At 37.3% G+C, this 116,288-nt stretch overlaps 1 protein-coding gene across 4 annotated transcripts; it reads left to right on the top strand.

The window, feature by feature from the left end:
• The first annotated feature begins 16,961 nt into the window (after positions 1–16,961).
• On the top strand, positions 16,962–115,839 carry LOC138839049 (vacuolar protein sorting-associated protein 54). 4 transcript variants are annotated; one of them, XM_070038699.1, is made up of 23 exons: positions 16,962–17,051; positions 40,092–40,244; positions 41,465–41,706; positions 43,102–43,180; positions 46,486–46,520; positions 49,929–50,060; positions 57,215–57,600; positions 67,228–67,354; positions 68,304–68,411; positions 70,830–70,885; positions 73,911–74,007; positions 80,061–80,398; positions 87,768–87,897; positions 88,820–89,001; positions 90,009–90,121; positions 94,405–94,468; positions 98,783–98,888; positions 99,699–99,786; positions 100,110–100,231; positions 100,339–100,419; positions 109,102–109,209; positions 110,535–110,629; positions 115,036–115,839. In XM_070038699.1, the coding sequence occupies exons 2-23, from the start codon at positions 40,112–40,114 to the stop codon at positions 115,139–115,141; spliced, it is 2,928 nt and encodes a 975-aa protein (XP_069894800.1). In that variant the 5' UTR covers positions 16,962–17,051; positions 40,092–40,111; the 3' UTR covers positions 115,142–115,839. The 4 variants fall into 4 exon arrangements, 3 of the variants coding, with proteins under 3 accessions (XP_069894800.1, XP_069894802.1, XP_069894803.1); XM_070038701.1 differs by having other exon boundaries at positions 41,501–41,706; XM_070038702.1 differs by lacking the exons at positions 109,102–109,209; positions 110,535–110,629; positions 115,036–115,839 and adding an exon at positions 102,416–102,492.
• Positions 115,840–116,288: the final 449 nt, after the last annotated feature.

Raw genomic sequence — 116,288 nt, forward strand, 5'->3', positions numbered from 1 at the left:
AGTCTTATCTCCAATTAAACACTAGAAAACGGGAAATGGCACTGTGACTCAAGTGGTAGAGTGTTCGCCTTGAGCTGAAGAGCTGAGGGACAGTAACCAGGTCCAGAGTTTAAGCCCCACAACCACCACTACCACCACCAACACAAAAGTTTCTGTTTGCAAAAATAAAGAAAGAAAGAAAAAAAAAAAAAGAATTAATAACCAGTCCTCAGAACTGGGTCCCAAATGCCTAAGAAAAATTGAAAAGAATAGGTTCAATGTTAATCATAAACATAAATTTAAGCATTTGAGATATCACCTTATTTTCAAATAGATTTGTAAAAATTAAAAATTTTGGGCTGGGAAGGTGGCTTAGTGGTAAAGTGCTTGCAGAGCATGCATGAAGCCCTAGGTTTGATTCCTCAGTACCACATAAATAGAAAAAGCTGGAAGTGGCATTGTGGCTCAAGTGGTAGAGTGCTAGCCTTGAGCAAAAAAAGTTCAGGGACAGTGCCCAGGCCCTGGGTTCAAGCCCCAGGACTGGCAAAAAAAAAAAAAAAAAAAAAAAAAAAAAAGGTGTGCAGTCTTGGTAGTCTTAGAAAAGATGTAATAACAAGAACACTCATGAGCAAGAAGTGAGACTAAACATAGATACAGCTATTCTAGAAAGTCCTTCACAGCATGTCATTATATATGTGCACACAACCTGTCACTCAGGAATCTATGTCCACAGAGAATCATGGGAACATGTTCATAAAGATGTTTGTCACAGGGGCTGGGAAGGTGGCTCAGTGGTAGAGCGCTTGCCTTGCATGCCTGAGGCCCTGGGTTCAATTCCTCAGCACCACATAAGCAAAAAGAAAAAAACTGGAAGTGGCGCTGTGGCTCAAGAGGTAGAATGCTAGCCTTGAGCTGAAGAGCTGAGGGACAGAGCCCAGGCCCCACAACTGGACGCCCCCCCCAAAAAAAGATGTTTGTCATAGACAGGGTTGTTTGTAGTACAATGGAGTTGAGGTCCAACAATAGGGAAACAGACGTTTTTTAATTTTTTAATTTTAAATTTTTCTCAGTTGGGGCTTGAACTTGAGGCCTGGGTGTTGTCCCTTAGCTCTTCTGCTCAAGGTTAGTGCTTTACCACTTGAGTCACATGCCATTTTCCATTTGCTGGTGGTTAATTGGAGACAAGAGTCTCATAGCCTTTCCTGCCTGAGCTGGCCTTAACTGTAATCCTCAGATCTCACCCTCCTGAGAAACTAGGATTACAGGCGTGAACCATCAGCACCTTTCTGGGAAACACATTTAAAAGCACCAGACATGTAATATGGAACCTTATCTAGCAGTTAGAAGACATGAGCTAGACACACATAAGAGAACGTGGACAGAACTTCAAAACAAAACTTCATTGAGGGCTGGGAAGGTGGCTCAGTGGTAGAGTGCTTGCCTTGCATGCCTGAGGCCCTGGTTCGATTCCTCAGCACCACATAAGCAAAAAGAAAAAAGCTAGAAGTGGCGCTGTGACTCAAGTGGTAGAGTGCTAGCCTTGAACTGAAGAGCTGAGGGACAGCGCCCAGGCCCAAAGTTCAGGCCCCACGATTGGACCAAAAAAAAAAAAAAAAAACAAACTTCATTGAACACTGCAGAATTTAAACATACTCATTTAAAGAACAATATTATATATGCTTATATCTCAGAGATATGCATATAACCAAGCACACATTTAAGTGTATTAGAGTATCTACCTATGCTAGCAATGAAAAGAGAAAATAATAAGGTAAAATAAGATAGGAAGAGGCCGTGACTGGAGCATGTACCATGAACTGAGAGCTGAGAAATTAACTCAAGTCTTTGTGCTTAAAGTCCTGGGAGGTGGGAGGAATGCTTACCCCCATTTTTCTAAAAACTTTCATACCACGAATGAGACATGATGGCTATTTTTGAGCAGCAACTCTAGGCTCATTCATCTAGCTTGTCCACGTGAGCAAAGCTGATATCCATGAAAAGTGAGACAATGGAGGATAGTCCATTTACAAAACAGAAATGCAGTGCGAGATGAAGATGAAGAAGAAAGAAGGAGGAGGAGGAGATGAAGAAGAAAAAGAAGAAGAAAACTGTTACACAGTTATGTTGGTGACTCCTCTAGCTTCGTTATTTCCATCATACAAAAAGACAAGATATTTGAAATAATATTATGTAACTCTGAATAAAGGAGACACTCCAAGTCATCTGAGACTCTGAACAAAATCTGAATTTTGTTCCTAGAGATGGATTATTTAGCATCACTAGGCTCCTATATGTGTGTCGTACATACACACAAAAAGTTGTGGTTTTTTTTTTGTAGTGGTACTGGGGTATGAAGTCAGTGCTTTGTGTTCTACCAAAAAACAACAAAAACCCAAAACAAACCAAATAAAAAACACCCAAAAAACTTAAGAGGCTATATACTGGTGACTCATGTTTGTTATCCTAGCTACTCAGGAAGCTGAGGTCTGAGGATCACAGTTTGAAGTCAGACCTTGCAAGAAAGAGGTTCTTACCTAATTAACCACCAGAAAGCCAGAAGTGGAGCTGTGGCTCAAGTGGTAGCCTTGAATAGGAAAAAAAAAAAAAAAAAACAACTCAGGGATAGCACCCAGAAGCCCCTGGACTGGCTTACACACACACACACACACACACACACACACACACACACACACACACACACACACACACACACACACACACACACACACACACACACACACACACACACACACACACACACACACACACACACACACACACACACACACATTTTTTTTTTTAAAGTGAATTGGCCTTAGGATTTTGTTTGTTTCAAATTGCTCTCGACCAAACAGGAAACAAAGGAGTCTGATTTGGTTCCAAGACTTCCTTTCTAAGGCTGCCAGGTCTGTCCTCTCTCTGGGAGTGAGAGCCAGCAAGACTGGCTATTTCTCTGCTTCTGAGAAGGCCTTTTCTGCCTAGGTCGTCACAGCTGCAGACGCCACCTGTGCAATGAGTCTCTTGCCTGTTTGCAGTTCATTCTTCCTCATCTCCAATGGTCTGCCTGAGCAGATGACCGCTGGGACCTCACATCTCTTGTTTTCTTAACTTCAAACTAGAGCCGCCTCACTTCAGTGACTCTCTAAGAAGGGACTGGTTTTAAATAGAAGGTTTTAAATAGGAGGGGAATGGAGGAGGGGAGTAGATTCTTCAGCCTTTGATTCCATATTATCACCCAATTCTTCAGCAGAGTTGCCTTTCATATTTAAAATCCCTTTCTTTGAACACTCAGGGAAAAACATTTTTTTAGCTACTGTTTCATTTGGCTATCATTTCATAGTGAACTTACTTACACACTTAGCTAAACACATATTAAAAGATCTGTTAGCAACACACCAAATTTAATGGAAGAAAACTTTAACTCCACTTTCCTGTCTCCATCCTGTCTCAGTAACTGCTGTCTACCTAATCAGGTGCTATATTTGAAAGACTGTCCATCCTCCAAAGCAGGTTTATTAGTTTTTAGAAACCATATGGTGTTAATTGATGATAAAAGTGATACTGTGAGGCACAGATGTTCCCTGTTTTTCATCTAGCAGTCTGTACTCACTTTGAAGTTTATGACCTGCTTACAGATTTGGGAGTACAAAGGACCCGGACCTTTCAATTCACAGAAAAACATTGAGTTGCTGGCCATTGCTAGTGGTCCTTTGCAATTAACTCCCACACTTATACGAAGAACAGTAGCTCTATAATTATAATTAAACCTTACAATTAAATTCCATGCTTCCCCAACTATTAAAGTATTTAGCACTCCATTGAAAGTATTTATACTAGCTGTGAATATTAAAAATATTTACTATATAACCAAACACCAAATAACAAAAGCCATTTTGCAATTTTTATGATATGTCTGGCTTTGGATTTTTTTAAACTTTACTATATTTACTACATATCCATGTAGAAAAATTACAAAACACAGATTAATGGGAAAAATATAATCTTACTTCAACATTTTTGTATATATACTGTTAGTCTTCATTTTTGTCTTAAGCAAGAATAAGTTACTTTGAAATTTCACCCTAATAGACTTGTTTTTTCCAAAGGTGAGCTTCTGAGAAATCAACTTCCCTTGCACTGACAACAGATTCCGCTCTGGGGTGAGGAAGTGGCTTACATCCTACCTAACAGGGTATTACTGTTACTCTGCATGCATAAAGCCTTCTTCCGCCAGAAAGACAATTGTGTGTCAAGAGTCCAAGAGTGGGACTGCCTTGGGGAAAACTGGCTCCAAAGCAAATTTTACTCAGATACAGTGAGTAAGCTAGGCATTGTCCTCACCTCTCTAATTATTACCTCCCAGAAAGGTGTAGGTTTGAACCCCAACTCCTTTTTATAGCCAGATAGCTCTAGTACCAAAGCCCTCTCTACCACAGAGCCTCAACCATGAAATGGGGACAATTACAGTTCTAATCCTCCCATTTTCCTGCAAACTCCCCTGCTTTCTCCCCACTCTGTCCCCTCAACAGCTTCTGGGTCTTTGCAAAGACCAGTTAGTTTAAAGCCCTTCCCACAGTAAAAAGGTTCCAACAAATGTGGACATTCTATGGCTGTGGGTTAGCATGAGGATTCGGAGACACTCGATATGAACCCCCTGCCACACTCGGGGATTCTCAGAACAATGATCTGTATTACAGGGAGGATTTGGTATAAGCCACTCACCTTTTTATTTGTCAATACTCTCTGTTTTTTAATTCTAGTCCAGTGCTCTTCAGTAGAACTTTCGCATCAATCATCTGTGCTGTCCAATATGGACATGGACAGCTATAGTGGTGAATGCAATGGAAGAATTGAATTTTTAGTTTCAATTTAATTCTTATTAATTTTACTGCCCAGAGACAGTTTGGTGATTTCTGTCTAATTTGATTTCTGTCCTTGTTTAATCACTCCCATTTCCTTTAAGCCTAAAGTGGATCTGCTACAGAGGCTTTTCTAAATGTCTCCTCATTCACACCATTTCAAATAGCATAGTTTTCTACATAGCATTTTCTTGATATGTGATAAGAACAACCCAATCACTAAGCAAGCTCCACACTTTCAGTGTGAAGCTCCTCTACCCAGTCTGACTTACCACCAAACACTTTGCAAATTTGTATGCTACTTCATTTTTTAAATTGGTGAATTTAAAAGGCTCCCTTAGAGATGAAAGTTGGTATTTCAGCTATCAAACACCATCATTTACCACCATCATATCTGCTCCATTCTGTCTTTGGGGCAATCCCATAGAGTCTTACTCAGAGCCTCAGTCTGACCTTACACCTGAGACCTTTGTCCACTACTCCAAACTGTATCTGAACTTGACCAGTCTTCCTAAGAGCAGCCACTGAGCTCCTTGTAATCAGCAGCTATGAGTCTGGCCATTGAAAGTAAGATCACCACCCTCCCTCCAGGATCCAGGTCTCTGTTCTTCACTGTATGATAAGCTGACATCTACTTCAGGTCCTATATAAGTCACCTGACACTTATTTCAGGGCAATGGCTAAAAAAAAACCCAAAACACGTCATCAATCCAAATCTTTTTTTGCATTAGCTTTTCCTCCTCTCCCAGGGAAAGGCTGCCACCTGCTGTTAACATATTAGCATTGAGCTTTTCCATGATCACTGAACTTCCTCCACACAAAATTAATGTATGCAAAACCCCACCTGTCCTCACTCTTGTGGGCCACAAGGGGAAAGGAGGGCAAACCAGGATGCATGGAGCAGGGCAAAGAGGACGCTCATCCTTTTGAACGGCCCCCAGAGGAATTGGCTTCAGATAACTAAATATAACAGCACTCAGCAGGACATGCTTCAAATTAGCTCATAGGAGACTTCAAAAAGATCGGTTGACTTCCACTTCTGTGTCTCTTCATTCTCCACAATTTGGGAAGTGAAAGGCTTTAGAGAAAACAAAAACCGATCATTTTTAGGGCAGTATGTCTTAGCTCTGATTCTGACTTCCCTCTAGCAAGGAGATTGAATTTACACATACATTTCAGAGTACATTTTGCTCACTATTATCTTACTGAGCAGGGTGCTGGTCAATCCAGCCTGTCCTTGCTGAAGTGTACCATTGTATCTGGGAACTCACCAAACTTAAAGAATTACTCATGGAAACTGGGCCCCAATGACTCATGCCTATAATCCTAGCTACTTAAAAGACTGAGAAAGGGAGAATTAAAATTTTATGCCAGGCCAATCTAGGCATAAAAGTTTAGGAGATTCCTTCTCAACCTATAACATGCACATGCCTGTCATCCTAACTATAGTGGAAGTGTAAAATAGGTGGATTATTGTTTAGGTGTGTGGCTAGGCAGAAAGAAAAACTTATTTCAAAAAAATAAACCAGGTAAACTGGGCACCAACAGTTCACTTCTGTAATCCTAGCTGTTTAGGACGCTGAGCTCTGAGGATTGCTGTTCTAAGCTAGCCCAGGCAGGGAAATCCATGTCAATCTTACCTCTAATAAACTACTCCCCTGCCCACCCCCAAAAGTGAGAAGTAGAACTGTTGCTCAAATAGCAAATGGTAGAGTGCTAGCCTTGAGCAAAAGAAGCTTAAGGATAGCACTCAGGCCCTGAATTCAAGTTTCAAGACCAGAACAAAAAAAGAAAAAATAAGTAGGCCAAAAAAGGACAGGAGACTGGCTCAGCCTGGCAAGTGTGAGGCCCTGAATTTAAACCCTAATACCACACACACACACACACACACACACACACACATGCCAATACCATACACACATACACACACTAGGGCTTTCAACTTTGAATAAACTCAATATAAGTAAGTTGATATTTACAACTAAATAATCAATATCACAAAAGTTTATGATGGAAGAATAGGGACAAATAGACAAACTAGCTTAAGGAAGAATGGCTTGCTGTCAGCGGTGGTTGAAATTTGGCAACCTCTGGAGAAAATCTTAGGGAGCGCTAAATTTTCACTTCAGTATCTTCTACTGAAAAAAGCAAAATGACAGAAAAAGAAAAAAATGTTTTTGTTAGTATATAAAGCTTTAAAAGGTTGCGTTTCTCCTGGCGCCAATGGCTCAAGCCTGTAATCCTAGCTACTCAGGAGGCTGAGATCTGAGGATCACAGTTCAAAGCCAGCCAGAGCAGGAAAGTCCATGAGACTCTTATCTCCAATAAACCACCAGAAAATCAGAAGTGGTGCTGTGGCTCAAGTAGTAGAGCGCTTGCCTTGAGCTGAAGAGTTCAGGGACAGTGCCCAGGCCTGGAGTTCAAGCCCCATGACTGACCCAAAAATAAATAAATAAAATAAAAGGTTGCATTTTAATAGCCAATGGAATGAATGAACCATTAAAGGGTCTGATCCTACAACACAGCTGTGTGTGTGTGTGTGTGTGTGTGTGTGTGTGTTCAAATAAAGGATTTTTGCTTGTTTGATGTTTTGAGACATGCTCTGTAGCCCAGGTTGGCCTAGAATTCACAATTCAAAACCTCCTGTCTCTATCTCCATAGGGGTAGGATATCAGGCATGTACCATCACATCCAAGGGTCAAATAAGATTTCTTATAAGGTCAAGTGTGTATTTGAGGGGGAGAAAACAAGAAGACACAGAACTTGGCTGCTCATAGAATAGTTTCTAGTCCAATCATGTCAGCTTTACCTAAAATATTGTTAGCAATGTGAATCATTTGGTGTTTAAACCCAAATGTGGAAACTGAATCCACATTTTAACCAGAATTCCAGGTGATTCTTAGGTACATTGAGTTGGAGAGACAGTGGAGAGAAAGTTGCCATTGCCAGAGAAACTATTGTGAATTTTAAAACCATAAATCTAAAGATAGCAAACAGCCTTCTATAATTTTAAGTCGGCTGGTTCTATAAAAAACATTCTTAGTAGTATAACCTAGTTTTTAAGAAGTCAAATGTATTATGAAGAGTTTTAAATATCAACTTATTTAGTGGCTTACAATAGCTTAGACACTCCCTTTTTCAAGTATGGATTTTATTTAAACTACCTTAGGAGATAATGGATTGTCAAATTTGTAAACCCCTCCTGAGATGATTTTAAACAATACTAAAAGTTCTGTAAAAGTTAAAATGGCTTGCCCTTTTATGAGCATTTCTGAAAAACAAGTATAAGGACTTAGAACTTTTCTGTCAAAGTGGTTGCTTGACATAAGCAACGCCATTTTAAAGGTAGCCAAAATCTTACAAGAAGCTATTTTAGTTAAGCCACAATGTGTTAAGAGAATTGGTTTTTTGCCTGGCATAGGTTCCTCATGCCTGTAATCCTAACTACTTAGGAGGCTGAGATCTGAGGACTGTGGTTCAAAGCCAGCATGGGCAGGAAAGTCCTTGATAGTCTTATCTCCAATTAATTACCACTACTTCCCCTTCCCCGCCCCCCCAAATGCTGGAAGTGGAGCTGTGGCTCAAGTGCTAGAGTGCTAATCTTGGGGTGGCAGGGAAGCTCAGGGACAATGTCCAGGCCCTGAGTTCAAGCTCCAGGACCAGCACCAAGAAAAGAGAGGAGAGAGGAGAGAGAGAATAAGGAAGGGAGAGGAAAGGAGAGAAAGGGGGAGGAGGAGGGAGAAGAGAAAGAGAGGGAGGGGGAGAGAATAGTTTTTCTGAGGGCTAGAGGTGTGGCTCAAACAGTGGAGCATCAGCTGAGTCAGAATTGTTTTTTTTTGAGTTCCTGTTTTGAACAAGTGTTCTGGTTTTAGTTGATTGCTCAGGTAAACTTTTATCCCCTTTAAACTAGCCAATCATATAAGATTGTGAACTTTGTTCTGACAAATCAGAACAAAGGGCAGTACTGTGTTAGGGATAAAAATCTAGGCTAACTGACCTCCTATCTTTGCTTACTTGGCAAGTGCTTACTTGTCCCTTACATGCCCTTCTACAGGAGTAAACTTTGCTTGCTGAGTTCTCTTAGACTTGGTGTCCTTCCTATGCAACACCTCCATATCCCAAGACATTTCCAACAATTTGGGAACTCATCCAGGATGGGGAATCCCACCTGAGGAGGGCATCCTGCTATTTCTTGTGAACTAAACCTATGCTCACTTGTAGCCAACATCAGACCTGAAATCAAGTTAGTCAGCAAACAGGGAAGGAGCCCAAGCAGGTACTTGGATAACTACGTAGCCTCATGCATGGACTTAGTCAAGAAAAATAGAGTTATCAGTAGTGCATTGATGGCTGGGTATTTTCAGGGTCAAATGTGTATCACTGAGATGTGTCCAAACAGAAAAGAGTTCTGATGCATGGGTTCATTCTCCTGCTGGGGAAGAACTGGAGACAGGAAGCAACTCAATAGGGATGATAAAGTACACAAAGGGCTGCGTAAGAAACCTTCAATGGGTGCGGTGGGGGAGCCATGAGCACATAGGAAAACTTGGTCATGGAAACCTGCCAAAATTGTAGAAGAAGAATTCTAACAAGTAGTTATGTTGAAAACGAACATTACAACTTTGGGGGGTGGAGAGGAGGATTGGGTGAGGGGTGGGGGAGGATGGGAAGGGATGGGAAGGGGAAACAAAGGAGGAGGCTACAATGCTTGATAAGAAATGTACTCATTATCTTGCCCATGTAATTGTAACCCCTCTGTACAGTATTTTCACAATAAAAAAAAAAGGAAGAATTCTAGGCCTAGGGAAGCCAAGAAAAGTAGATCTAAAAAGAATCTATTAGACGTTCCTCTGATAGTTTATTAGGGAGAACGCTCAGGTTTGAGTACTCTTTAACAGCCAATATTTGTTTTGGAGCTCATTTTTTATGTGTGCTTTACATGTCCAAATCTTATTGTGTGTGTGTTTGTGTAAATGGTCTGTTAGGTCTTGAAATTATAATGTATGAATCTTAGCAAGTGTGTTTAAACATTATGGCATAGGAAAAGTTTTAAGATTGCGTTTCTTTCTGGATATATAGCATTTTATGTTGATTTAAATTCAAAGATTTTATACAAGTTATCTCAAAACCCATATTTTAGGGCTGGGAAGGTGGCTCAGTGGTAGAGTGCTTGCCTTGCAAGACAGAGGCCCTGGGTTCAATTCCTCAGCACCACATAAGCAAAAAGCTGGAAGTGGCGCTGTGGCTAAAGTGGTAGAGTGCTAGCCTTGAGCTGAAGAGCTGAGGGACAGGGGTTGGGAAGATGGCTCAGTGGTAGAGCGCTTGCCTTGCATGCCTGAGGCCCTGGGTTCTATTCCTCAGCACCACATAAGCAAAAAGAAAAAAGCCAGAAGTGGCACTGTGGCTCAAGTGGTAGAGCGCTAGCCTTGAGCTGAAGAGCTGAGGGACAGCGCCCAGGCCCAGAGTTCAGGCCCCATGACTGGACCCAAAAAAAAAAAAAAAAAGAGCTGAGGGACAACGCCCAGGCCCAGAGTTCAGGCCTCACGACCGGACCCCAAAAAACAAACAAACCATATTTTAAAAGGTTCGATCAGTGAGTAGGAAAGATAGGGAGAGGTATGAGTATATGATTTTTGTTTTTGGTCGGTCCTGGGACCTGAACTCAGCCTGGGTGCTGTCCCTCAGCTCTTCAGCTCAAGGCTAGAACTCTACCACTTAAGCCATAGCGCCACTTCCAGCCTTTTCTGCTTATGTGGTGCTGAGGAATTGAACCCAGGGCCTCATGCATGCAAGGCAAGCACTCTACCACTAAGCCATCTTCCCAGCTGGAGTATATGATTTTTGTAGTTATCAAGATTGTCAAGATTGTTCCCAAGAGACCATGGGATGGGGGAGGGAGGAAATGGAAAAGGCATGATGTAATACTTCAGATGACTTTTGAAACCCAGACAAATTCTTAATAGGTGGACATGTGCCAAGTCCTGTCAAGCGTGACTGCCTGATAGAGTACTAGAGCAAGGTCAGACCAGACAGACAAGAAAAACAGCCCTTTAAAATAAGTAATGGACTTTTGTAGATGATTCTTCCCAGATAATTGAGGGAAAACACAATGGGTATTTGGTAATAGATGGGAACTCCCTAACTGGTTAAGTCCAGCCTACTACAGAGATGGTGATCCCTCAGGCTGCACTTGAGTGGATCTCTTAGTTGAAACTGCCAACTAACAAGGTTTGATCAGCAAAAGGAAAGATAGTGTCTATGTGGAGCTTATTTAAGTCCTGGAAAGTTGCCTGAAGCATGGGGTCTCTCCTTTGCTTTCTTTCAGGTCGCGAGGCCTTTTGGCTCAAACCCACCTTGAGTTTCCAGCTCACCCTCATCAACCTGGAGACTTATGTCCTTATGAAAGCCTGGGAAGGAAGATAAACTCCATCCCAGCTGGGAAGGACATCAGCTTCCGTTCACGGCCAAGACACTTGTTCCAGCAGCCAAACAAGAGGAGACTTATTACACCTGAGTTAAGGTCTCTCTGGTTTCCTACCGGAAGGAACAATGGACTATAGTCGTACACTCCAACCTTAAAGCCTTCTGGAAGGATGGCCATGGTTAAACATCAATCACCCACTCTCATAACACCCAGGTGATAGTTTGCCTTGGCTCCAAGGCCTGGACAGATTCTCCAGGTGAAATGGAATTGGAGCTTAGGAGCTGATGACTCAAAACTTGTAATAAATCCTTCTACACAAAGGGGTCCTCCTATGAATACAACACCTACTGCTATTCGAGGAAAAATGTAAAGGCAAAAGACAAGATTCTAGGAATCCCAAATCTTTGTTCATAAATAGCCAATTGGTTGAAATTGTTATGATGTTTATAAAATCTATCTCCTGTGACATGGTAGGCTTAGAGGCAGAAGGAACTAATATATTGACTTTTACCAAGTATATGTGCTTCATATTTGCATTTTGTTTTTGACCAGGGCCACAAACACCATTCCTGTAGGTATTATCTGTGTAAGCAAGGGAAACAAAGAGTGGAATGAATAGCCCATTATTAATAGAACTCAAGGCAAGGCACCTTATCTCAACCAATAAAAGTTAGGTGTCCTGGCACATTAATAGGATCACAGTTCAGGGCTCTCTGATACATAAATATGAGACCCTTTCCAAAAAAAAGTCAATAAAAATGGAAGTCCTACTTTGGCATCAGGATAAACCATAACCTATTTTCAGATTAAACTCATACTGTTATAAACTGATTTAAATACTAAATTTAGTAAGTTTACATTGGTGGATAAAATAATTTAGGACATTACACTAAAAAAAGCTTTGCTGAAACAATAATAAGCATATTTTCAGTTCATGAGTACTTGTTTATGCTAATACGTTCACAGTACAATATTTATATAGAATATACTGTACAATATGTATTATATTACACACATATTGTATATTGTATATAGTACATATTGTATATTATATATACAACATTTGCTGGATGTAAAGTTTGCTATTGTGAAATAAAGAGCTAGTACTCATGTCTTCTTAAACTGCAAAATGATTTTTTTTGTTGTTCCTTGTACCAACATCTGTTTGCTGCTCTGTATTTATATTGGCACATAAATACACAGTTTCTATCGCGTTTATTAACTTCATTATTGTCATACCCACAAGTATACATGTAATACAGTAAACATAGGCCTTTTATAGGTATTATGATGTTGGGAAATGTGCAATTCTTTTTTTGTTGTTGTTGTTGGTCCAGGGTCTTGAACTCTGGGACTGGGTGCTGTCCCTGAGCTCTTCAGCTCAAGGTAAGTGCTCTACCATTTGAGCCACAGCGCCACTTCTGGTTTTCTGGTGGTTAATTGGAGATAAGAGTCTCAGGGACTTTCCTGCCAGGGATGGCTTTGAACCACTATCCTCAGATCTCAGCCTCATGAGTAGCTAGGATTACAGGCGTGAGCCACTGCTCCCCATCTTGGGCTATTCTTTAATAGAATATATAAACCTGATGACTATATAGCCCTGATAACTTATGTTTCATGACTTTTTGTTTGGCAGAGGAGTAGTACTGGGAATTAAGCCAGAACCTTTAGCATGCTAGACACAATCACCCTACCACCAAACCACATCCCCAATCCTTGCTTTTTCAGACAAGGTGTTGCTATGTAGCTTACATTGGTCCTCAAATTAAGATCTTCCTGCCTCTCTCAAAATAATAGGCATGTGCACATTGGACTTTAACTTCCATGATTCCTAAGAGGTATAATAAATTGGACAAATATAGTATTTATAATATGGTAGCTAAGAATTTTCTTCCTATTTGCTTCTTCTGAGATAAATGATAGACTTTTTAAAAATTTTTTTCTGTATGTTTTAAAAGTGAGCACTAATATATCTATGCATATTTATAATTTGGTATTTTTTCAACTATTGAAATGATTCAGTGATAGAAATTGAGCTTACAAAATTGAAATTTATTTTTGTGCTAGTCCTGGGGCTTGAACTGGGACTGGACACTGTCCCTGAGTTTTTTTGCTCAAGGTAAGCACTCTACCATTTGAGTTACAACTCTACTTCTGGCATTTTGGTGGTTAATTAGAAATAGAGTCTCACAGATTATCCTGTCTGGGCTGGCTTCAAACTGCAATCCTCAGATCTCAGCCTCCTAACTAGCTCAAATGGCTGAAATTTATCTTTTTTGTTGTTGTTGGTGGTGGTGGTGGTGGGGCTTGAACTCTGGACCTGAGTGCTGTCCCTGAGCTCTTCAGCCAAGGCAATCACTCTACCACTTGAGCCACAGCGCCACTTCCAGTTTTCTGGTGGTTAACTGGCGATAAGAGTCTCACAGACTTTCCTGCCCAGGCTGGCTTTGAACTGTGATCCTCAGATCTCAGCCTCTTGCATGGCTAGGATTACAGGCATGAGTCATGGGCACCTGGGCATGAAATTTGTCTTTAAATTTACTGGAGCAATTGATATACTTTTGGGTTTTCGTTTTTGCAGATCTGATCCTCAACCGTCACTTTTGTTTAGTTTCTACATTAACAAATTGTTCAGTGGTAAGGATCCCTAAAAGAACTAAATACAAAACTAGATGTTTATATTCTTCTGAAGGTATGTTATCTACAAGTGGATAATGAGGAAGCAAACAGGTTGGTCCTGTTCTTATATCCTGGAAGAAACCAAGGTTTATCAATTAAGCCTAGTGAAAACAAAAACTTGGGATCTTTTTTTTTTTCGGGGGGGAGGGGGGGAGAACAAATTGTAGTACAAACACAATAGGTGTTAAAAAAAAAACACCAAACCAGCTAGATTAAGAAAGCTTTTGAACTACTGTTGATATCCTGATGCAAGTTTAAAAATGAAGGAAGTTGATAAATCTATTTAAATATGAACTGGTTTTAGACATGAGGTACAATTAATTTTATTTTTGACTTTAAATTTGGTTAATCCTTTCTTTCATATTTTTGTAATATAAAGTTATGTTTTAAAATTTAAAATTTTTTTGTAAAGATATTGTACAGAGGGGTTTCAATTATGAGTAAGGTTATGAGTCCATTTCCTATAGGGCATTGTTACCCCCTCCTTTGTTTTTCCCCTACCATTCCTTTCCTCCCCACCTCCTCAGCTCCTCCTTCCCTCCCCCAAAGTTGTAAAGTTCATTTTCAACATAATGTCTTGTACATCTCATTGTTACAATGGCTCATCCTTTATCCTTATTTCAGCATTTTGTTATTTCCCTTCCTTTCCCAAATTAGAAAAATGTATGTACAAGATGCAGGACACCAAAATCAAATATAGTGACAACAGCGGTTATACCAAGGGGGAAGAACATACAAAGAAACAACCAAAAAAATCACATAGTACATTTAAAGTATATTAAAAAGAACAGCAAGAAAGATAAAATCTCTTGTGTCCCTATCTTGGGGTTCATTTCTCTTAGCATCAGCTTATATGGTCATATGTACATAGCTTTTGACCTCTTCTGCTTGTCCTAGACATATACTAGCTATTGAAGATGAGGGCATATTTTAAATTTTAAAAAACTGAATCGGCAATAAGCTTATTGGATAAAATGTGACATATATACACATATCCATCATTTTAACTACTTATTTTTTCTGGGAAGAACATTCAACATCAACTTTTTCTCAATTTTGAAATATACCTTGTGTTACACACCAGTAAAATTTATTCCATTTGTCTGGAACTGTACATTTGACCATCTTCTCATAGCTCCACCTCAACCCCCAGACTGTACTGACCACTGTTCTCAGACGGAGTTATTTATTGTTTTACATTAAATTTCTTTCATATTGGGACTTTTCTCACTCCTTATTGCAAAATTGTTGAGAATTGAATTCAGAAAAAAATATAATGTAAGAATTTCCTCTTGATTATCTTTTGTCATTTCCATTCTTTTTATACTTCCCTTCTCTCAACTTTACCTTTGTGGTGAACTATTTCACCAAGTGATGTTTCCGGTTTTCAAAGTGACTTCTTTCAAACTTTTTTTTTAAACCTCTGTGTGATATTTTCACTTTTGATTTGAAACTTGCTGTCTTAGAAATGCTTGGAACTTATTTTTTAGGCAAAGAAGTAGTTAAAAATGGAGTAAGATCTTCCTAAAATACATTTAGCAAATTAATAATGACTGCTTTTTTAAAAATAGGGTCTTGTTCCCAGGTGTACTGAAGGACTTAAAAAAATTCCAAGACATCCCCTACTTGCGTGTTTTATTTTTTTTATTATTATGTGTTAAATCCTTGGAATCAGGATGTGTTGGCATATTGCTAAGAATCACAATAGGAGGTATTAATAATGTGATGATTTCCCCCCCCCCCCAAATAAAGAAAGAATATAAAATGTGTAACTGTTAGGATCAGTTCAAAACTAAGCAGCTGGGGTATTAATTAGAATAAGGAAGAAGGAAATTTAACTGGAACAAACAGGTCCCAGGTAACCAGAGAAACACAGGTACAGACCCTGGGAATACAACGAGACTAAGGTCTGACAGTTACTGAAACCTGACCATTTATATTGATTAAGGTTAGGGCCCAATGTTAAATTTCAATAATAGGCGCATATACTTGAGTTTCTCACTCTTCAAATACCAGGAATACAAGGTGATTGGCGCTGTAGGGCTGTGCGATGGGAGTCTGTGGAGGAAGGCCTGGAACTCAGGGAAGCCTTGAGAAAGGCCTTACAATTTGCAAGGTCCTTGGGGTGTGTGTATGACCTTTGGCCTTTAAGGGCATTATTTTGGGAAACAACCTTGTTTACTCTTGGGGGAGGAGTGGAAGTCTGTTTCAATAGTTACGGAGGGTGATGTGGGGTGCGGTGGGTCAAGAGGGCCCTAGAGGCCCCGCTGAGGGACCGTGTCCAGCCCGGGACAGGCGGAAGGCGGCACCCAGGTGTTCTTGAGAACCACTCCGGGTGGTGGTGGTGGGGGGTCCGCAGGACGGACGGAGGTGGGCGAGAACTCCAGTCTCCTCTTCCTAGAGGCGCAGGGGAGCTGCGCGGGGCAATCCCCGCCCCGGGGGAGCGCGGGCTGCGCCGCGGCGGGCGCGTCGGCCCGCGCCCAGGCCCCTCTTCCGGCGGCGGCGGCGGCGTCCGCGGCGGCGGCTCTCCCCGGCCCGGGCCGCGGCCCTCCCGCCCCGGCGGAGCCGCGCGGTGGATTGTGGGCTGGGGGCTGCAGCGGCCTCGCGGCAGCCTCCGGCGTGATCTCCCCGGACCCAGCCTGGCCGGGCCGGCGGGGTGAGGAGAAGCCGGGGAGCCAGGGAGCCCGAAGCGCTAAAGGCAGCGAGCGGTCGCAGCGAACAGCAGCGGCGGCGGCGGCTCCCCTGGAGGCCGGGGATGTGGGAGAGGCGGTGGCAGCAGCGGCGGAGGCGGCGCTGCGGACCCGGGGGAAACTGCTGGCTGACAGGACACCCGGGAGAGACGTGAGGGAGCCGCCGCTGCCGCCTCTCACTTCCGAGCGGAGCCGGGCTCGAGAGGGCGGCCCTCGGCTCCCGGGGCCGACCAGCCAGCCAGCCAGCCGGCGCGGGACGGAGGCGGGAAGCCGGGCTCGGGCCTGGCCGGGCTCCGGGCGGCGGCGGCCGCAGAACAGCAGCGGCGGCGGCAGCAGCAGCAGCCTCGGCGCGACCGGGAGGGCTGGAGGCGGCGGCGATGCACTAGGCCTCGCTCGGGGGCGGCTGCCCGGGACCCGCAGGTAGGTGTCTGGCCGCCCCGCGTCCCCCCGCGGGTCGCGGCTCACCCTCGCTCCGCTCAGCGGGGAGAGGACCCAGGCCCCACCCCCGCTCCTCCCCGGCCCCGAGCCTCCGACTTTCGGTCACTTGGGCACCGGCGTCGAAGCTCGCCTTCTACCTGCCACCTCCTCGTCTTCCTGGTCGCTCGTCCTCTTGGGTCCGGGCCGGCGGCGGTGCTCCCTAGCCGGGTCTGCGGTCGCAGACGCAGCACCGGTCCCTCTCACGTCTCCGGATCCTGGCCTTGGAACTTCCATCACCTCTGTTTGACTGACATTCCCCACCCCCCACCCCCCAAACTTTACCTCTTTTCCCCCCTACCGGGCCCGTAAGTCCCATTTGGAGCTCACCAGAATCATCATTATCACCATAATAATAAATTTTGCCCGCACTGGAGATGATTAATCCAAAGAATAAGTTTTCAGTTTGCACTAGTTTGTTTCATAATGAATTTTCTTTAGTTGTGCTTGCTGTCTTCTATCTCTGCAGAGATAATAAAGGCCCTCCCTGCCTTCCTGTCGTTGTTTGGGAACTCTCTCTCTCTCTCTCTCTCTCTCTCTCTCTCTCTCTCTCTCTCTCTCTCTTTTCCTATTTTGATTAGCCACTTGATCTGTCCTTGTGTTGCTTGTTCGGGATGATATTTTTAGAATTTTGGCCGACCAGAATTGCAAAAAACATTTTAAAAATTCCTTTTAATCTTTTTTTTTTGGGGGGGGGGTTTGGCTAGAAGCTCCTCTTTCGAAGAATTAAATTGTTTGGAGTGTATTCGTTTCTAATTGGATGTTTCTGATTTGCCAAACCCCAGGCAGTCTTACCACTCTGTGTTTATTGAGCAAGTGATGTGAAACATTATTTGTAGTATGCAGACAAGTATGGTAACGTAAGGTGAAGATTTTGATGGAAATGGCTTTGTAGAAATATGAGGCACTGCTCTTTGGAAAGATACTTTGAGAGCCTAACTGATTCTAAGCAGTTAAGGGGTAACAGATGGGATGATGGGATTTGACTGAATTTGTTTTAGAGTATTATTTCCTAGAAATGAGTATTGATGATTAATAGTGATCATCATTATAATTGGTTGGGTAAAAATGACCAACCTGTGTAATTGATAAATGACCAACATGTGGTTTCAAAGTTGTAGTGTTTGCAGTTTTATTGTGATTTGGCTGTGCTTAGTTCTGGTAGCTTTATTATTATTATTATTTCATTAGGGAAAAGTAAATTTTATTTATTATTTTAAAATAACTATTGAGATTAACTGATTACATAAATTTTATCAATTTCACAGTATTGTAGGATAGTGATCACAAACACATTTTTTTTTGTCGGTTGTGGGGCGTGAACTCTGGGCCTGGACGCTGTCCCCCAGCTCTTCATCTATAGACCACTTGAGCCTCAGCCCCACTTCTGGCCTTTTCTGCTTATGTGGTGCTGAGGAATGGAACCGAGGGCCTCATGCATGCAAGGCAAGCACTCTACCACTGAGCCACCTTCCCAGTGCCTACAAACACATTTTAATCTTCACAAGGCAAATTGTCATTGTCATTGTCTATAAAGTTTGTGAATTCTACAAGCTTTGACAGTACTATTTCTTCTGCATAGCTTTAGAATTATTACACCAGTCTTCACTGTAAAACTAAAGACTGCTCATGTTGCTGATACTCACATATTTTATTCTTGTGGAGGTAATATTATTGCAGTGTTTGGCTTTCTGAAATGTTTTCCATTGGTTTCAAAAGTAGGACTGGTAAAAATTATCCAGTTTGCTAGGAAAAGATGATCAATTTGCATATGTTTACATTTTCAGAAACACTTAAAGTTTATTTCAGAATAAGATAAGCTTTTCTGTCAGAGTTAATCAACTTATATAACCCATGAAATGGCAAACTGCAGAATTTTTTTTCTTTTTTCTTTTTGTATTTTTTTTTACCACGCTGCAAATGGAACCTAGGCCTCAAGCATTCTGGGCAGGGGTCATTGGTGCATCTCCAGACTGACATTTACTAAGTTTTGTGATCATGGAATTCTGATTTTAGAACATTTTCATCACTCCCTTTCCCAGAAAGCCCCCTTGTACTCTTTAGTACTTACATTTTCCCCACCATACTTATCTCTAGTCAACCACTTTTCTTTTTTTTTTTTTTTTGGGTCCTGTCGTGGGGCCTGGACTCTGGGCCTGGGCACTGTCTCTTAGCTCTTCAGCTCAAGGCTAGTGTTCTATCACTTGAACCACAGCGCCACTTCCGGCTTTTTTTTTCTGCTTACGTGGTGCTAAGGAATAGAACCCAGGGCCTCAAGCATGCCAGGCAAGCGCTCTACCACTGAGCCACCTTCCCAGCCCCTCAACCACTTTTCTATCTCGACTTTTACCTAGTGTGGGGCATTGTTTTTGTTTTGTTTTGTTTTGTTTTTATCGGACATGGGGCTTGAACTCTGGGTCTGGGTGCTGCCCTTGAGCTCTTGAGCTTAAGGCGAGCACTCTACCACTTGAACCACAGCGCCACTTCAGGTTTAATTGGTGGTTAATTGGAGATGAGTCTCATGACTTTCCTGCTTAGGCTGGCTTTGAACCATGATCCTCAGATCTCAGCCTCCTGAGTTGCTAGGATTACAGGTATGAGCTACAGGTGCATGGCTAGTGTGGGCCTTTTATATAAATGACACAGACTCATCACTTTTTGAAGTTATTTATTTATTTTTGTCGGTTATGAGACTTGAACTCTGGGCCTGGGCACTGTCCCTTAGCTCTTCAGCTCAAGGTTAGAGCTCTACCACTTGAGCCACAGCACCACTTCTGGTTTTCTCAGTGGTTTATTGGAGATAAGAGTCTAAGGGACTTTCCTGCCCTTGGCTATATTTGAACTGCCATCCTCAGATCTCAGCCTCCTGAGTAGCTAGGATTACAGGTGTGAGCCACTGGTGCCCGGCTTGAAGTTATTTATTTTTATGCCAGTGTTGTGGCATGAACTCAGGGCCTTGTACTTTTGCTTAGCTTTTTTTTTTTTTTTTTCTTTCTCTAGGTTGATCTCTATTAATTGAATCTCATCTCCACTTCCAGCTTTTTTTAAAAACCTGGTTAATTTTGGAGTCTTGAACTTTTATGCCTTGGCTGGCTTCAAGCTAATTCTCAGATCTTTGCCTCCTGAGAAGCTTAAAAGTTATTTTTAAAAATTGATTTGTTTGTTTAAAAGTTGGTCAGGCAATAAGCAACTGATCACTGATATTAAAAGGGATGTTGTGAATAATACACTATTTAGGTGTGTCAAGATGAAGTTTTTTGTCTTTTTTGTCAGTGGTGGGGCTTGAACTCAGGGCCTGGGTGCTGAAATCCCAGCTCTTTTGCTCAAGTCCAGTGCTCTACACTTTTAGATCCAACTCCACTTCTGTTTTTTTTTCATAGCTTATTCAAGGTAAGAGTCTCACAAGGCCTTTCTGCCCTGGCTGGCTTTGAACTGTGATTCTCAAATCTCAGGCTTCTGAGTAGCTAGGATTATAGGTATGAGCCACCAGCGCCTGGCAACATAGTTTTAAGAAGAAAAGAACTGGCATGAATTGCTTCAATGATCTCAAGAGGAAGTTTGACTGACCCCTAGGGGTCAGTAAGGATTGGAGAAGTATTTTTGCCTTCGCGTACTAGAATATCAGGTTAGAAAAGACCTTTGAAGGTCTTATTTCCTCACAAATAGCAGGAGGCAGATGAGGAAATCTGAGGGATGGAAGCTTGAATCTCCGGATTACTTGGCTCAAAAGCCACAATGTGAACATATGTGGGTGGAGAATGTTGAGCCTGAGGGCTTCATAAGGCCTTCATAATCACTTAGTGCAGGACAAGACACCTGTATACTTCTTGTTAGCTATCTGTATTTGTCTGCTTGTATTGATAATTTTATATGGCCTTTTATAAATTCCAGCTGACTCTTGACAGAAAAAAGTTTCCCTATAGATGTTAGAATTGCTTAGACTGTAATGTATTTGGGTATTTGACACTTTACTATCAGAGTTGGGAAAGAGTTGGGTAGTCCTCCAATTTGGGGGATAAATGGCTGACCTGTGGTATTTGTGCAGATTAAATCATGTCAGAAAATCTTGTAAAAATACTTTAAAGATTGTAAATTTTTACTTATTTTCTTGTGCAATAAACTTATTTTTAAAAAGATAAACTTCAAAATTAAAAAATATATAATTAAGGCCAGGTGCTAGTGGCTCACACCTGTAATCCTAGCTACTCAGGAGGCTGAGATCTGAGGATTGTGGTTCAAAGCCAGCCTGGGCAGGAAAGTCTCTGAGATGCCTATCTCCAATTAACTACCAGAAAACTGGAAGTAGCAGTATGGAACAAAGTGGTAGACTAGCCTTGAGCAAAAGAGCTCAGGCACAGTGCCCAGGACCTGAGTTCAAGCCCCATGACTGAACACCTTCTCCCCCCTCCCCCCTTCCTTTTAAAAATATTCAGTGCAGTTAACATCTAAAAAGGATATTTTTTGTTTTCCGAGGGATCTTTGACAGGGTCTGGAGACTTTTTTTTTTAACTTTTTTATTTATTTTTTGCCAGTCCTGGGGCTTGAACTCAGAGCCTGGGCACTGTCCCTGAGCTTCTTTGGCTCAAGGCTAGCATTCTACTACTTGAGCCACAGTGCCACTTCTGGCTCTTTGTTTATGTGGTACTGAGGAATCAAACCCAAGCACTCTACCACTAGGCCACATTCCCAGCCCTCTGGAGACTTTTGATGGTCACAACTGAAGGTATGTGAGAGAAGGTGGAAGGGCAGAGTGATGTTATTGATATCAGGCAATTTTGCTACATATTGTACAACACATAGGACATACTCCAAAGCACAAGGAAGAAGTATGTGACTCAAATGTCAGTATTACTGTTCTGGGTAGGTTTGACTGATTCTGTTAAGGGCCTGACCTAGTGCTGCCCCTGCCTTGTCCTAGGGCTTGAACTCAGGGCCCCTCTCTGTTTCGTAGCTTACAACTGATGTTCTACCACTTGAACCTTGCCCCAAGTCCAGCTTTTTGCTAGCTAATGATAGTTTGATGAGCTTTTGTATTAGAGCTTGCTTTGAACTTCAGTCCCCTTAAGTCTTAGTCTCTAAAATTACATGTATGAGCCATTGGCACTAAGCTGAGCTACTGTTCTTGACTCCCATCTGGTGGGAAAATATTCTCCTGTGGGCATACTTTGAGTAGAGAAAAGCTTTAAATTATTCAGCAACTCTATTCAGGGGAAGGCAGTTGAGGAAAAAGAACTCTGACAAAGTAGATTTCTTTAGTCTGTTTAATTGCCTTCACATCTGAAGAAAAAAAGTAACTTTTTTTCCTTAAAATTGCAGCCTTATAGTACTACAATTTTGTTAATACTAAGTTTTGCATTATTAGTTATTACTGTGTAAGTCTATAAAATTGGAAATAAACATATGATAGTACTTTCTTTAGCAAGAACTCTTTTGTGTGTGTGTGTGTGTTGGTCATAGGCCTTGAACTCTGGGCCTGAGCACTGTTCTTCAGCTCAAGGCCAGCACTCTACCACTTGAGCCATAGCATCACTTCCGGTTTTTTGGTGGTTTATTAGAGGTAAGAGTTTCACCACCTTTCCTGTCTGGGCTGGCTTTGAAACACGATCCACAGATCTCAGCCTCCTGAATAACTAGGATTACAGACCTGAGCCACTGGCACCTGGCTAGCCAGAACTTTGTTGTTGTTTTTCCTGGCAGCTTCAACAACTAAGAAAGAAGATACTTGTTTTAGTTAATATATAATGTGTATGTATGCACATGTATATACTGTGAATGCCCCCCAAAATTCAAAGTTTATATGCAAATTTCATCTTTTTCCCTCCACTTGTTTCTTTGTCTTTTTTTTAGTACTGGAGTTTGGATTTAGGGCCTCATGCTTGCTAAGCAGGTAATCTACCGACCACTTGAGCCATGCTCCAGCCTTTAATGTAACTAGTATGTTTTACATTTTTGGTTGTTGTTACATACATTTAAAAAATTATTGAGATTAAGTGATTATATAAACTTCATGATATTGTGAGATAGTGATACTTAGCTAAAGTCACAAACACATTTTAGACTTCACAAGGTGAGTTGTCATTAACATGGTCTATAAAGCTTGTGAACTCTACAAACTTTGACAGTACAACTATTTCTTCCAAATAGGGTGATCCGTACATTTCTTTCCTTTTACTTAGTGTAAGCTGTTCTCTCTTTCTCTCTCATTCCCTCCCTCCCATTGCTGCCCTTGAGTTGCTTAGTTCAGTTTCATCAATGTCCAGTGCAGCTGATGGACCCATCTGTTCTATTTTTTCACCTTTTCCCTTCTGATTCTGTGCCCTCCTCCTGGCTTCCTTCATATGTGTTCATGATACCTTATGTGGGGTCAGGAACATAGAGTCATCTAAAAACAAGATGACAAATTCAGAAGAGGTCCTTTGTTTCTTGAGTCTCTTGTTTATTTTGTTATATCTTGTTGCATTTTGAATTTAATATCTGCATATTAGGGAGATCATGTGCCATTTGTCTCTCTGGTCTTGGCTTATTTGGCTAAACATGATTTATTCTAGTTCCATCCATTTCCCTGCAAATGCCATTGTTTTGTTCTTTCTAATGGCTGCATAATATTCCATTGTATAAAGGTACCACAACTTACTGATCAATTCATCTGTGGTGGGGCATCTGGGTTGTTTCCATATCTTAGCTATGGTCAACAGTGCAGCAATGAACATGTTGGTGCCTGCGTCCTTGTATCTTGGTTTCTTTTGCTCAGGATAGATGCCTAGGAGTGGTATGGCTGGGTCGTACAGAAGTTCTATGTTTAGTTTTTTGAGGAACCTCCAGACTGTTTTCCGGAGTGGTTGTATTAGTTTAAATTCCGACCAGCAGTGCAGTAGGGTTCCTCTTTCTCTACATCCCTGCCAGTATTTGTCCTTGTTTGAATTTAGGATAGAGGCCATTCTGACTGGGGTAAGGTGGTATCTCACAGTTGTTTTTTTTATTTGCATTTCCTTTATGACTAGGGATGATAAACTTCCTCATGTGTTTCTTTGCCATTTTCATCTCTTCTGAGAACTCTCTCTTTAGCTCTCTTGCCCATTTAATGATTGGTTTGTTAGATTTGGGAGGGATTAGTTTCTTGAGTTCCCTGTATATAATGGATATTAGGCTTTTGTCTGATATATTTCCCAATTGAGAGCTATAGTTTGGTACCTATGTCTTTAGCTGTGCAGAAACTTTTTATTTTAAGGTAGTCCCATTTGTCGAGTCTCTCCAATTTGTTGTGACCCTGGAACTCTGTTCAGGAAGTTCTTGCCTGTGCCTATAAGATCAAGTGTCTCTCCTACTCTGTCCTGCAGTAGTTTCAAGAGTTTCAGGTTTGATGTTAAGGTCTTTAATTCTTTTGAGTTGATGTTAGTGCTTGGTGATAGGCTGTTTTCTGCATGTGGTTGCCCAGTTTTCCCAGCACTAATAGTTGAAGAGGTTGTGTTTCTTCCACTGTATGTCTTTGGCTCCTTCGTTGAATATCAGCTGACTGTAAGTATCTGGTTTTATTTCTGCATCTTCTAATCTATTCCATTGGCCTTTGGCTCTTTTTTTTTTTCTTGCCAATACGAAGCTATTTTTATAGAGCCATAATCATGGCTCTATAGTAAAGCTTGAAATCTGGTATTGTGGTACCTCCTGCATTGCTGCTTTTGCCTAGAATTGAGTTGGCGAGGTCTTTTGCTGTTCCATATATTGCATACATTTTTGAAATAGAAATAAACACGAAAGCTGGGTGCCAGCGGCTCACGCCTGTAATCCTAGCTACTCAGGAGGCTGAGATCCCTGGGCAGGAACATCTGAAACTCTTAGCTCCAATAAACCACTCAGAAAACCTGAAGTGGTGCTCTGGCTCTAGTGGTAGTACACTAGCCTTGAGCTGAAGAGCTCAGGGACAGCGTCCAGGCCCAGAATTCAAGACCCACGACTGACCAAAAAAGAAAAAAAAAAGGGGGGGGGGCAGGAAGTGGAGCTATGGCTTGAGTGATAGTGTTATCCTTGAGCAAAAGAAGCCCAGGGACAGTGCCTGGGCCCTGAGTTCAAGCCCCAGGACCTGCGAAAACAAAACAAACAAAGATAAAAATCAAAATGAAATAAACAGATTTGTTGTAGCTGTCACTATGTTTTTTTTTCTTGGCAGCTTCAACTGCCAAGAAAGACCATGGTTTTAATTAGTTAATACACAATATATATGTATGCACATATGTATATTGTGAATTCTCAAAACATTTCAAAGTTTATACACAGATTTCAACCCCCTTCCTTTTGTCTCTTTATCTTTTTTTCCCCCAGTACTGAGGTTTGAACTTAAGGCCTTATGCTTACAAGGCAGACAATCTACCCACCACTTGAGCCCTGCCCCAGCTCTTGATGTTTTTAATATGTTTGGTATTGAAAGATGATCAGCAATTAGGATCAATGTTACTATTTATAGTCTTAGAGAAATTATTCAGTCTTTCTGAATCTGTTTTCTCTATAAAATAACGATAGCAATACTTCTTGTTATTATAAGTTTATTGTAAGGTTAAATGAGTTTTTGTCTATTACAGTTCTATATCACTGTAACATTATGAAAGCATTAGTTGCTTGTTTCAAAACAATCAAATGTGAAAAGGACTTGAAAGTTGCAAAGGCATTAATATGGAAATACCAAGGTGGAGAATAATGACTGATGATAGCTTCTAGCAAGAAGAGAAATACAAAGTCTATCCCTGACTTACTCTCACACACACAAACTAGAACAAGCTAGTATAGCACCATAATCTCAAGATCCTTGATATAAGGCAGTGTGACTTCTTTTAGTACACCTGAGGTTATAAGTATTCTAACACAATATAATTGATTTTTATAATGGTGAAATCAAGTTATCAGGAAAGATTAGCTTGTTTTTAAAATAAGCTTTTTAAAGAAAACATGAAAATATGTAATTTATATCAGTTATTGTTGGAGGTGATTAACACAAAAAATTTTAGACTTCATAAGTGAGATATAATTATGTGGATTAATTTCCTTGCTGTGAATAATTTATTTTGTTTTTCATTTAATATGCCTGACTTTCTTTGTATTTGAAGGAGTTTTCTACCAGTGATAATTATTCTTCCATTGGGAAATTTAACTGAAGAAAGTTTGTGTGTGTGTGTGTGTGTGTGTGTGTGTGTGTGTGTGTGTGTGTGTGTGTGTGTGTGTGTGTGTGTGTGTCTGTGTCTGTGTCTGTGTCTGTGTCTGTGTCTGTGTCTCTGTGTGTCTATGTCTATGTGTGTCTGTTGGTTTGGTTTTGGCAATCAAACATAGAGCCCTTCTCTTGCTAGGCAATTGCTGTATCACTGAGCTACATCCTTAGCCCAAGAAATAGGAGTTTAAACCTCTTATGTGTAAAACTCTCAGGTTTTTCTTTTTCTTTTTTTTTTCAACATCTTTTTTGTTGTTGTTGCTGTTGTCAGTTGTGGGCCTGAACTCTGGGCCTGGGCGCTGTCCTTCAGCTCAAGGCTAGTGCTCTACCACTTGAGCCACAGGGCTACTTCCAGATTTTCTGCTTATGTGGTGTTGAGGAATTGAACCCAGGACTTCATGCATGAGAGGCAAGGCACTCTACCACTGAGCCACCTTCCCAGCCCCAACATCTTTTTGTGTAAAAATGTTGTGCTATAACTCAGAGTTTAGTTGATTCAAATATATAAGCTGAATGGGAGAAAAATGTAATTTCAGTTAGCAAAACTGGCCAACTTTCCTTAACAATTATAGAAGAATAAAGATGAAGGTAAACAGAGTTCCAGCTATTCTGACTTTTCAGGGGATAGTTGAAAGGTAGAGAGCTGGGGACATAGGAGCAAGTTGTAGTGTTGTATTCTTTTTTAAATTTAATTTTAAAATTATTATAAAGGTAAAATACAGAGGGGTTAGAGTTTCTTGTCAAGTAATGATTACATTTCTGTTTGGACAATGTCACCTCTTCCTTCTTTCTCTCCCAGGGTATTATTAATATACTAGACTTTAAAATTGCATTTTAGAAAATGGAAAGGTATTTTCTTAGCAAAAACTGGATTTGAAGAATCATATTCAAATATTTGTCTTTTTATCTAAGAGGAAGTTGGAGTAGGCATTTATATATGAATGATGCATACTTTATGGTTTTCTTCTATAGTGCAAATAAAGTAGAATTTTGAAAATTATAATATGTCAAGAAAGATCCCCTCATCTTTTTTTTTGACCAGTACAGAGCTTGAACTCTCCATTGCTGCTATTCCATTTCAACCATGCCTTGCTGGCTAATTTGAGAATGGAGTCTTGCAGACTTTGCTGCCCTGTTGGCTTTGGACTCTGATCCTCAGACTTCAACTTTCTGAGTAGCTAAGATTACATATGTGAGCCACTAGCACCTGGCTCACACTAGTCATTAATTTTAAGACTGTGTGCAATTTTGTTAAATTGATGGGCAGATTGCGGTCAGATTTTGAGGTTTTTAGACTTGATGAGAGTTAATCAGTTACAAATCTACAAAAGAGATTCTGACATTGAATGAGACTCTTGTTATAGTCTCATTGTTAGGGGCATGGGGTATTCTCATGATAGTTGTATTCTTCAAATAAAGTCAGACCTATAGTGTTGGCAATTGGGGATCAAAAACAAGGAAAGAATTTGTGATGTCTTTGGTGGTAGGATATATAGAACAGTCCTTTTTCCTATAGAAATTGAAGAATGTGGAGATGAGGGAGTCAAATTGGTTCTAGAGTTACTAGTTTGGGAACTACATAGATGGTATTGCCATTAATTAAGCTTAGAGAAGGAATAAATTTTTGGCAGGTGGAGGAGGTAGGTAAATATGACAGGTAGTGAGTTTTACATTTTGAGGATATTGAATTTTAGGTATCTGTGAAATGTGTAGGTAAAGGTAGTTATAAATTTGAAGATATTACAACAAGAAAGATGTTGAATCACTTTATTATTATTATTATTATTATTATTATTATTATTATTATTGGTGCTAGCCCTAGGGCAGAGCTTAATCTTTTTTTCTCAGAGCTGGTACTCTAACAGTTGAGCCACTTTTCCACTTCAGGCTTTTTCATGATTAGTTGGAGATAAAAGTCTTTTGGGTTTGTCTACCTTGGTTTCAAATCCTGAGCATCAGATCTAAGCCTCCTGAATAACTAGGGTTACTGGTATGAGCCACTGGTACCCATTATCTTAGTGCTTTTTATTGTTTATTATTTTTTGGTGCTGGGCCTGGGGCTTGGACTCAGACTGGGCACCATCCCTGAAATTTTTTGCTTCAAGCTAGCACTCTTATTACTTGAGCTGCATTTCTAGTTAATGGCTTTTTGGTTAACTGGAGGTAAGAGTCTCAGGACTTTCCTGCCTAGGCTGATTTTGAACTTTAGTCCTCAGATTTGAGCCTCTTGAGTAGCTATAATTACAGTCATAAGCCACTGGTGCCTCTGGCTCTAACATCTTTTTTTTTTTTGTTTTCTTTTTTCTTTTGGCAGTACTGGGGTTGGATACTCACTAGGATGACCCTACTGCTGAGCCATGTCTCTGGACCCATAACAACCATTTAATAGTTTTGTTGTTGATTAATGAATTATCATTACCTTGGAGGATTATTGGAGATGATTTTCTAACCTTTTTTTTAACCTTCTGCATTTATTGCCTTTGTTAGCTTTCTAGGGTGGTCAGGTCAGGTTAGCCCCTATTCAGTTTTTAACCATTTTAATTCCTTATGATTCTATTTTCTCCTGTCCTTTTTAGTGTTTTGGATTGAATATGGACTATTGGACTTAGAAATGAGGTCATTCTCAAACTTTTCTGAGCAGGTGAATGGTAAAAATGGAAACCCCTGGAAAAGAGCAGACAATTGCATTCTATCACATTCTAATTGTGAGCTATTTATTATGATAATTATGTACATTTAGCTATGGAAGAAAAAGTCCTATCAAAGGACTTTTTTTAAAGTTATTTTTGACAATTGGATCAAATGAGGTAAACTGGAGAAGACAAGGAGAGTAATATAATTGTTAAGAATACTGTAAGGAATGAGAAAGAAGTATTTCAAGATGAAAGGATTGCTGAGCAATATTAGGGGCTTATTTGAGATTGGCGCTCATAAATTTGTAATCTGCATATTTTACAGGTTTCTCTGGCAGTGTCTTAGAGCCAGGAATAAAGCAAAGACTGATTCTATTAAAAATGGGTGGAGGTGACTGTCAGGCCGCTGAAGGGCAGAGGCAGCTGAGAAAAGCCACTTCCTTATATACCACCTGTCCTAATCATTCTTGGGGGCGCTCAAACTTGCAAAACAAGTTACATGCTGAAAGTTCCTGCTGACCATGGCCATATAAACCCTGCTACAACCAGACTCTGGGCAACCTCTCTGATCCTGACCCGGGAGTTTGTCCAGGAGCCTACCCCAGTAAACTTTTTTAAAAATTCACCTTTACCTCCTCCTGCGTGTTCTTTCCTCATCGAAAACCTTACAGTGATAACTGAAGATGTAAAAGGGAAACTATTTGAAGGAGTTGACCACAGGATTGAAGTTAAGTTAGAGAAGTTAATAAAGCAGAACTGGGGTAAGACCCATACAGGATGGTAATAAGTAATACCAAGTAGTAATTAATGAATTAAAACATTAACTTATTATTGGTTTGAAGGTAGAACAATAATGTGTCTTAAACTTATTTCCCCTTTTCCTTTAACATTTAATATTTTTGATCTTGAATAATTTACTATATAATGAAGATCCTTCTTTCCTCCCTTTCCCCCTCTCTTTTTCTTTCTCTTCTCTCTTTCATTTTCTTTTTCTTTCTACTAAATTTAAATCCAAAACTATATTTTAAAGGTACCCTTTTCAGCTCCAGTGTAAAAATATTCCCACTTTATATTTTCAAACTACAGATAATGGTATTAGAATCTTTTTTTGGAATAAGTTATTTCACTTATTTGGAATTCAGAACACTTTTTCCTGTTGAAAATGCTAAGATAATGGACTGTTTATGATCCCACATTGTGGCTGAATGATTATTGTTTTGCTGAGAAAAATGTAATATAATGGTTTTCCTTAAGGAATAGTTTTCTAGTTTTAATCTTGTAAGCTTCCTCTCACAGATGCTAACTATTAATGCCATTTAATAGAAAATAGACATAGCCAGGTGTGGTAGCACATGCCTGTAATTCTGGGACTTGGAGGACTGAGGCAGGAGTATCTCACATTTTCAGCCAGCTTGGGCTACATAGATCCTATCTTACAAAACCCAAAAGGCCAGGTGCCAGTGGCTTATGCCTGTAATCCTGGTACTCAGGAGGATACGATCTCAGGCAAAGCCAGTGCAGGCAGGAAAAGTCCAGTTAATCAGCAAAAAGCCAGAAGTGGAGCTGTGGCTCAAGTGGTAGTGTGAGCCTTGAGCAAAAAACTGCAGGGGACTGCATCCAGGTCCTGAGTTCAGGCCCAGTAAATTGTTTTGAAGACCAGCAAAATAATCTGAAAGCAAATGATCATAGGCTGCACAGTGTTTAGTTAAATATGAGTGATGATTAATTTTTCTTGTCTGTATTATTTTCTTTCTCTCTGATCCTTTTGTTCATTAATAATACATATCACTGTTCTATTGAACTAGTGGATTCAAGCAATCTGGTTTTGCCTGTTTCAGCTTCTTCCTTATTGTTACAAAAGGGGCATTAAGCTCAGATATAGAATGTGAGGCAACTGATTCTTTAGATCCCTTTTTTCAGTTATTGCATAAGTTCTCTCTCTGTCCAAAATGAAGCATAAGCTTAAGTGGTCTCATACTCTCTGGGTTTCAAAAACTTTCTCTGCTTCCCCTTAGCCTGAGTATCAGTTTTCAATACTATACCACAGGCATGAAAATGAGAACCACTGTTGTCATGTTTTGACAACTTTTCTAATAGTAAATTAAATCTGCCCACACTGGCTTCCTGATGCTTTTTTTTTTTTTTTTGGTTGGTTGTGGGGCTTGAACTCTGGGCCTGGGCGCTGTTCCTCAGCTCTTCAGCTCAAGGCAAGTGCTCTACCACTTGAGCTACAGCACCACTTCCGGTTTTCTGGTGGTTTATTGGAGATAGGAGTCTCATGGTCTCTCCTGCCCGGGCTGGCTTTGAACCGGGATCCTCAGATCTCAGCCTCCTGAGTAGCTAGGATTACAGGCGTGAGCCACCAGCGCCCGGCAGGGCTTGCTAATTCTTGTCTTTTCCTTCCTTCCCCCCATCTCTATCGGAATACTATTACCTAGCAAATAAAAGGGCACTAAAAGAGGGAATCAGGATCCTAAAGTTTAAATTGATTGAAACATTTTGTATGGTGCAGTCTGAATCTTACTGCTTACAGATTGTGTTTTTTTTTGGTACTGTCCCTAAACTTTTTCATTCAAGGGTAGGACCCTACTGTTTGAGCCACAGTTCTACTTTTGGCTTTCTGCTGGTTAATTGGAGATAAGCGTCTCATGGACTGGTTTAGAACCATAATCCTTGGATCACAGCCTTTTCAGTAGCTAGTACTGATTATTTAAAAAATAAGATAGTTATGCCTGGGTGCCGGTTCATACTTGTAATCCTAGCTACGTAGGAGGCTGAGATCTGAGGATCATGGTTCAAAGCCAGCCTGGGCAGCAAAATCAGTGAGACTCTTATCTCCAGTAAACCATTAGAAAACCGGAAATGGTGCTGTCACTCAAGCAGTAGAGTGCTTGCCCTGAGCTGAAGAGTACAGGGACAGTGCCCAAACCCTGAGTTCAAGCCCCACAACTGACAGGAAAAAAAAAAGATAGTTATAATAATTGTAATAGTTAAAATTATTTATTATCTACATAGGCCAAATATTGTGCCATGAGCTTACATAACTTACCTTACACCATTCCTATGGGTAAATACTATTGTCATTCCATTTTACAAATGAGGACACTGAGACATTAAGGTAAGAGGTCATACAGCCAGTAAAAGAGAAGTAACTCCTTGTATTGCCAGTATTCCTTAGCAGTATATTATATTTAGAGAATGCTAGAGATCTAAAATCAAATTTCAGAAAGTCAGGTAATGTTACACAAATAAAATAGTATTTTGGATTTAGGTTTTTGTATTTTGAATGTATGTAAACCTATGAGACACATTTTAGTGGCTTGTGTATCCTTACCTCCCTTTACACTTTTTTTATATCAAAAGATTTTACTACATGTTCTATTTATAATGCCCTGGTTGAGTCTTGAAACACTAGCTGAATCGTCTTTTTTCTTATTAGACATGGTCTTGCTGAAAAACCTAAGTTAGCCTCAAACTTGTGATCCTCCAGTCTCAACCTTCTGACTATTGGAATTAGAGATGTGTATCACAACACTTGGCTTCGAACATTTGTTTTTCGTTTCCCCACCTTCTATTCCAAACTAGTCTCTGTAATCTGGTTTGGAAGCCCCACTATTGGAGTTGACATTGTTTTCTGATCTAATTGTTAACTTCCTAATTGTGAAACATGAAGATGTTTTCTTTTATTCTTTATTTATTTGTATATTCTGGGCTAATATTTCTCTCACTTTTTCTCATACCTTTTATCAACAATTTTTTAAGGTACTTGGGATAGAATTTAACTCTTTGCACTAATCATGTTCTCTACCATTGAACTATACCACTAATCCCACAAACTTTTATTTCTTTCATTTTTTTTCCTTCAGAGTATTTTTGTTTTGTTTCATTTAATTTTGTTTGTGGTGGTCCTGGGGTTTGAACTCAGGGCCTAGGTCCTGTCCTTGATGACTTTCTTTTGCTCAAGGCTTATATTCTCCCACTTAAGCAACAGCTCTACTTCTGGCTTTTTTCTTAGTTTATTAGTGATAAGAATTTCATGAACTTTCTTGTTCAGGCTGGCTTCAAATCTTGATCCTCAGATCTCAGCCTCCTGAGTAGTTAGGATTTCAGGTGTGAGCCACTGGTGCCCAGCTATTAAGTTCTGTACTTGGCTCTTTTCTCCTGCTAGTGGGTTCCCAGAGTGACTTACGTAACACCATAGTCTTGTGGATAACATCTACAGGTCTTTGAATAAGTAAGGTACCACCTTGTTTTAGAAATATTCCTTACAGAACTTAGCCTTGACTAATATTTGGATTAGTACTGATACCTCCACTCAGTCCTTACGTCTGTGTCAGATGATTGCATTTTGTCCCAGGCTTTTAAGTGCCCTGAGACTCTGTGCTCAAGGCTAGAGCTCTACCATTTGAGTCACAGCACCACTTACAGCTTTTTCTATTTATGTGGTACTGAGGAACCCAGGCTTCATGCATGCTAGGCAAGAACTCTACCACTAAACCACATTCCTAGCCCACAATGAAACTTTTGTTATACTAATTAAAAAATGATATTCATGTTCAAATAACAAAATTGTAAGACATTTTTGTTTGCCTATACCTTTTTGAACATGAATATCATTGGTTGATCAGAAATCAGGTTGACTCCAATGTTAGGCAGTTGTGAATAGTGCAGCTGTAAACATGGGTTTGTAGATATCTCTGTTATATGCTAACATATGATATAATATGATACAAGCCAGGAAAGCAGGATCATATGGTAGTTCTGTTTTTTTTTTTTTTTTTTTAAATAGGAATCACCATACTGATTTCCATAGTGAGCACACTAGTTTACATCTCCACCAGTGTATATGTATAGTGTTCCTGCCCTTGGTCTCCCTCATCCCAACATCTTCACCAGCATTTGTTGTTCTGACTGGGATGAGAAGGACTATCAGTGCAGTTTCAGTTTTCATTTGGCTAAAGATGTTGAGCATTTCTTCACGTATTTATTGGCCATTTGTACTTCTTTTGAGATATGTCCATTAAACTTGCCAATTTATTAATTGGATTGTTCTTTTTAGTGATTTTTTTTGGAGTTGCTTATATATAATGTAAGTGTTTTATTCTGTAAGTAATGACAAAAGTTCTCTCCCTTTCTGTAGGTTATCTTTAGGTTCTGATAATTGTTTTCTTTGCCATGCATACTTTTTAATTTGATGCAATCCCATTGGTAAATTCTTATTTTCTGAGCAATTAAGAGACCTATTCAGGGAGATAGTTATGTATGCCTATATTTTCAAGAGTTTTTTTTTTTTTTTTCCTGTTATGGGGCTTGAACTCTGGGCCTGGGTGCTGTCCCTCCGCTCTTCACCTCAAGGCAAGCGCTCTTCCACTTGAGCCACAGCGCCACTTCTGGTTTTCTGGTGGTTAATTGGAGATAAGGGTCATGAACTTTCCTGCCTGGGCTGGCTTTGAACCATGATCCTCAGATCTCAGCCTCTTGGGTAGCTAGGATTACAGGCATGAGTCACCAGTGCCCAGCTCAAGGGTTTTTCCATTAGAATTGTCAAAGTTTTAAGTCTTATATTTAGATCTTTGGTTCATTTTGAATTAATTTTTCTCTAGGGTAAGAGAGAGGGGTCTGCCTTGTCTTCTGCATGTAAGTGTTCAGTTTTCCAAAATACCATTTGTTGCACAGGCTGTCTTTATATTTTTTTTTCTTTACTGTCTTTCTTGAAAAATCAGATGACTCTTTTGGATTTTCTATTCTAGTCTTTTGGTGTATGTCTGTTTTTGTACCAGTACCATGCTATTTTTGTTATTACATCTCTGTAGAATAATTTGAATCAGGTATTGTCATATCTCCATCATTGCTCTTTTTGCTTAGTATTGCTTTAGCTATTCAGGGTTTTTTGTACTTCCACTACATTCTAAGGTTGATTTTTCTATTTCTGTGAAAAATGATATTGGGATTTTTTTTAGGGATTGAGTCTTTTTTTTTTAAGATCAGAGATTAATCTTTTATTTATTCAATAAATATGACATACAGGTAATACATTAAAAGACATATCATAATTAATGAAAGCTTTAATCAATTAAAAAAATGACCCAATACAGAATGCATACATTGGATGGATCTTGTTTTAGGGATTGAGTCTTTAGAGTGCTTTTGGTAGTATAACCATTTTTACAACATTGAGTTTACCAACCCATGAACTTGAGAGAGCTTTTCATCTTCTGATGTTTTCTTCAATATCTTTTGTAGTTGCTCTTACTATTGAGTTCTAGTTTTACTCTATTGTGGACTATAAAATCTAGAAAATCACTTCAGTTTTCTTGTATTTGTTAAAATTTGCTTTCTATTTCTAAAGTTAATTTACTTTAGAGAAAGATCCATGGGTTGAGAAAATGTGTATTCTGAGGCTGTTGGGTGACATATTCTGAAGATGTCTCTGAAGTCCATGTGATCTATAGCATCATTTAATTCTAAAGTTTCTTTGTTTTTTTGATCTGGATGACCTGTGTATTGGTAAGAATGTGCACTAAAGTCACCTACTATTATTGTCTGTACTTGTTTGTCCAGTAATGTTGGCTTTATAAAATAGGGTATACTGATGTTTGCATATATATTTATAATTGTTATGTTCTCTTTATGGATTAGTCCTTTTATCAATATGAAAGGGATCTTCTTTGTCTCATATAACTTTAGTTTGAAGTGTACTTTGTCAGATCCCTTTCATATTGCTACTCTTTCTTACTTTTGGGCTCCATTAGTTTGGAAGATGTTTTCCTATCCTTTAATGTTTGCTGATGAGTTGCTTTTTTTTTTTTTTTTTTTTGTAGACAGCAAGTGTCTCTACACTGATTTGAGGATCTCGTGAACTTTTTGGCTGGCTTGCTTCAAACTCTAGTCTTCTAGATCCGTGTAGCTTGATTATAAGCTTGCCTGCCCTAGTGAGATTTATTCTTTTCTGTGTATTTGTTTGTGGTGGTGTGTCTTTCTCTTTTGTGTAGGATCCCTTTAACTATCTCTGCTATGCTGATTAAGTGATCATGAGTTGGTTTAATTTTTATCACGGAGTTCTTTATTTTAAGTTTTTTTTTTTTTTTTTTTGGTCCGGTCGTGGGGCCTGAGCACTGTCCCTCAGCTCTTCAGCTCAAGGCCAGCGCTCCACCACCGAGTGCCACTTCTGGCTTTTTTCTTTTTGCTTATGAGGAATCGAACCCAGGGCCTCATGCATGCAAGGCAAGCGCTCCACCACTGAGCCACCTTCCCAGCCCAAGGTTTATTGTATATTGAGAATTCCACTGGTTTTCTCATAGGCTTGTCTTTATGGGTGATTTGACAACTTCTCTCTTGACGTTATTGATATTTTTTTTCTTACTTTGTATACCTAGTGTTTCAACTATAATATGTGGGAGGTTCTTTTCTGGTTCTTGTCTGTTTAGAGTTTAGTTTTGTTTTGTTTTTGGGGGTACTGGGGATTTGGATCTTATAATCGTTAGACAGGTGCTGTACCACAGCCTCTTTTTTATGTTGTTATTTTCAAGGTAGGATTTTGCTTTATGTCTTGGCCAGGCTGGGCTGTGATCTTCTTGTGCTTCTCAATGCCACTAAGGATGAAAGGTGCATACCCCTGTGCCGAGCTATTATGCTTTTCTTTCCCATTCTTAGGTACTGGTTGAGGAGTCTCTTGAACTTACTTTTTGTACAGGCTGGTCTTGAGCCATGATCCTCTGTTCTTTTCAAATAGCTAGGATTATAGGTTGAGCTACTGTGCCAGACTTTTCTATATCCTAAAAGCCTACTATATCTGCCTGTGCATCTATCGCAAGATGTTTGAAGTTTTTATTATTTATTGAATATGTTTGCTTTTCCTTCAGCTTGCATCTTATCTCCTATGCCCATGATTTACAGATTTGTTCTTTTAAATGATATCCACAAGGTTTTGCATATTCCATTTATACTTAGAAAATTTAAATTTATTATCTGCTTTTTCTAATACATGCACTTTATCTTCAAGCAGGTATTAATTTGTTTCAGTCTACTAGTGGAACTTTCAGCTGAACTTCAATTTCATTTAACAAAGTTTTCATTTCCTAATTTAATTATTTTTCAGAATTTCTATATCTTTGATGAGTCCTCTTTAATATCTTGTATTCTTTATTTTGTTATTTTTAAATTTTTGTTTTTAATTCAGTGGTACTGGAGCTTGAACTCAGAGCCTTGCACTTGCTAAGTAGGTGCTCTATTGCTTGAGCCACTCTTCTTTTTTACAGTGAGTATTTTCAAGATAAGATCTTGCTTTATGCCCAGGATCTCACTTTTATGTCTAGTCAGACTGCACTACTGTCCTCCTATTTGTGCTTTCTCATGTAGCTAGGATGACAGGCACTGCACCCAGCCATTGTGTTTCCTCTATAGCTTAGGATATTGGCTGGGCAGAGATCCTTCTAATCTTTGCCTCATAAATAGTATTACAGGCTTGAACTACAACCCCTGGCTCATTCAGGTCTTTATTAGAATTTCCTTGGCATTCATTCAGGTGTTTTGTTTCCTTTTCAATATCATTAATAATTCTCATAGTAATTCTTTTGAATTCTTTGAGATGATATCCACTTCACTTATGGTTTTGTTATCATGGAGTCTTGTTGCCTTAATTTTTTTTTCATTTTTCTGTGTTTCTGTGTTATGGTTTCCACATCTGCAGCAAAGTTATTAGTTGGATCTGTCACCTATTCTTTCACTTGAGATAGTCTCAGTGCTCTGGCAGGACAGTGTGGTGGCTGACTTCACTTGGTGTTTTCATCACTGAGCTGGGAGTATGACTTAATAGCCAGGCATTTACCTACATGTTCAGGAAACTGGACTTGATTCCTACAAATGCTCAGATTGAGGAAAACTAGCTGGAATCCCTTGGACAAGGATTAGTTAGTTGTTCACTTCTTGGCTGACTTTACTATAGATACTATCCCCGTTTTTGTGTGTGTATGGGGAGCCCCTGTTGGCCACTAGGAGCTTTACAGCCTTTGGGCTAAGCTTGTTTCCGCCTGTTCCAGATCACTTGTGTCTCCAGGAGCACAAGTGTTCTAGCCTAGAGATGATTCCCAGATGTGACAGAGTTGGAGAGTAAACAGAGCATTGAGTTCTGCACTGGCAGGAGGAAAACTGAGAAGACCTAGACACTGCTCACTGATCTTAGTGTTTACAAACCCTGGCTGGCAGTTTGCTCCCTGTGGATGGAGGAGACTGTGGAAATAATGTTCTTAGGTTTGGACTTGGAGTCCTTAATCCCATCTGGCAACTAGTACCTACTGGGATAAAATTCCTGGTAGTGTTCTTCAGTGCCTTTAGATTCTGTTCAGCAGTTCCCTTTGTGTGTGTGTGTGTGTGTGTTTGTGGGAGAGGCTATGAAATGAAAGTGACTCATTTGGAGGATCTGTGTTTGGGGCCTTCAGACCTACTCAGCAGTAAATTCTTGCTGAAATACAGTTTTTGGAGGTGGACCTCAGTCCTTTCAGTTTCTGTCACCCTCTTGTGGGGAAGAGACTGGAAATCACTTGATTCAGAAGGCCTGAGTTGGAACCTCAAACCCTCCTGTCAGCAAACACAAGCTGGGTTGTAGTTCCCAGTGTTTTTAGACCCTGCCTAGCAGTGGAGTGTGGAAGCTCTAAAAAATCACCTGATCATGAAGGCCTGGCATTAGTCTCACAGCCAATACAGAGGCAGACTGTGGAGGACATATATTGTGCCAGTTATAATCTTGGTACTCAGTTTCCTCTGTGACCTTTCAACTGTAGGACTCACTGCTTGTAAGGAATAACAGAGCTTTTGCAGCACTATGACTTTGCTCCCCACTTCTTGACCTTCTCTGTAGATCGGTGTCAGACTCTTACCTACTTTCCAGAGATTGTGATAGGATGTTCCAGAACTTCCTGATCTGTGATTGGTCTTTGCTTTCAAGACCTCAGTATATCTCAGTCTTGAACAATGGGCTCTTACTCAGGTAGTGTCTTGCTATGGCATTCAGAGATGATGATAATGTCAGAATGTCTTTCTTCACTGAGGCTAACTAACCGCCCACACCAAAACAGTCACTGACTCACCAAATCTCCATGTGTTCAAAGCTTGAAGAGAGTGTGGGCTTATCCTATACCTAGAATTGCCAGTCTGTTACCTGGCCCACCTTAAGATTGCATCTTCAGCTTTTTGCTACTTTTCTCTATAGTCTCTTTCTGATGTTCTGACAGTTGTCAAATGTCAGCACAACTTAAGAAATATGTATATACGTAAAAAGAATGAAGAATATGACTTATAATTCAGTTACTAATGATTTTTCCTATATGACAATTACATAATAAAAATAACTTTTTTTTTTTTGTTGGTGGTGAGGCTTGAACTCAGTCTGGTTGGTGTCCTTGAGTTCTTTTGCTCAAGGCTAGCACTCTATCACTTTGAGCCACAACTCTACTTCCAGTTTTCTGGTCATAAATTGGAGATGAGAGCATCACAGACACTCCTGCCCAGGCTGGCTTTGAACTGCAGTCCTCAGATCTCAGCCTCCTGAGTAGCTAGGATAATAGGCTGGTGCTACCATTACCCAGCTAGTAAAGATAATTTTAGTAGTAAAAATAATTGTAATGATAATAACTAACATCTGTGAACAATTAATGTTTAGACAGGCATTATTTTTGATGTTGTACATATATTAATTCTCATAAGTCTTAGCAAGATGTTTATCAGGCTTGATCTTTTACTCATCTCCATTTGTCAGATGAGGAAAGGCATATGAAGGTTAAATAAATTTCCTCTTGGTGAGTGAAAGCAGGACACAAATCCTGCTTGTGGACTTCTAAAACTAGGGCACTTAACTACTTTGCATCATTATTGAATTCCTGTTTGATGTATGGAGTATTTTCATCTTTAATATAATGAATACTAAACTGGTATTTATTTGTATCTTACATAATATAAAAGACTATTTCACTTGGAGATTTTTTTTCTCAAACAATTACAAATTTTGTAGTAAAACAACTTTTACAATTCACAAATAATTTATGTCTATACTTCAAAGGATTTTGAAAAATACTTGTGGTTTTGAAGAAAATTTATGAAATTCATAATATATATATAGATTTTGGGTTGTCTGAACTTTCTTAATTATTGTTTCTTATTTTTTAGTTGAGTGGTGATTTTATGCAATGGCTTCAAGCCACAGTTCTTCACCAGTGCCTCAAGGAAGCAGTGATGTCTTCTTTAAAAAAGAGGTAGATTCAGCAAAACATATTCGACATGTGCAGTCACTGCCAGATGTGTGTCCCAAGGAGCCCACAGGTAATTTTTTAATTTTGTACTGGGTTGGAACTCAGGGCCTGGGTGCTGTCCTTTAGCTTTTTTTCTCTAAGTTGGCACTCTACCACTTGAGTCACAGCTTCACTTTCGTTTTTCTTTTTTGGTAGTTAATTGGATGTAGAGCCTCATGAACTTTTTTGTTAGGACTGGCTTCAAACCAGCCTGACCCCTAAAGATAGTGATGAATTATTTAGTGTTGTAAAATACAGGAAGGCTGTGATAACCTTATGGAGAAAACACATGTGTAGAAAGTACTTGTGTATAATAAGCTTTGCTCAGGCATGAGTTAGAGCTGTTAGCATGGGTTCAGTGTTACGAATCAGTGAGAAGTTGAGAGGCAGTGTCTTTAAACAAAAATATACATCAAATAAGCCTATATATCTTAATGATTCATGAAAAGAAATCTCGTGACTTCAGGCTCACAAGAAACTTGAATTCTCCTAGGAGCAGTAATTCAATATTTGTTAATTAGGTATTTACAGTCACTTCATAGAACAAATGGTGGTGATTGTGTATTCTTTCCTATATTATTAATGCCACAGCAGTATTATGTCAGCCAAATAAAGGGATTTGAGTCAAGCCGGGTGCTGGTGGCTCACGCCTGTAATCCTAGCTACTCAGGAGGCTGAGATCTGAGGATCGAGGTTCAAAGCCAGCCCGGGCAGGAAAGACTGTGAGACTCCTATCTCCAATAAACCACCAGAAAACCGGAAGTGGCGCTGTAGCTCAAGTGGTAGAGCGCTCGCCTTGAGCTGAAGAGCTAAGGGACAGCACTCAGGCCGACAAAAAAAAAAGGGGGGGGGATTTGAGTCAAGAATGCACTGTATAGGGCTGGGAAGGTGGCTCAGTGGTAGAGAGCTTGCCTTGCATGCTCGAGGCCCTGGGTTCGATTCCTCAGCACCACATAAGCAAAAACAAAAAAAGCCGGAAGTGGCGCTGTGGCTCAAGTGGTAGAGCCCTAGCCTTGAGCTGAAGAGCTGAGGGACAGCGCCCAGGCCTAGAGTTCAGGCCCCACGACCGGACCCAAAAAAAAAAAAAAAAAAAAGAATGCGCTGTATATACTTTTAATTCCTTTGGTAACTGATACTGGAAGATAATTAGTTGATTTCTGTTAGTATATCATGGAAGAGACAGTTTGGTTGGTTTGTATACTTGTATACATAGAACACATTTTACAGAGTTTTCTTGTTTACTTTTTGCAGGTGATTCAAATAGTTTATGTGTTGCCCCATCTCTAGTTACAGATCAACATAGATGGACTATATATCATTCCAAAGTAAATCTCCCAGCAGCATTAAATGATCCTAGATTAGCAAAAAGAGAATCTGACTTCTTCACAAAAACATGGGGATTGGACTTTGTGGACACCGAAGTCATACCTTCATTCTACCTCCCACAGATCAGCAAGGAACATTTTACAGCATATCAACAGGAAATCTCTCAGGTAAAAACTAAGTTTGAAATTAGTTGTAGTAGGGTCAAAAATAAATTTACATTTGATTTATTATAAATTTTTGATCAATGTTTTTTCCCCCTTTTTTCTTGTTAAAGCTTTAACATTTATTTGTTTTTCTGCTAGGAAGTGGGGAGTAATATATGAAAGACAGAACAAGTATATTTTTCTATTAAACAAATGATTGATTAGTGACTACAGCAGACACATAGGAGGTATTAATTTTCTCTCTGGTGGTCACTGTCATAACACCTAGATTTCCCTCTAGATTCTCCCTTCCTGACAGTCCTCAGCTGTCAGTCTCTTTTAGGTATTGCCTCAGAAAAAGAGTTTATTACCTCAGTTTATCAGTAATTTTTGAGGAGCCTATCACATTCCTTTTAGACCTTATCTATACAAATTCTATCTTGGGTTATGTTTTTCTTTAGATATATTTTAATACATTTCTATTACTTACTGAATTTCAGAGTTACACATTACTTTTTAGTATGAAGGTTTGATTTGTACCGATCTTACCAGTCAAGGAAGAAACGGTTCTATTTTGCTTATAAACCCAGATGATTTTTAAGATTTAAGAAATTATAGAGTAGAACTGTTTCTGTGTCTGTAATTTCCACAGCCAATGTAGCGTATCTAGCAGATAGCCTTAATATATCTGGACATAATTGTAATTCAGTATGTCGTATTAAACTGTGTCTAAAAGTAAGAATGGAGAGTTTGAGATGGTATATTACTCATTTTTAGATTGTTAGTGTCTGTTATTGATGTAGTTCTAACTACCATTTCAATCTTAAAAAAATAAAATGATACAAAATATCTTTCAGTATAGAAGGGCTATAAATGCACATATGCATGTTTCTATGTTGTCCAGCTAGCCTCATACTACTGGGCTCAAATAGTCTTCTTGTCTCAGTGTCCTGCCACCACGTACAGCTTTGTTGGATGAGATAAGGTGTTCTTTTTTGCCCAGGCAGACCTCAAACTATGATTCTCCCAACCTCTACCTCTGAGTAGCTGTAGGCAGGCATGTGTGAGCCTCTGGACTTGGACTCTTTTCTGTAAATTGCTTTTCCTCTTCCTTCTATTTATGGATATTTTATTATAATTGTATAAAATGAGGTAAGTATAGGTATATAAGTGTCCAGTATTATCTTTTCTTGAGATTGAGCCCAGATCCTTACATATATTAGGCAAATGTTCTAACTCTGATCTATTGCATCTTAGCACTTTGTAGTAGTATGTGGTTTATAAAGCATACCTATTACTTGTATTTATATTCAGAGGATTAATGATTTTATATTAAAAATCATACAACTAATTTGGCGTATTTTGATACTCTGTTGTGGAACACTCTACATAGCTTTGATCAAATTATCTTTTTATTAGAGAGAGAAGATTCATGAAAGATGCAAGAATATTTGTCCTCCTAAAGATACCTTTGACAGGAGTCTTTTACATACTCATGGTATGTGTATGTGTTATTTGTAGATAAAAAAGCATAGCATAAATATTTAAGAATACAATTTGTACTTTGGAATCTTGTTTCCAATCATAACTTTTATTTCTAGTTTTTTATTTTGTTTTGTTTTTTATTTTATTTTGTTTTGGTGGTATTGGGGATTGAAGCCAGGGCCTTGTTCATATTTGGCACATACTTTATACTGCATTGCATCCTAATTCTTATAATTTTTGTTGTTGTTGTTGTTTTGGTGATTTGGTCATGGGACTTGAACTTTGGGCCTGGGTGCTGTCTTGAGCTCTTCAGTTCAAGGCAAGTACTCTACCACTTGAGCTACAGTGCCACTTCCGGTTTCCTGGTAGTTAATTGGAGATGAGTCTCATGGACTTTTCTGTCTGGGCTGGCTTTGAACCGTGATCCTCAGATCTCAGCCTCCTGAGTAGTTAGGATTATAGGCATGAGCCACCTGTGCCTGACTCTAATCCTTATAAAATTTTTTTTTTTTTGGTCAGTCCTGGGGCTTTGACTTTGGGTCTAGGCACTGTCCCTGAGCTTCATTTGCTCAAAGCTAGCACTCTACCACTTGAGTCACAATGCTACTTCTGGTTTTTGTGTTTATGTGGTACTGAGGAATTGAACCCAGGGCTTCATGCATGCAAGGCATGCACTCTACCACTAAGCCACATTCCCAGCCCTAATCCTTATAATTTTTATAGCATAATACTATAATCTTTTCTAAATCCTTTACTGTGACAAGTAAACTTAATATCTTGGTGCTGGGTACTTTGTTGCTTAAAAGTAGATAAATAAGCTGGGTGTGGGTGGTTTATTCATGCGATCCAGCTACTCAGGAGGCTGAGATCTGTGGATTGAGGTTTGAAGCTAGGCTAGGCAGGAAAATTCATGAGAGTCTTATTTTGGGTGGTCATAGGGCTTGAATTCAGAGCACTGTCCTTGAGCTTTTTTACCCAAGGCTAGTGCTCTACCACTTTGAGCCATAGGATCATTTCTGGTTTTATGGTTATTTGGAGATAAGAGTCTCATGGACTCTTTCTTGCCCAGGCAGGAGATCCTCAGATCTCAGTCTCCTGAGTGGCTAGAATTACAGACATGAGATACTGGCCCCTGGCTTATGAGACTTTTACCTCCAATAAACTACTAAAAAAACCTTGGAAGTGAAGCTGCGATTCTAGTGATAGAGAACTAGCCTTGAGCATAAGCTCAGGGACATTGCCCAGACCCTGAGGTCAAGCCCTGGGCTGACACTGTGGGGGAAAAAGAAAAAAAAAAGATGAATAAGATGAATAACAAAAAATTAACCCTTAATTGCAACACTCTATGTTAAGGCTTTGTAAGGTTGAACACACAATATTCTAGCTCACTTTAGGAAATTTCCAAGATCTAATGATGATTACGTATGTTTTAAAATAGTGGGAAACAGTGATGTATTACATATTTCTTGGGAATACTTAGAATAAAAATAAAAGGAATTGATACAAAGTCATAGATCTAGTCAAAAGAGTTGTAAGAACCTATTGTGTTGGCTGTACTTCAATAAGAGATGTAACTGAAATAGTGGGCAGGGACCAGGTCATGAAGAGTCTTGTATGCCATGCTTAGGAATTACTTTATTGAAAGGCAGAATAAAGCTATACAGAATAATTTAAATATAAATCTGACATGGTCAGATTTATAATTACATATTTTATTCTGAAAACAGTGTGGATCATGAATTTTGAGGCAGTGATTAAGAAGTCAGAAGCCACTGCAGTGCTGAGTAGGAAATAGGGTGCCAATAACAGTTACAGTAGAAATGAGGAAGTTAGAACTAAATACTTCACAGATCTAGGCATAGGTTTTAATACCTGGCAATAGAGAAAAATGATTGAGGGATGACTCTCATGTTTCTTGTTTATTCAGCTATCTTAGGTAGGAGGTGCAGTTCATCTAAAAAGCAAAATAGGGCTGAGAAAGTGGCTCAGTGGTAGAGCGCTTGCCTTGCATGCATGAGGCCCTGGGTTCGACTCCTCAGCACCACATAAGCAAAAAGAAAAAAGCCGGAAGTGGCGCTGTGGCTCAAGTGGTAGAGCGCTAGCCTTGAGCTGAAGAGCTGAGGGACAGTGCCCAGGCCCAGAGTTCAGGCCCCACGACTAGACCCAGAAAAATAAAAAATATAAAAAAAGAAAGAAGCAAAATAGGAAGGGAAATGGAGGCTAGTTTTGTTGCAAAATGACATGTGTAACTGGCAACCTAGATCCCTGGAAAGAAGAAATGAAGATAGGCTGAAAATATACGCTGGACATTATTAGAGATATTATGCAAGACAATAGTGTAGTAGTTGAATCCAAGGGTGCAAGATTACCAAGGGAAGATATGAATAATAAAGAGGAAAGGATTGTTGCTAGGACAGTGTCAAGTTACCATCTCCCCTCCCCCACCCCCTTCTTTTGTTGGTAGGAGTCCTGGGGCTTGAATTCAGGGCCTGAGCACTGTCCCTGAGCTTCATTTGCTTAAGGCTAGCACTCTACTACTTGAGCCACTGTGTTACTTCTGGCTTTTTGTGTTTATGTGGTACTGAGGAATCGAACCCAGGGCTTCATGAATGCCAGGCAAACACTCTACCACTAATCCACATTCCTAGCCTGATATTTTTTGATCATAAGAAATTCTAATGAAGCTGGTTGCCAGTGTTTCACAGCCATCTCTATATTCCTAGCTACTCAGATAGCTGAGATCTCAGGATTGTGTATGAAGACAGCTGGGCAATTAACTAGCAAAAAGCTCAAAGTAGAGCTGTGGATCAAGTAGTAGTATTCTTGAGTGACAAAGCTAAAGGATAGCACCCAGACCTGAGTTGAAATCCTAGCACCAAAACACACATACACACACACACACACACGCACGCACGCACGCGCGCAATGGAAGAAAGGAAGAAAAGTTTTGAATAGAATATGGTGGGTATTTTAAATAATAAAAAGTTTCTATTCTAGAATTTAATTCATTTTCTGATACTACATAGCATCCTAAATTTAATTTAAAAACTTAATAAAAGATAATCAAAAGACTTAAAATGTATTTAGATGTTTCATTACTACTAAATGATTGATTACAGTTGTTTGAAGCTTCTTTCTTGTTCAGAGCTCCCCCTTAGGCAGATATCATCAAGTAAGAATACTTGATGAAGGAAAACCTAGAGTAGTTATTTGGTTGTAATCTAGTGTAATATTGCATTTGTCAAAATATGTATATTATGGGAGTAAAATTAAAACAACTTTAAAAGATTATATTTTCCCTTTTCCTTTTTATCATAGATAAATCCAGGACAGATCTGGAGCAAGTACCTAAGGTAAGAAAGTATAAAAATAAGAATACTGCTTTTTAATATTTGATCTTTTATTTTGCCTTATAAAATTTTCATTTGGCTATTTTTTGACAGGCCATTTTGCTGCTTTTGGGGCTTTGGTCTTGCTTTTTTAAAATGAAAAATAAATTTCATTTGGCAAATATTGTATGTAATTTTCTTTTTTCTTTTTTTTTTTTTTGGGTCCGGTTGTGGGGCCTGAACTCTGGGCCTGGGTGCTGTCTCTCAGCTCTTCAGCTAGCGCTCTACCACTTGAGTGAGTCACAGTGCCACTTCCGGCTTTTTTCTTTTTGCTTATGTGGTACTAGGGAATTGAACCCAGGGCCTCAAGCATTGCAAGGCAAGTGCTCTACCACTGAGCCACCTTCCCAGCCCGTAATTTTCTTTTTTGTACCATCAGTCTCTTCCTCATTATTAAAACTAGAAATATATTTTAAGTATCTATATTCTAAGAAGAATTTGTTGATCTTACTATCCTTTCAGATTATTAAGAGATAGTTTCTTGGCATTAAAAAATTGGTAGCATGGGGCTGGGAAGGTGGCTCAGTGGTAGAGTGCTTGGCTTGAATGTATAAGGCCCTGGGTTCGATTCCTCAGCACCACATAAGCAGAAAAAGATGGAAGTGGTGCTGTGGCTGAAGTGGTAGAGTGCTAGCTTTGAGCTGAAGAGCTGAAGGACAGTGTCCAGGCCCAGAGTTAAAACTCCACAACCGGCAAAAAAAAACCCATAAATAAATAAAATAAAAATTGATAGCACTTTTGTAATAGCTGCATTCTCTTTTGGGAAGAGAATCCATTTCCTTCTTCATGGTCTCAAAGTGATCTGTGACAGTTGTTACTTAGGATGAGAAAGAAACAAGTGGAGAGGGAGACTTTTAAGTTCTTTGCCTACAAAATAAAATTTAAGGCTCTTTATGATTTGCTACTATCAGAGTCATACTTCTCACTTCTGTCTACTCCTCTTTACATACTCTACTTCAAACAACTTTTTGCTAATACCCTACTTGCACTGTTTTCTCAGCCTGGAAATTCATTTTTTACTTCTTCCTGTTTTAAATCCTTTACAATTTTTTGCTTCTCAACCAAACATAATTGGCCCTCTTGCCAAATTCCCATAACATTTTATCTAGGCTCCCCTCCCCCCAAATACTCTTCTTACAAAGTATTTATCCACTTATCCCTTGGTATCTAGGGTTCCCCTTTCCCTATTAAGGATACTAAAATTGGACAATGCTCTGATGTCTTATATTTTGCTTATAACCTTCTCATATCCTCTAAATTACTTAATGAGATAACTCATACAATATAAATAGTTGTTTTACCATACTGCTTGAGAATAATGACAAAGAAACACAGATGTATTTTTTGCCAAATAATTTCTTTTAAAAATTATTTTTTATGAGTATATACTTCTTGACCATGTCATTCCTTCCTTCATTCCCCCCCCCTCCTGTCCCTACCCACAAGTTACATAGTTCATTTTTACACAGTGTACATTTAATGTATTGACTGCATTTGCTTATCCTTCCTATCTCCATTCTTGTGTTCTCCCCAAAAACATGTTCTATTTTCTGGTATTTGTTTTGATAAATAAAATTTTAGTTGTTCAGATAAGTTACACCTTTGGATTCCTCCCATAAACATATTCTCCTTCAGTCAAACTGAATAATTTCAATCCTCATTTGGTTCAGTCTATAGATGTGGAACCTGAAGATAGAGAGAGTTGACCATATATGTATTTTATCACGTTCCATGGGCTGAAAGCTCCTTGAGATTAGGATTGTCACTTATCTTTGTTTCTAAGTAGATATTTATTAATGCTGTTAATATTAAAGAGGAACTAAAAAAATACTTATTTCCTGGTGATGTTTTCCCTAACATTCATACTAGCTTTTTTTGATATAGGTGCAATGAATTAGTAAATAAAATATAGCAATAAATTGGCTAAACCATGTTTTAGGCCTTATGCTAAGTGCTAAGGATATAGTGATTAATAATCTATCATTATAACCCTGAAGGAAGATCTGGGCTCCAAAGAGAGTTATGCATATTAAATAGCTTCTGAAGCACATGATAAACAATTAAATATATATGGTGTACTTGTGTTCACAGGTATGAGTGATTAATCTTTGAATCATACACAACTATTTACTCCTTTGGTTAGGTCATCTCTTGTAAGGGTGTGTAAATACTTAGCTATAAGAATGTATAAAAGTGGCCAAGTACACTGGTGCATGCTTGTACTTGAAACTACCAGGATCTAGAGGTAAGATTGAGTTCTAGGGCTAGAGACTTTATCTGAAAAATAACTAAAAGCATAAAGGGCTGAGTTTATGGTTCAAGAGGTAGAGTACTTAACTAGCAACAGTGAAGTCTGAGTTCATACCACAATACCAAAAAGGTGTGAAAGATAATTGAATGATGATAGAATGGAATATGTCATTAGTGAGAAGGTATGACAAGAAACAGATAAATAGATACAAAAGAAATGAATTCTGCATACCATTCAGTATTATTTGGTCTGTGAGTCAGGAGAATTCACAAAAAGTTCTAAGCAGAGGAGTTAATTCAGTTTTATGTGACATTTTAGGAAGGTATCTCTGACAGCAATGACAGATACTCCCAATGTTAGGAGGGACATTGGTAAACAGCTGTTTACTAGTCAGAGAAAATGAAGAGCTGAATGGATGAGTGCTGAGGAGATATACAGAGAGAATTCAAGAAATAGTTAGGAAATATAATAGGTAGCTCTTGCTGATGAGTTGGATATAGTATGCATGAAGATTATCTCTTCATAAAACTAAATTAGTTGTAAATGTTAGTGTGTTATTCTAAAAACTAAATTTGAAGGAATTTGAGCAGGAGAAAGTAGAAACATAAGCTGTAAATGAATTTGACTATAGAGTAAGGGAACGACCCTCTCCTCTAGTAAATGCTAAAAACATTTTTTTTTTTTTTGGGTCCGGTCGTGGGGCCTGAGCTCTGGGCTTGGGCACTGTCCCTCAACTCTTCAGCTCAAGGCTAGCGCTCTGCCACTTGAGCCACAGCACCACTTCTGGCTTTTTTCCTTTTGCTTATGTGGTGCTGAGGAATTGAACCCAGGGCCTCAGGCATGCAAGGCAAGCAAGCGCTCTACCACTGAGCCACCTTCCCAGCCCCTAAAAACATTTTTTAATATCCTGTGCGAACATTTTAAATGTGACTCGCCAAGTTTACTTTTATTGTAAATTTTGGATCTAGAGTTTTGTGTGAATAAATAATTACTATTTGCTTTTGCTATTCACACTCAAGATCCAAGTTAATTTTTGTTTAGTGGTTTTGTAATGTTGGAGGAGTAATGGATATAGAGAAAATGTTGTAATCTAATTGGGGAAATATGTATTCTTTTAATAGATTTTTATGAAACCAGATTTTGCCTTGGATGATTCCTTAACTTTTAATTCAGTTTTACCATGGTCTCATTTTAATACTGCTGGTGGAAAAGGAAATCGTGATGCAGCTTCCTCAAAGTTACTTCAAGAAAAGGTAATTGTTCCTTGACTTTTTTCCTATAGAATACTGGTAATATCATTTTGGTTGAGTGATAATTACTTGTGTGTGCTCAGATGAGCTCTTCTTTCAATTTCTTTCTTTTGGGGAGAATAACAAAGGAAGAGGTAACAATGCTCGACGAGAAATGTACTCATTACCTTACTCATGTAACTGTAACCCTCTTTACAATAAAATAAAATTTAAAAGGGGCTGGGAAGGTGGCTCAGTGGTAGTATGCTTCCCTTGAATGCGTGAGGCCCTGGGTTTGATTCCTCAGCACCACATAAACAGAAAAAGGCAGAAGTGGAGCTGTGGCTCAAGTGCTAGAGCACTAGCCTTGAACTGAAGAGCTGAGGGACAGTACCCAGGCCCAGAGTTCAAGCCCTATGACCAATGCAAAAAATAAAGAAATAAATAAATTTTTCTCTTTTTCAGACTTAGGATTTTAGCCAAGAAACTCATGCATACTAGGCAATTGCTCTATCATCTTTGTTGTTAGTGATAATTGTAAACATTCTAATCTTCTTTTGGAGCTAATGGGATTTTAAACTCAGGGTCTTGTTACTTACAAGGCAAATAAGTTACCACTTAAGCCACAATCCCCAGTGTTTTCCCTTTTTAGTTATGTTTCAGATAGTCTTGCACTTTTTGCCTATACATGTGATCCTCCTATTATACCCATGTATAGCTGAGATTACAGGCAAGCTCTGCAACACTTGGCTTCTTTGCTGAGATGGCTTTGCCTGAGTTGGCTTTGAACTGGGATCTTCCCCGTCTTCCCCATAGTAAAGGAATTACACACATCATCCATTGTACTTGGCCCAGCATTTTAATCTTAACTGGTACTAAGAGTATTTTGGTTTAGTGGAATAAAAGTTGTGCTTGTTAAAAAGGAAAAACATTCTGAGTGCTTCTCTCTCTCTCTTTCTTTCAAGTCCTGGGCTTGAACTCCTGTCTTAAGCTTTTGAGCTCAGACTAGCGATCTAACACTTGAGCCACAGCTCCTTTCTGGTAGGTTAGTGGAGATAAGAGAGTCACAGATTGTCTTGCTGGGCTTGCTTTGAACAACAATCCTGGATTTCAAGCTTTGGAGTAGCTAGGATTATAGGCATGAGCCCACAAACAGACTCAGTGCATCTTTTCTAAAACTGATTGAAAGAATATATTAGATAACACAATGAATGCTTTGTATTTATCCCAAATGGTTTAGCTCTGCATCAGCTAATTTTATAACCATGATAAACACAGAAAGCAGCTTTTCCTGGGAAAAGCAAAAATTAGCTGGGGGCCGGGAAGGTAGCTCAGTGGTAGAGCGCTTGCCTTGCATGCATGAGGCCCTGGGTTTGATTCCTCAGCACCACATAAGCAGAAAAAAAAAAAGCCGGAAGTGGCACTGTGGCTCAAGTGGTAGAGTGCTAGCCTTGAGCTGAAGAGCTGAGGGACAGCACCCAGGCCCAGAGTTCAGGCCCCACGACCAGACCCCCCCTCCCCCCCCAAAATAGCTGGGAATTTCCTGTGAATTAGCAAAAATATTATAGTTAAATACAGTATTTTGTTTTATTTTTATGAGCAAGGTAATGAGATGAGTCCATTTCCTATCAAGCATTGTTACTCCCCTTTTGTTTTCCCCTGCTCCCCCCCACCCCTGCCTGCAAAGTTGTAAAGTTTGTTTTCAACATAGTGTCTTGTACATCTCACTGTTACAATGGCTCATCCTGTATCCTTATTTCAACATTTTGTTATTTCCCTTCCCCTCTCCAAATTAGAAAAATGTATACAAGATGTAGGATACCTGAATCAAATACAGTGACAATAGGGGTTGTATCATGAGGAAAGAACATACGAAGAAACAACAAAAAAAATCACATAGTACATTATAAGAACATTAAAAGAACAGCAAGAAAGATAAAATCTCCTGTGTCTCTATCTTGGGTTCATTTCTCTTAGCATCAGGTTATATGGTCATATGAACATAGCTTTTGGCTTCTTCTTCTTGTGCTAGACATATACTAATTATTGCAGATAAGGGAAACCATGGGACCTATGTTTCTTTGGGCCTGGCTTACTTCACTTAATATAATTTTTTCCAAGTCTTTCCCTTTCCTAATAAAGGGGATGCTATCATTCTTTCTGATGGAGGCATAGAATTCCATTGTGTATATATGACATTTTCTTGATCCATTTATCTACTGAGGGGCATCTGGGTTCCATATCTTAGCTATGGTAAATAATGCTGTGATAGGGCTGGGAAGGTGGCTCAGTGGTAGAGTGCTTGCTTTGCATGCCTGAGGCCCTGGGTTCGATTCCTCAGCACCACATAAGCAAAAAGAAAAAAGCCGGAAGTGGCGCTGTGGCTCAAGTGGTAGAGCGCTAGCCTTGAGCTGAAGAGCTGAGGGACAGCGCCCAAGCCCAGAGTTCAGGCCCCATGACTGGACCCAAAAAAAAAAAGAAAAAAAAATAATGCTGTGATAAACATAGTTGTGTTGGTAGCTTTAGTACGGCCTTGTTTGTGATCATTTGGGTAAATGCCTAAAAGTGGGATTGCTGGGTATAGGGGAACTCTATATGGAGTCTTTTGAGGAACCTCCATATTGCTTTCCAAAGTGGTTGAACAAGTTTACACTCCCACCGACAATGCAGTAGTGTTCCCTTTTGGCCACATCCCTTCCAGCATCTGTTGTTACTAGATTTCTTGATTATAGCCATTCTAACTAGGGTGAGGTAGAGTCTCAATGTTGTTTTGATTTGCATGTCTTTTATGGCTAGAGAAGTTGAGCATTTCTTCATGTGTCTATTGACCATTCTTATGTCCTCTTCAGAGAAGTTTCTCTTTTAAGTCTTTAGCCCACTTTTTAATTGGGCAGTTGTTTCTTTGAGGATTTGTTGTTGGGGGACTTCATTTTTTGAGTTCTAAGTATATTTTAGATATGAGACCCTTGTCCATTGTATGGCTAGTGAAGATCTCCCAATCCGTGGGCTTTCTACTAATCTTGCTAGCTATGTCCTTTGCCATGCAGAAGCTTTGCAGTTTCATGCAGTCCCATTTGTCCAACTTTTCTTTGATTTGTTGTGTTTCTGGGTCTTTATTAAGAAAATTTTGGCCTGTGCCAAGGAGCCCTAGAGTTTCTCCTATTCCTTCCTGTAATGTTTTCAGAGTGTCTGCTTTGACTCCGAGGTCTTTGATCCATTTGGAGTTGATTCTGGTACAGGGTGATATATAAAGATCTAGCTTTAGTTTTCTACAGGTGTTTAACCAATTTTGCCAGCACCATTTACTGAAGAGCCTTTCTTCCATTCCTCTTCCTACTCCTCTTCCTCCTCCTCTTCTTCTTTCTTCTTCTTCCTTCTTCTTCTTTCTTCTTCTTCTTTTTTTTTAAAAGCTCCCTTATTGAAGATTAAGTGGCTGTAGGTTGTAGGTTCATTTCCGGGTGTTCAGTTCTATTCCATTTGTCCTCAGGTCTGTTCTTGTGCTAGTACCAAGCTGTTTTGACTACTATGGTTTTGTAATAGAGTTTGAGGTTTGGTATTGATATTCCTCCAGCACTGTTCTTGGTGCTAAAGATTCTTTTTGCTATTCAGAGTCCTTTATTGTTCCATATGAAATTTTGGATTGCCTTTTCTGTTTCCTTAAAAATGAGGTTGGAATATTGATAGGTATCGCAGTGAATTAGTAGATAGCCTTTGGCAGTATTGCCATTTTCACAATGTTAGTCCTCCCAATCCAGGAGCATGTGAGGTTTTTCCACTTCCTTAGTTCTGCTTTAATTTCCTTTTTCACGTTTTTAAAGTTTTCATCAGAGGTCCTTCACTTCTTCTTGTTTTTTTTTTTTTTGTCTGTCATGGGGCCTGAACTCTGGGCCCTGTCCTCAGCTCTTCAGCTCTAGGCTAGCGCTCTATCATTTAAACCACAGCACCACTTCTGTTTTTTTCTGTTTATGTGGTGCTGAGGAATTGAACCCAGGGCCTCATGCATGTAAGGCAAGCATTCTACCACTGAGCCACTTTCCTAGCCCTCCTTCACTTCTTTAGTTAACTCCTAGGTATTTTATTTTTTATGGGGCTATTACAAAAGGAGTTGTTTTCCTGATTTCAGCTGTGTTCTTCTCATTTTTGGCATACAGGAAAGCCATTGATTTTTGAGAGTTAATTTTGTATCCTGCTACTTTGCCAAAGGTTTGAATTAGCTTGAGTTACTTGGGAGTGGAGTCCATAGGTTCTTTAAATACAAGATCATGTCATCTGCAAAGAGGGAGAGTTTTACTTCATCTTTCCCTATTTGGATCCCCTTTATGTTGGCATCTAAATACGGTATTCTTATGATATTTTTTTGCTTTACAAGCCTTCATGTTATTAGTCAGAAGTACTTTAAAATTTCCAGTGTTCTGTATTTTAAAGTCATCATGTTGAAAATAATTTAAAATTTAGGATTTTAAATATAACTTACTGAGAATTTTCTAAAACTTGGATAATAGAAACTTTTAGTTTCTGTTTTTTCTCAGAACTTGCTTAAGAGCCTTTCTAAAACTATGGTTTTTAAATAAGAAAAAACTTTTGTTCTAGTGACATTGTTGGCAGTTTGAAAGCTTTTCTCAGGAAAACTTTAATAAATTAGGTCCAGTTCTTCTCAGTAACTGAAGAACAGACAGGCTTGAAGAGAACAGGAGAAGAGATGTGGGGAAAGATGCATGAGTATTTTTTTTCTCACAATTCAAAGGGATAGTGAGCTCACTTTTCCTTTTTTTTTTTTTTTTAACTTAAGGACAAATTCATCACTCTGCTGAAAATGATAGAGAAGGCTTGCTCCAGGTGTTATTTTTACATTTTTATGCCCTGGAGGAAAACACCTCAAAAAAGAAAAGCAACAAAAGACAATAAAAATCTCATTGATCTATGCAAATACTTTTAAGAATATCTTGAAGATTATTTCTTCAATGTTATTTTAGTAGGAAATATTATGAATATTGATGAATCCTGAAAGCTGAAAATCAAATAAATATTTTATCCCCAGTGTTTAAAGTGACTAAAGTAATGGATTTCCTTTTTATTTATAAGTCACAGAATCAGATTTCCTTTATTTGCATTCTGATTCCTTTTCTATTTTTTGTTAGGAGTGAAAGAATTCTATGACAGCACTTTCAAGCTCCTATTACAATAGACAGCAGCTACTTTATCTTGCTAGGTTTGAGAAGAGGATTCTACTTCCAGAATTAGGGAAATTAACATCCTATTTTGTATTATCCAAAGTGTTGGTCTGTGATGTGATAAAGTGTTTGCATTGTAATGTAAAATATTGAACTGGGTCTTTGTTGCCAGCCTGCAGTACACATGAGGACTGTTTCAAAAGACAAACTGGTTGGCTGGGGATGTAACTTAGTGATAGAGCAAGTCAAGCATTCATGAAGTTCTGGGTTCCATACTTAGCTCTCTGTGGGGCAGGATATAGGGAAGCACTTAGTGATAGCATTTGTTTACATTTTGACAAAGTTCCTTACTTTATTTTGGATGGTAAAATAGTCCAGAGATTGACAGTAGCATATAAATTCTATTCTATCCTAAAGGATTTATCCATTTTCCAATTACTATTCTGAGGATTGACTCCACTTGAGCTTACAATCCATCCTACAATGGTGGTCCAGATTGCTTTTTTTTAGGGAAATAAATAACAGCTATACTGAAGATGAAAACAAGACAGCATTTCCTATTTGTAATCTATTAGATATTCTAATAGATTATTGAAAAAATACAACAGAAGTTATGAGTGATGCCTGTGGTTTAAAGAACACTTTAAGATATTTAGAAGTAGTGCCTGAAATCTGAACTATTAAAGTTAAAAAAGAAAATCACTAGAGACATTGCAAGATAATGTAGTCAAAAAAGTCATCTACAGTTAGAAAAGAAGTCCAGATTTGAAACTAAAAGAGCATAATACAAATTATAAGAATCTTGGTTGTAATAAAATACACTTGAATTGTTGAAGGTATTTCTTAATTTTGAAGAGTATAGTACATTAAAGACAAAAATTTATGAATAGCCTTGAAAAAACATTCTAAATGAATTCCAATATATTCTACAGTTTATGACTAAAACATCTGTCTTGTATTTTGAAACAGCAAGTAAAAAGAGCTTCAGTTTTTTAATTTTTATTATTTTTTATTTTTGTCGGTCGTGGGCCTGAACTCCAGGCCTGGGTGCTGTCCCTCAGCTCTTCAGCTCAAGGCTAGTGCTCTACCACTTGAGCCACAGCACTGCTTCCAGCCTTTTCTGCTTATGTGGTGCTGGTGAACCTAAACCAGGGCCTCAAGCATACAAGGCAAGCACTCTACCACTGAGCCACCTTCCCAGCCCAAGAGCTTCAGTTTTTGAGACTGACAGATGTGGGTTAACATTTGAGTTTCTTTTTTTTTTTTTTTTTTTTTTTGGCTACTTGCTTACAATATAACTTTATTCAAGGTATTTAATGTGTATAAGTTTCCTCATTTGTAAAATGAGAATAATTATATGCTAATGATGTTAAAATGAGAAAAAAAGCTAGATGTATATAAAATACTCAGCACACAGAAAGAAGAGGTCAGTAAGTGGAAACTATAATCCTCTACTTCAGTGAATGATATATGTTTGATGTTGGTGTAGGCTGAAGAGACTTTTAAAACTAGAATTATAATCTGATAATTGTAGATTGTGAAAATAGTTGGCCTTTGTACAGTAGTAATGACAGGAACTGAGGAAGAAGGTGAATCATCTTTTGTTGGTTTTGGGGTAGCACCTTTCATCTCCTTTCCATTATTATTATTTTTTTTTTGTTACGGTCGTGGGGCCTGAACTCTGGGCCTGGGCGCTGTCCCTCAGCTCTTCAGCTCAAGGCTAGCGCTCTACCACTTGAGCCAGAGCACCACTTCTGGCTTTTTTCTTTTTGCTTATGTGGTGCTGATGAACCTAACCGAGGGCCTCAAGCATACAAGGCAAGCACTCTACCACTGAGCCCCCTTCCCAGCCCCCTCCTTTCCATTGTTTTGAAGAACCTGTAATGAAACAATTCACATTTATTATTTAAAATACATGTGGAAATATTTTATCATTTCTGGACAGTATTTACATATCCAAGAAAGGTATACTTACAATCATGATTTTTTTTTTCCATTTCTTTTAAGCTGAGCCATTACCTGGACATTGTGGAAGTAAACATTGCTCATCAGATCTCTCTACGTTCAGAAGCATTTTTTCATGCAATGACCTCTCAACATGAATTGCAGGACTACCTCAAGAAAACTTCCCAGGCTGTAAAAATGCTTCGTGACAAAATTGCACAGATTGATAAAGTAATGTGTGAAGGATCACTACATATTTTAAGACTGGCACTTACCAGAAATAATTGTGTTAAAGTATACAATAAACTGAAGTTAATGGCCACTGTACACCAAACTCAGCCTACAGTGCAGGTGTTATTATCTACTTCTGAATTTGTTGGCGCATTGGACTTAATAGCAACAACGCAAGAGGTTCTACAGCAGGAATTACAGGGCATTCATAGCTTCCGGTATGTCTGTTAAGTAAGCCATTAGAAGTAATGTTAGCAAACTTTAAAAGATAATATTAGGATGTAATGTTAAAAGTATACATGTATTCTAAGTATTTCAGATTGGTCTGCTTAATAATATTATTCTGACACAAGACAAACACTGTAAGGAATATTTACAAGACTTATAGAGAAACAAAATTTCTAGGAGATAAATATAATAACAGCAAATCACAGTTTGGAAAGTTGAAATAGCTTTGGGTAAATATGGAGAATTAGTATTTTTAAATTCATTTTTAAAGATTTAAACATTTTATTTTATTTTTGTTGGTCATGGGGCTTGAACTATGGGCCTGGGTACTGTCCCTGAGCACTTCAGTTCAAGGTGAGCACTTTACCACTTGAGCCACAGTGCCACTTCCAGTTTTCTGGTGGTTAATTGGAGATAAAAAGTATCACAGACTTTCCTGCCTGGGCTGGCTTTGAACCATGATCCTCACTCAGATCTCAGCCTCCTGAATAGCTAGGATTACAGGCGTGAGCCACCAGCTCCCAGCTTTAAAATTTTTATTTATTGCTTAGAGAATGTTGGATTCACATTCAGGGTCTTGCATTTGCCATGCTTTACCACTTGACCTGTGCCTTCAGCCTTATTTTTGAGATAGTGTGTTGCTTTTTGCCCTGGTATGTGCCTGAACTTTGATCTACCTACTGTGGATTTCCTATTGTTGTGATTATAGGCATGTGCCAATGTATCTAGTTTCTCTTGTTGGAGAAAATCTTGTGGACTTTTCTGCATGAGCTAGCCTGGGTACCTTTATCCTTTTAGTTTCAACATTCTATGTAACTTGGAGTGACAGGCATATTCCACTGCACCCAGCTATTAGAATAGGTCTTGGAAAGTTTTATGCCTTAAGCTACCATCCTCTCAATTTCAGTCTCCCAAGTACTTAGAATTACAAGCATGAACCACTGGCACCCAGCTATAAAACTTTATAGTAGGTTTTAAATAAATTCATTTCTAATTTGCAATCTACTTTTATTTATTTATTTATTTATTTATTTATTTATTTATTTATTTATTTATTTATTGGTCAGTTATGGGGCTGAGTTCTTCAGCTCAAGGCAAAATGCTCTACAACTTGAGGCACAACGCCACTTCCAGTTTTCCGAGTGGTTAACTGGAGATAAGAGTCTCATGGACTTTACTGCCTGGGCTGGCTTTGAACTCTGATCCTTAGATCTCAGCTTCCTGAGTAGCTAGGATTATAGGCATGAGCCACCAGCACCCTCTTATTTTTTAAATGGGGTCATCTGTTTATGTGTAGGACAGTCTGGACCACAGTTCATCTGGGATGACTGGCACATGCCACCACACCCAGTTTTTATAGATTGAGATTGCAGTCTGTTTTTTATAGTATAAAAAAATCCACATTAAGCCAAGCACTGGTGGCTCATGCCTATAATCTTAGATAGTCAGGAGGCCGAGATCTGAGGATCATGGTTGAAGCCAGGCTGAGCAGGAAAGGCTATGAGATGCATATCTCCAATTAAACATGAAAAAACTAAGTGGAGCTATAGTTCAAGTGGTCGAGTACTAGCCTTTACCATAAAAGCTCAGGAACAGCAGTCAGACCATGAGTTCAAGGACTGGCACACACATATATAAGTTTTCCACACCATGATAGGAAAGGCACAAAGTTCTTACTTTGAAAACATCTTTAGAAAGGAAAGAGAGCCAGGCTCTGGTGGCTCACATCTGTATTCCAAGCTACTCATAAGGCTAAGATCTAAGGATTGAAGTTCAAAGCCAGCCAGGGCAGGAAAGTCCATGAAACTCTTATCCCTAGTTAACCATGAGAAAACAAAGTGGTGCTGTGGCTCAGATAGTAGAGTGCTTGCCTTGAGCAAACAAGCCAGGAAGAGAAAAGATGCCTGTGGCAGGCCCTGAGTTGATTCCTAGCAACAAAAAGCCAAAAACTAAATAAAAACTTTGTAGAAAACATAATGTTTGAAATTATATATAAAAATTCCTTAGGATTACAATTTTAGATTTTCTGTGTGAAATCATGTTAGTGTTTTTTATACCCAAATGAAAATTATTAACATTTTATTCAGCTAATAAGCAGTTATTCAGTGTTCTTATAGAAGTTACTATCTTCTGGAAATCTCATCCAAACCTTTCACAGATGATATTTAATATGTTCTGGGAAAGACAGCTTCAAAATAACTTTATTTCAATTGAATTATGAATTCTTTATATGGTTGGAATATTGATGTATAAAGCACTATTGAATTCTTAAGTAGTTTTATTCATAGATTTAGGAATGGTACTTGCGTACATACTACAATGTCACACACCAGGTGAATAGTAAATAACAGAACAAAATGCTCTCTGCTCTGTCTCTGCAGTTTGTTTGGAGGGGTGTGAGACAGGTATTGCTATGTTAAAACAGGACTGTGATGAGTGTACAATTACTGTGAAACTCTGACCTCTTAGAGAATTTGTTGAAAACTATCATTGGAACTTCTTTACATAAAAATATACTTGTATGTAAACTTTTGCAATTAAAATTTCAGGGCAAACCGTGGATATTTGAAGCCTAATTTGGGTTCTGCAACATGGAACCCAAAGTGACTACACGATTTCTAATTGCCCTTTCACCTCTGAAATTTAATTTTTTTTAGTTTGTGTGATATATTTAAAATAATCAGTTTTTCAGAAAAATTGGCTTCCATGGTGACAGAAACTGTATTTTTCGTTTGTTACTTCTATATAAAAAAATGAATGTTGATGAATATCAGAGCCAATATCTTTCACATAATAAAGAGCTAAGGAATAGAATCAAAGATTGAATGTTTTCTTACTAAACACCAACCCTAAACTTGTTTTAACTTTTACCCCAATAGTCATATGCTTTTATTTTCCTTGTCTCATACTTTTGTAATCAGTAGTATTAATGAAAATTGTAGTTATCCAAAACTGTGTGGAAAAAATTTAGGAGCAGAGTTTTTATGAATGTTTTATGATGGATTGAATTACAGAATATAAATATTATTTGTGTTTATTCCTAATTTGGGTACTCATTCATTTATCCATTCATTCATTGTTGTGCTAGGGATCAAATCCAGGCCTGTGCCATGCTAGGCTAGTGCTCTACTACTGAACTAAATCCCCAGTCCTTTTAATCTTCAGTTTTACATTTTTAGTTTGTACTTTAATGCAAATGACAAAATAGTTTTAAAAATTGTGTAAGCTGTTTGGGGTTATTGCTCAAGTGCTTTTCTAGTGTATACTAGGCCCTAGTTTCATTTCCAGAACTGCAAAAAATTTTTAAATGTTTAAGTTTTCTTAGGGTTGGGGTTATAACTCAGTGGAAGAGCCCTTGCCTTCCATGCTTGATACCGTGTGTTTGATCACTAGCATAGGGGAAGCAAAATAAACAGGTGTTGGGTATGTGATTTTAAAAAGTCTTTAAAATGTTGTACATAGCTACATTTTTCTCATGTTTCTGTTACTTTCTTTACAACTTACATGTGTAAAGATGGTTTACTTGTCATGTAAAATGTTTCAGTAAAGCTGCTTAGTAAATGTCAGTTCCAGGATATAACTAACTTTATTAAAGTTTGATATCTCCATATGCAAGTAATTTGCAAAATTAAAAATACTCTAAAATATTTCTCTAGTCAAAGAAGAATATTGATCTATACTTGAAGACTAATTTTTTTTTATAACTTTTGTACTTTGTTTTAAATGTGTTAAATTCTAACTGGTGATTTACTTCTTGTTTTTGTCTTTCCTTTTTGTTATAAGGTTGTTAAGTATCAACATTACTTTCTTGTATAACTTCACAAATATTTTTAAGGCCTTTTAACTTTGTTTGGAAACAATTCATTTTAGATCTTTTATTATTTTGTCTAATGCATCAGGAAGTATGTGTATTACAGGTTTCTTGTCTTCTGTAAACATTAATGGCATAAATCATGTTTTTAATTTATGAAAATGTTTATGTTTTATCAGTAGGAATTTCACCTACTTTGTTTTCCTTTCTGACCAAATTTTAGTTAGTCATTTTCCTAGAATTTATCTTAGAAATGTGTAGGATCAACTTGGCACCAGTGGCTCAAGCCTATAATCATAGCTATTCAGGAGGCTGAGAGCTGAGGATCAAGGTTCAAAGCCAGCTCAGACAGGAAAGTCTGTGAGACACTTACCCAGTTAAGCACCAGAAAACCAGAAGTGATACTGTGGCTCAAGTGGCAGAACGCTTGTCTTGAGGTAAAGAGCTCAGGCCCACAGTTCAAGCCCTGCAACAGACCAAAAGAAAAAAAGAAAAGCATAACATCTTAATATTTGAAATCTTTTTCTTGGCAGGTCAACAAAGGATTTGTTAATTAAGGGTGTGTGTGTGCATGCGTGCGTGCGTGTGTGCGTGCGTGTGTGTTGTTGTTACCAGAGCCTTTTTTGGAGGTTTATAGGACATGAAATCTTGTGGACTTTGCTACTTAGTTTAGCTTTTGAACAATGATTCTCAAATCTTAGCCTCTTGAGTAGCTAGAATTACAGGTGTAAACCATTGGTACTTGACAATTACATATTTTATGGATATTATTTTGCTTTTGTATATTTTGTTCTTTCTATTGCTTTACTTATACTTCAATTTTTAGAAGTTACTACAAATACAGAACCCTATTTATTTATTCCAGTACTGGGGCTTGAATTTAGGGCAATCTCTCCAGTCCTGGGGCTTGAACTCTGAGCCTAGGTGCTGTCCCTGAGCTTTTTGTGCTCAAAACTAATGCTCTACCACTTCAGCCACAGCTCCACTTCTGGCTTTTTGGTGTTTAATTTTGGAGATATGGGTCTCATGGACTTTTTTGCCTGGGCTGACTTTGAACCAAGATCTTGAGATCTCAGCCTCCTGACCAGCTAGGCATGAGCTAGTGATGCCCGGAGATTTAGAACAATTCTTGCTTGGCTTTCTTCCTCAAGGTTGGTGCTTTATCAATTGAGTCACATCTTCAGTTTGAGTAATTGTAGACTTTTCTGTTCAGATGACTTGGAGCCATGATCCTGCAGGTCTTAGCTTCCTGAGTAGCTGGAATTACAGGTGTGAGCCATCAGTCCCTAATCTAATTCTTGTTTCTAAAAAAGAACTTGAAAAATTCTTGAAATTATGTGTGTTAACAATATCTAGAAAATGTACAATATATGTATTTTCTTTTTTCTCATTCATTTTGTAGCTTTTGACCTTGAAATTATTTGCTGTTTAACTTTGTCTTGTGATTTCTGAACTCCCAAAGTACCCTTTATATTCTCCTATGATAACAACAGTCTATCTATCTTAAAGTTATTTGTGTTTTTTAGTCTGTTGGGTTTTAAATGTCAGGCAAAATAGCTGTGCCTACATATCTTTTTTCTTTTTCTTTCCATGACCTTTGGATTATGGGCTGAGCTTTCTGGTCTATTTGCATAGTTTGGTTTTGTAATTTTAAAATAATTTACTGCCTGCCTAAAATTTTTGCAAAAGTGGGCAGTTTTAATTATTGGGAAATAAATATTTTAAACTATCACAAAAAGAAATTCTATTAGCAATGAAATGACTGAAATAATATATATTATTTATACTTTATACTAATTTAAAGGAATTGCTAAGGTTAATGATCATCCAGAATGGATGGGCCTCAACCTACTCTTCAGTATTGGTTACTTGCAAGTTTTGATACAGGAAAGCTTTAATTACTTTACAATTCAGGACTGTTATATTTTGCTTTTTATATTGTAAAGATTTATGGAGGAACTTTTAAGTTTTCATTATTTTTGTTAATTTTTTTTACTATTTTATTATCACTATTAATTAGAGCTATCAGCCAACAATTGAGGACAGTCATCAAATACATTAGAACTCTGAACCAATACCATGCTAAGTATATTGCATGTATTATTTACCCTTACAAAAACTGAGATAGGTAATATCCCTATTTTGACAGATATGAAAACTGGAGCTTACAAAGTCTTGGATAACTCGTTCTAGGTCATACAAGACCTGAAAAGCTATACTTCTTAATGTAGTAAGTGACCATATTAGAAGATCTCAAACATTACTCTGAATATCAGTGCTAATTTTATAATGTTATAGATTTAAAATTGTGAAGTTATGCTGTTGATTTGCTGAGCCAGGAACAAACATAATTTTTGACAAGAATTAATGGCTGGATGTTGGTAGCTCACACCTGTAAGCCCACCTACACAGGAGGCTAAGATCTGAGGATAGCAGTTCAAAGTCCATGAGATTCTTATCTCCAAGTAAGCACCAAAAAAGCTGAAAGTGACGTTGCCACTCAAAGTGGCAGAGCACTAACTTTGAACACAAAAGCTCAGGAATAGTGCCCAGCCCTGAGTTCAAGCCCCAAGACTTCCCTTCTCTCCTCCCAAAATAAATAATGAAACTAGTTTGTTTCCTGTTGCAGACCTTTTTATTTCTTTGCACCATTCTCAGTATTAAACTCTACAGCGTGAGCTATTCCTGTAGCCATTGTTAAATTAATTATCTATTTTATTTTAAAGGTAAAGTCCTAGTAACTTTGCCTGAGTTAGCTTCAGACTAAATCTTATACCTGCCTCCCAAGTAGCTGGGATTTCAGTCTGTGTTACCATGCCTGGTTCTTTTCTTTCTTTCTTTTCTTTCTTTCTTTCTTTCTTTCTTTCTTTCTTTCTTTCTTTCTTTCTTTCTTTCTTTCTTTCTTTCTCTTTTTTTCTTTTCTTTCCTTCCTTCCTTCCTTCCTTCCTTCCTTTCTTTCTTTCTTTCTTTCTTTCTTTCTTTCTTTCTTTCTTTCTTTCTTTCTTTCTTTCTTTCTCTTTCTTTCTTTCTCTTTCTTTCTTTCTTTCTTTCTTTCTTTCTTTCTTTCTTTCTTTCTTTCTTCCTTCCTTCCTTCCTTCCTTCCTTCCTTCCTTCCTTCCTTCCTTCCTTCCTTTCTTTCTTTCTTTCTTTCTTTCTTTCTTTCTTTCTTTCTTTCCTTTTTTTAAGAGAGGGTAGAAGCTAGGCATCCGTGAGTGGATCATGCCTGTAATCATAGCTATCAGGAGGCTGCTATATGTGAATTATGCTTGAAGCCAGCTTGGGCAGGAAAGTCCATGAGACTCTTATCTCCAATAAATTACTCAGAAAAAGCCAGAAATGATACTGTGGCTCAAGTGGTAGAGCAAAAGATGCTCAGGGAGAGTAATCAGGCCTTCTCTAAGTTCAAGCTCCAGGACTGGCAAAACAATAAAAGGTTTGAGAGTATTAAGAGTTTATTATATTTTCTAGCATCTTGTGGTTTTATTGACCAAATATAATCTTGAGATTCTATTTCAGGGATTATTATTGATTGTATCAAAAATATTCAACATATTATGGATTCTATAATTCTATATAATCTATAATTTAGATTTCAAATATTTTAGTAAGAAGGCTTTCACATTATATGCTTTGAGAAGAAGCCAAGATATCAGTAATTCAACTGTTTGAAAAGTTAGAGTTCTGTTGAGTTTATTGATCTCCCTAGGATAAATACTATCACATTTTTCTTACCTTTCCCACCTTTCTGTGATTATATTACAGTATACCCAGATATTATACCATATTCTATGGCATGTTTTCTCAATACAGATATCTCTTTCCTCTACCAGGCCCAAAATTGGTGTTTGAATGGCAAAAACATTGGATATTTTATGGTTGGAATGTACAGTAGCTGTGTGATATTAAAATTTTATGAGTTTTTTTATGTGTAACAAGGAATACAGATTGAGAAACATACAGTATACAGGCACTTCTTAATTCTTCTAAGAGTACATTCTGTTTCTTTTAAAAATGTATTACATTTATTTAAGTAGTTCCTAGTGGCCAGTATTGTGTTGTTTCCATTTCCTTGTTAACTATCAATAATAACGTAGTGAATATATGTTCTTTTGTATCTTTGTCAGTGCATCTTTGAGATAGATTTCAAGAAGTGGGATTCCTAGGTCAGAGGGTAATTACCTGTGCCATTTTGCTAGCTATTACCATATTACCATGATAGTATTTTAGTTTGTATTATTGAATATGTTCTGAATAAGTTTATTGTGCTATTTTGGTATCTTTTATGAGAAGTTCATTAATCTTCTCAAGGGTTCTAAGAAATATCTTTATATTACATTTGTAAACTTAATCTGTTATTTCAATTGTCAGATTTATTTTGGAATTGATCTTACCACCTAAGTTGTGTACAAATGATTTTAACTATTTCTTTAAAATTGTACCATATTCCAGATTTTTTTTCTGTAAAAGATAGATGTGGGCTTTTCCAAGTCAATGTGTATATTTATTTTATATGGTTGTTTTAAATTTATATTTAATCTAAAACCAAGTTTAGTTTAAAATTATCCCAAAGCAAAAAGTTGTGTGTGTGTGTGTGTGTGTGTGTGTGTGTGTGTGTGTGTGTGTGTGTGTGTGTGTATTATATATGCATGGGAGAGGGGCAATTCAGGCTGGCCTTAAATTTTTTTTTTTGTCGGTCATGGGGCTTGGACTCTGGGCCTGGGCACTATCCCTCAGCTCTTCAGCTCAAGGTGAGCGCTCTACCACTTGAGCCCCAGCGCCACTTCCAGTTTTCTGAGTGATTTATTGGAAATAAAAGTCTCACAGAATTTCCTGCCTGGGCTGACTTTGAACTGTGATCCTCAGATCTCAGCCTCCTGAATAGCTAGGATTACAGGTGTGAGCCACCAGTACCTGGGAATGGTCTTAAATTTATAGCTTCCTAGGATTATAAGCATTTATTACCATAACTCAATAGAGCTTTTTTTTTTAAAAAAATCAATTTTTGTGCTAGGACTAGCATCTGGGCCTTGAATGTGTTAGGTAAGTGTTGTAACAATGAGTTATATTCTCAAACCCAAGATGAGAGTTTTTAAAAATTAAAGTAAGTTGATGAATAAAACATAAAAGTTGTACTATTTAAAGTTATTTCCCTAAGGCAAGAACAGATTTTTCTTCTTCATTTCTTAATGCTTTAGACCAACAATGTTATCTAGGCTTATTGTTTCTATGAGGATATTAGACTGTGCAGTGAAAATCCCTTTGTAAATGACAGTACTGCTTTATTTTTACCTGTGTGTTCAAATGACTTACATTTAATGATCTTAGGGTTGGTATATAGTAACTCAGATTGATCATGACAGAGATTAAGTAGAATCAGTGTGATATCTGTGGTCCTTCACATGATTTCTGCTCACTTAGAACAGGGTCTGGTACAGAGTAGACATTTGATAGGCACTTGGATTTTTTGAATAAATGATTCTGGTTAGGGGACTATCATTACTCAGTAAATAATTAATGAAGAAATTAGAATATCTAAATATTTTTCTGTGACATAAAGTAGATCAGTTACCCAACTTTTCTACAACATATTTTACTTCTTTAGAGGTTAAAGATCTTTAATAAATTGAAAAATAGAATTCTGGACATGTTGTAAAATAATTTCAGCCATCTTGGCTGAAAACATCACTTTACTAAAACATCACATTATTGAACAGGCATTCAGCTAAAAAAGTTTGCCTCCTAGTTGCCTTGAAAGTAAACTTATGTTTTTAAAATGAAGATATGTAATTTATTTTTCCTTTTATAGGCATTTGGGATCACAACTTTGTGAATTAGAAAAGTTGATAGATAAAATGATGATTGCAGAATTTTCTACTTATTCTCACAATGATTTAAACAGGCCACTGGAAGATGACTGTCAAGTTTTAGAAGAGGTATGTGCCTTGAACTGTTGAAATTATTGATTAGTGTTACTTCCTGACATCTTTAGTTTAGAACAAACTTTTCAGGTTATGGTGAACAAAATTAGCTTCACTATCAAGATTTTGTCAGACCTATGAAGCCCTTCAGTAGCCATGTGATCTTAAGACACACCATAAATGTTGGGTATCCTATGAAATTAGAGAATAAAATTATTTTTTAACTTAAAAATTAGAATTGAAATGGGGCCTTCATAGCTTACAAAGCAATTTCAAAATAGATATATGGGGTGAGTAAATTAGTTTGTATTTTATGTGTGCACATATGTGTTAGAATTTGTTTTATAAAAAGTTACCATGCTAAACTTTTAGTCACTCAAATTCATTGAATACCTATAATGAACAGACTTTATGTCTGTATGTGCATATGCTTATATGTATATACATACTATATATCATAAACATTTTATGTTGATATATAAACCAAATCCATACATATCACACAGATATAAAACATGTTCATGATAGATACTCATATCTAGTAATTTCTCTGTGCTAATCATTGTCAGGGACTAGTAAAAACATCCAAAGTCCCTGACTGATGGTCAAGTGGTTACAGAGAGGTGTGCAAGCAGTTGACTTCCCATTAAAAATCCAGGTTGTCATTTCTGTCTTTTGGACTATGAATTAAAAACAGGCATTGGGACTATTTATTAATCATCAGTGGTAACTAGGCCAAAAGTACGAATATTATTTTGTTCCCAAACCAGATTTGTTACAGTGTTCTCCAAAACCTGGTAAGATTGCTTTGAGAGGGATTTTTTTTCTGACTTTTGGAAATACCAGGTGTAAGATAGAGATTTAAGAATCAGACAGAGCCCTTGTTGCTGATTATTTCTACCTCTATATTAGATTATTACAGATTTAAAATGTGAAATTACATAGTCTTCTTTTATTTTAATAGGAAAGACTAGTATCTCTTGTATTTGGACTTTTAAAGCAAAGAAAACTTAATTTTTTAGAAATCTATGGTGAAGAAATGATTATTGCAGCAAAGAATATCATTAAACAGGTAATTGTACCTTTTTATTTGATATGTGTTCTAGAATCTTATATGAAGTTTTATTTTTATGTCCCCTAAAATATATGTAATGTGTACTATAATAGAAATACTTCAGTGATTTTTTAAAAATTGAAAATATGGAAAAACAGAGCCTATCGGTCAAGATTATCTTTTTAAGAATATTCCTGTAAGTAGATTGATACTAAATTTTTATTATTGCCATCATAATGTACATATGATTTTGACCATAAATTTTATTTTATTTTATTTTTTTGGGCCCGGTCGTGGGGCCTGAACTCTGGGCCTGGGTGCTGTCCCTCAGCTCTTCAGCTCAAGGCTGGTGCTCTACCACTTGAGCCACAGCGCCACTTCCAGCTTTTTTCTTTTTGCTTATGTGGTGCTGAGGAATTGAACCCAGGGCCTCAGGCATGCAAGGCAAGCGCTCTACCACTGAGCCACCTTCCCAGCCCCTTGACCATAAATTTTAGTTAGAATTATTGTAAGCATTTTTTCTGTTTTGTGTTGCTCCTGGGATTTGACCTTGTCCTGGGCACTGTCCCTGAACTGCTTGTTAACGCTCTACTGCTTGAGCCGCAGCTTCATTTCTGGCTTTTTCTGAATAGTTTATTGGAGATAAGAGTCTCATGAACTTTCCTGTCCAGGCTGGCTTTGAACCATGATCCTAAGATCTCAGTCTCCTGAGTCGCTAGGATTACAAATGTGAGCCACTGGTGCTGAACTCATTTTCTTATTATAGAGGTCTTCAGAAACAACAAGTTAAATCATCAACAGTATGTTTGTTGCCTAAATCTTTTCAGCTTTCCATTACAGTGAATATTTAGGTGGTTTTCAATTGGAATAACACAGTGTTCTTCACTGGTCATATTAACATATGTTCTTAGACTAATTTTCAAAGTGAGGTTACTGGTCAGAGAGTGACATAATTTTTAAGTTGTTTAATATACAATACTGAATTGCTGTCTAAAAAGACTTTACAAGTTTTATGCTCAAGCAACACTAAATAAATTCATTTTATTTACCCTTATGATCAGAAATTAGGATTTTAAATGGAAATAGATGTGTTATTTAGTTTTTCATGATCTTCATTTTCACTGGAGTCCAGTTTTTTTGTATGAAAAAGATACTGCAATTTTAAATGTGTTTAGTAGGCTTAATTCATCATCATCCTTTTTTTTCTTTTCATTTTTTTTCTTTTGGTGCCAATACTGGGCTTTGAATTTAGAGTCTCATACTTTTAGCTTTTTCACTAAAAGTTATGAGCCACACCTCCACTTCTGGCTTTTTTCCCCCGTGTTAATTGAAGAAAAGAATCTCTTGGATTTGTGTGCCTGGATTGGCTTTGAACTGGCATCCTCAAATCTCAACTTTCTGAGTAGCTAGGATTACATGTGTGAGCCACTGACACACCCAGCTTTGTCATCGTTATATTAAATATACATATGAGTTTTAAATGTTTATATAAAAGTAAGCAAAAATTACTATCGTCTCTTAACCTGTCTCAAGCACATTAAAACACTATTTTTAAATTGGCATAAACATTTTGGAAAATTGTTGGCAACTGATGTTACATATACAAACTTTGCTATTCTTCATTTCAATTCCTAAGTATTTATAACAATGCTGCCAGGAACACTCTAAATTCCATCGTGATTGGGAAGAATTAAAGTATATTTATACAGTGGAATATTACACAGGATGAGAATGAGTATGTTATTCAAAACTGCACACACGAATATTATAGAGCTAATATAAAGCTAAAGAAGCCAGTCATACAAGTAAACACTATATGCCTCCACTTCTGTAAAATTCAGAAACAGGAAAAATTAATCTGTAGTTTAGAAATCAAAATAAAATCTTTTGCAATGAAATAGTAATTGGGAAGGAGGAAGAGGCAGCATTTAGTTCCATGAGTTGAATTTGGGTTGAACTGATGCATTCCATTTGTAAAAAAATACTTCATTATAAACGTTTGTATGATTTTTTATATATATTTTTCAATAACATTTTAATTTTGATATTTTCCTGAAGTTTAACTATAAATATTTTTTAACTTTAAAATTATCATATATTACAAAGAAATCTAAATCTCCAATATGTGTTTATTGGGAGGACATTTTAATATAGGGCTCATTCTTTGTTTCTCATAAGAGATACGTTCTTTTTCTAGTGAATGATTTTGAACAGCTTTAAATAGTAGGACATTTTAATTGTTATGTTTAAATATACCATAAAATAGTTAATGGGGTAAGATAATGATTTAGTATTTCAAACACCTTGGGTTAATATACAAGTCTGGAAAAATAATTGCTATACTGACAGTGCTTTCTACCATACAAATGGAACATGGAATACTTAGGATTCTGAAGACCATTAACTGAATTCTTTTTTTTTGCTTAAATTTTGCAGTGTGTGATTAATAAAGTTTCACAAATAGAAGATATAGACACAGATGTTGTTGTAAAGTAAGTATAAAGATATAGATTTGGTGGTTTTCATCAGGAAAAAGATGATTCAGAAATTAGAATAATTTAAGGAAGATTTAATTAAGGAATTGTTTACTGAGATTGGGACATTGTGTAAGAAAAATCACACCTAATAATGAAATACTTTTAAGAGATAAGAGAAAAGAGCAGTTAACAGAATTCAGGAGAATTGAGAGTAGAAATGAAAAATAGCTATGTCCTTGAGTAGGGGAAAGTAGTCAGCCTGAGGTTAGGTAACCCTCAGGAAGGGAAGGGAACTAGAGGAATAAGTACAATATGATGGCCCCTCCAATCTGCAGGAGTCCCATCAAAGACGAAGTCAGAAACCACAAATAATACTGAATCTCACATATGCAGTGTTTTTGTTTTGTTTTACTCTATATCTTGTAACATCGCCACATGACACAATTAATCTGTCCTTAAATGTTTCTGGTGCCTCCTTTGTATCACAACTCTTAGGCTTTGGGGCCACTATTAATTACAGTAAAAGTTACTTGGACAAAGAAATCAAGATACTGAGACAATTGATCTGATAACTGAGATAGGTACCAAGTGACTATGGTCAGCTTCCATTTACAGCAGGTCAAATTTATATCCTCGGTAGGTAGAAGCAGGTGTCATACTACTCAGAAAAGCACAGTTTGTAAAACTCAAAAGTTGTTTATTTCTGGGCTTTTCTATTTAGAGTCTTTAGACCATATTTAGTACAGGTTACCTTAACTGCAGAATATAAAGCTGAATGAGAGAAGGCGATTTTTGTGTCTTTACTTCTAGTCTTTACAAAGACTGCTCATTGTCCAAGCCCTGAAGGTTGGCCTCCCAAGACAGAGAGGATGGGTGGGAGAGGGAGAGAAGGAAGATAGGAAGCAGGGATTGTTTATTAATTATAGTGGGATAGCAAGTATTCATTTAATTTATTTAGCTATAATTAAAATTGAGCTCAAATTTAATTTTGAATTGCCTATGTTTCACTCTTGAAATTTCTAATCTTTTATTTTGAATAGTAATAAATATTTTATGACTGAATTTCTCATGTAGATATCTAAACTTTATGACTGCTTAAGATGAATAACAATGTGGAAACTGAAACCTCTCTGGGACAAACTCACAGAATGGGAGATTGTGGAATTTTAATTTTCATATTATTACTTAGTGCTGGATGCCAGTGGCTCACACCTATAATTCTAGCTACTCAGGAGGCTGAGGTCAGAGGATCATTGTTCAAAGCCAGCCTCATCAGGAAAGTCCGTGAGACTCTTATCTCCAGTTAACCACCAGAAAACCAGAAGTGATGCTGTGACTAAAGTGGTAGAGTGCTGGCCTTGAGCAAAAGACCTAAGGGATGGCTATGCCCAGGCCTTGAGTTCAATTCCACAACAAACCAACACACACACTCTCTCTCTCTCTCTCTCTCTCTCTCTCTCTCTCTCTCTCTCTCTCTCTCTCTCTCTCTCTCTCTCTCTCTCTCTCTCTCTCTCTCTGCCTGGTGAAAACTTGATTTCAGAATAAGTTGAAGCAACTGTAATAGTTGGAATTGGAGAATATGTCATTGACATTCTGTTTGGGCCAGTGGACATGAGTGTTGGTAACTCTTTCTTTTTGTCAATTTAACTAGAGAATTTACTATCTAATGCAGAGGTACTTTTTCTCTTTAATAGAATAAACCTCTGGATGCCACAGCATTTATTAACAATCTAAATTAATAAAATATATGGAGTTCTGTTTTTCATAAGTCTTTCTTTCTTTTCTTTTCTTTCTTTTGGTCCTAGGGCTTGAACTCTGGGCCTGGGTACTGTCCCTCAGCTCTTCAGCTCAAGGCTAGCGCTCTACCACTTGAGCCACAGTGCCACTTCCGGTTTTCTGGTGGTTTATTGGAGATAAGAGTCTCACGGACTTTTTCTGCCCAGGCTGACTTTGAACCTTGATCCTCCAATCTCAGCCTTCTGAGTAGCTAGGATTACAGGCGTGAGCCACCGGCACATGGCAGTATTTTATCTTTGAAGTTACTTATCAGTGTTGACTATCAATAATATTGGCTTATACAAAACATTAAAAAAATTGCAATGTCTTGCTCTAAGCCTCTTCAGTATTTACAACAACCACATAGATAGATTCTGTTGCTTTCCCCATATTAAAATGAGAAAATTAGAGCATGATGGAGCTAAGTCGACAAAGTTGCTCAGCTAGTAATCCTAATAAATATTTAGAATTTCCTCTCACTTGTGGCAAAGTATATTTTTTTACTTTGTAGTTAGCAAAGTAGGTTATTAAATTTGTTGAGGGAGATGTTTTCCTCCTCCTCCTCCTCCCTCCCTCCTCCTCCCTCCTTTTCCCTCCTCCATCCTTCTCCCTCCTCCTCTGTCCTCCTCCTCCCTCCTCCTCCTTTCCTTTTCCTCCCCCTTCCTCTCCTCCCCCTTTTTTCTTCAGCTAGTTCTGGGACTTGAACTCAGGGCCTCGGCACTGTTTCTGAGCTTCTCTGTGCTCAAGGCTAGCGCTCTACCACTTGAACCACAGTACCACTTCCAGCCTTTTCTGTTTATGTGGTACTAAGGAATAGAACCCAGTGCTTCATGCATGTAGACAAGCACTCTACCACTAAGCCACATTCCCAGCCCTGTGTTCTTATTTTTAATTACAGATGATGTCATTACTCTTAACCAAAACTGATTGATGTTTTTCTGTAAACACAGCACATTCACATGGGATCAAATGTATGCTTGTACATGATTAGACTTAAAGGTATTTAAATAAGTAGTTGATTAGTAATTGACCAGCTCAAAGATTCTATTATTTTTGAGAGTTGGATAAATTTTTATTATAAAATTTTTATATTTAAAAAATTTATAATAAAATATTTCTAATTTTTTGAGCATTTCTATTTTATTTATATTATGTTTTTTATCATATACGTTTAATCATATTTGATAGTGTTTTCTCCAGCCTAAAGATATTTTATATTGGTTTAGAGTGATCAATTATTTTTGTTTAAACTATTTTTTTTTAGGCTTGCAGATCAGATGAGAATGTTGAATTTCCCCCAGTGGTTTGACTTATTAAAGGATATTTTCTCTAAGTTTACAATTTTCCTACAGAGAGTTAAGGTAAGCTTATCTATCGGCTTGTCTAGAATATCTATAAGGTTAAGTCAACTTTCCACATATATATATTTATATTTATGTATATGTATGTATATATATTATGTATACAGCTATATGTACAAACTGCATAAAAGTTTTTTCTGTATCTTTCTTTTTTCTTCTTTTTTTTTTTTTTTTTTTGCCAGGCCTGAGGCTTTGAACTCAGGGCCTGTGCATTGTCCCTAAGCTTCTTTTGCTGAAAGCTAGCACTCTACCATTTGAGCCACAGAGTCACCTCTGGCTTCTTCTGTTTGTGTGGTATTGGGAATCAAACCCAGGGCTTCATGCATGCTAGGCAAGCACTCTACCACTGAACCACATTCCCAGTCCCTATATCTTTATTTCTTACCGTAATTCTGAAGAAGTATATTTTTTAGTGCTAAAGAGTATTTTTAGTACTAAATTGGACAGATACGTTTAATTGATTTCATTTTTAAAAGATTAAAATATTAAAATGTAGAATTGTTTAATAAACAATCCATATCCATTCATATGAGTTATTTTACTCATTCCTTATTATAAATTAAATATTCAAAACACTTTTAAAGTATAGTTAGCTGAGTAGCTATAGCAATGTGCCTATAAAGTAAAATGAATTAAGAAATTAAATATCAGGCATGGAAATTATTTTCCTGGACTTAGATTTGCCTCTGTGCTGCTTCTGTTAGAGTATGAGGTAATCCTAGGTGCTGTTTTATAAAATATAAATGGTCACATTTTTGTTAAAACTACCTTCTTTGTCACTGCTCTTATATAGGAGTCAAGTAATTTTCCAGTTGTAGCTATAAATTTTCATAATTAAGGACTCGAGTGCTGATCAGTATTATCCAAAGATTTTTTTCTGTCTGTGATAATTACTGTCCAAGAATTTATCCTGACTTTCTAGCTCATGAATTGCAAAATGAATGGGGTGTGTACATACACCTCTATTATATATTTTGATGCTAGTTTATATTGTATGATAAGGAGTTACCTGAACTCACACATATAGTATCTGTTTCATAGTTAGAATTGAGTTTACCTATTAAAATTGTATACAAGGAAATTAGAGGTGTTATAGTACTTGCCATCTGTTAGAGAGTCAGAAAATGCTGAGAAAACAGCCAAACATTTATCAGTATTTACTAGTGGTATTACAATGTACTTTTTTCTTTCTGGTCTGAACACCCCAGTTCTACTTAACTTGCAGATTGCAGTTTGGAGCACATCTGAACACTGCCAAGATCTAGGACATTCTTTAGGGCTTGAGGACTCTGGGCCAGTTGGTTGAGGGAGGATGTAGAAGGACTGTTTGAAGGTCTCTGTAGTTAAACACCGAGCTGTTCCCTATTTGTCAGCTATAAAGAGAGAAGTTTTTATTTTGTTTGGACATTTGAGAATAAATTGATGATCAGCAATTCATGATCAACACGTTTTAGACATCTACCTTTCTAAGAACATAACTTGGGTCATGGGACAGTATTAGCTGAGACCCAAACTGCAACTACTCATTCTTTTTCCCAAGTCCAAGTATTTGATTCCCTCCAGAAATCTGTGGTGGTGCTGGACATGCTACACTATATCTTTAGAGTATGGACCATGCCTCAAGACTTACATAGATTAGTCCCAAAATGTTTTTGATCTGTGTAATGATGAGATGATCTTTTGTTTCTTTATGTTTCTCTAGTATTTTCCCCCCCAAATACCAGTATATTTCAAGTAAGTTAGTAGTGTAATAGATACCAGAGAAGACTGTTCTTCAGCTAAAGATCTTTTTGTATTGGTTGAAAATAGTCCCAACTATTAGATGGCCTAGACAATGGACTCAGGAGGAATTATCCTATTATCAACAAAATTTTCTGAAGGAAAATGGTTAATTTTTTATATATACTACTGCAACTGATGGAGTCTTCATTAATTTCTCTTTCATCTTCTTGTACTGAATAGCTCAAAATTCAATATCCAAGTAACAAGTATTTTGGCACATGATCTTCCACAAAAGATTTTATGTTTTTCACATTCATCCTCTGCATCCAAATCATCTGTGTCTTCTGATTTACTTTTCTCTGTGGTTCCCAGAGTTAGTTTTTTAAGAGACATTTTTTGTTTTCCACTAACAAAAGTAACTGTCCTACCTGGAGCATAACTTGTGGGTTTTATTTCTTGGTTGAGATTATTTTTGTGATAGATAACAGTTACTCTCTTTCTCTGCATTTGGCTTATTTACCATTTGGTTTTGCTTGTAATTTTTAAAATTTCTTGATAAAAGCTTGATGTGCTTATTGCTTGATATATACCAGTTAAAGTCTTACGTGCTGTGTGTGTGTGTTGTTGTTGTTATTGTTGTTCTTGTTCCTCTTGATGCAGACTAATTTTCCCCTGCATTTATTTCTATCATACTGGGGAAAATATCTTTATTATTAATCTTTAGATAAATGGATCAGCTCTCTCTTATCAGTATTCTGTCCCATGGATTGAGGTAGAATTTTTGTTTTTTGTAAATAGATACAGCAGATTTAATTGTAAGCTGTGATTTGCATGTAGCAATCTGGTATTTGTAGTTATTTTGAGTGGACTTGATAGGGCTTTGTTGAGAGCGATATACCTTTTTTATCATTATTTTGAGCAGTATGCTTTATATTAGATGATGAATATAGGTTTTCATTAAAGTTCAAACTTAATTTCTCGCTGGATGCTGGTGGCTCACACCTGTCATCCTAGCTACTCAGGAGGCTGAGATCTGAGGATCATGGTTAGAGCCTGCCCAAGCAGGAAAGTCTGTAAGACTGAGACTCTTATTTCCAATTAACTACCAGAAAACCAGAAGTGATGCTGTGGCTCAAATGGTAGAGCGCTCGTGTTGAGCTGAATTGCTCAAGGACAGCACCCACGCCCAGAGTTCAAGCCCCATGACCTACAAAAAACCCAAACCAAAACAGAACAAAAACATACTTTCTCTGATGGAATGTCTGAATGTCACAGTTTCAAAATTTTGCTTTGTATTTCTTTGAGTAAAGTTGCCATCTTGTGAACTGATTTTTTTGTGCCCTAAACTTCTAGTTCTTTCTTGGTTTGGGGTGTTTTGTTTTTTTGAGGCTTGGTTTTTAATAAGAAGTGAAGTCCCTCAGGATATTTTGCAAATTTTATAATATTTAGAGATTTGTTTCATATTAACATTAATATGATAAACTTAGCATTATATATTTCATATATGCTTTTTTCTTGTAATTTTTTATGATGCTTGAATCTTTCTAGACTTTTAAGTTAAATATACTCAAATAACCTATCCAAAGCCACCAATATTTCTAGAAATATGATGTCAATATAATATTTTTTGACATGTTGTTCAGTATTATCCCAGTAATGTCCTTTACTACAGGTTTTATTTCATAGTTTTGGTCTGTGTTCCAGTCATGATGATGCATTTCATTTAATTATTTTTGCCTCTTTAGCCAAGTCTTTTAATATTAAGTTATTTAGTATAAGAACAGAAGGTGCTCAACCTTTCAGAAGAAAAGATGTCACAGACTCTACTATATTGGTTAGAATCCCTAACGTGATTTTGTTGTTGTTGTTGTTGTTGTTGTTTGAGGTTTTGAGGACTAAACCCAGAGCCATGCACATGTCTAGGAAAGTGAGCTATCACTGAGCTACATCCTCAGCTCCCTAACTGTATTTGTTTTCTCTTCTGTATGATTTATAGAGGAATGGTAAAGTAAATTATCCCTGATACTTTCTTTACCATGGAATAGTAAGCAGCCAAGGACTTTTAATGGTATAAGAAAGTGCATATATTATAATGTTAAGAGACAAGGAAAGATATGAAACCTACTAATGTAATATGATCTCAGCTATGTTAATTTTTTTAATGGTTTTACATTGTCACAGAACAGAGTCAGCTTGTATTTTTGGTAGTTATGTTCACGTGGTTTGATTCAGTGTAATTTTTTTGCTAGGCATTAGTAGCTCATGTAATCCTAGCTGGTTAGGTGGTAGAGATGGATTATTGCAGTTTGAGTACAGTCCTTGCAGTAGCTGAGCATGGTGGTGTGTACCTGTCAACCCATCTGTGTGGGAAGCTGAGATTGGGAAGCTTGCGTTTCCAGGCCATTTCATTCCCAATCTTGGAGTGTTACCTTCTTTTCTCTAGCCCCTGGTAACCACCATTCTACTTTCTGTCTGTATGATTTGACTGTTCTAAGTACCTTTTATAAGTGGAACCATGCCGTAGTAGTAGTTATCCTTTATGACTGGCTTAATTTAGCATCATGTTCTCAAGATGTTGAGTATGATGTAGCATGTATTAGAATTCCCTTCCTTTTTCAAAATGGAATAATACACACACACACACACACACACACACACACACACACACACACACACACACACACACACACACACACACACACACACACACACACACACACACACACACACACACACACACACACACACACACACACACACACACACACACACACACACACACTACTTTTTGCTTATCCATTCATTTGCCAATGGCACTTTGAGTTATGTCTACCTTTCTTTGGCTACTATAAATTGTGCTATAATAAATGTGGGTCTCTAAATATCTCTTAGAATGTCTGCTTTCAGTTTTTTTGAGTCTATATGTAGAAATGGAACTGTTTTATGGTAATTCCAATTTTTTTTTTTTTTTTTTAGTTGGTTGTGGGCCTTGGGTGCTGTCCCTCAGCTCTTTAGCTCAAGGAGAGCTGACTTTTCCTGCCCAGGCTGGCTTTGAACCAGGATCCTCAGATCTCATCCTCTTGAGTAGCTAGGATTACAGGCATGAGCCACCAGCACCCAGCTGTAATTCCAGTTTTTTGAGGAACTTCTACATTCTCTTATATAACAGTTGTAAAATTTCACATTCCTACCAATAGTGCACAAAGTTTCTACTTTCTCCACATCTTTGCTAACACAAGTATAAATCAATACCTATTTGCTGGTTTGCTTGAGAGTCATCTTAATGGGTGTGAGATGGCATTTCACTGTGATTTAAATCTCTTTGGAGATTGTCTTCTTTTCTTATTATTTAATCAGATTAGTTTCTCATGGTTAAATTGCAAATCTGCTTTATATATATATACATACACATACACATATATATGTGTGTGTGTGTGTGTGTGTGTGTGTGTGTGTGTGTGTGTGTGTGTGTGTGTGTGTGTGTATATATATATATATATATATATATATATATATATATATTCTGGATTTTAACCAGGCATATGACTTAAGGATATCTTCTCATATTCCATATGTTGTCTTTTTACTCTGTTAATTGTATCTTTTGATGTGTCGATTTTTATTTTGATGAATTTATATTTTTTTTAATTGCCTATGCTTTTGATCCTAACCAGGATACCAGTTTCTAGTCAAGGGTCTTGGCATTTCTCCCCTACTTTTTCTATAATTTTAGGTGTTGTGTTTAGGTCTTTATCTACTTTGAAATAAGTTTTCTATGTGGTTATCAGGTTGATAATAAAATACCTGAAAATGATATTTTGTGAGTGGGAAGAGGTTTAGTTTGGAAGTTCAAGAGGAAGGTGCTGAAGAAGATAAGAACCATCTTGGAGTGTTAGAAGTGTAGGCAAAGAGCCAGAATGTCTAGAATAGTGATTAAATAGCTGGGAGACAGTATGAAATAAGAGTGGGGGGAAAGCCTCAGCATGTGAATTATTATTATTTGAGGCAGCCATATCAACTAATATGATTCTTCAGGCAAATTATGAAAGTATAGAATAGCTGATTTAAGAGGTGAGAGAAATTAATGTAATATAGTTTTGGGAGATTTTCACTTTAAAAAATCAGTAAAAATATAAATATCCTAAGCTTTAGAGTTTTTTTAATCACTCTTGTGATATAATGAAATATTAGTAGAAATTCTGATATATATATATATACCTTGACTCATTTATTATCATTAATGTTTAGAATTATATACACAGAATTCACTTTAAGGAACTTCAAGTACAAGCTGTTATAAATCCTTTAAAAATATCTTTTTTTTTTGGTAGGCCACATTGAATATAATTCACAGTGTTGTTCTCTCAGTTCTTGACAAAAACCAAAGGGCTAGAGAACTGGAGGAGATTTCACAGCAGAAGAATGCTGCAAAAGACAATTCATTGGACACAGAGGTGGCTTATTTAACCCATGAAGGCATGTTTATAAGTGATGCATTCAGTGAGGGTGAATTAGCACCTTCAGTAGTTGATACTACCTCTCAAAGAAACGTGTCTCCAAATAGTGAGCCCTGCAGCAGCGATTCAGTATCTGAACCTGAATGTACTACTGATTCTTCATCCAGCAAAGAGCAGACATCATCATCTACTCCAGGAGGTGTGGATATTATGTGAGTATGGCAGCCATTACCAGAAAGAGAAGATATTGAATCATCTTATTAATGATTTCAGTAAGATTGAGGATTCAGTATATTCAGTACCCATCTACATTTTTGTCTTGGAACTGTAACAAAAGTGTATTAATTTTATGAAACATGTATCTCCTTTTGAAAATGCATAAGAAATATACAGGCAAGCACTGAAGCTTGTGGAGAAATTACAGAATTTTATGGATGGAAAAAAATATTAATTTACCAAATTATCTAATTAAATACCTCACTTCGGTAATAGAGTAACTGGTATGCAGAGAGCTTAGATGATTTAAAGGGCAGAACTAATTTTGCTTTGGTCATTTTTGTTTGGTTTTCCTTTTTTGGTATTGAAGTGTAAGCAAAGGCCCTGTACTTGCCAGGAGGCCCACCCTACCTCTATGACCCCAGCCCTGGTTGCTATACATACTATTATTATTATTTTTGTAAGGGTGTTATACAGAGGGAATAGTTATTTTTTGAGTAGGGTCTCACAGTTATGCTCAGGCCAATCTGAATCTTTATCTTTGTATTTGTGCTTCTCTCATACCTGAGATGACAGCTTTTTTTCCTTCCTTCCTTCCTTCCTTCCTTCCTTCCTTCCTTCCTTCCTTCCTTCCTTCCTTCCTTCCTTCCTTCCTTCCTTCCTTTCTTCCTTTCCTTTCCTTTCCTTTTTTTCCTTTCTCTTTTTTTTTTCTTTTTTGCAATGAAATAAAAAGAACTTGTTTCCATTTTCTGCAGTTCATTTTGCTAAATGTTATTTTATATGATCAGGCATTCTGCCTTTGTGCTTCTCTCTAAAGAATATCCTCTTTTGGTCTCATTGTGTGTGAATGCCTACAATCCTGTATAATTTATCATGTCCCAGTGTATTTTAGATCTAGCTTCTACATATTAGAGAAAACATGGGTTGTTTGTCTCTCCAGACTTGGCTTACCTTACTTAACATGATTTGTTCTAGGGCCATCCATTTCCCTGCACATGACATAATACTATACTTTCTAATGCCTGTGTAAATGTGTATATGTACCACATTTTTTGGATCCAGTCATCTATTGTAGGGCATTTGGGCTGTTTCCATAGCTTGGCTATTGTGAATAGTGCAGCAGTGAACCTGGATGTGCATGTGCAAGGGTCTTTATAGTATCCTGGCTCATGATGTTCTGAGTAGATGCCTAGGAGTGGTATGGGTGAGTCTTAGGAAAGATCTATGTTTAGTTTTTTTGAAGAACCTCCAGACTACTGTTTAGAGTGATTATACTCATTTATATTCCCACCAACAGTGTAATAAGGCTTCTTTATTCCCCACATCCCTGCCAACATTTGTCGTTGTTCAAATTCACAATGTTGGCCAATCTAACTGGGGTGAAATGATCTGAGAATTGTTTTGGTTTGCATTTCCTATATGGGTAGGGATGATAAGCATTCATCATGTGTTTCTTTGCCATTCTTACCCCTTCTCTCCTTAGTTCCTTTGCCCATTTAGTGGTTGGTCATTAGGTTTGGGTGGGGTTAGTTTCTTGAGCAGAAAGTCCTTGTATATTTTGAATATTAGGCCTTTGGATGACAGGTTTTTTTAATTGGTTGAGATGGGAACTTGTGAACTTTATGCCTGGGCTGGACTTGACTCATCATTCTCCTGATCTCTGCCTAAGTAGCTGGAATTATATGTTTGAATCATTGTGTTCAGCTGTTTTGTATTTTTTATATTAGTGAAACTTGGTTTTTAAAAGATGTGGATTTCCTAATGGATCACACTGTCTTTTAAAATATTATTGTCTTAAAAAACACTTCGTTTTAAATTTTTTTCACATTTTCAGGAATGTGAAAAACATTTTCATGAATCTAGAATCCTTCAGATAAATTCTCCAGTTGTTACCAGTTTACCACATTACTCTGTGTCTCCCTCCTTTTTTTCTCTTCCTCTTTCTTTCTTGGTGTCTTACATTAATATATTTATGAATCATTTGGGAATAGTTTAGAGACCTGATGCCGAATGATCCAAAGTTATATCATGTATATTTCCTAAGCAAATATACCTTCATATATTCATAGTATACCACCTAAATACAAGAGAATTATCAGTAAATTATCAAATCTGTTTACCACAGAGTTCACAGGTATCCTGTATTTACTGGTGTCTAAAAAGACAAAGCAAGTCTAGGAGTGTGGGTCAAGTGGTAGCTAGAGTACCTGCCTGGTAAGCATGAGGCCATGAGTTCAAGCCCCAATATCACCAAAAAATAAAAACAAAAAGAGAAAGCAAGACCAATAATTTCTCCTCCAAGAACATGGTTTGTGTTCTGTTATTATTAAGGATAACTAAGACTCAGTACTTCCATCCATTTTTACTTAAATCAGTTTATGGAGTTTATAGAGTTCACAGAGTATTAAGCCAGCTGTAATACTCTGCCCCCCCATCAAAACTAACTCATTAATATTAAGACTTTTTTCTGTATTTAGGCTAATTTTTAAGCTAATTTTATTTTATTTCATTTTAGTATTTTTATTTTTGTTGGTCATGGAGCCTGAACTCTGGGCCTCAGCTCTTCAGCTCAAGGCTAGTGCTCTCCTACTTGAGCCACAGCAACACTTCCGGTTTTTTCTGCTTATGTGGTGCTGAGGAATCGAACCCAGGGCCTCATGCATGCAAGGCAAGCACTCTACCACTGAGCCACCTTCCCACCCTAGGCTTATATTTTTGTTTACTAAGAGGGTAGAATTTCAAACTGCTATTGAGAGATTAAAAAGTCTGTAGCTAAACAATCCAGAATTTTATTTTTCCTTTGTAACATTTCCAAGGTAGGAGGTCTTACCCTGAGAAGACAGCTCAGTCACTCTCACTGTGGAGCTTCTGTTTGTGTCTAGGATGGTATTCAAGCTTTTATCATCTCATCTTCAGCCCTAGCAAAGGGAGAGGAGAAAGGGCTGGTACATTGTTACTTCCTTTTTGTTTTAACTTTTTATTTTTTTTGGTGCCTGTACTGGGGTTTAGACTCAGGGCCTTACACTTTCACTAGCTTTTTTGCTCAGTTGGTACTTTACCACTTGAACGACACCTGCACTTCTGGCTTTTTGCTGGTAAATTGGAGATAAAAGTCTTGAAGATTTGTCTGCCTTGGCTGGCTTCAAAGCTCAATTTTAAGATCTCAGCCTCTTGAATAACTAGGATTATAGATGTGAGCCACTGGAGTCTGGCTTGTTTACCTTTTTAATTGGAGTAAAATGTGTATGTGGGAAAATGTACCAGTTATATTTGTTCAGCTCAAATATCGCAAAGCTGAAAATGTTGGTATACTCACCACCAAGATTAAGAAATAGAACACTATACACTCTCCAGAAAACCTCCTCATCACTGCATTACTGCATCAATCTTTCCAAAGGAAACCATTAAAACTATTGGATTTTCCACTTTCAAAAAACTTTAGAGGGCTGGGAATGTGGCTTAGTGGTAGAGTGCTTGCCTAGCATGCATGAAGCCCTGAGTTCAATTCCTCAGTTCCACATAAACAGAAAAAGCTGAAAGTGGCGCTATGGCTCAAGTGGTGTAGAGCAAGCCTTGAGCAAAAAAAAAAAAAAAAAAGCAGCCCAAGGCCCTGAGTTCAAGCCCCAGGACTGGCAAAAACCCAAAACAAACAAAAAAATCTTTAGATATGTGGAACCACATGGCTTTTTTTTTGTCTATAATTTCTTTCATTCAACATTTTGTTTGTGATCTCCCAATTTTTTATCCTAGTAGTGGCCTTATATGTAATTTATATATAATTACTTCATCTCATGGTAACATCACAGTTCATTCTGTTTATAAGATTTGGGTTATTGTTATGAATGTTGTTGTAGATATCTCTGGTACATATGTTGCCATTTCTATTGCATACAGACCTAGGAATGAACTGTATATGTTCACTTTTGATTTTTTTTATTTCTTGCTGATTTATTGGAGTTATTTATGCAAAGGTCTTAATACCTGGAATAATAATTTCTCCTACCTATTCTTTTTTATTTTTGCCTTTTTTCAGCATGGAAGATATTTTGTAATCTTAGCAATTTCAGAGGTTTAGGCAGGAGGGTCTCAAGTGAGACCAGACTTCCCAAGTATACAAGATTCTATTTCAAAGTAAAAAGGGATGAGGATGTAGCCCAGTAGTAGAGTGCTTGAGGTTCTAGCCACATTATCTCAAAAACAAAAACCCCATGATTGCCTTGAATATATTTAATCTTTTGTAAATCCATATGCATCTTAGATTGTTAGTTCTGTTACCATCGCAATTTAGAATTTCTGTTTTTTCCACTAACATCCTAGACACTAGAACAATATTACTTAACTGTATCTAGCACAAGCTGGGAACAGGTAGACTCATGTCTATAAACCTAGCTACTCAGAAGGTTGAGACTGAAGGATCTCAATTTATTCATGGTTTTGTGTGTGTGTGTGTGTGTGTGTGTGAGAGAGAGAGAGAGAGAGAGAGAGAGAGAGAGAGAGAGAGAGAGAGAGAGATTATCTATTTTATTCCATGTAACATGTTTTTTGGGTTTGCAACTATGTTGATTGATTTTTTTTTGTTTGTTTTTTTGGCCGGTCCTGGAGCTTGAATTCTGGGCCTGGGCACTGTCTCTGAGCTTCTTTTGCTCAAGGTTAACACTCTACCACTTGAAACACAGTGCCACTTCCTGATTTTTTGAGTAGTTTATTGGGGATAGGAGAGTCTCATGGACTTTCTTGACTGGGCTGGCTTTGAACTGCCATACTCAGATTTCATCCTCCTGAGTACCTAGGATTACAGACGAGTCACCTGTGCCCAGCTAGTTGATTCTTTTTAAGGCTGCATTTTGTTTTATCCATCATCTGTCAATGGAACACTTAGCCATTTTGAATAGCCAATTTTTTGAGGTTTCAAAGATTTTAAAAGTCATATACTCAATTTGAATTGCTTTATTATATTTGGGTTCATTTATTTTGTTTTTCCTCCCAATAAAATGGAAGTTTGAGGCCAATAAATTTAAAAATCTTTTTAAAAACAAACTTACGATGAGTTAAATTTATTAAAGAATCCTTTCCAGCTTTTTGGACAGTCATCTTTTTAAAAAGCTTCACTTGTGGCTGGGAAGGTGGCTCAGTGGTAGAGTGCTTGCCTTGCATGCCTGAGGCCCTGTGTTTGATTCCTCAGCACCATATAAGCAAAAAGAAAAAAGCTGGAAGTGGTGCTGTGGCTCAAGTGATAGAGCACTAGCCTTGAGCTGAAGAGCTGAGGGACAGCGCCCAGGCCCAGAGTTCAGGCCCCACGACCGGACCCCCCCCCCCCAAAAAAAAGCTTCACTTGTGTTTATTTACTATTTTCTATTTATTTCTCTTGAATTGGTAGCTTATTGCCAAAAGCTTTAAATTTTAGCAGCCCTTTAGAAGATAAAACTTGTAACTGTATCGCCCCTGTACAGTATCTTTACAATAAATTTTTTTTTATAAAAAGAAAAGGGTGGGGCTGGGAAGGTGGCTCAGGGTAGAGTGCTTGCCTTGCATGCATGAGGCCCTGGGTTCCATTCCTCAGCACCACATAAGCAGAAAAAGCTGGAAGTAGGGCTGAAGCTCAGGTGGTAGAGGGCTGGTCTACAGTTGAAGAGCTGGGGGACAGCGCCCAGGCCCAGAGTTCAGGCCCCATGACCGCCCCCCCCCCCAAATAACAATAAAAATAAAAAAAGAAAATAAAACCATTTCAGTAGAAAGTTTGAACCTTGAAATTTAAGCAGATATTTTTATGGGAGCTAATATTGAAATACTACCAGACTGTTTATATTGAAGTAAATGATGAAGCATGGTCAATTGTAGATTGATATATTGAAGTAAATGATGAAGCACAATCAATTGTAGATTGACTGATTTTGGATTCTAGTTCTGCCCTCTTAACCTGTGACCTGAGTAGGTTACTTAAACTTTTTAAGATTTAGTGTCCTTGTTTCTAAATAGCTATTTACTTTCCAGGCTGAATACTTTAAGAGTTTAAGTTCCTCTATTAGTTTTAAAATATCAGTAAATACGTTTAGTGATAGTATAAGGGTTATAGGTAATAACTTTAGAGTGGTGTATACACACACACACACACGCACGCACGCACGCACACACGCTAATAAAATGTAGGAATCATCAGTCAAGGGAGTCAAAGATGAAGACCTGGCCAATACTGTTTAATCGCAGGCAGTACCCAGCTTCAGGGTCAAGAGTCAAAGTAGCTAACCTAAATAACCCCACCTGCATTCCCAGTTGCTCTGGACCTGAACAGCTGAATTGGCTTTATATCTATATCTATATCTATATCTATATATCTATATATAATATCAGAGTCTAACAATTTGAAACATCTTAGTTCAGCTGAAAGGGAGAAAAAAATAACATTAAGGCACTTAGCTTATAGTAACGTTAAGCTGATAGCATAGAATCATGAATCTCTATATATGCCCCTGGGGCAAATGTTTAAACATAACCTTCAAAACTGAAAACAATGTACACTGGTTACTTGAAAGAAGGAACCTATTGTGTTTGTGCCCAGTCCCAGCACATAGTATCAGTAAGCTATTAAGTGACTACACATAGAATATGAAGTAATTAATAATTATAAGTAAAATAGGACCTCTTTGTCATGAAATCATATTCCTTCTTCCTCCTTCCCTGAAATCATTCAGGTGTCTGTGTACACTTTGCTTTCCAAAGCTACCAAAAAGTACTCAACCTCTCCAAATTATTTTTTGCTCTAGTATCTGCAGATTTTTCAGTGAATGTTAACATGTATTAAATATTAAAACAGAGTTGGCCACTGGTGGTTCACATCTGTAATTCAAGCTACTTGGAAGATGAGATCTCAGAGGATCCCAGTTTTAGGACAGTGAAAGGAAAAAAGTTCATGCGGCTTTATCTCAAAGGAAGAAGGTAGACATGTTGCATACAGCTGTCATCGTAGCTGAGATGAAAAGTATAAAATAGATTATAGTTCAGGCATAGGTCTGGGCAGGAAAAGAGACACTATCTCAACCAGTACAAAAAAAGGGATGAAGATGCAGCTCTAGCGGTGAACTATCTACCTGGCAAGTACAAGGTAAGACTGAAATGCAGTTGCAATAACACACTCACCTCCCCTTCCCACACACACTGGGACAGAGAGAGAATATTATTACATGAAGTTTTGGTAAAATATACCTGTTATTTATTAATTGATGTTTCATCATTAAAAACTATAAAGTATTTGCTACATAACAAATTTTTTTCTCAAATTTGTATTTTTGTCTTTTCATTGATTTATCACCTGTGAAAAGTACTGTGTTGTCAGTTAGCCCTTACTATATCCTATTTTATCGTTTTTAGGACCAGTGAAGACATGAAATTAACTGACTTAGAGCTAGGAAAACTAGCAAATAATATCCAGGAGTTATTGTACAGTGCCTCAGATACATGCCACGATCGAGCTGTCAAATTTCTTATATCAAGAGCGAAGGTATTTTCATAAAGCTTTAGATATTTTACTTTTTATACGTAGTATAATTACTTTAGAGGTCTGGAGTCTTTGCATATACCTCTGTGTGCCCAATAATATGTATTATACTTTTAACACAATAAAATTAATGGCATTACTGGTGTGTCTATTAGGGAGCTGCTGAAAAGAAGAGAAATAGGATGCACTGGGCATAGTAGCATGTGCCTTGTAATTCCAAGTACTTGGGAGGCGGGAGGCAAAGAACACGAGCATCAGGGTTTTAGGACAGTCTGGGCAGAAAGTTTAGCAAGATCTCTTTCTCAACAAATAGCTGGGATGGGAGATGTGTGCATCTGTCATCTCAGGTACTCAGGAAGCATGAATAGGAAGAGTGTGGTACAGGCTAGCCCAGTCAAAAGAGGGAGAGTCTCAAAAGTAAACAGAAAGGGTTAGAGAAATGACTCAAGTAGTAGACAGCCTGCTTAGCAAGCATAAGGCTCTAAATTCAAACCATAGTACCATCAAAAACAAGAAAAAAAATTAGAACAAATCACATTATTTTCAATTAAATGAATAAGGGAATTCTTTTAATATATATACCTTAATAATTAATTGGAATATAATATTTTATATATGCATATGTATACATATGTTTGTATATAGAAATAGCCAAATAACTTATTGTATAATAATTCATTTGAGTTACTTTGTTAGTTATGAAGGGATCTGAATCAAATTTAAGTATATTCAGCTTTTCATGTCCAGCTCTCAGGGGTTTGAGATACGGGGAAGTTTAATTTAGCATAATAGTTACTCATAATGAATGTTATTAATATGGAGAAAATATTAACAAAATGTTAACAATCTGTTCAACTTTTGGCTTATCCGTATTGAGTGTTACACTAACTCCATGTCATAATTTTGTGTTATTTTTAAAACTTAGGATGGTTTTCTTGAGAAACTAAATTCCACGGAATTCATAACACTCTCTAGATTAATGGAAACATTCATTGCAGACACTGAGCAGGTCTGTGGAAGAAAAAGCACATCATTACTTGGAGCACTTCAGAGCCAAGCTAATAAATTTGTAAATAGGTTTCATGAAGAAAGAAAAACCAAACTCAGGTATCACTATGCCCATTCTTCAGGTTTTGCTTCCTTTATATAGCATTGTTTTATTTTTAAAAGAAAAGTTAGGGGCTGGGAAGGTGGCTCAGTGGTAGAGCTTGCCTTGCATGCATGAGGCCCTGGGTTCCATTCCTCAGCACCACATAAGCAAAAAGAAAAAAGCTGGAAGTGGCACTGTGGCTCAAGTGGTAGAGTGCTAGCCTTGAGCTGAAGAGCTGAGGGACAGCGCCCAGTCCCAGAGTTCAGGCCCCATGATCAGACCCCCCCACCCCCCCTAAAAAAAAAAGAAAGAAGGAAAAGTTAACTGGCTGGTCGAATTCCTGATTTTAAAAAAAAATTAAGGCAGAATGTGAAACTAAAATCAAATTTCTTAGCCTTCAAATAGAGTTAGAATATACTTCTATTTCCATACTTATCAGGAAAAACTTTAATGTTTTTATTACTCAAGTAAATTCATTTTCTCACTCTTCTTGGTTAGGCCAGGAAATATTAAAAGTATTGTTACTGGCCACAAATAGTTCCAATTTTTTAAAGTGTGAGCATTTAAAAAATACTATTATGCCAGGCGCCAGTGGCTCACACCTGTAATCCTAGCTACTCAGGAGGCTGAGATCTGAGGATCGTGGTTCAAAGCCAGCCCCGGGCAGGAGAGACTGTGAGACTCCTATCTCCAATAAAACCACTAGAAAACTGGAAGTGATACGTAGCTCAAGTGGTAGAGCGCTCTCCTTGAGCTGAAGAGCTGAGGGACAAGTGCCCAGGCCCAGAGTTCAAGCCCCACAATCGCCAAAAAAAAAAAAAACAAAACAAAACTATTATTCACCAAAGAAAATGTTGTTAAGCAGGGTTAATGCCTGTAACGCTAGCCTAAGCTGTCATGAAGATCCTAAGGTTGAGGTCAGTCAAGGACACTGTGCCTCAAAACACCAAGACAATCCAAAACCAGAAGAGAAGAAAGTGTTTTGAAATATAATGAAAGTATACCTTCCTTTCCTCTTAAATAGCCTCCTCTTAGACAATGAGCGCTGGAAACAAGCTGATGTTCCTGCAGAATTTCAAGATCTTGTTGATGCTATATCAGATGGAAAGATTTCTTTACCTGAAAAAAAAACAGGAGGTATGTGTTTCTTTTTACATGTTTTTTCAATATTATTTATTGCATATGAATGCTAAATTTTTAAATTACATTTTATCACCCTTAAATAGTTGTACAAAGGAGTTACTATTCAACAAATCAGTTTATAGTTCATCTTGATGTTACCCCTTTCATCATTCCCTGTACATCCCTTCCAACCCAGTCCCTCCTCTCAGTTTCCTAGTTTCAGTGATATGCATAAAATATTATTATTGTATTCTCCCTCTCTTCATCTATCCTGCTCCTTTTGATACCTCCTCCCCTTTAAGTGCCAGATTCCTGGTCATTTTATTAGACTGTGAATTAGTTTTTCTAAGGAATTGTACTATTTGAATTCTCCACTGCAAATAACATATTGGGTTAACACATTTGTATACACTTGCATATAACCTTGTATGGCTTACTTGTACATTTATAAATTAGTTCTTGCTTCCACATATGAGATAAAATGTGTGTCTTTTGTCTCTCTGGACCTCACTTAACACAATTTTTTTCAAGTCTGTCTTTGTCTTTGCAGACAATGTAATATTCTTCCTAAAGAATAAAATTCCATTATGTATATATACCACATTCTCCTGATTCAGTCATCCATTTAGGGACATCTGGGCTGTTTCTGTCCTTGGGCTATGGTGAATAGTACATCAGTGAACATAGTTGTGCAGGTGGCTTTCCAGTATCCTGATTTGTAATCTTTTGAATAAATGCCCAAGAGGAGTATTGCAGGGTCTTGGGGTAAATTCTGTATTTAGTTTTTTGAAGAATCTTCAAACTGCTTTCCAGAGTGATTAAATAAGTTTATATTCCTACCAACAGTTTTCCCCCATATCCATCTGTTATTGCTGGTCGTCTTGATGGAAGCCATTCTAACTGGGGTGAGAGAAATCTCAGTGTTGTTTTATTGCATTTCCTTTGTGGTCAGAGATGTTGAACATTTGTCTATTTGCATTTTTACTACTACTACTGGGAAGTTTATTTAGCTCATTTGCCCAGTTGTTATTTACTTATTGATTCTTGGAGAGTTTAGTTCCCTGAGCTTTTTGTATATTCTGGATATTAGGTTTGCTGTATAGATGGAAAATATCTTCTCCCACTTAGTAGGCTGTCTTTTTAGCTTATTAACTATGTTCTTTGCCATGTAGAAACTTAGTTTGATGTAATCCCATTTATCAGTTCTTTGATTTCCTGAACTTAGAAAGATACTGCATGTACTGAGAAGTTCTGAAGTAGTTTCATAGTTCCAGTTCTTACATTGAGGTCTTGATCCATTTTGAGTTGATACAGGTGGTACAGGTGACAGATAGGTATTCAATTTCAGTTTTCTACATATGATATCCAATTTTTCCAACACCATTTATGCTTTTTAGTCTTTTTTTTTTGGCTTCTTTACCAAATGTTAGGTGACTATAGGTCTATGGGTTTATTTCTGGGTTTTCAATTCTCTTCCATTGGTCATTGAGTCTGTTTTTGCTGTAAATAACTCGGTAGTTGAGTTTTTGGTCTAGAACTGGTATACCTTCAGGGTTTTTTGTTTGTTTGTTTGGTTGTTTTTGCCCAGGATTGCTTTTGTGGTTTGAGGACTTTGTAATTTCATAAGAACTTTTGAATTATTTTCTCTATTTGTACTGGTATTTTGATGGGTATGAATTTGTAGATTGCCTTAGCAGTACTGTCATTTTCACCATATTTTGGCAATCTAGGTCTTGGAATATCTTTCCACTTCCTACTTCTTGACTTGCTTTCTTCAAAATTTTAGTTTTTATTATAGAGGTCTTTCACTTCCTTGGTTAAGTTGATTCCTAGCCTTTTTTGTTTTCTCTTTAGACTATTGCAAATGGATTTGCTTTCCTGATTTCACTCTAGATCTTCCCATTGTTGGAGTACAGAAAAGCTATTGATTTTTGTGGATTGATTTTATACCCTGCTACTTTGCCAAAGTTGTTTATCTGATCTAGGAAGTTGGGAGTGGAGTCTCTAGGATCCTTTAGAGTTAGGATCATGTCGTCTGCAAATAGGGATAGTTTGACTTCTTTTTATTCCTTACTTGGATCCCCCTTACATCTTTCTTTTGCCTTGTTTGGCTAGGAATTTCAGTACTATAATGAAAAGGAGTGGAGAAAGTAGAAATCCTTGTCTTATTCCCTATTTAAGAGGAAATGGTTTTACTTTTTTATCCTTTAGTTGTTGGCTGTAGGTTTGTCATAACCTTTATAATTTTGAGGACTCTGCCAAGTATTCCTGGCTTCTCCAGAGCTTTTATCAGAAAAAGATGCTGGATTTCATCCAAGGCATTTTCTTACATACATTGAGATGATCATAGGATTCTCTTTGGTTCTGTTAATGTGTTGTATTATATTTATTGATTTATGTATATTGAACAAGCCTTGTATCTCTGGGATGAATCCCACTGATTGCTGTGCATGATTTAAAAAACAATTAGTTGTTGGGGCTGGGAAGGTGGCTCAGTGGTAGAAGTGCTTGCCTGGCATGCATGAGGCTCTTGGCTCAATTCCTCAGCACTACATAAGCAGAAAAAGCCGGAAGTGGCACTGTGGTTCAAGTGGTAGAGTGCTAGCCTTGAGCTGAAGAACTGAGGGACAGTGGCCAGGCCCAGAGTTCAGGCCCCAGAGCCACCAAAAAAAAAAAAAAAAGATTAAAAAATTAGTTGTTGAATTCAGTTATTAAGGAGTTTTACATCTGTGTTCAAAGATTGGTCTAAAATTCTCTTTTTGGTTGAGTCTGGTTTGAGGATAAGTATAATTGATTTGCAGTACATTAAAAAATTATGAAGTTCTCAAGTATTTTTAAGAGAGAAGGAAGTTGCATTATTTCAAAGTTTTGTAGCTAATAAAAGTTTAACAATTTCAAATTGTATACATTTGCAAAAAATGCAACTATGCTACAAAAGAATAAATAAAATACAAATACGAGCATTTGTTTAACAGGTAGAAAATCATTTGTAATCTTAGTGATTCACTGGAGTGACAGTGAAGTTCAGTGCTAAGGGTATTAACTACACTGTACTTTTTCCGTAAGATTGGCTGGAGAGGAAGAATGGATGATACAGTGATAGCTAGGGAGAGAAAAGAAAGTAGAGATTGTTATCTGGGAGTTGTAGAAGAAGATTTTGTTTGTTTGTTTGTTGGTCCTGTTTTTGTTTTAGTAGGGGAAGTTGAATTCTATTTTGTTTGCTTAACAGAACTAAGAAACTTGGTTTTTGGATAGGAGAGGGGATGATTAATAGGACAAGGTACCTACAGTTGAATTTAGAGAGACAGAATTAAAGAGAAAAACTATCTCTTCTGGGCTTAAGGGTAGATATAAGGTAGATTAGTTCAAGTAGGTGACAGAGAAATTGAAGTAAGTCAACTTCTCTTATTGGTGACTTTTTTTTATTATGTAGTAGTGTTAGGTGGTGTTTATAATTTTAAACTGGTTGTGTGTTTAAGTAGCAAAAGCTCTAAGCATTGTAAATCACTAGTTTAAAAAATGATAAAGCTTATCACTCATGTATTAAGGTGTGCTGGATAACTGTCCCTGAGCAGTTGTCAGTTATAGTCTTTCAATTCTAATATTATGCAAACAATTTTAAATTAAAGTAATGTGTATAAACTGATTAAACCATGTATTTCCTGCAAAATGAGTAGTTTTCATTTTCTCCTAGGAGGTCTCTTTTCATACTTATATTTGTCTCAGTCTCTTTTTCTTTGAATAGCAAAAGTGTATGATATTAGAAGTCCAGTAACATTTTCCTGGTTCTAAAGAATCCTGGATTATTATTCTTTCATATGCCATACATTTATTGAATTACTAGTTACTGAGGTAGGCATTGAGGGAAATGCAGGTTAATGCCTATCAATGCTAGACAGTGTTCTAAGTAGCTTACATGTGTTTTATCTTTTAGGTCCATGAACTAGACACTGTTAAACTGTTTAATATATCTAGCGATGATAGACCTAGGATTTGAATTCAAGCAGACTAATTTTTTTTTCTTATGCACTATGCTATACTGTTTTTTGGTAATGTAGAGAATATTTAAGTATTTGACCTAAGATCATGTAGTGATTGGCAATACTGAGACTCAAATCTAAACTTAATTCCAAACCCAATATGCCTTACTATGTTACATTTCTTTTCACGAAGTAGATGTTTAATTTCAAAAATGAAATTATTCCAGGCTCTAAGTTAGAACTGTTGTTTTCAAGTTTTTTCTCCATTATTTTGTTTGAGCACGTATCCATTTCTTTTTTATTTGCTTTATTCTCTAGCTACAGAAGGAAGGAAACCAGCTGAAGTTCTCATTGTAGAGGGACAACAGTATGCTGTTGTTGGGTGAGTCACTTTTTTTTTTTATATTAGTTGAGTCAATTTTAAAGTCCTCTAGATCCTCCTTGAAATGAATTGGAAATTTGGATCAGTCATTTTAAATCTTATGAAATATTTAAAGGAAATTTAATGGATTCCCTTTTATTTCCAATATAGTGCCTTTCTTCCTTAGGAACTATTCTGATTTAACAAAGAGCTTGATTTTTCTTATATAGTAATAGGTGTAGGTAGTCTGAAGTGACATATTGGCTGCATGATGTTGTTACCATCCCAGGCTCTTTTGGGGCAATATTAACATTTGAATTTAAGGCCTGTGCTTGCTAATAAGCATGGGCTCTACCATTTGGGCTATCATACCCTAAGTACTTTTTTTTTTTTTTTTACACCTTTCTTAATACGTAGTTTATAGCTTAGTAATTTTAAGTTTTGGGCTCCAGAGCCCACAATGTATATAATAGTTGGATATGTAGAATCATTTTAAAAATTATACAAGTATTGCTGTAAGGCATTTAGTGTAGTTCTAGCACCTAATGCTGGTGGTTATTTATATCATCACCTTTTGAGTCATTGATCTTTTATTCTCTTAACAATAAACATATATTAACCAAGTTAATTGCAAACCATAACAATTCTAGCATATGTGTCTGGTACTATATGCCTTTGATAAAATTGGGTAATTAAAATGGTATTTTTGCTGGTCACACTGGTAATCTTAGCTAATCAGGAGGCTGAGATCTGAAGGTTGTGGTTTGAAGCCAGCCCCCTAGGCAGGAAAGTCTGTGAGACTTTTCTCTAGCTAACCACCAGAAAACCAGAAGTAGTAGAGCACTAATCTTGAGCATTGAGCAAAAGAAAAACTTCAGGGATAGTGCTCAGGCCCTGAGTTTAAGCCCCACAACTGACAAAGGAAAAAAGATATCTTCATATTCTTTTTCAAACGATTGTTCTGAAGAAAAAAATTATTTGTGAGGCAAACTCTCATAGCCCAGGCTGGCCTTGGAATTCATTACATAACCTAGGCATACTTCAGTCTCACAATCTTCCTGCCTCAACATCCCAAGTGCTGAGATTACAGATGTACAGTTTAAGTACTTCCATGTGTATGATCTCACTTGATCTTTACCACCAGTTTATGAAATAGACATTTAGGGATTATTGTTTCCTTTTGGCAGTTAAGTGAATTGAAGCTTAATAGGTTAAATGGTTAACATAAAGTGATCCAAATGGAGTCAGGAGTTTTGGTCTTAATTCTCAATATATGGATCAGCATTCATTTTCATTTTTATTCTTTGCTTCTTGTTATTGAAGTAGCCCTACTCCAGGAAGAATAACTTCATGTGCCTCTATTCTGGCACTCTTATCAGCAATATTATAGAATTATTAAAATTTTTTTTCTAATTGTTTTTATAAAGGTGATGTATAGAGGGGTTACAATTACATGTCAGGTAAAGAGTACATTTCTTTTTGGACATTTCACACCTTTCCTCACTTCTCTCAGTTTTTCCCTCCCATCCCACCCATAAATTGTAGTTCATTTTCAACATAGTGTGCAGTGAGTACCATTGCTACATTAGTGCAATCTTTGTCCCTCCATTTCTGTATCTACCCTTACATTCCCAAAGACATATAAACGAATAAACACAACAGAAAAGAAAGAAAACAAAAATAGAAAAAGCCTCTTATTTCCATTTCCTGGATAAATATTATTTTATATGATCAGATGCACATAGGCCTTATACCTTTGTGTTTCTTTCTGAAGAATATCCTCTTTTGGACTCATTGTGTGTGAATGCCTAGAGTGCTGTATAGTTTATCATGTCCCAGTGTATTTTAGGTCTGGCTTCCACATATAAGAAATCATGTGCTGTTTTTGTCTGTAATTTGTGTTAACATGATTTGTTCTAAGGCCATCCATTTTTCTGCAAATGACATAATATTCTTTCTAATGGCTGTGTAAAATTTCATTGCGTATAGGTAGAGTATTTGGGCTGTTTCCATAACTTGGCAATTGTGAATAGTGTAGCAATGAACATGAATGTGCATGTGTGAATGTCTTTATCGTATCCTGCTCATGAAGTTCTGGGTAGATGCCAAGGAATGGCATGGCTGAGTCTTAGGGAATATCTATGATCTACGTTTAGTTTAGCATTTTTTTTTTTTAATTGAAAAGGTGATGAGCTAGGGAGTTACAGTTACATAGGTAAAACAATAAGTACATTTGCTTTTAATCATTGTTATTTAACCCTTCCTATCCCCCACGTTTTGTTTTTTGAGGAACCTCCAGACTGCTGTTCAGAGTGGTTGTACCCATTTCCATTACCACCAACAGTGCATATCCCCGCCAACATTTGTTTTTCAAATTCACAATGTTGGTAACATTTAACTGGGGTGAAATGAGATCTCAGTGTTGTTTTGATTTGCATTTCCTTTATGGGCAAGGATAATAAGCATTTTGTCATGTGTCTCTTTGCCATTCTTACCTCTTCTGAGAGGTCTTTACATAGCTCCTTTGCCCATTTAGTGATTGGTTTATTAGCTCTGGGGGGAAAAGGGATTAGTTTCCTGAGCTCCTTGTATATTTTGGATATTAGGCCTTTATCTGTTGTATTCCTGGTGAAGATCTCCCAATCTTATAATTACTTCTTTATGTATCTTTTTCCTTGGTTAGATTATGAGTTTTCCATAGGTAGGGAATCATGACTTACCAATTTTATTTTTCTAACCACATAATAAGCACCTAAAAAATGTGTGTAGAATTGAATCTTTTTTCTTCAATCTGTATTCAGCCATTGGAAGTATATACAGAACCACAGCTGTCTATCTTTTCTCCTCTTGTTTCTGTTAGGGCAAAGCTCTTTTCAGCCTCCTTATAATCTCACTCCTGCAGTCTACTCATGATTTCCTTCCTCAACATTAACTATCCATAACAACTTGTACTTCATGTACTTAAATGGAAGTAGTTTCTCTTTGGCCATCTGGTTTTCTGACTTTAAGCAAAAACCCAGTTGAACAATAATCTGAACTCCTTGAACTAAAGGGAACTATTATATCTTCCAAAGGAAGAATATAAAATATATGCATGCACTTATGCCAAGTAGAACAGGCTGTAGAAGTATGCATGGGGGGTAATACATGACCTATACATGGAACATAATATATAGCCTGAGAAGTAAGCTGTTACAAAGGTTAGGTACTATCTGCAGGGTATCTCGGCTTCCTGATATCCTGCAGACATTTGTAAGCATTAATTTACATAGTTTCCTTAGTTCTGACTACTTCAATAAACTTAGATATCCTAAAATAGTTCTTCCCCTTTAATTTCAATTTTACTTTATCTTCTAGTAGCATGTCTTTTCAACTTGTGATGTTATTGAGCTGATAACTTAGCATCTTTGGAGAATCTTTTTTTTTTTGGTCATGGGGGCTGAACTCTTCAGCTCAAGGCTAGCATCCTACCAGTTGAGCCACAGTGCCACTTCCAGCTTTTTTCTGCTTATATGGTGCTGAGAAATCGAACCCAGGGCCTCATTCATGCAAGGCAAGCACTCTACCACTGAGCCAACTTCCCAGCCCACTGGAGAATCTTTTGTGATTTTCCAGGACACTGCTTAGGAGATCTGTGCTTTTTAGAACCCATTCTAGCTTCTCTTCTATCTCACTAAGAAAATCTAGACTAGATTTCCTTCATGAATTTTAGAGCTACACTTGAGGACTGACTACATATTTATGCAGAAATCTTGGCTAGTCTTTTTGTCAGTTTTTCTGAATTGGCCTAAGAATTAATGAAGAGACTTCCTTAATGAAGAGACTTCCTTAAGAAGGTCGTACAGAGAGTGCCATGCTTACAGCATAAAATTTGATGAGCCTCTCATTAATGTCATGCAAGTGCTGACTCGGCTGACTACATATTTATGCAGAAATCTTGGCTAGTCTTTTTGTCAGTTTTTCTGAATTGGCCTAAGAATTAATGAAGAGACTTCCTTAATGAAGAGACTTCCTTAAGAAGGTCATACAGAGAGTGCCATGCTTACAGCATAAAATTTGATGAGCCTTTCATTAATGTCATGCAAGTGCTGACTCGGCAATTGTACAATGCCAAGGGTAAATACTCCCTTAAATGTCCTAGGCACTGCTCTTGCCTCAATTAAGAGTGAGACATGTTGGACTTGTAGGTAAATTATGTAGGTACATAATTTAACATTTACCAAGATGAGCCTATCCTCAGATACATTGAAGTGGTAGCTATTGATGTTTATGTGCTATAGCAGTTTGAGTTTTCTTGCTTTGGTTGCCTTATAGATCATCTTTCCTTTTTTATAGAACTGTATTGCTGTTAATAAGAATTATCCTTGAATATTGCCAATGTGTGGATAACATACCATCTGTTACTACTGACATGCTTACGCGTCTGTCAGATTTATTAAAGGTATGTATGACTTCACCCTTTTATGGAAAAAAGTAGTTGGAGGATTCAACTCTAACACACTTTAAAGTTATCTTTAAGATATCAAGTTTATGATATTGTTTGTGGTTGCATCACAATATGTTACTGGAAAAAGAGCTGCTTGCTTCCTTTCCCTTCCATGTTTATAGAGATTCCTCATTACACCCATAGTTGTTAATGGCTTTGGAGACAGGAGATGATTTGTTTGTTAGGTGCTGAACATGACTGAGGCCACTTAGGTCAAAAAACCTGGACTGTTTTCAAATGTGCATGGAAGGAATTCACTGAACTTTACAAAATTCATCTCACTAAGGTTAGAGATTTTTCTTACATCATTCTTTCAGAACCACTGATAGAGAATGAAAATGTGGTGATAATTTTATCAGCCAACTCATATTAACAGATAATTTAAATGATTAGTTTACAAGAAATCTCTAATCTATTAATAGTGTTCTCAGTTTGACTTAGTCAAGATTTTTATTCTTTTGAAAATAGTATTTTTACAGTAAGAATGATGGAAAACCAAGTTTTGTGAATACAAATTAAGGGTTACTTTCTAAGAATTGATTTTTAGAATTTCTCACTTTTTTTTTCCTACCAGACATAAATATTATCATTGAGAATACCCTTCCCTTTTTATTATTGCATAATAATACTTGCTTCTACCAGAAAATTATGGTCCTTGAGTGAGTAGAAAGAGCAATTTATTTTTAGGACAGTTAAGACATTGTTATCATAGAAAAGATGAGCTTCAATGAATTGTTGAATTTTTTTTTTTTCTTCTTTTGTTAGTATTTCAACTCAAGAAGTTGCCAGTTAGTTCTTGGAGCTGGTGCACTGCAAGTTGTTGGACTAAAAACCATAACTACAAAAAATTTGGGTATGGATTCTTGCATTTGATCCACATGCTGAGGTGTTAAGATGATGACGTATTTTGAGGTGAACAGTATTAGAATGTCTGAACGTCCTCATACTGATAATGCTTACAACTCAAGTCTGTTGGGAAAGCAACAAGTTCATTACATTGTCTAGTATCACAGTATTTTCTTGCAAGAAATGAAATATGTTGCCTTCCACCATGGTGCTCTTCATTTATGAACTTGAGCCTGTATAAAATTACTTTTTGTTTAATTTGATATTAATTAAAATCAAAGAACAACTTTTTTTGTTTTTCCATTATGTATCCACATCCTGAATCTTCAGCTCTTTCTTCGAGGTGTTTGCAGTTAATCGTGCACTACATTCCTGTGATCCGGGCTCATTTTGAAGCTCGACTACCACCTAAGCAATATAACATGCTTAGGCATTTTGATCACATCACTAAGGTACTTTGTCACATATTTTCTGTGGGCATTCATACATTTAATTTCTTAATTGTGTTTTTTTGATGTGTCTCTAAGGCTTTAAAATTCTACATTATTTCTCATTACAGGATTACCATGACCACATAGCTGAAATATCAGCCAAGCTTGTAGCGATAATGGATAGCTTATTTGACAAGCTCTTATCTAAGGTAATGATTTATGGAAATCATTAAGCTTTGCTTAAAGACATTATGACTTCATATTAGACAGATTCTTATATATAGAAGCTATGATAGGAGAATCTAAATTTTCTATAAATATTTACCCATTGATAGAATTTTTAACAATTTTTTTTCAGGTAATAGTGACCATTTGCTGTGACAAAGACCATCCCTAGTAGTCTAAAAAAAATCTTAATTCATGACGTTTAGCCAACAACTCAGTAACACGTTCAGATTCCCCAGATAGTTGATCACAATCTAGAAGGCTTAGAACAAGAGTAGAAATGATTCCAAGTAAGATAGAAACAGTACACAGAAATATTTTGTTGGCTGCATTTATAGATGTGTACCTTCTTTAGAAACAAGTGTTAGTTTGAAAACCCTCTGAAGATAGAATTATAAGGACAAAGATAAAAATAGGGAAAAATATAATATTTGAGATTAAAGTATGCTACTTTATTTTTCTAGAATGATAAGACAGTCTGAAGTGCTCTTGTTATATATACCCTCATATACCTTTTTTTTTTTTTTTTTTTGGCCAGTCCTGGGATTTGAACTCAGGGCCTGGGTGCTGTCCCTGAGCTTCTTTTGCTAAAGGATAGTGTTCTACCACTTGAACCACAGTTCCACTTCTGGCTTTTTGTGTAGTTTTTTTGGAGATAAGAGTCTCCAGTCCTTTCCTGCCTTAGCTGACTTCAAACTGTGATCCTCAGATCTCAGCCTCTTGAGCTTCTGAGATTACAGCTACCAGCTCCTGGTAGCTGATAATTGTTTTTAGTTTATCTCTTTGTTTTCATTCTCAATAGTTCATTAAGTAAGCTAATGTTCATCCTTCCAAAATTTTAAGTATACCAAGAAAGTATCTTCAGAAAAATGTCACTTAATCAGCCACAAATCTTTTTGTCTTATCCCTCACTTTTTTTCTTTCCCTGAGTTTTCCAATCTATGTCTTAAAGAGTAACTTGAACATTTGAAGGTTAAGTGTATACTTTTTGCCCAAGATCATATTTAGAAGAACCTTACTTAAGCAAGAGTTTTAACTTACTTTTTTTTCTACTTGCATCCTTCAGATTCTGAAATAGCGGAAGAACAGCAGACACTTAGAAATCAAAATAAAGTGGTGGCCATTCACACACAGACATGTGCCCAAGCGTGTCATTATTATGTATAATGTCAATTTCAAATGACATAATACTGCATGTGTTTAGTAGTTCTTAAGCTTTAGTCACAGGAGCCCTTTACATTCTTAAAAATAATTGAGGATTGAAGAGCTTTTAATGCAATTTGTACCTACTGGTACAAAATTTAAAAACACAGAAATGGACAAACATACCTTCTATTAGTGTTCAGAATGACATCATTGTCACATTTCATCCCAAAAATTATTCATGAGAGAATCAGGGTAAAAACTAATAAATATCTATGCTGGGCGCCGGTGGCTCACGCCTGTAATCCTAACTACTCAGGAGGCTAAGATCTGAGGATTGCAGTTCAAAGCCAGACCAGGCAGGAAAAACTGTGAGACTCTAATCTCCAAAAAACCAACAGAAAGCTGGAAGCACTGTAGTGGCTCAAGTGGTAGAACACTAGCCTTGAGCTGAATTGCAGAGATACAGCGCCCAGGCCCAGTGTTCAAGCCCCACAACTGAAAACAACAACAACAAAAGACTAATAAATATCTGGGTACTAGTGGCTCATACCTGTAATCTTAGCTAGCTAGGAGATTAAGATTGGTTTGAAGCCTGTCTGTGCAGGAAATCTGTGAGACTCTTACCTCCAGCTGCCAAAAAAGCAGGAAGTGGAACTGTGGTTCATGTGATAAAGCACTACCCTTGAGCAAAAAAATCTCAGGGACAGCATCTAGGCCTCAGGACCATCAAAAAATATTTTAAAACAAACAAAAACCTAACAAACAAGAAAACTTGATAAATAACATTTTAGTATTATTTTGTAAATTGTTTTTACTTTCTGGCTTCTTTGAAAGGGTCTATGGCTCCCACAAATCCTCAGATCACAATTTGAGAACCAGTGCTATTGTTGATAAACAGGTATTAGTTTATATTTCATTTTAAAGAAGCTTAAATTCACAGTTACATGCAAGCATACTTTACTAGTAAAGTAGTTTCTACTTCTGTATGGAGAAAAATTACAAATTCTCTTATTTTCTTCATCCGTGTCAAGTACAAGCTAAACTCAAAAACAGTTCTGTTCTAGTTTCCTTGTTAAAATAAGACATTCTTTTGTAGAACCAAAGTCATTAATGCATGTATGCCTTCAAGAAATATACTAATTAACAAGACAGAGGGCTGTAAGCTGCAAACAATATAAAATTAAGTAAATGTTTAGTAATTTCAGATCAGTGACTGGTATTGTTCCAGGGAGGAGGTCTATGCCTGGCCCTTGAGTTTTAAATTTATGATGTCACAAAAATGAATTTGAGAACAGATCATGATAGAGACCTAGAAATTTTTTTAGTATACCAAAGCAAATGTAAGATAGAAAGATAATATATAACCCAGACATGGGTACAGACACATCTGATACTAGGTGCAGTGAGTACAATAACATTCCAGACATTTATGATGAAAAAGTAGGGTCCTGGCTCAAATTTACCTTAGGATAAGTGTTCTTCTTTGTTCAACATCTGGTACATCTAGTTACCATTTTTTAGTTGGGGACAGATTTCAAGGTTCATCTGCTTATTAAATTCAAGTCATTGATGTTTTTAGCATCTCTTTAAGCAAAAGATGGATATTGTCACACACTCCCTTTAAGACTGGCGTCCATCCTTACATTCGTTCCCTCCCTCCCTCCCTCCCTCCCTCCCTCCCTCCCTCCCTCCCTCCCTTCCTCCCTCCCTCCCTCCCTCCCTCCCTCCTTTTCCTTCCTTCCTTCCTTCCTTCCTTCCTTCCTTCCTTCCTTCCTTCCTTCCTTCCTTCCTTCCTTCCTCTCCCCTCCCCCTCTTTCTTTCTTCTTCTTCTTTTTTTTTTTTTGCTGGTCTTCGGGCTTGAACTCAGGGCCTGGGTGCTCCCTGAGCCTCTTTGTGCTCAAGGTTAGTGCTCTACCACTTAAATCACAGTGCCACTTCCAGCTTTCTCTGAGTGGTTTATTGGAGATAAAAATCTCATGGACTTTTCTACCCAGGCTGGCTTTGAATCGTGATCCTCAGATCTCAGCCTCCTAAGTACAGGTGTGAGCTACTGGTACATGGCAAGATAAGTTTTCTTTTTTTGGTGAGTCCTGGGGCCTGAACTCTGGGCCTTGGCCTGGGCACTGTCCCTCAGCTCTTTAGCTCAAGCCTAGTGCTCTACCACTTAAGCCACAGCGCCATTTCTGGCTTTTTCTGCTTATGTGGTGCTGAGTAATCGAATCCTCATGCATGCAAGGCAAGCATTCTACCACTGAGCCGCATTTCCAGCCCCCATTTTTTTTTAAACATATTTTGTACTGAGAAAAGTTCTTTTTCCAAGTGTTGTCTGCCCCCATACTGAGAAAAGTTCTTTTTCCAAGTGTTGTCTGCCCCTGTCCCACATATAAGGTTTTTCGTAAGATATCCTTGCTCACTTCCCAGATCATACTAATTATTTTGGTTAAGCACTCAAAGTCAGGGAAGAACTGTTCTTTTTCCTTATTACTAAACATTGCAGTTTATGAAAGAGTAAAGGGCTTATATAGCAAAGAAATTAGTTGTTGTTGTTGTTGTTTTGTCGGTCATGAGCCTTGAACTCTGGGTTTGGGCGCTGTCCTTGCACTCTAGCTCAAGGCGAGCATTCTGCCGCTTGAGCCACAGCGCCACTTCCAGTTTTCTATTGCTTTACTGGAGATAAGAGTCTCACGGACTTTCCTGCCCAGGCTAGCTTTGAACCGCGATTTTCAGATCTCAGCCTCCTGAGTAGCTAGAATTACCGGCGTGAGCCACCGGCACCCAGCAGCAAATAGTTCTTGTATGCTTTTGTTCAAACTATTCATTAATATAATGTTTGTTTTGAACGCCTGGTTGCTGTTTTGTATACTTCATTTTCTGACTTTAATCTGTGATTGTATTTTCTTTATGTTCATATTTGCCACCTACATTTAAGTTGTTAATATTTTGCCAATTTTGCTTAAATATTTCACAGTAAATGTAAGACATTATGGTACTCTATCCATACTTAAGAATATAATTTTTAAAATTAAGAATACATTCTTCCATAACCAGTTATCATCCATCATCACATCAAAAGAAATTAGCAGTAATTGTTTAGTGTCATCTGTTACCTCTTCTCATATATGAAGCTTAACCAGTAACCATAAAATGTCTTCTACAACATAATGTTTTCTTTCCTTTCTTCCTCACTAATGACTTCTGTTACCTGGTCTGTTGGATTCCTGGTATAAGGCTCTTTGTCATTCCTTATCCTGTTTTTGTTTTTGTTTTTTTTTTCCTTCCTGTGCTTCTCAGGAGTCTGAATCTATTTTTAATTCCTACCAAAATAGCAGAAGCATTTGGCTTAAGTTTTAGCTTTTTATTTTCTTCAATTTAATTTTGGTAAGAATAACACAGTAATACAACCTAGTCTTATTTTAAGACGCTAATAAATAAAGGTTGTTTGGGTAAAAATGAGACATTAATATCACATTGTACTAATAGCTAGACTATTGTCTTAGTCATTGCTCACGTATTTATTCACTCAATAAGTTATGTGCAATCTGTGTGTTGGGTAGTATAGGGATACGCAAAGGTGAGCTAGCCATTCATCTTGTCTTCAAAAAAATAGAACATTCAGAATGTTAGAAATAAGGAATTGATTCAGTACATTAGAGCTTTAAAGCCTTAGTTAGGAAAGATAGCTGCCAGGTAGGCGAGGAGATCTAGGAAAGCCTTATAGCTGTAGCATGCATACAAAGTTTGCTTTAACTGGGAGAGAGCAAGGGTAAAGGGTGACATTGTCCAAAATTAAATGTAGTCTTTACCTGAATTATGTAACTGTAACTCCTCTGTACATCATCTTTATAATAACAGTAAAAAATTCAAAAATTAGCTTTTAAAGATAGCTAAGATTAGGGGAAATGAGTTGAAGAGATCTCTGGGATAATAGCTGAGTAGTAGCCAATTCCATTTCAGGGTTTTATAGCCAGATAGACATCAAGTCAAATCCTAGGCTTGTTACATATTTGTTATTGGATATCTTTGGGCAAATTAATGAACTTATTAACATTTTGATGTTATTAATGATAACAGAAGTAACATTCCATTTAGCTATTACATTAGGTTGTATGTGCAGAGAGTATGATCAGTTTGAAAAACTGCAAATCAGTGATTATCAGTTTAGATCTGCTTTATTGAGATATAATTTATATTCAGTAAAATTATTTTTTAAATATATGATTTGATATATGTGTGTATATATATATGTAGAACTAACACAGTCATGATCACTGTTAAACATTCTTCTGGGTACTTGTACTTTTACATTTTCCGGAATGTCCTTTATTCATTCAGAATGAATGAACCTTGTGACAGGTTTCTTTCATTCAGCATAGTGCTTTTGGAAATGGTAGATGTAATAAGATGTCAGTGGTTTGTTTATTGTAGAATAGTATGTATCTATTATATGAATATATTACTTTTTTTTTTGTTCATCACCACTTAGTAGGCATTTGGGTTTTCTCCACTTTTTGGTGGTTATGACTAAAGATACCATAAATATCCATATTCAGTCTTTGTGTTTGTCTTTTCATTTCTTTAATATAAATACTTTGGAATAACACATTAGTTATGTATTATGGAATGTTAAAATAGCTGTTTAAGAAAAGAGTTCTAGGTGTTCTTACTTTTACCATCACTTGCTAACGTCAGCCTGTTTTGATTTTGTGACAGAGACTTTCTGTGTAGTTTCTTAGGCTGAAGTTGAAATCCTTTTGCCTTAGCCTATCAAGTGCTGGGATTACAGCAGTGTACCATACACACAGCTCCTTGTTTTTAATGTTATTCTTTTACTGTTGTGCAAGGAGTGATACCTCATTGTGGCTTTTTTTTTTTCCAGTATTGGGGATCAAACCCATGGCCTCATGCTAGGCAAGCACTATACATCTAAGCTAGTCTTCTGCCCTCTTGTTGTGATTTTAATTTACCTAACATATGATAAGTTCAGTATATTTTCATGTGCTTGTTTGCCATCTGCATATTTGCACTAGTAAAGTGCTAATTTGTTTTTAGTTTTACAATCATTTTCTTACTGAGTTATAAGAATTCTTCATATATCTTAAAGGTCCTTTATCCATTACATGTCTTTTAACTGTTTGTGTAAGTGTTTAACCATTTGTGTAAGATAATCTGTAGATTATTTTTTCATTTTGTTAATAGTTTCTTATGAAGAGCAGTTTTTAATTTTTTAAAAAATCCAGCTTATTTCTTTTACTGTTCATGAGTCTTATGTCCTAGCTTAAGAAATTTTTGTGTAAACCAAATCACATAGATACTAATGTTTAGAAAATTTATCATTCTTTTTTGATTTAAGATGATAACCCACTTGTAGTTATTTTAAAAACTAATATCTAGGGCTGGGAAGGTGGCTCAGTGGTAGAGTGCTTGCCTTGCATGCATGAGGCCCTGGGTTTGATTCCTCAGCACCACATAAGCAGAAAAAAAAAGCCGGAAGTGGTGCTGTGGCTCAAGTGGTAGCTAGCCTTGAGCTGAAGGGCTAAGGGACAGCACCCCGGCCCAGAGTTCAGGCCCCACGATCGGACCAAAAAAAAAAAAAAAAAAAACAAAAACAACAACAAAAAAAACCTAATATCTAGATTAGTCAAAATGTAATGGCAGGCATTTGTAAGGTAATAAAATTATTAAAGGCCTTACATAAATATTTCTCTGCTGAGGCCATTTTAGTCCTCCCTATTCAGTTAAATTCAGTTTTCAAGTTGGAACACCTAGTAAATGTGCGTCTTAAATACAAAAATGGAAGTTTAAGGCAGGAGATTAATAGAAAGCATGAGGCTGAGTAAAAATGTTCAAAGAAAAGAGAGGATAATAAACAAGATTTGAGGCTGGGAAATGGGCTCAGTGGTAGAGTGCTTGCCTTGCATGCATGAGGCCCTGGGTTTGATTCCTCAGTACCACATAAGCAGAAAAAGCTGCAACTGGAGCTGTGGCTCAAGTGGTAGAGTGCTAGCCTTGAGCTGTAGAGCTGAGGGACAGCGCCCAGGCCCAGAGTTCAGGCCCCATGACCAGCAAAAAAATAAATAAATAAATAAGATTTGATGAAGAAATCTTGCTTGCATGTAGATAACTGGAGGCTGAAGACAAGGTCAAGAGGGAAAGGGCTAGGAAAAGGTGTTGCCTGAGGAGACGATTGCAAGTGAGAGCATGGACGTGCTGTGCCGCAGTGAAGAATGGAACTAGCAAAATTTTACTGAGTGCAGATGTGACGATGTCTCCACTGAGTTTTTTACAGAGAGAAATTTCAAAGGAGTGTTACTAGTTTGGGTGGTGGCAGGAACCAAATTTTAAGCGTTGAAAGTAAGTATTGTGTCAAGTTTATGTGACTGAGGAAATGCGATAGAGAAGGGAAAATGAAAAATGATATTTTTAGGGAAAGCAAGGGTAAAGGTCAGGGGTGGGAAAGTATATTTAGTTTTTTTAGTGCTGCCAAAACAAATGACTAGATGACATAAAACAATGTGTTCTTTCTTAGTTCTAGATACTAACAATTCCTAAATCAAAGTGCTGGCCAGGGAATTTTCTCTCCGAAGGCTCTAAGGAAGAGCCTAGAGCTCTTCTGTTTCTGCTTTTTATAACTTATAGCTGCTATCACCCCTTGGCATTCCTTGGCTTGTATCACATCACACCATTATTCATCTGTCTTTATCTATTAGTCTTCCTATGTTTCTGTGTCTGAATTTCTCTCTTCTCTTCTTGAATTTAGGGTATGACCTTATGCAGTACCAGCTAGACATGAGTTTTTGGAGGGACATTATTTAACCCAATATAGAGGAGAACTTAAGAATAATTACCATTGAAATGATACTTCATACCTAGTAGGATGACTTAGAAAGAAAAGACAATAATAAATTTTGACGAGAAGATGGAGAAATTGGAGTCCTCATTCTTTGCTAGTGACAGTATAAAATTTAGAAAATAGTTTCAGTATTTTTTTCATCCCTACTATATGCATTCCTGAGGTGAAAGTATTTTTTCACATAAAAATCTCTACTTAAATGTTCACAGCAGCATTATTCATAATAGCAACCTTCAAAAAAAAGAAACAGCTCAGATGCATATCAGTTGATTAATGGATGAACAAAATTGGTCCATCAATAAAGTGAAATATCTAGTCACAAAAAGAAATATTACAACAATGAGTAAATTGAGATTTAAGTCAAAAATTCAACATATTGTAATTCCATCTATATGAAATAACTAAAAATTTGAGGAGCCAGGATTAGAGGCCAGACACTCAGTTTTAATATTGGAAGCAGCCTATGTTCTCAGCCACAACTTAGTTCTACAGAGTAACTTGATAATTGTTCTTAGGATTTGCATGATTATTACTGATCACAGTTAATATAAGGTTGAGCCCTAAACTAGAGTTAGATATATTTAGGGGCAGAAAATACGCTTCAGGAAATACTCGAGACAGTGTACAATACAGAGGACTAAACATAATTTTCATTACTTTTCCCTTCCAGTATGAGGTGAAAGCTCCTGTTCCTTCTGCCTGTTTCAGGAATATTTGTAAGCAAATGGCAAAAATGCATGAAGCTATATTTGATCTTCTTCCCGAAGAACAAACACAGGTATTAATTCCCCAGATGACTTTTGTATATATGATGTGTAATAGCCATGAAAATTGGGGTGTTTTTACATGTGTTCAGCATAATTAAACTTAATTCAAATTCCAGTATTATTGTTACCATTTCAAAGTGCCCTTTGTTTATGCAGTTAGTAATTCTAAAAGTAAAAGATAAGTTACTGTGAATATAATCCTAAGTGAATATGGAAGAAATGGTGGAGTTAAGATTAATACACATAATTAATCCAATCTGTTTATCATATTTGCTAGTTCACTATAATTATTTAGCAAGAGTTTAACTTTGACTGATTTTTTTGCTATTCAGACAAGTTTTCATTGGTTTCATTGATCTCTAAAATTGATTGAGTGAACAGAAATGGTATTTGAGCGTCAGTAATGACTGTCTTAGTGTCTCGCCTACTCTCACTCATTCCTCCTGGTTTTATGCCACTTCACGCTTCCATTCAATACTAAATGTTACCATTTTTCTTCATTTACTCATCTTAATTTCATGGTTATATATCATCTAGCTCCCTGAGGCAGGCTCACTGAGGCCTGAAGGAAATGGTAAAATAGGGAGGACCTTCTGAGGTCTCTACCCTTATTTCTTCCTAGCCAACCCGTCCTTTTTATCCTACATGTGAAATCCCTCCCCTTTGACTTTCTGACCTTGACTAGCCATATGAGTTCTAATTTGAAAAAGATAGCTAGTTCATGGGAGCTGGACATACGGGCACTCGGTTTTTTTTTATCTGTATCATATAAAGGATACTCTCATCAAAGCTGTGCAAGTTATACACACTTTTTTCCCATAGAAAATATGTGTGCCAAATCATTTCCATAGATTAACTGCATATACTTTTAGGTTGGATGTTTCTCAAAGAATTATTAGGTAATTATATTAAAAATATGCATGAAGGAGCATACTTTGAAATGATTTTAGTTCAGAGTTTAATAGCACCTGTTTCTTTGTCATTGTCTTTATTTTCCTTCATCAAGTTCCTGATTACTGTAAATTTTCCACTACCTTGTCTTCTTTTTATCATCATGATTGATCCCACTTACATATCCACAAGAATTCTTCCATTGTGTAAAGAGCAGGTCTTACTGCCCAAAGAATTACTGCTTAGAGTAAAAAAAACTTTTGTCAACTAAGAAAAAATAAAATAGCATTTAAATGCTTTCAGAGGAACATGTTTGTTTTGTTTTGTTTAAGTATATGTCAGAAGAAAGAGGAATTTAAACATTTTATTGAAATACTATAACTCATATAATCAGGTCTTTTATTTCAGGAGAGCTTTAAGAAATTTAGTGTCCTTTCTTTTCCAGATGTTATTTTTAAGAATTAATACAAGTTACAAACTCCACTTGAAAAAGCAGTTATCTCACTTAAATGTGATAAATGATGGAGGACCTCAAAATGGGTATGATTTTTAATATATACTATTTTAGCACATAGTCTCATACTGAATTGTTCCCATGATTGGCTTTTATTCTTTATGATCTTTTCTGCTGTAGTCAGACTAGGGACAGAAATTCTAAAATCAGTAACCTTCTGCTTTTCTCTTGTGGAAATTTCTTTCTGTCCATCTGAATCTTTTTACATTAAAGTGGGTTGTGAATGGCCAGTTCCTTGCCTGACTGTATCTACTTATTTGAGGCAATGTAGGTCAGTAATATCTCCTTAGTTATCCAGTCAGCTTCCCATATCCAAACAGAACTCAAAGAGCTGTACTTAGTAGCTCGATGGATGGATATATGTAAGTTACTTACCTTCTGTGACTGATTTATAAAATGACAAGAAGAAAATCTGTCTGGCAGGGAGGTTGGCTCAGTGGTAGAGTGCTTGCCTCACATGCATTAGGCCCTGGGTTTGATTCCTCAGTGCCACAGAAGCAGAAAAAAGCCAGAAGTGGTGCTGTGGCTCAAGTGGTAGAGTGCTAGCCTTGAGCTGAGGGACAGCGCCCAGGCCCAGAGTTCAGTTCCCATGACCGACCAAAACAAAAACAAAAAAGAAAATCTGTCATAGTTATTTCATATGGTAATGAAAAATTGTGTGTAATAAACTATATTGTTTAAAAATGTGTGCCATAAAAAAGAAATTAAACCATAAAACATAGGCTAAGCCCTAGTTCTGCCACTACATATAATTGTTGTATGTATATATTACGCAGTTTAAATGTAAAGTTGGACAAATCACTTATGTTCTCTGATCCTTACTATTTGGGCACCAGTGGCTCATGCCTGGCCTGTAATTCTAGCAGGAGGCTGAGATCTGAGAGTCGCATTTCAAAGCCAGCCTGGGCAAGAAAGTCCATGAGAGTACCCGGGCACGCTGCCTCTCTCACAGCGCGGGGCCGGCTCTTCACAGGAGCCTGCAGATCCCCAGGTTTCCAGACCGACAGAAGCGCTTTGCTCCCGTAAGCACTCAGCGCTCTCCTACCATAAATCTTAAATAGTTACGTAATTGAAACCATAGATTGCAGGTCACATTAATGGGGGAAGGGGGGATCAGTGGTCTCGTTTGAACTCAGAGCCTTGGCTACCACTACCACTTCTAGTTTTCTGGTGGTTAATTGGAGATGAGTCTCATGGATTTTCCTGCCCTGACTGGCTTTGAACCTAGATTTTCAGATCTCAGAGGCCTCTTGACTGGCTACACATTCATGTTTTATTAGAAACCTTGAGAAGAAAAACAGTAGGTCTGTGTATCTGTGTGTATCCCTGCTCTCCACTTCAGTTTTTTTGCTCATTGCTGGCACTTTACCACTTGAGCTACACCACCAGTTATTGAAAGAATAAATTTTATCCAAGGTGAAAAAAAAAAAAAAAGAAAGTCCATGAGACTCTTATCACCAGTAATAAACCACCAGAAAACTGGAAGTGGCACTGAGGCTCAAGTGGTAGAGTGCTAGCCTTGAACTGAAGAGCTGAGGGACAGTGACCAGGCCCAGAGTTCAAGTCCATGACCAACAAAAAATAAAAATAAGATCAGATATAGTGGTATATATGCATGTAATCCCAGTACTTGGGAATTAGGGCAGGAGGATACAAAGTGATACCATAGCAAAGAAGGCAGCTGATAAACTTCCCTCATTATTTTTTATAAAGAATAGTGTAGATTAAAAAAAAATATGGAGCTGTGAATATAGCTGTTGTAGAGTGCTTACTTAGCATGCATAAGACCTTTGGTTCAATCCCTTAGCAGCAGCAAAAAATAGGAAAAATAGGAGAGGAGACAGAACACTGATCATTTATTCTTTAGTATGACTTCCTTGGTATGTTATCTGCCTCATAGATTTTTAAAAATAAAATTTTATCACCTTAAGTGTTAAAGGAAATTTAGGTTTACATTTCAAAATTATAGGAATAAAAGATGTATTTCAAGGTGAAAAAGAAGTACTAAATTATTTTACAAAAGTGTTTGGAAGCTTCAGTCTGCTCAGTCTGTCTGCTAAACTGAATTTAAGTTTTAGGCAAGATTATGATTCCCTCCTTTGACTATTACCAGAGTCTTCATTTTGCCTTTAAAGAATTGTTTTCAAAATTTTCATGAGCCAAAGAAGAGTATAACAAGTGCTTGAATACCTCTCGCCTAGATTTGAAAACTGCTAAAATGATGCTACATTCTCATTCTTTCATTATTTCTCCATAAGCACAGTTCTTTTGTCAAACATTTAAAACAAAACAACAATAACAAAAACTGGGTGCCCATGGCTCATGCCTATAAATTCTCTTGATTCAGGAGGATGAGTTAGGAGAATCAAGGCTTGAAGCCAGCCCAGGCACATATGTGAGCCTCTTCAATTTCAAAAGCTGGAAAAAACTCTTCTCTCCAGCAAAAGGCTGGAAATGGAGATGTGGCAGAGTGGAGAAGTGGTAGGGTGCCAGCCAGAAATGAAAACAACAAGGAAGAGCAGGACCAGAGTTTAAGGTTCAGTTCCAGCATACAAGGATAGGGACACACATATTCTCTCTCTCTCAAGATTTAACCTCTAAATACCATGCACACATCTTTAAATAATAAGTACATAAATAACTGCAAGCCTTTCTAAGATAACTGATGTTAATTAATCACACCAACGTACACCCAGATACTTTCTTTTTCCACTCCTGGGAGTAGAACCCAGGGCTTAACTAGTATAGAGTAGGTAAGTGTTCTACAACTAAACTACATCCCCAACTAAGGTATTTTTAACAGGAACACCAGACTATTTTCCACTTGATATTGAGATATAAATACATATATAAATTATATATATATATATATGTTACCTGCTATTGAATCTTCTTTTGAAAAGAAATAGCATATTAAGAATATAGAGCTTGAGGGCTGGGAAGGTGGCTCAGTGGTAGAGCGCTTGCCTTGCATGCCTGAGGCCCTGGGTTCGATTCCTCAGCACCACATAAGCAAAAAGAAAAAAAGCTGGCAGTGGCGTGGTGGCTCAAGTGGTAGAGCGCTAGCCTTGAGCTGAAGAGCTGAGGGACAGCACCCAGGCCCAGAGTTCAGGCCCCATGACTGGACCCCCCCCCAAAAAAAAAAGAATTTAGAGCTTGATGCTATGACCTAAAGAGGCTACACTAAAAAAGTTAATATTTTTAAGACCTTCCCCCCAAAATTTTAACGATAGGTAAGTTCACTGTTCTCAGGCCAGTAGTTCTGAAGCATCCAAGCTCTAACTCATTAGCTATTATTTTCTGTGGGGAATCCTCGTAGTCACAGAAATTAATTTCTATGTACAAGTTATTCATATCTTTGATCTCTTGATAGTATTCCAAGAATTGTAATCTCTATATTGTAGCTATGGACATAACTACCTGCTTATGAAGGAAACTGTTTCTGAAATCACAATTAAAATGCATTTTTTTTCTTTTTGAGCCAGTTCTGGGGCTTGAACTCAGGGCCTGGGTGGTCCTGAGCTTTTTTGCTAGACTAGTTTTCTACCACTTGAGCTCCACAGCTCCACTTCTGGCTTTTTGTTGGTTAACTGGCAATGAGCTTCTCAAAGATTTTTTTCATCCAGGCTGGCTTCATGATCCTCAGATCTTAGCCTCCTGAGTAGTTAGGTTTTCAGGCATTAGACACCATCTCCCAGTAAATGGTCCATTTTAGCATGACAATTGGTAGTATAGCTTAGTGCATTCAGTGTTATACAATTCCGAAGTGTTTTTATCCCAGAGAAAATCCTCCCTACCCATTAGGCATTTGCTCCCTGTTCTTCCTCTTCCTCTGCTATGTACTTTCTGATGAAATTTTCTTTTTCCCTAAGATACTTTTCAAATACAGACACTTATAGAAAATAGAACATTTGTGTTCCTGCTACCCAGAATTGATCATTATTATTACCATTTACTATTTTTAAAAATATTTGTTATATTTTTAACTAGTATAACACATGAAGCTGAAGTACACCTTGATACCCCATTTCCAGTCTTCATTTCCAATGCATAGGTAGCGTTTCTAGTAAGTTTGACCTATATACTTTCAGTCGTTCTTGTTTGTTTTATGAAAACTATGTAAAGCTGTTTGGTAAATTTAGCTGTACAGCAAGCATACTGAACAGATACATCCATTTTTTAAAAATTCACTGCTACAGATTTCTGTTGGTATGGAAATACAATCAGCCCTCTATATCCATTGACTCCAGGTCCACAGACTTAATCCATCAAAGATGGAAATGAGTAAAAAGATGTCAGTACTGAAAATGATTCTGTAGTTATCAGTCCTAAAAAATGTGCATTACAACTGGTTATGTAAGTAGTATTTACAGTGTATAAGGTATTACAGATAAAAAGTATGAGATTTAAAAATAACTTCTCCAATGTTTAGGTTGGTAACAGCAGATGTAGCTTTTTACACTGGAAATCTTCAAGCCTTAAAAGGCCTTAAAGATTTGGACCTAAATATGGCTGAGATCTGGGAACAGAAGAGATGATGACATACTGCAAAACTGGGTAGTTCATCTGACCATGGGATGTGTGTTTCTGAAGAAAACCTGGATTCCTGTGTTTCAAGAACAGAACCTGGAACCCAAGTGAACTGAGGTGTGGGAAAGGGAAAAGGAAAGTATCAGTGTTGGGAAACTGGATTCCGTGGGATCTACAAAGAATGCCATTTTGTACATCCTTCAGTGAGGAGTAACTGATCAGGTGTCTATAACATTTTTCATTCTCTCTGGAAACAGACTCAGGTTTCTTTGGACCAAATCCAAAAGAACACATAGCTGTAACACAGCTGTAGTTGACTAGAATGCTCTGTATACTTTATATTAAAAAATGCTTTGCATTTCTTCCAGTGCAATGAAATTCATATGGTGTCCCACCTTATTTAATGATGGTACAATTTAAAATATTAAAATCTAAGTCAACTTCTGTAGAAAGTTTTCTCTATAAAAAAGTAAAGCTGTTTGAAAAATTATTTTTTTACAGATCTTTCTATAAAAATAAACATCTTTTGATTGCTTGGATTTAGGAATTCAATTTTTGTTTTAGTGACTAATGTCAAGTTCCAGGCTTTGTGTGTTGTATATTTAATCTTTCTACTACCACTATATGTCAAGCTGGGTAGAGCTTCAAATAGTTTAAATACATAAGGCTGATTTTAAGTGAATTAAAAATACAATATTTGCATTTATTTATGCAACTAATTTAAATACTTTTCAGAAGTGGTATACAAAGGATTACAATTTAATAGCTGTATTTTTATAAAAGTACATATGAAGGGTTTGGGATTTTTGGTTTGCTTTTTCTTGCAGAGGTAACAATATGTTTTCATCTAATATACTTACACTCATACTTCACATGAAATATGGCCCTCTAGATTCTTGTTTTTAAGTTATTTTCAATATGTAAATGAACAAAGACCAGGGAGAAATAAAACTTTTGAAATATAGGCTGCTGTGTTGGGGGCCAGAAATCTGAAATGATAAGTAAGTTCTTTAAAGACCTTTATAATATCTAATCTTCAAAATCAGAATCAGCAAGACAGATGAAAGTGCCTGTGCCTCACCTTACGCCAAGAATCTTGCCTAACCCTGTCAGAGTGCCTAATCTTGTGATTATATACGATGAAATAGTCTTTAC

The sequence above is a fragment of the Dipodomys merriami genome, unplaced genomic scaffold (genome assembly GCF_024711535.1).
Source record: "Dipodomys merriami isolate MVZ:Mamm:240054 unplaced genomic scaffold, mDipMer1.0.p SCAF_290, whole genome shotgun sequence".
Classification (NCBI taxonomy): Eukaryota; Metazoa; Chordata; class Mammalia; order Rodentia; family Heteromyidae; genus Dipodomys; species Dipodomys merriami.

What these genes read in the sequence shown, in the direction of transcription:
- LOC138839049 (XM_070038699.1), top strand. Translation starts at nt 40,112, where the DNA reads ATGGCTTCAAGCCACAGTTCTTCACCAGTGCCTCAAGGAAGCAGTGAT. An exon ending in CATAACTACAAAAAATTTGG is followed by an intron (nt 99,787 to 100,109) that starts GTATGGATTCTT and finishes CTGAATCTTCAG; the next exon opens with CTCTTTCTTCGAGGTGTTTG. An exon ending in TTCCCGAAGAACAAACACAG is followed by an intron (nt 109,210 to 110,534) that starts GTATTAATTCCC and finishes TTTCTTTTCCAG; the next exon opens with ATGTTATTTTTAAGAATTAA.